Source organism: Strongylocentrotus purpuratus, unplaced genomic scaffold (genome assembly GCF_000002235.5).
Source record: "Strongylocentrotus purpuratus isolate Spur 01 unplaced genomic scaffold, Spur_5.0 spur5_scaffold_20, whole genome shotgun sequence".
NCBI lineage: Eukaryota > Metazoa > Echinodermata > Echinoidea > Camarodonta > Strongylocentrotidae > Strongylocentrotus > Strongylocentrotus purpuratus.
This window is the reverse complement of record NW_022145606.1, coordinates 28,229,330-28,373,508: the sequence shown is the minus strand read 5'-3', so window position 1 is coordinate 28,373,508 and position 144,179 is coordinate 28,229,330. Positions and strand designations below refer to the sequence as shown.

Below are 144,179 nucleotides of genomic sequence, written 5' to 3'. Positions count from 1 at the left end.
GAAATCCTTTCTTCCGACAATTTTGAGTCCTTTCTTTTGCATTTCCCGAATCACATCCTGGTCATAAAGTAAAACAGACAAACATTAACCATGCTATGAGTTAGCCAACATATCATTTAATATCTAACTTGTTACCAAACGTTTGATGTGAAGCACACATAACACAAATAGAGAACTCCTGTGACACACGTTGGCCGGTTATTGATATGTCGCCCGTAGAGCTTTTTGTGTTGTGTACGTTATTCCATATAATTTTCGTCAATTTAATATGTAATCTTATATTTAAAAAGAATTGTAAAACACATTGAGAATAGTCACCATTTCATTAAATTATTCACAAACTGTTTACATCAAATCGAGAAAGCCGTGTGAAAAGAAAATGAATGTGCAGACACGGGAACCTATGTCTTTTCACTGTCATAATAACATTTTGGCATTCCGGTGATAATGACTTTTCTTTGGCCCAAATCTCGATAAAATTGATAGCACACTTTCTTTTTAGGGTGTGCAGAGCAATATAAATTAAAGGAATTTCACAGAAAATCTTTGTCAAATGTTAGGTGCACAGACGTAGGTTCCCATGCAGCATATCTTCTATATCACCAATACCAAACAAACTGCTACACACAGTTGAAAATGGTCAATAAATATTTTCCTCTAATCCATCCGATCAAAACAAATCAAAACACTTCTTAAAGGCATCGTTTAACAATGTTAAATCAGAGATGTGTGGTCCTACGTGTTATCAGTGTCTGTGATATAGTTTAATATTGAAGCCCTAAACAAATTGCGCTTCAAAATCATCATGAAGTGCCTCAATTTTTTTTAAATCTTTGAGTGACCAGTTTTACCATAATCATTTTCCCCATTCGACTGTAGTGTTATAAAAATCGTTAGGAAAATGCAAATTTGATTTCGATTTCCAATTATAAATATCTTGATATTCAGAAGGGCGATCAGCTTGTAAAATCCATGGGATTTCAGGGTCACCTGAACGTTTATCATTATGATTGCAGCATGAGCTAAATCCAGGATTTTGTTGAAGAATCTGAGGCGATGCTACCGAGTCACTTTAAAACTTCCCCTTTCGTAACTAAGTTTTCTTCTATGTAATTCAATTTTACCCCCATATTGATTCATATTTGACATAATGTTAATTTTACTGGCCAGTAATGACTTTGCAATATTGACGTACATATTTTATCATTTTTTTGTTGTTGAACAATATATTTTGTATCCGTTTTAGGTTTTGGAATTACGTGTCGTTAATGACTGGCCTTTTATCAGTTGTGAGCGAACAAGCCTGAATCCGATGACTGGCGTATTGATATATGTGTAAAGTGCTTCGGAACATAATCGATATATGATAAGCGAGACATAAACCCAGACTATTATCAGAATATATATTAGAATTACGACACCTCTTTACACATTCACATTACAACGAAAGGCCACGGTTTGTTAATTAAAGCTGTGTTTCCCAGAATGAACTAAAAAAAGAAGATATATATACCTCTTCTCGTCCGCTTGGTTTGTCATTGTCATCCAGGAAAATTTTGAGGGATACTTTCCTCGTCTGGGGCATAGTTCGTGGCATGAAGGCAAGGGCTTTCATAGAACTCATCTTTGACAATAGCTTGCCGTGGCTTCACTGGTTTCTTGTCTGTTATATCCACACGAACGACGTAGCTTCAAACTACAAATAATTAACTACGACTCTCAATTATTAAACAGCGACATGGAATCATGCGCCACAGAAGAAAAAACAAATCTTTTAAGCAACACGTTCACGAAGTAGCTGTGGTTGAACAGGCTGGCAAAATATGTCTGTACGGCTCATCGCCTAGACTCGAGTATGGCTGGTTTTATGTTATTTAGCGATCGCGATCTCTCTTCGATACCAATACCTACCGAAGATGGCGCGATCCACTCTGGTATTAGTACAGCTTTTAATGTTGTTCAGTTCAATCAACATTTAAACAAAGAAATAACAAACACAAATGAAGCGACTGGAGTGCCAATATTCAATCGTGGCAGGCAAGTCATGTTTGGTCTTCAATGGGGTCCAGGAAAATCCTAATATTATAACAAAACAAAAACTAAAGCAAATGAAGACACACGAATTGAATGATGACAACAACTTTGTAAAACATTCAATTACATACTTTTGATTAATGTATTAAGAACTAACAAAATGTATAGTTTATGTATAAGGGCTAGAAAACGTTACCCCCTACACCCCTTCCCCAATTGAATTTCGTACCAGAAACATTGATAAGGAGAGTAAGGCCAAAACCTGGTTAGAATTCGACACAACATAGTGATTATTGTTTTGCTGGGCAAGCACAACCCCAAATAGTATACACCATGTTGTGGCATCATTAGTTTTCATATTTGCACGTTTTATTCCAAGTACATTTTCCCTTGGCGCACTCCTCAGTCATACATTTTGAAACAGTTTGTTTTAATTACTGTGTGTGTTGTAAACAAAGGGAACGGCGGACCGACACTACCTCACAATAGCGTTACGGAATTAGTCAATTTGAAGAGCCCGTTCGTATAATACTTACAACTTTAGATAAATCAATTCTCATTTTTATTTCCGATTTCATTCAAACTATCACCAGCTTGCTTCTATTAATTTCCCTGCTTTAATTTAGACTAGATACGACTGGATTTTCCGTCAAAAGACTTTGGAATAAGACGAAACCATCAGTCCCTGGTTTGTTACAAAAATATGAAATTTTGTTTTTCGGGACATTGCTCCATATTCGCGTTGGTCCTGCCATTATTTCACTGAGATCGACGGTTGCTATCAACAACTATTCAATACTTTCAGGCGGGGGTGGGAAGGGAATATCCCCTCAGTTTTTCCTCTCCCATCCCTTGTACAGAATATTAAAATCACTCTCAGAGGGGGTGATTAAACAATTGCCACTGATACCAGTTGAATGGGAAATCTAGTACAGCAAACAACGATGAAAGAGAGCATTCGAGCATGATTGACGATCACTGTAATGAAAGATATTGACGTGATCATAGGCTTTGGTCCCACGCGAAGGTTGTACAGGGGGTAAGAGAAGGGTAAAAGAATGGGAAACGGGTGAAAAATCTAGGGAGCCTACACAAAAGACAGGGACAATGGTAACATTATTATTGATATTCATAATTCAAGAATCAATAAAAGGACAGACTCAAAGTAGACCCCCCCCCCCTCCACCCCCATCATCGAATCACTTTTAATTTGTTCGTGAGCCAGCCAGTGTACCGTGTGGTTAATTTATTACGTATTTCTCCTTTGCCAAGAGTCTACAAAGTGCTCGGTAAAATTTGTACAATATTGGGTATAATTGAAACTTCAGAGTGTATTATCTAGTGCACATCGATTCATACACCCCCTCTCTCTCTCTTTCTTTATTTCTCTCTCTCTCTCTCTCTCTCTCTCTTCCCCCTCTCCTTACAGCTGTCTCTCTCTCCCTCTCTCAATCCACCTTATTCTCTCCCACTCTCCTTCTCATTTCTCTTTCTCTATCTCTCTTTCTCTCTATTCTCCCCTCCTCTTCCTCTCTATTCCTCTCTCTCTCTCTTCTCAACTCTCTCTGTCTCTCTCTCTCTCCCTCACTCTGGCTTTTTCTCTCTACAACTCTCTCTCTCTCTCTCTCTCATAATTCCCAGTAGGCCCTGCACTTGACAATTCATATTTCTTATTAACAAACAATCTTCACGTAATGTATGGAAAGCGGAACGTTATTCGTGCTCCCATGATTCGAGAGAAACAAGGAATGGTATTAAATTGAATTCACTCAAGCTCTGTTTTACATGGTTGTAAAGTGCAGGTCAAAATTATATTCATACAAAGCGCAAAAACTCTAAAATAATCAACAAATACGCATGTAAATAGAATTTAAAAGGTAAAACAAGTAGCTGGCACTATTAAAACCGTATTTAAAGGTAAAATCCAGTTTAGGAAACGCCACCCCCCCCCCCCCCCCCCGTCTCAACAAATGAAATGGAAGCTCTTATTACCAATCATGTGAAAAAATATGTTTTGACTACATGATGACACAAATTTTGCCGATAAAACGCCTACTAATTGATATATTTGGTAAATTAGTATATCTATTTGGACGTGATAGATATCGCGCACGTGTCGCGCACGTGTCGCGTAGTATACATATACATCTTTCTGTTTACAGTGCTTGTAACTTTACCAAAACATGGCAACATTTCTGATCATTTTGATGATTCCAAAACCTTGCAGTACACACTAATACTTATATGCTAGATGATCATCCTGTTCTGATCGATTTCATAACGTTTCTTTCACAATGTAATCGCATGACCATAACTGGTCTTTATCCTTAAGAAAGGGGGATCGGGGAGAGGGGGTTTGACGGATTTCATATGTTCACCCAGACCTCTTCACTATTGTTGAGTAGCGTTACTGCCAGTTTTTCAAATAGAATTTAGTTAAGGCTGCTCGTGTTATGACACACAGAAATGTGACACCCATAGACGCCGGAAGTGGGGGGAGGGGGGGGGGGGGGGGGGGGGGGGGGGGGGCAGTTGCCCCCCAATCAAAAAAGTGGGGGGGGGGGCAAAATGCATTTTTGCCCCCCCCCCCAAAACGCCCCCCCCCCCCCTCCAAAAAAAAAAAAAGAAGCAGTAAAGGAGTAAACATGGTTTGTATTTTTAACCCAAAAGAACATAACAATAATAAAAACTTGAATTAAATCACATAATAATTCCATTCAAAGAAAAGGAAAGTTCACAGGAATTTAATTTCTTAAACATTGCCCATGCCACCTATACGGTATTGATCAATGGAGGTCTGTATAATAGCGATACGCGCATATCGTTGACATATTGTGCGAGAATGGGAAAACGTGTCTGTTTTTTTGTTGTTATAGGTGTGAGAAGACATGAGCCCCTGAACGCTGGCGTTATGATGGGGGGGGGGGGGTGTATTTCTTATTCGATACCAGTGATTTACAAATGTTGCTGTTATGACATGATTTTCCAGTATTTTTTCTCCATTTTTTTGGTAAGTCACACCTTTTTATGCGTTTGTTGGCAAATAAGAAATTCCCAAATTACAGTCGGACGAAAAATACGCTTATTTAGAAGGCTTTATGTTATGGTCTGCAAAGTGGCTGGGCTCGAGCCCCCCCCCCCCCCCCTCACTTTTTGAAAAAGTATGTTAAAGAGAAAAAGAAAGAAAGACGGAGAGAAAAAATAAGTGACCTGCCAATGTCACAAATAAGGTATAAAACATGCTCATCTGACCGTAATTAAATGCCTAAAACCCCAGAGCTTACGGGAGCTCCGTCCCCGTACCCCACCAAGGGCCCTAAGGCGGTCCCCGGATGCTCATCTGACCGTAATTAAATACCAAAAACCCCTGAGCTTCCGGGGGCTCTGCCCCCCGGCACACGTCAATGGCCTTAAAGAGGGCCCCTGGATGCTCATCTGACCGTAATTAAATACCTAAAACCCCTGAGCTTCCGGGGGCTCTGCCCCCTGGACCCCAACAAGGGCCCTAAGGCGGGCCCCTGGATGCTCATCTGACCCTAATTAAATACTTAAAACCCCTGAGCTTTCGGGGGCTCTGCCCCCTGGAACACGTCAATGGCCTTTTTGAAAAAGTATGTTAAAGAGAAAAAGAAAGAAAGACGGAGAGAAAAAATAAGTGACCTGCCAATGTCACAAATAAGGTATAAAACATGCTCATCTGACCGTAATTAAATGCCTAAAACCCCAGAGCTTACGGGGGCTCCGCCCCCGTACCCCACCAAGGGCCCTAAGGCGGTCCCCGGATGCTCATCTGACCGTAATTAAATGCCAAAAACCCCTGAGCTTCCGGGGGCTCCGCCCCCTGAACGCTCATCTGACCGTCATTAAATACCTAAAACCCCTGAGCTTCCGGGGGCTCTGCCCCCTGGACCCCACCAAGGGCCCTAAGGCGGGCCCCTGTGTGCTATTCTGACCGTAATTAAATACCTAAAACCCCTGAGCTTCCGGGGGCTCTGCCTCCTGGACCCCAACAAGGGCCCTAAGGCGGGCCCCTGGATGCTCATCTGACCCTAATTAAATACCTAAAAACCCTGAGCTTTCGGGGGCGCTGCCCCCTGGAACACGTCAATGACCTTAAAGAGGGCCCCTGGATGCTCATCTGACCGTAATTAAATACCTAAAACCCCTGAAATTCCGGGGGCTCAGCCCCTTGACCCCCTGCCGAGGCTCATGCCCTGGACCCCACGTCAACTTACGCTCTACCTGATCGTTAGTACTCCACTTTGAAAAACGTTCCGCGGGACCTGCAAGTAACGTGTTAGACTGGTGGTGATGTAGATTTTTCGTCTCCCCGAACGTTTTTTCTCATTACGTCACTGCCCCTGGAAGGTGAGCCCCCTGGAATGTTTGCCCCCCCCCCCCCCATCCCAAACTGCCTTCGGCGCGGCTGGTGACACCTATATTACGCTAATACGTCATCATCATGAAACCAACGAAATAAAAAAAATAAAAAAAACACCAAGGTTTTGCCCATTAACTAAGAACGAGGGTTTTTTTTATCATGTAATTAAATCCTCAAAAACAAATGACCCATTTTCAGTCTTGATTGGCTCAACGAGTAATAACAGCTTATTTAACGCCAGTAGAGATGAATATTGCAATGGGAACAACGGAAAAGCATTTGAGTCTTTGGTATATATATCACATGATAGATACATTATAGATTATTTGTTTGGCATAACAACATTTGGTTAATGTCTCAGCCGGGAATCGAACCCCTGTCCTTGGCTCATAACGCCAATGCCTCAACTACTAAGTCAAAAACAATCTATTGGTTTCGGTGACATCATACATCAATAAAGGCACATTTTGTTTCTATCATTATTGTGTCAAAACTAAATAACCTATCTCTGCTTTGATACGAATGAATTGTTGTCTAAAAGTCGCCGAGGTTACGCAAAGTGTGTGGCACAGTTATATACCAACAAAGACAGGCACCGTTGCATGAAATCGTTGTAAGTACAAGTTCACCGACAACCCGTTGGAATGCGTGTAGCAAATTTAACCCGTGTTTCAATAGCATGTCGGTGAACTTGTACTTATGGCGGTCTCGTGAAACGAGGCTGTTGTCTCACGTGTGCGTTGGGGCTTATCTTGTGCCATGAATTTCGAGTGCGCCTACGACGAGAGATATCACAGTTCTTCAAAACGCATCGAATCATCCAGTCATTGTATCTCCGAGGTGGAGCCGGCCAACGGGATTGCGTTCGTACGGTAGACACTGCATGATACGTCATATTTCCTCTAGCAGGTGCAGGTATGCATATAAGGATGCAGTTCTTTCATTTGCAATATTACACTTATCAGTAAAGAAATAAGCAAAACAAGACGAAAAAAAGGACACCAATAAGACGATATGATCATTGTGATTGTGCTATTATTACTAATATTAATTGCTGAATATCTTCCCGAAGGACGTTATTGCCGAGCGAAGATTCGAACCTTTTGCTTGAAAGTTAAATAAATGAACCACTCTACAAAGACACCTCAATAAAGATGGATCTAGGGAGAGAGAGGAAGAGAAAAAGAGGGAGGGAGAGGGGAAGAGAGAGAGAGAGAGAAAGAATGAATATGAATATGAGGAATATGGAGAAAGGCAACATGATGATGTATGTCAGACCCACCCCTTTCCTCTCGCTTATACCCCCTTCACATACACGGATATTTATTACGAGTCATTACGGATCCCCAAAATTCACGTATCTTTTACGGATCGTTACGATTTTGCCACTTTTACATTTACGAGATTTAACTCATAGCCTGCCATCATATGGAAACGTTTGCTTGTATTTGTCTCATAAAAGAATTTGACCACGAACTGACTCCCACACGGTGTTGAGTGCTTCATCGGGCAGGTAGTTCCATTATGTGAATGGGTAAATTAACTATTACAAAATGAAGGGACACATTACATTGTACAATAGGGACACACATTATTGTTATTGTGCAGAACTGACATACTCTTTTATTGACTTATTGCATGAAACTATAAAACCAAAATGCATTTTTTATTCTAACAATTGGAGTACAAAGAATAATAACAGGTGAATGAAATGCATAAACACCGCAAAACACCTGGGGAGGAGGCATTCATAAATTGGAATACATATAGTTGATAAACGACTCCGATGAAACTATAAAACCAAAATGAAATTTGCGTTCTTGCAATTGAAGTACAAAGAATGATAGCAGGTGAAAGAAATGCTTCAACAGCAACACAAACACCTGGGAAGCTAGGAAGCATCCATAAATTTGAATAATTTAGTTGATAAACGACTCCGCATGTGGACGTTTGTTGGAGCAGAAAGCAGTGGATCCTTAACAACACGAACCCATTTAACAGAATGTCGGAACGTAAATTAAATTTGGCGCGGTTGAAAAATGCATCTTTCTACCCTGCGACTTTAATGGTACGATCCAGTAAATTAAAACAGTTAAATGGGTCCTATTTTAAAATTACTCATTAAATAAAACCCAAAACTTCAGTGATATCAGAAAAAATATGTTACTAATAATTAAAAAAAGATGTATAAACATTGTGAAAGTGTCGCATTTTACAATAAAAGACACCGATTTAGCGAAGATGACGTCATTAGTGCGCTTGCATCAGGGAATTCAAGGTCAAAAGGTCAATTCAGACGCTAATAAGTTATTGGTCGAGCCTTTTTCTTTCCTTTATTCCGTCAAAATTATACAATCAATCAAAACAAGTTTGATACCAGAAGAAAGCTAACGATTAGTATTTTCATTAACCGCTTGCCCCAAAGTCTCTTGACCACAGTGAAACGAGTGAGAGCTTGCGAGAGCGGCCAAAGTGTGATTGAAACTCGCTATTTGCTCTTCTCCAACACAAAAAGAGACGACATTGTGCTGGATAAATTGGCATATGGTCTTTTTATATTATACTTTATGAAATGTTACCCGAGTGACTTCCGGGCGCCCCAATGCTGGAAAGAACCGCACATTTTAGAAAACTTCACTTTTTCATTGAAAAATACTTATTTGTTCTATGCACGCAAGTCAGATTGAGCGGATGATACAACGTTTCCATATGAGGCTGCATGCACGCTACCTATTGAGTGCCATGTGCGTGCGTGCACACTTTCGTAGTAGCAGTTATTGTTCATGCTCATTGGGCTGTGCTGTGTGTTTTGCACTCGCCATTCATAGAACCATTGCGTTAATCAGATTATCTCCAAAACAACCTGGCACAATGGGGATTAGCCCTGTGGCACGATAAGAGTTAAGAGTTGTTACGAGTTTTTACGATATAGTTACGGAAAATCCACGATTTGTTACGAGTTGTCATGGATAACTACGAGCAACTTACGGGCATTTAACGACCTGTTTACACGTTGTTACGAATACTTACGAGTTAGTCACGAGTATTTACGAGTCCTTACAAGTTGTTAAGCTTTCATACCTTTCCCCAAATCATAATTTTTACGTAATAATACGTGTTGCGTTTCTATTCGTAAAGTACTCCTAACTACACGTATTGTGCTTTTAATTACTCGTAACAATCCGTAAAGGCATCGTAAACGACCCCAAATGAAATCGTAAACTACACGCAAGCAATCGTTTAGCGGATTTACGGATTTTTGCGAGCAGTTTACGGATGGGTACGTGTTGTTGCGAGCGGTTAACGAGCGGTTTACGATACATACGGATTGTTACGAGTTATTGACGGAAAATGAATCCGTGGACAATCGTAAGAAGATTTTTGACATCTCAACAAAAGTGCTTCTCCTTTCACGGATCCTTAAGAGTGTATGCGAGTTGTTGCGAGTTGGGACGAGTTATTTACGAATACCAGCGATTTATTTACGGATGCTTGCGATTGACTACGAGTTGGCGATACGTTAGGACTCTTAGGAAAATCCGTGTATGTGAAGGGGGTATTACTCTATGCCCTTGGTTTGTCTCATTGCATCGATAACGCTAAATGTGTTGATGTATATACAGTCAAACCTGTACGATTATTCAACCCGATTTGAACGGAGAAAGGGGCCACTGCTGTAGACTGGTAGCTTTTCATGTTCAACAATTTTCTCCCAGAGGGAAACGAAATGTATGGTCATAATAGACCATGTGGCCTTTTTTTAGAGAAGGTTGCCAATATGGCTGTTTTGACTGTACACATATTGTGTTATATTGAACTCCAGAACACTACTCATCATGAAGCGATTTCAATTTTTAGATTTTACCGCCCACGAAGAAGATTTTTTTTCTTGCAATGCATTTATTATTTTGTCAACACGATAGGAACTAATTTCGGAAAAGCAACTTATAAAGGCACTTGCAATAACATTGTGCCGTGTATCACCTATGGACATGAGAACATGATGGTGAGAATACGTAATGAGCGTATTCCTATGCGACATACTATAGAGTATTGAACTTGCCCTTAACTTTGTTTTTCGAAAATAGCTGCGATCATGTTTTTGGTTGTTCTGTTTATATCCAGCTGATATTAGATGACATGGAAAAGCGCATCGGATTCATGGGCTTCACTCCATCTCGATTAAGTATGAATAGGCCTATTCCGGTCAAAATAAGTTTCTACCATGTAATGAGAGGATTCCGATTAGCCCGGGTAAGTACAATATGTGATCAGTGAACGAGAACATAAAAAAGGAAGTTTTTAATGTCAATAAGCATTCATAACTATCTTATTAGTTATCCGATTTTGCTCAGACTTTTTTTGATTGGTTAGTCTGATTTTTCTGCTTCTATTAAAAGTAAGTTATTGTTGGAGTGGACGTGGGCTTTAACTACTTGTAACTACTGTAAATTCAACTTAGATACTGCTACGTTAATAACAATGCCCGCTACCGTGGCTTCCACTTCCCTTAACTTCGGTAAATCTAATGTTTGTGCGACTACTAATTTAATCGGATAATTAACGAGACTTGTCAAAAACTCAATTTAGGGGATGGGTGGGGGGGATTTGACACTTTACGCTTACATAAAATATGTAATTTAGAGCATTTTGGATCAAAACATTAAACAATGAATACGAAGGTGACGTGATGATGACATTTAAGTGCATTGGATTAATATTTTATTTCCCTCCTCATATTAAGATGATTAAGGAACACGAGGAGTGGGTAGGATACGATTTGAAGGCCAAAGAGACCGAGGTGACATTGGACGCAGATTCAGACGTGACGTTAGAGTCATGTTTGATAAACGGTGGAAAAGTAAAAAAAGGTAAGATTAAAATAAGAGTTGAACGATTAAAGGAATAAAGATTAAGGATGCAAAAGAAAGATAAGAAGATAAATGGCATGGACAAAATACACATTCATTATGCAAAAACAAATTGATGGATTAGATAAATTCGTCACGATTGGTAAATGTGTAACATAATGTATATCAAACTAGGTCATATAATTGACATTAGTATTAAAAAGGTATATAATTATAGCAAATGGTATATACATAAGATGTAGCCCATAAATTTAGCCCATTCAATGAATTTACAACATTGAAAACTTGATATAAAGGCACGACGGAGTTTGATCTTTACTGTAAATACATTAATAACCTCCTTCCTCATTCCTTTTATAATTGTTTCATATTAGAAAACACTATCCAAACTTATTCTACTAATGCTGAATTAATATTCAATATTATTTATTAATTAACACTATATTGTATAAGTTAATTATAAGTTGTCTTTGTCAGACATATTTACATCAGCATATGTTCATTTTAAGTTTCACCAGTGGCCCGTTGATTGGCTGAGCACCCGTGTGCTTCGACCAGTAGGCCTTGTCCGTTATTGTTCTAATTATTTGACCGCCGGTCCACCCGGTCCACCCGTATAGTAACGCTTGCTTACAATATATTTTATCACCTGACGAAGTGTAGCAGCGGCACACGAAACGTCGTGATCTTTTAGATCCCTTGTTGACCATACATCGCGAGACATACGAATGCCACTAGCGATATTATTTTCGATACTATATCCGCAATGAGTAGTATATTTTAGCACTTGTAATATATTTTACATTCACAGTAACAAAATAAACAAATTCGTTTGTTTTTTTGCGCTTACTTCGGATTTAATAAAGGATGTTTTCTTGTTACCCTAAATATCAACATCATGACAATAACAACAATTACAACACGACTTTCACAACTAGATATAGAAGGATAAACCATCGTCATACTTTCACGTTATATGTTACACTACTACAATCCACCCCTGGGAAGGACCCGGGTATTGCTTTCGAATTTTTTGATCAATATTTTTTTTCAAGATGCCGCCAAAGGACATCACAAAAGTGCCGCCGCCCCATATACCTGAGTGATGTCACTGAAGAATGCAAACAATTTATATCGCCCTTCGTACGATAACATTTCGTATATGCAGTATTGCTGAAATGTATTTCGATTTGTATGTTACATAATGCAATCAATTAAATCAATGATTTTTTGAATTTTCAATTTAATTCATAGACGATTACCCGGGACGAGATGAAATGTCTCATTCACTACATCGTCTTCTTTATTAAGGATTACGAACGAATAGCCGACACGATCACCTGGGAAATGGACGTCAACATCTTACAAAACGGCATGAACTATGGCCAGCTACCTATTAGGATAGGGGCCACTATTGTTGCTGGAACACCCAGTAAGTCAAGCCCATATATAATTTACCGTATCCATATCCGGACAATTCCCCCTGGACACCAACCCCCAATCAACTTCCCATTAGGACAACTACCTCCTTGGGCAACCACCATCTAGGATATCTACCCCCACGACAACTACCCCCGGACAACTACCACTCAGACAAATACCCCCTCGGACAACTACCCCCTACGAAAATTATCCTCGGGCAACTACCCCCGGACAACTACCCCCAGACAACTACCCCCCTAAAACAACTACCCCCTACGACAACTACTCCCTACGACAACTACCCCCTAGGACAACTACCCCCAGGACAACTACCCCCGGACAACTACCCCCAGAAAACTTCCCCCCTAGGATAGTTGTCCGGTGGTAGTTGTTCTAGAGGATAATTTCCCGGGGGTAGTTGTCCGGGTTTAGTTGTCCTAGGGGTAGTTGTGTGTTGGGTAATTGTCTGGGGGTAGTCGTACTAGAGGGTGGTTGCCCTAGAGGGTAGTTGTCCTAGGGGTAGTTGTCCTAGAGGGTAGTTAACTAGGGATGGTTATCCGGGGGCAGATGTCCAGGGGGTACGTGTCCTAGAACCATAATGTACACCGAATGTGAATAGTTGCAGGAAAAGGTGTCGCCGTGTATTTCATACGTCACCCGACCGTGTATTTACCAGGTTCGAGGTTCGAGGCCTGCCGCGGCACTAATGTAATTTCGTTATCTACATATGCCACTCTGCACCCATGTGTGCAAAATGGGTACCTGGTAGGATTTTTTTCATGGAATGCTTTGAGCCTTTTAGGGTAGATGGACAATAGCTCTTGGGGTAGTAATTGTACTATATAGCGATGTAGTAATGTAAATGTAGTGATTATTTATTATTGTCAGTAATATTCATGCTTACCCCGCTTTTATCAGACAACTTTGAGGATTTCAAGGAGCCCACGGCGTTCCAGACCATTGGAAAAGACGGAATCTTCTATGGGCTTTACGAACACAAATGTATGGGAGTCTATATCGAGGTTCCCATGACTGACCCATCAGATGACTCCGAATGCGAGAGTAAGATCTGTTGTAAACCCCCTCTCTAGGAATAGTTTGCTTTTAAATAATGATATACTTATTAAACAGATTGCATTATTTCACGAATTCGCTTAAAGGCACACTGTCCTACTTGTAGCTACTTGCTCCCTCTATATAGAAAACTTCCCCAATCGGTACCTGTTGGTCCCCCATGATCCTCCTATTCTTATGCTAAATGAGAGCTGAGTTAATGAGATAGCCACCTGTGACAGTGACCTCGCTGGCTCGCTGGGTGGTCTAATCCCTTATGGCTGAAGTAGTAAAGTCTGCCTTTAATATTCACGTAAATTCGTTTTCAAATTTGGTTCGAACTTTTTTCACTTATGTTCTTCAGAATTTGTGTTAATTTTACAACCTTTCGTCTGAGAATTTCAGTTTCTTTTTTTTTGGTATTATTATCTCACATTATTCTCTGAGACCAGTTTATAATTCTACATGTAGAAATATAACCACTGAATCAAAATGTTTGGATTTCGAATCAACTTTAAAATACATCGTATAAACTAAATATTGAACAAACCATGGGATAATGTTTAGAAGAACATCATTTTTATTATCAATGTCATATCCAATAAGAATTTTTTCTTTAATATCGTGGTCTAATTATTATAGACGAATAGTACAGTTTAAAAATTCAAGTTTGAACCAGGGTAAAACAATTCAGGACAATAACGAAACGTAGAAATTACTTTCCTATCTGTTGCAGTATTGTCTCGATATTTCAGATCTACTTTTACAGAAGATGACGTTTACCCAACACCTAAATCTAAATTACTTTATTTTTTAATAATTATATCGGGAGTGAAAATAATTGATTATATATCAACTGAATTATAAGCCATGTATTAAAATGATATCAGTTATGTACTTTTTGACGTCTATCAGAGGAGTAAAAACTGTCTGACTGAAAACTTGAAATGTAAAGCTTTGAAATTGGAATTAATCGACCAATAAACAAACTAGCTATCGACATACTGACATCATCTCATAAGCCTAGAGTACGCATATTCACAATGGCTTTGCATTACTAGATCATTTTCGTAATGTAGTCAAATTCAATGTAGAGGTGTCGTGGGTGGAAATGTCACCGAACTTTGGATCACAAGCTCCGCGGTTCGAGTCCTGCGCGGCACTGATGTCATTTGGCAAGACATTAATCTACATTTGCCACACTCGAACCAGGTGAGGTAAATGGGTACCTGGCAGCCATACTAAAGCCGTTGTCATAATTTCCAAAGCTCTTTGGAAGCGCATAGAGACGTTATAATGTGATATTAGTCCGCTATACAAGAACCGAACATTAATATTATTATTATTATGCACACATCTTTAGTAAATGCCTCGTTACAAATTATTTCATTCACCTAATACAAGTATTTCAATATGCAGAATGTTTATTACATATATCACGTGTTCTTAGGTAGGACAGGCAATAATGTTTGCCCTACATAACAGCAAACAATGTAGGCAATACTAAATGCCTTTGAATTTCTTTTCTTCATAGTCACCATCTCAAGAAATACCGATCTGATGAAAGGATTGTCCGAAAAAGATGAAGTTGCGATCTGCCCGACTGTTCACGTTGCTGGAAACTTCGATGGAAAGCCAGTACAAATTACTTTGAGCCATTGTGCGGAACTTTCGGCGGCCGCACTTGAAGGAAATGCAACAGTTTTCGTTTACCTAAAACCAGACACAGCTTCTGAAGGTACGAATTGCCATTGTTTTCCCTCCCCCCCCCCCCTTTTACAATAATCACAGTAATATGCAATTTATGCACAACGTATATTATGGTAGAACGCCTTATGTTCTTCTTTAGGACTTTGTTTGCGGCAACTGTGACAATAATGATAATAATAATAATACAAATGAAACGTTTATCCATAGTTCAATTGCATTTAATATCAAAGTAAACTTTGAAAGAAGTGAACAGTGCGTATCAAAAAAGAGTACCCCAAATCCGTAGTTTCTAATTAAAAAGTCATTACCAATAAAACATTGAAGTTTATTCCAGGATAAAGAGTAACTTGTGTTCATTACCATTGTACTCTATTCATAATATTATTGCCACGGATGACTGAGCACCAGGGTCTTTAGAAAGTGTTGTCGAATCGCCTTGTACCAAGTTTTGGATGATGGGACGAATGTGTGTGCTTCTTTGGTCTTAAACCCTATCAAAAGTTAGTTAAAAGGTTCCATGACACATGCTCCGCCGACGATTGCTCCGCCGACATTTACTCCGCAAAACGCGACAATTGCTCCGCGACAGTTGCTCCGCGACAGTTGCTCCGCCGACAGTTGCTCCGCCGACATGTGCTCCGCCGACAATTCCTCCGCCGACATTTGCTCCGGTGACAAATGCTCCTCGAACGACAGTTGCTCCGCCGACAATTGCTCCGCAAAACGCGACAATTGCTCCGGTGACATTTGCTCCGCCGACAATTGCTCCGCCGACATTTGCTCCGCCTGAAGCGACACTTGCTCCGGTGACATTTGCTCCGCCGACAATTGCTCCGGTGACATTTGCTCCGCCGACAATTGCTCCGCCGACATTTGCTCCGCTAAAAAAGTGCCCCGTAAAATACAAAGGCTACTACGACAATAATGGTTGCTCCTCCCCAAAAGTACCCCGCAAAAGACAATGCTCCGCCGACAATTAAATTGCTCTCTGATCCAAAAGTGCGGCCTCGTGGAAGACATGAATGCTCCTCTGGCAATTAGTGCAATAAATGCTCAGCCGTTTTTTGCTATTCCCAATAAAGTTTGATTTAAAAAAACATCAAGTTTTAGCTCCTTATGCAAGTTCTCCAGCGAAAGATAATTACTCCGCTCAAAATCTGTTTCATTTATTACTCATTAGCCGATCAAAAGCTCAAGGATATCTCTCTCTCTCTCTCTCTCTCTCTTGCTCTTTCTTTTCCTTTTTACACCCTTTTCTTGTCTTCTTAGCTCTTTTCTTTCCTCTCATGCTATTAGTCTTCTTTCATTTCATCACTTCTTCTATTCTTCCCCTCTCGAGTTCTAGTTCTCTCGTGAAATTGTAACGTAATGTAGTACATGTAGTACATTCTTGTTTAGAATAGTATTTTCAATAATATCCAGTCCGTCTTCTATAGGTTTCTTTCCTTCAGTTAAGTGTATGTAGCTTTACTATATAATATATTAGTGTGTAAAACACCCCGTCTCATTCGAGTACTTTGTTTTCACTGACTTTAAGGGACTCACGGAACCACCGGAAGAAGAGCAATTGGCTTATCGTGAAGAACTGACATCAAACTGCAACAAAATGATTTGTATAAATGGGAATAAGCAAAAAGGCTGCCATCTAATTTTCCCGTCTGAATGGGTTCTCTTCTTTACGTATAAGTGCCCTTCAAAGCTTATTTTGATCCCTCCCCTGTTGCTTTCTAGAACTTCCACGATGACCTAATACATAGTATCAGGGGCGTCGCTAGACCTTTTTCAGTGGGGGGGGGGGGGGTGTAGAGGCCAACGATTACGGACAAAACTAGCCACCAATTACCGACAAAATTAAGTGTCTCAATATCTACAAATAACCCTATAAACCCGGGGCCGGAGGCTAAATTGTTTTTCCTATGGACTATCTATAGTACTTGCGTATGCGCAAATGATCAATTTCCTCGACGACATAAATATACGAATTATTTTGTCAACCTAGTCAACATCATAGCTATATATTTTAATGCAGGCGCGGAGCTAGGATCTTATTTTAGGGAGGGGCGGTAGTGAGCAAGCGAAGCGCGCTCGTTAGGGGGTATCGGTGTTAGGCCTCCCTAAATTATTAGGAAAAGAAGACGATTTATTGTACCGTTCTCGACTCGTCTAAATGAAGTTTTCCCCTCCTGCGCGAAGCGCTGAAATTTTGGCGTTTCATCAAAATATAGAGAAAGGAAGACGATTCGTCGTTTCGTTGTTGACTCTTAATCCTTGTTTGAATTTAGTTTCCCTGAAAATGTTAAATCTCTGATTTCTTTAGCTGATATTATAGGAAAGTGAAACTTCGAGAAAATACAAGTATTGTAGTTGTAGTCACTCTCGAATTCGTCACAGCGGAAACAAAGTCACAGTTCGTAGGGAAAAAAAACTTGTTGGCCGACCGACAATATACATCTCACCGACTTCAAACTTCTGCATTGATATAGTACACGAGGATCGAGCAAAAATACCGACACAGCTGACCCGACACAGCAACATATATTTACCCGTGTTTTTGTTGCTTCCTTGACGAGACGACTCCACCCAACGACCCCCCCTTTCTTTTACCCCCACTCCTGCTTTCCCAGGCTCTTACCTCTCTCTCCTCTCTTTCACACCCCCCCCCCGTTTCTTTTGTTTCCCTTTTCTCTTTTTTCCTTTTTTTTTTTCCTTTTCTTTCTTTTCTTTCTTTTCCTTTCTTTCCTCTCCTCCCTCTTTTTTTTCTTCTCTTTCTTACTTCTCTTTTTCTTTCTTTTCTTTCTTTTTCTTACTTTCTTTTCTTTTTCTTTTCTTTTTTCTTTTCTTTCCCTTGCCCTCTCTTTTTTTCCCCTCCCCCTTTTCTCTTTTTTCCCGACGGCAGCGCAACTTTACCGATAATATCCTGAGAGGTGGGGAGGGGTGTCGCACCCCCATCCCCCCCCCCTTTGGTTACGCCCCTGTAATGCTTTACTTGCAGATGGTTTGTGCTTGCTTGCATTGAGGTCATTTCAGGTCTTACATATTGATGAGCTGTTTGAAATTAACTAGGAGGTATGCGCGTATTGGGGAATGTGGCTTGCTGCTCTACTTTTAAAAAAAAAACTTCTCACGACATGGAATGAGTGTTCAGTGTACATCATATGGGACGTACAGTGATAGATGGACAATAATTATCTCAGTATATTCGAAATGACTTCTAGGTAACTCCCTATTCCTCCCACATCCTTATTCTTTCTTCTTTCTCTTGCGTTTAGAAACATTGTATGAAGCGCATTATTAATGTAATGTATTATCAGGTGGGCTGTATATAATACAGATCACCTTATGTTTTCGTTAGAAAATTTGTCTTATTTCAAACCACTTTTTTGTTAGCACGATAACTTGAAAATGGCTCAATCAAATGCCTTGAAATTTGGCACACATAATATAGGCATGAGGAAAGAGCACAATAAGGTTTTCAACCTTGACCTTGATTGATAACGTCATCCAGGCACCATTTTGTGAAAATCAAAATATGATCATATCTTCATAACGAAAAGACATTTCTCATTCGTATTTACCAGGATCAAGGTCAATATCAGTCCGGTCAATTTCACGTCAAAAAACGCGAGCGTACGCCATTATTAGCAAAAGCATTTCATAAAGAATCGCGCGCGTTTTCGTTTGTCACGGCCGAACGCAAAATAATTCATCCTAGATTCTTTTTTGACACAGTATTCCTCATGTTTTCCCGAACAATTTGATACCATGTTTATCTCTTTATGACCATTAATAAGGGAATGAGCGTGCGCGCGTGCCCATGTAATACATAGCATATATGGGCAACAACATGCCTACACAAAACCCTTATGACTCTTTGGGATGGACAGGAACCCTCAATTTTTTTTTTCATATTCGGATAAAGTATGAGTCGGAGATGTGATTTTATGTCTCATTTGGCCATTAAGTATATCGTGTCATCATCATATTGACCTTGGAACTCAACATACGAATTTGCATATTATGACGTCAGCATATTAATGCAACATTGATTGTATCTCTTTAAATATTGATTGATTCTCTTCTTAATGTTAATATCTTGTAGTTGAGGCAATTGTCTACAAGTTAACTGCATATTATTTTTCATTTTGATGACATCATAGTGAAAATTGCGATTAAAGGTAACTTGACAGATTTTCTTAATTTGCGTGTTAAGCCTGTGGAAGGTACCAATTTAGTTCAAATCATGGATCTACATGACATTAATCTTTGAGCACTATCTAGCTTATTTTGTGCTCTATGTTCTCCCAAATTTTGGTATGTTATAGCTGAGACTATGGGCTATAAAAGTTGTGTCTTTTGTTCTTTGATCAGATGGTGGGATCATGTTGAAATTTTCAATTGAAAGTTAAATTCGCAAATGTTGTAGAACATTGAAGGAATTATGCATATGTCACGTTTGTCCTATTTGTGAAATATAAACGTTAGCAGTTTTCTAGTATTCAAATTAAACAAGGAAACCCCTTTACTTTCTATACTTTACTGTCAAACACTATTGAGTGACTGACCAATTTTTTTCCTCTGGTAATAAAATACATTATATGAGCTTATAGGGTACATGAGCATTTGTCCACATCAATAACCCACTTCTTGTAATGGCCCAGATAATCCGATTGAATCTATATGCAGCACAATCTAGGTAAACATGACGGGTAGAGCATTTCATGGAAGAAGATGAAATTGTGAAAATGCATTCTTAGTTATGTCAATTAGGGTCGAAGGTGTAACTGCTTATTGTATTTGGTCAATTGTCATATATCGTCTCAATCTATCTTACATAGATCCACAATGGTCAATATACTACACAGTTGAAACTTTTCATATGGATAGACCTTAAAGGTAAAGACCAGTTATGGTCATGCGATTGCATTGTGACAGAAACGTTGTGGAATCGATCAGAAAAGGTTGATCATCTAGCATATAAGTATTGGTGTATACTGCAAGGTTTTGGAATCATCAAAATGATAAGAAATTTGGCCCAGTCTTCGTAAAGTTACAAGCACTGTACACAGAAAGATGTATATGGGAATATACGCACACGTGCGCGACATGTGCGTTTATCTCTCACAGACCATGTAGATAAACTAATTTACCAAACATATCAATTAGTAGGCGGTTTCCCGGCAAAATTGTTATCATCATGTATTAGTCAAAACATATTCTTTCACATGATTGGTAATAAGAGCTTCCATTTCATTTTTTGAAATTGGGGCGTTTTCGATACTGGTTTTTACCTTTAATAGGAAGAGCATTTTAGAAGATAATATAAAATCGTGAAAATACATTCTTCATTATTTAAAACATTAGCATACGTATAGCCTAAATTGTCAAAGTGACAAATTCAAATTATTGTTATTCCCATTCATTATTCTGCCATTCGTTCGCAGGATATCTCATGAATGAATAAAGCCATTATAATGAAACTTGCAATGATGATTAATTTTAGCATAACTTAGAATTGTGACACTTTTCAGTAACTCAAAATCATCGTGACGTCATCCAGGCGCTATTTTGTGGAAATCGACTTTTAATCATATCTTCATAACGAGTCATCAAAACTGAACCATATTTAAAACACACGAACTTCAGGTCAAGGTTCGACATAACATCTCATCAAAATCCGCGCGCGTCTGAATTTTAAAATGCTCAAATTCACTTTTTAATCAAAACAGAGTATGTTCTAGGCCATTTAAAGAATTTCGAAAATTATGCACACGCATTGTTGTTCTTTCATGATATTTCATAACGGAATAAGCGTCCGTTTAAAGTTGAAATTCAAAGAAAATCCCAAATATGTCAACTAATGTATGACTAGAAACTGGTAATCTAACAGATGGCCATCGTACAAGTAATAGGTCAACTACAGATCGGGTGATTTATAAAAAATACAAATACAACCACCATCATAGCAGCTGGGATATACCAGAGATTCGCCGGAAAAATAACGATGTTTTAATGACGTCACTATATGGACCAACATTGCCCAAGCAGACGACATCCCATAGAGAATGAACATAATTGCAAAGCTATTATTTGTCAAATTATAATGAGTTAAGTGTATATAAATGTAAAGGCATGTCAAACCATTCAAAAGGGGATATGACCCGATTCTGATAACTAAAATATTTTGCTTGTAAATACACAGGATTGGGGTTAATTAACAATCAAAGAAACCAGACTTCCAAATTGAAAACCCCTGGAATGATATTAAGGACGGCATTTGTTCTCTCTTGTTTACAAGCGACAGATTCCTTTATTTTTGTATCGCTGCATTTGTCATCAAAATAAAACCATGCGCGGGGTTAAGAGTGAGGCAATATATTATACATTTAGCCTGACGGTAGTGAAGTAAGAGAAAGGACTCAAGAAGATGAAAACACATGCACTGAAAATGTGTGAGATGTCATGGGGCATCGTTTGCTTGTGCAAGTCATGTCCATACTGTGATCTCACACATCTCAGTAGCGTTCGGAGAGCTCTTCTGGTGCTATGCCTATGCTGTATTTAAGCGTTTTGTAATTTATAATAATCGTTACTTCGAATATTTCCAAGCATGGAATTTTGATAACCTTGTCGAATCAAAATTTCAACTTTGCAATAATTAAAATAAATGTAGTTTTTAAAATCAATGAATATCAACTTTAAGATAAATTGCCGTGTGCACGAGCACAGGTAATACAGAGCATATATTGGCAAAAACATGATTACACAAAATCCATCACAGCTCTTTGGGATGCACCTAGACCCCCAATTGTTCTTTTATTTTGATTAAATGAGTCGGAGATATGATTTCATTTCTCATTTGGCCATTAAGTACATTTTAACGTCATCATAATGGCCTTGGAAGTCAAAATACGAATTTGCATATTATGACGTCAACATATTTACAGAAAATGATTGTATCTCTGCAAATATTGATCAATTTTCTTCTAAATTTTGATACGTTGTAGCTGAGACAATTCTTCACAAGATTATTACCAATATTTATTCATTTTGATGACGTCATTAGATTGTTTGCTTAATATGCGTCTTATGCCTATGGGAGGTGAATGATACTACATTCCAGTCTAGACTTGTTCATTATGTTGCGTATGTAGTGCGTCGAAATATCAGTTCAATGATTGGTAGGCTCTGCAATCAGGCGAAAATTTGAGCTTGTTTAGTAAATGAATCATATAACAATAATTGTCTATCGAATTCATGAAGGGAGCGCTATACCACTTTTAATCATTTTCATCGTCATTTAAAACAAATAAATCATCATCATCAATATCTTTATTATCGTATTTATGAATATTATCATTAGATCATCATCGGCACACTTTCATGATACAAAAATAGCATACGTATCACCTAATTCGTCAAAGTGACGAATTAAAGTCTAGTTATAATTGTTAATCATATCATTATTATCATCTGTATTATCAGCATATTCTACAATGGCAGTAGTATAGTATAGTCATGTAGAAGTAGGCCTAGTAGTAGAGGTATCATTCTGATCCTTATTATCCTGATTATCTTTTGCAATACGTCTATATAGACGATAAACTCACGACAATTTACAATTGTCATGAATCATTGTCTTTAAGCTTACCATTAAATGCATCTGGTTCGAATTTTGCTCAGGTATTTGGTACGTGATGATTTAAATGGTAGAAATGAACTTGTGTCCTATTCATTCTAGTCTTATTCATGTGCATTATGTTTTATTCATTCAAGTTCTAATGTTTCTGACTGTTTTCAAGACAATATTTTTTTTGTCGATCATAGTTCTATGTAGCTTGATATCTCACGGTAATTTTGAGAGAAAAGCAATGCAAGCAATGATTTCTGAATTGTAGCGACAATCGCGTTCGCCTTTGCTGTTCTTCAATAATATTTGACAAGCAGTATTAATTAATTTTTCAAGGACTCAAGATACATTCGTTTAACAGTTGATTACCCTCGGTTGATTCTTTTGTTCGGATTATTTGGCGGGGAAAATGTATTATTGAAAATGTATTAGTGAATGTATTATTATTCTTATTTGTTCATCGTCTCTACGATGCCCTTTGAATCAAAAACAGCTTTTAGTGTTAGGCTTCCTGAAAGAAATTTCAATTGTTGTTAAGAATTTTTTGGTTGCACTCTGTAGATTATGATGATGTGTTTAATCTTTTTTCAATACAAGATCAAACACATGATGAAAATCTACTGGCTGCATGCCAATAAGTTCTTGACAACAATAACAAAATGTGAGCTAGTGCTATTCGGTGTGGCGTACACTTGGCAATCGCATGGTAGATAAAATTATGATCATCAGTACCGGGTCAAATAAATTAAAGAGAACTGAATTTGAACCCGGGCCATAGGCTACCCCCTCTCGTTCTCTCTCCCTCTCTCTCCCTCTTCGTCGCCTTACCTTTCCCTCTCTTACCTCCCTGTGCATTTGTATGCCTCGATAATATAAAAAATAAACAATAAGATTCTTCCTCTTCCCCTCCTTCTTCCTAGTACATATAGTAGGAGTAGTACTAGAAGCAGTATCACATTAATAATGACAACAATGATTATTATGGTTGGTGGTGTTACTAATGTTATTTTTGTAATTATTATGTTTGTTATTATGATTATTATCCTTATCATGATTATTATCGTTAATATAAGTTATTATTGTAATTATTATAATCATTATTATTGTTATCTTTATGATGAATATGAACGTGATGATTTTGATGACGTTTAGTATAAGTATATAGTATTATTATAATTGCATGGGACATGACTTTTTTCAAAACTGGATTCTACATTCCCGTCTTTCGCGAGCAATATCTCCGTCGTTTTAGCTTCGTTTACGCTGAAATTCGAGTATGTTGTAGCTGAGACAATAAGCTATCTTAAATTTGCCCTTTATTTTGTCTCAAATTTTAGTTAGACCAGCCCACCTATTCTTGTTCAAAACAAGTATTACAAATCTAGTTATTATTATTGTCATCAACATTCATTAATTTCATTTCATCTACATTATTTCATGAAATGCATTCAGAAAATGAAGGGAAAAAAAAGAAAATAACCCGTGAAAAAACATATTGTCGGCGAAGCATTTGTCGTAGTATTAGTAGCATTTGTATTTTATGGGACACTTTTTGGGCGGAACAATTGTCGGCGGAGCAAATGTCACCGGAGCAAGTGTCGCTTCAGGCGGAGCAACTGTTGGCGGAGCAACTGTTGGCGGAGCAATTGTCGGCGGAGCAAATGTCGGCGGAGCAATTGTCGGCGGAGCAATTGTCGGCGGAGCAAATGTCGGCGGAGCAAATGTCGCGGAGCAATTGTCGCGTTTTGCGGAGTAAATGTCGGCGGAGCAATCGTCGGCGGAGCATGTGTCGGGTTACCAGTTAAAATATTCCTCGTGCTTTAGTAAATTCATGCAATGTATCTAGGCTTTCAGAGAACCTTGTTTCAATCCAGAGGATAATCTTTTAATACACCAGTTTACGGTTGTGTGCGCCATTTTAATTGGCGAATAAACAAAGCCAATGACCTAGAGGTCAGTGGTATTTATGGGTAAATTAAGATTGCGCCCATGCAAATGATGATGTGCGCGCACAACACAGCACGCAAGCAGTGATTCCATCATAATTTGCATGGGCGCAATCTTAATTTACGCATAAACCACTGACCTCTAGGTCATTGGCTTTGTTTACTCGCCAATTAAAATGGCGCCCATGTCTGCGCATGTGCACTGATACAACCGTAAACTGGTGTATTGTTTTAATCAGCCTATTAACTTCTTGTCTCATGATATGTAGGTTTTCTTTGCTCACTCGTCTGCTGCGCCATTTCATGCGCGTAAGGAGCATAATGTGTTTATCTCAGATAGAGAAGGAAACTCAAAGGTTACTAAGGCAAGAAAAAACAAGCAAGCAGGAAAGTGCTTATGGAGCTATAAGTTTGTCTCCTTTAAAGTAGATCAATATCTCGCGCGTGTGACGATCTATATGGCCACACCGCCTCGTATTACTCTAAACATTTGTTTGTTGTCTTTCCTTTTTGTCGTAGAAGGAAAGATAATATATCGTCTAAAACTATCACCCCCTGAGTGCAAAATCGGGAAAGACACAGTGAGCTTCTCAATAGGAGGCCCGGGATTGTATACAGCCTCAATAAAAGATGACATGTGCGAAGGGAAGCGCGTTGCACTACTAGCCTTTCTTCCACGATGTATGCCGGAGAACAGAAGGCCAATTCTACATGTGAACTTCTATTATCCATTCGGTGAAATTGGCAAGGTATTGTTCAGCGTTAATCTCAGTTAGCTTTGAAGTAAATATTTTAAGAGTACTAACACATAACACACACACACGCACACGCATCCACACACAAACACGCACATACATATATCCAGGGGCGGCGGTTTCTTTTCATGACCGGGGGGGGGGGGACCAAATGCGAGGGACGAGGGAGCAGTGGCGTAATGATCAAAAATGTTTTGAGGGGCAGAACAAAATCGACATCACTATACATGTTACGCAAGCCCTGGGAACGTTTGTCAAAGCAGGGGGGGGGGGGCTACAGTATTTACGATCAGGTAGAGCAAAGCAAAGTAGCGCGTAAATCGACGTGGGGTCCAGGGCCAATGCCTCGGCGGGCGTCAAGGGTCGGAGCCCCCAGAAGCCCAGGGGTTTTAGGCATTAACTTACATTCAGATGAGCATCCAGAGGCCGCCTTAGTGCCCTTGGTGGGGTCCAGGGGGCAGAGCCCCGAAAGCTGAGGGAAAAATCATGCCATTTCAGCGACATTTGTAATCACTGGTATCGAATTAGAAATAAACCACGTTTGAATTTAATTTTGGGGGAACTGCCTCCAATGCCCTCCCCCCCCCCCCCCCCATCAGTACGCAAATGCGAGGGAGCAATAGTGAATGAGAGCGATGAAGGTGACGGAAGTGACTACCCCATCACAGATTTTTGAAGTGTTGTTGTATTAACAATGTACAGTCTTAGCAAAACTACAGTATAAAAACAAGCAATATACTTGTTCACACTTCACTTTGCTTGGTATTTACCTGTACATTTTGAAGTATATATGCGAGGTAGCGTAGCTACCGAGTGAGAAGATTTTTGCATTTTTATTTACATAAACGCTGCACTCATGGGCCCTCCAGAGTCTAAAGGTGTGTTGCAGTATTAAGCCAGTACTTATTCAAATTTTGAGTGGGGGACGATCCCCCTAAAATTATTTAGGGATCTCCGCCTCTGAATATACCAATAAATTACCACGTATTGTTTACGTGACTCACCTTGCTTCCATTTTGCGTTATTCTAGTAGTGTGAATGGTTCTAGAACAACAGACTAACCTCATGGACAACCAGGATTCAAGTTGGTGGTAATTGTTGCCAGGGGTAGTTGTCGGGAATTGCAATTCTTAAGAATAAGAGTTTAAAAGTGTGCGCGCTAACTTGCGGTTTCTTGTCAGCGATAATGATACGAACCAATCTTGAAATGAATTATTTTTACGAGAAATCACAAGGATCTAGGAGTTTCGTTGAATGAGACAAATGATCTATGTTTTCCTTCGATCAGTATAGGATGTAATTGTTCTTGCCGAGGCCGTTTATGCACCTATTGGTAAATGCATACACCCTCATCGTGAAATACGGATATTTCGTATTTTTAACGCATGCAGTATTTATATATCGACGAATGTATACCCTTCCTTTTTTTCGTTCCATAGCGCATTCGGGAAGAATGGGAGGAGAAGGACAACGTTTGCGTTAAGGATGAAACAACATTCATTTTGAAGCATATTGGCCAGGATATGGAAGTTACCTGTGACAAGAAAGGAAATCCAGAACCTCTTGTATCGGTAGGTACAGTCTTTTCACAAGGCATATTGGTGCATTATAGGACAATCGAAATTTTATAATAAACTCATTTTTATGGAAGCAGACCAATAGGACAAGCAGAATAGCGAAAAATTTCAATACGTAGGACCAATAATAAGAGCTTTCCGAATGTTTGAAACGTGATATCACTGTATATCTGTATCTATACGAATCTCAAATGGGCAATATAACATTGTATTGTTATGTTAAGTATACGTGGATGGAGGATTTTTTTTAATAAAACCATTTTTTACATGTTGTATATATCGATTCAAAAACAAAATTATAGTCGTTGCTAAGATTATGTTTAAGGTATACATTTGCTGGCAAATAAAATAATACTTAGCTGTAAGGATTGTTGAATTTACTTTTTAATTTTAGCCTATGTTATTTTTAATTCAATAATTCAGTAATTATTGTAAGTATGTATTGATATTATGGAAATAAAAACCTCGCTTGGGCATAAGAGAAAGGGAAAAAAGTTATATATCAATCAAGCGACAGATCACCTAATTCATCTCCGTGACGAATAGAATGTTTATTCAATAGTATTATTATTATCAATATACATATTATTAACATCTGTTTATATTCATAGATGCTTGAAACTCAGATCTTGGATTGCGTTCCCTATGAGTTAATTGATTTTGAGCTGGATTACACTTGCGAATATACGAACGAAGTAAACATCAAACTACGTGTTTACCAGGAAGAATGCCGGTCAGAGATGGACATTAAGCAAAAGTTGATAGGTAAAGGATACTGTTTAAGATATTTGTCTGTTGTCATAGCTACATAGGAGATATATATATATATATATATATGTATAGGTGTATAAAGGAAATTATTGCTTGAAACGTAAGTGACTTCGAATTTCCCCATAGAGCGTCATCATTTCATAACCATACATGCAATAATTTGAACTTTCACTTGGTTTTGAATTTACTTTCTACTTTGTCTTTTCTACTCGATTTCACAACCACATGATATACAGAGGGAGTCAGAAAAAATGTCCCACTTTTTAAAAATTGTATTGTTTGAAGTATGAGTATTTAATCATGGGTTTCATGATATGTCTTGATAGAACTATCCTCCCAGTACATTTAGGTACCATGTTCACTTGAATCTCTGCATGCATGACTGAACATCAGACAATCTTTACAAGACTGCCAGATATCACTTGCGCCAAGTTGCTGGGTGAGGAATACAAAAGTGTTTTGAACAAAGACAGCCAGACAAAACACACGTACACACACACACACACACGCACCCACACGAACACACGCACAAGCACACGCACACAAATGAGCGTTCCATTCCAGACAAGGCCCACCCAAACTTTTACTTTTTGTCGGGAATTCTTCTCGTTCAATAAGTTGAGTGGCCGCTGTCCTCTTGGCGCTTATTGGCGGATGTTGTGCTTCATGATGCTAATGCTGATGATAATGATGATGATAATGATAATGATGATGATCAAGATTAAGATAATGACAATGATGATGGTGATGATGAAATGATGGTGGTAGTGAATGTGTACTAAAGGGAAAGATTGTCAGGGTTATGCCACTTAAACATTTAGGGATCTTAATACAAATTAATGCTTAATCAGAAAAGGGGAAATTATGACACAATTATTGTTCAATGCACTGTTTTATTCTTTACCCAGCAACTTGGCGCAAGTAAGATCTGGCAGTCTTGTAAAGATTGTCTGATGTTCAGTCATGCATGCAGAGATTCAAGTGAAAATGGTACCTAGATGTACTGGAAGGATAACTCTATCAAGACATATCATAAAACCCATGATTAAATACTCATACTTCAAACAATACAACTTTTAAAAAGTGGGACATTTTTTCTGACTCACTCTGTATGATTAAAAAATTGATATTTATTTCAAATAAGTGATTGTTTTTATACTTCATTTGATGTCAATAAGTGGATATTAACATAAATGTATAGGTGTATAACACATGTAATATTGTGTTGCATATTCTTTTCCTAAAACAGACCCACAAGCGGATGAACCAGAAGAAGTGGAAATGGAAGTTGAACCGGAACCTTCGATTCATTTGAGGTTAAAAACGTTATTTAATCGAATTTAAGAACAGCTAAATTTGGAAATAATTGACTTCATTAAATCTTAGAACTAAATAAGTATTTAGATAAGTATAAGAGTAAAAAGTAAGTCCACTTATAGTAAAATAGGAAAATAAATATGTTATAACTGAACAAACGAATGAAACAAATGATTTCATTAATAATTACATAAATAACAAACAATTAATTAATGCATGACGATGAATAAAAAACAAGCAAACAAAAAATTACATCATTTTTTGGGCCCTTTTCTTTGAGTGAAATTGAAAAAAATTAACCGGAAAGCCTCATGGTATATATTTTTGTTTTTGTCCACTTTACTTCAGAGTTCCAAAAAGAGTTACTGACCAGATGATTGGTGCCATATCAAGCCGCAAGATACATGCTGACCGGTTTTCTGTATTGGTAAACGCCCTTGGCTTCAGTACCAAAGATTTCGGGAGGTTTGTATCGGATAACATTAGCTCTGCGGGGAGTAGGAAGGGGTACGCAGGCACCAAAAAGCTCCTCACAAGATGGCGAAACAGAACAGACGAAGCGGATCAGCGCCCGGAATTAAGAGAGGCCTTTAAGAGATCAAACCTTCCGGATTTAACGAAAAGGTACCTGCAAGTAAAAGACGACTTCTACGATTGAGTAACATCTGTATAAATGCAAAATGACTTACCGTTTGCATAAACTTCATAAAGCCTATAATAATGGTTTTCTTCGTAATGGTAAATTAGTCGTGAAACTAAACCAAGAAATCATGTTTGCTGTCTACATGAAGATGAATTGGGCCAGAATACAGACAGGTAGTAAGTAAAAAGGAAACCCAACTTTAACACGCATAGCCCGATTTAAATGGGTACCCGGTTGGTCAAACAGTTTTTGAGTGTCATGTAAAGCCTGGCTGGAATGCTCCCCAGGGAGTGGAGATTGTACACACATTGTGTGCAGGTAAGCACTGAATACAATGACCGGGGTAATAGTATATTTGTAAAGCGCTTAGAGACATTTGTATTAAGCGCTATATAAAAATTAAATATTATTATTATTAAAAAAGTCAGTAAATTGTGATGACGAGTAAATAATATCGATTGATCGATCTGTATTGCAAAAAAAGTCATTTATTTACTAGGTGTAAGCCACAAATATGTTTAAATAATTGAAATTTCTCCCAGGAAGCATTACATTTATAAATGTTAACAATGACAACGCTCACAACCTTCTCTTTAAATGATAGTAATACAAGCAAATAAAACGTCTGGCTTTAGTATCCTGCATTTTACTAAGGTGAATATAATGTACTCTCAACTGAAAGCCTACATAACCAAACTAAATGCTAAGCACATTTAATATAATGTAAATGAGCCATGCTAAGTCTTGAAGCAGTCTGGCATTGTTATTATGCAAGTGTGAAAGAGCAACAGATTACAAATGTTCCCTGAAAAGTATGACTCTTCAAATGCCATAATATTCTGAATATTGCATGTAACAGCATACGAATCGGGACGGATATTACGCCACATGTTCGTGTAGTCCCATATACATCTTTATGTTTAAAGTGCTTGTAACTTTACCAAGTCTGGGCCTAATTTCTTATCATTTTGATGATTCCAGAACCTTACAATACACACCAATACTTACATGCTAGATGATCAACCTTTTCTGATTGATTCCACACTGTTTCTTCCACGATGCAATCGCATGACCAGAACTCGACTTCTTCTTTAAAAACAACGAAACTTAATGTGTATATCACAATTTAATTATAATTGTTTATATGGACTAATGTATAAGGAGTATAGAGGAGAAAATAAAAAATGTAACTTGCAATCTTGCACACAGAACCCAAGTAAGACTTAATAATAATAATAATAATAATAATAATAGCCTAATAGTCCACTCCAAATTTTATTAAACCGAAACGGAAATTCTTTTTGCCCAATTGATCGTGAGCCCGGCAGCCACTGAGCAGCGCCAGATCGACGTTGCTCTATCCCCTTATTGTTGAACGCCAAACAAGGTAGCAACAACTCCCATCTTTTAACGTCTTTTGGTATGACGCGGCCGGGATTCGAACCCACGACCTCCCGGTTGTGAGGCGGACGCTCTACTGACTGAGCCAACACTCCTAGCGTGCGCCAATTTCAGCGAGCACGTGAGGCTGCGTTGAGTAGTCTACTCACAAAATCGGTTGGATGTCAATTGAGAGTTGAGTGTTTCAACTAGCAAACTATATATACATATATATAAATATTCATACATATATGCAAATGGTTTTACAAATGTAATAATTGGAACCGATGTTTATATGCTGCCAATTGGAAGTTGAGATTATTAGCCTTCTTATATGATAAATAATTCACTAATTGTTTTCTTTCCTTTAAAAAGCAAACGGAACCAAATATAGGAGGCATTTGCTTATTTGGGTTTAATTACATTTTTTGTTCATACTATCCAAATTTGGTCATGAGTAGTTTATTGATTATTTTTAAGGTGTCAATTACAAGAGGAGAAAAAGAGCTCTTTAATAAAGTACTAGTCATCGAAAAATTATTTCGAATTATTGAGTGATTAAACAACAAAGTTGTGTTATGTTTTTGTTTTCAGGGACGCTGTGTATATATTATGTGTGTGTTTGTGTGAGTGCCTCGAGAAAAACTGGCCATTATATTTTGACAATCATTGAAGTTTATTGGTTTTAAGCTTTTATATTTTGTTTTAATCTTCATGTTCGGTTAATTCTATGCGTATTTTGGGGGATTAAAAGTGCTTTAAAATCATTGGCTACAGTCAGGTTTTGTTTTGTTTTATTGTGTTGTTGATATATGTTAAAACATGCCTGTGTAAGCAACATGTTTAAAGGGACGAAAACATATGTACATAAGGGGAGGCTTCTAATTTGGTTTACAAACAAAACACAAGTTGTAAACAAGTGAATAAAGTGTAATGAAAATGTATTTGAATGTTGTCAGAAACACACTACCATTTAGGTATAAAATTGCTTTAGCTTTTACAATAATTTGCAACTGGAATGTATGATTTAAAGATATTTACATTTAGTATTCAAAGATGAGTTTGAGTTCTGGTAATAATTCCTAATAAGTATAAATGATATTAATAACAATAATAATAATAATAGTAGTAATAATAAATTAATGGTAATAATAATAACAATTATAAAAACAGTAATCTTCTTATAAATGGTAGTAGTAATAATAATGATAATACTCATGATATTATCATTATTATCATATTCTGGGAAAAGGGAAAATATTTCGAATTTGTTTTGGTCGAGTTATTTATTGACATGAGCTCGAAAAAAGATAGGAAATCATATTTAAACATGGGGAATTTCTTTAAATATTATTCTGAGACATTTTTTGTTCTTAAAGGTTTAGGAAAGCCTATTTTGAGAAGAAATGTTGATAATTCGTTTTAATATTGCAAACTTAATTACAGTTTTCATCAACAGGACCCAAAGTAATCTCCATCATTACACAGGCCTCACATCAAACAAACACAAACGTGATTCATTTTCATACAAGTTATATGACTCTTATCAAACTACTGCTCGGCTGGCAGAAGAGCGTTAACGCGCGAGCGACTCGAAAACTACTTTTGGAATAATTCATATCTAAAGATTTGTTTATATTTAAAGACTAATATAAATGTTATAGTTGAACACTGCCAGAAATTTGTTTCGGAAATAGGTCAGTTTTATAAAAGTTTGACGTGATTTAGTGCTAACGCCTTTCTGCTTTAATAGCACTTCCTTTTTTTACCTGAAATTCGAGCTAACGCCCTTCTGCCAGCAAGGCGACGTAATTTGTGACGTTTGTGTGAAATCAAAGTTTTCTTTTTAAAAGTTACTCCGATATCTGACAATTTCCTATTTATCAACAACATGATTATCGATCGATGTCATTTTTTTATGAGACTTTGCCGATTGATTATGTTAAAAAAATGGCAACCTTTGAACTTAGCCATAGCTGTTATTAGCTTGACAAATCGCTCGAAAACAATTTGAACGAACCGCCTTTCTTACTTGACCCATTTTATTTTTAGAAGGCGTGATTTCTTGTCAATTTCAGCTGACCTTTGGAAACGAAAACACAATCAGTCGCCAGTGGTTTTATGACAAAGAAAGAAAACTGAAAAACAGCACACACACAAAAATACAAAGATAATGATCCTTCGACAATGCAGCTCCAATTACCCTGTACAATGAGGTTTTGTAAATGTCCATTGATATACTACATCGTAATTTATGATCTCTTATCATATCTGTTCGGGGATTCAGCCAAAGTCTTTGCTCGTCATAATGGTTGTATTAATTAAAGTGTTGATTAATTCTATCCCACGTTTGATTGTTTAATGCAAATTACGTGCTTATCAAGTCTAAACGAAATCTCCGGTTTCTTTATGTTTGGCATGGATTTATCATACAAGAAGAGTTAACACACAAATGCACACAACATAAATATTGAAATATATCAAACCTTTACAAGAAGCAAAAGTTCTAGACGGAAATTCCAAATATGTGGGGTAAAACCACGCCAACGTATTCATTAAGTAAGATAAGAAAATAAAGAAAGTCTCCTTGATGCATTATTATTTCTTCTTTTGTGTTAAAGTAATCCGTTTGGGTTGTAATGATTTTATTTATTTGAAAGTTATTTTTGTTTTTTTTTACTAGGTGATATACACTGTACTCTATGCAATGTGTTATGTTTGAGAGGGAAAATGACGGAGACAATAACAACATACATTCTGGCACAAGTTCAAAGTAAATTCGAAATGAGATCAATAAATCTATGAAATTTAAAAATAAGCATTTTTATCATCGGATTGTCACGTGTACACATATCCCGTTTGTCGTGTACGAACATTTCAATAGTTTCCATATGTACACGTCTTATTCCAGTCCCTTCTCACTTGGGGCACTACTGACAATATAATATGAATAACAACAGTTGACAGGTCCTCTCCTAGTCCTCTCATACGTTTTGACGAAAAAATACATTTGAGTTATTTTGCATGTAGAAATGGAATAGAAGTCCAACACTACTTTACACTGACATTATTGATTCGGCCAATTCGAAGCGCCAACACGTATAGTAGTTACAGCTTTACAGGAAATTCATAACTTTGTTATGTTATGTACCATTTCATTTAAACCGTCACCTGTTTGCTTCTCTGTTTGCTTTCATTTATACGAGTTACGGTTGGATTTTTCTTCAACAGATTACGAAATAAAATCACTCCTTTAGTTCCCGGCAGTGTTACAAACATATGCCAATTATTTAGTTTTCGGAGGCTTCGCGCCATATTCGCGTTGGTCCTTCCATCGTTTCAGGAGGTCGACGGTTGCTCTCAACGACTATTCATTTCTTTCGGGTGGGGATGGGAGGGGGATTTCCCTGGGTTTTCCCTCTCTCATCTCTTGTACAGAATACTAGAATCACCCTCAGAGGGGGTGAATAAACAATGGCCACTGATATTATTGATCAATCGAATGGAAAATCGAGTTCAGAAAACAACGATGAAAGAACGTGTTATGCTTTAACATAAGAAGTATTGGTATATTATGCTGTGAGGGGTTTGAATTAAAATGATAAGATACTGACTCAGTCTTCATTGAGGTCACATGCATTATACACAGAAATGTGTATATGGGACTACACTAACACGTGGCATGACAGCTTGGTCTATAACATTTAGTTGTTACGTTCCTAGTTAAAATATGAGGGCAATTAAAGAGCCATCCCCCTTTTCAGTGGACTTTTTATACGATACTCTTTCACTCAAACATGACATTATTAAAGGAACTCCCGCTTTTTTTTCCACCTGTCGCAGAACCCTAACTTATCTTTAAAGTTTTGGAACAATGATCAATAATGACTATAGTAGAGAACATTCGAGCATGATTGACGATGTTCCTAGGCTTTGGTCCCACGCGAAGGTTGTACAGGGGGTAAGAGAAGGGGATAAAGGGGGGAAACCTAGGGAGCGTACACAAAAGACAGGGACAATGGTAACATTATTATTGATATTCATAATTCAAGAATCAATAAAAGGACAGACTCAAAGTAGACCCCCCCCCTTCCACCCCCATCATAGAATCACTTTTAATTTGTTTGTAAGCCAACCAGTGTACCGTGTGGTTAATTTATTGCGTATTTCTCCTTTGCCCAGAGTCTACAAAGTGCTTGGTAAAATTTGTACAATATTGGGTATGATTGAAACAACTGTCACAACCACCCCCTCTCTCTCTCTCTTTCTTTCTCTCTCTCTCTCTCCTTCCCTCTCCTTACAACTCTCTCTCTCTCTCTCTCCCTCTCTCAATCCACCTTATTCTCTCCCACTCTCCTTCTCATTTCTTTTTCTCTATCTCTCTTTCTCTCTATCCTCCCCTCCTCTTCCTCTCTATTTCTCTCTCTCTCTCTCTCTCTCTCTCTCTTTTCTCAACTCTTTTTTTTTTTGGAAAGCGGAACGTTATTTTTGTTCCCATGATAATTCGAGAGAAACAAGGAATGGTATTCAATTCAATTCACTCGAGCTCTGTTTTACATGGTTGTAAAGTGCAAGTCAAAATTATATTCATACAAAGCGCAAACAGTTATAAAATTATCAACAAACACGCATGTAAAATAGAATTAAAAAGCTAAAACAAATAATTGGTATTATCAAAACAGTATTTAAAGGTAAAGACCAGTTTGGGAAACGCCCCCTTCTCAAAAATATGAAATGGAAGCTCTTATTACGAATCAGGTAAAAGAATATGTTTTGACTACATGATGACACTAATTTATATATTTGGTAAATTAGTATATCTATTTGGACGTTATAGATATCACGCATGTGTCGCGTAGTCCCATATACATCATTCTGTGTACAGTGCTTGTAACTTTACCAAAACATGTCAACATTTCTTATCATTTTGATGATTCCAGAACCTTGCAGTTCACACTAATACTTATATGCTAGATGATCAACCTTTTCTGATCGATTTTACAACGTTTTTTTTACAATGTAATCGCATGACCATAACTGGTCTTTATCCTTAAGAAAGGGGGATCGGGGGGGGGGGGATTTTGATGGATTTTATATGTTCACCCAGACCTCTTTACTATTGTTGAGTAGCGTTACTTCCAGTTTTTCAAATATAATTTAGTTAAGGCTGCTTGTGTTATGACACACAAAAATGTGACACTTATATTACGCAATTACGTCATCATCATGAAACCAACGAAAAAACAACAACAACCTACACGAAGGTTTTGCCCATTAACTAAGAACGAGGTTTTTGATCATGTAATTACATCCTTAAAAATAAAATGACCCATTTTCAGTCTTGATTGGCTCAACGAGTAATAACAGCCTATTTAACGCCAGTAGAGATAAATATTGCAATGGGAACAACGAAAAAGCATTCGAGTCTTTGGTATATATATATCACATGATAGATACATTATAGATTATTTGTTTGTCATAACAACATTTGGTTAATGTCTCAGCCGGGAATCGAACCCCTGTCCTTGGCTCATAACGCCAATGCCTCAACTACTAAGTAAAAACCAATCTATTGGTTTCGGTGACATCAGATCTATCGGTGACATCAGACATCAGTATAGTCACATTTTGTTTCTATCATTATTGTGTCAAAACTAAATAACCCATCTCTGCTTTGATACGACTGAATCGTTGTCTAAAATTCGCCGAGTTTACGCAAAGTTTGTGGCACAGTTCCATACGAACAAAGGCACCGTTGCATGAAATCGTTGTAAGAACAAGTTCACCAACAACTTGTTGGAATGCATGTAGCAAATTTAACACGTGTTTCAATAGCATGTCGGTGAACTTGTACTTATGGCGGTCTCGTGAAACGAAGCTGTTATCTCATTTGTGCGTTGAGGCTTTTCTTGTTTCATGAATTTCGAGCGCGCTAACGTCGAGAGAGAGCTCACTTCATCAAAACGCATCGAATCATCCAGTCATTGTTTCTCCGAGGTGGAACCGGCCAACGGGATTGCGTTCGTAAGGTAGACACTGCCTGCTACTCCATCTTTTCTCTAGCAAGTGCAGGTAGGTATATTGTTACGAGTATTTCGAGGAGGTAGTCCTTCTATAGTCTGCTACTTCTGAAGCATTATCGTGTCCCTGTAAACTTGTCTAGGTGTCCTGGTGTAGTAGATACGTCAACCGGACGATTGATCATACTAGGTTCGCGGCTCGAGTCCCAACCGGGCGCTAATGTCATTTGACAACACATTCATGGAAAATTTGCCACTCTCAAACCATTTCTTGCGATTATAAAGTTTTTCGTTTAATATGTGTAAGGTCTCCTATACAGTGCGTCCCAGAAAAAAACGAAACCAAGAATTATTGATGTTTTATCATAACTTAATCACAATTATAATTAATAAATGACACATATTTGGAAAGCTTAGATCCTCTTCTTTCATTTGTTTCATTTGATGGAACTCATATGATTCATATTTCACGTATGAGTGATTAAAAGCAATTTTAAGAGAGGAAACCGACAAGTCATTTGGCGGGCGGTATCTGAATTTCAAGGAGAAAATCTCATTTCTAGAAAGTTCAATTTCTGCCCTTTCATATGACACCTCAATCAGGAAAAATGAGCCAGGAATAACAAAGTTATGTTGGTTTAAAGTAATGCTTGCATCCCTATAATTTGATCAAACGAGTTCGTTTTCACAGGCTTTCACTGCTACGGCAGGCAACTAACAAAGTTGACAAAAGACGTAACTCCGTTTCGTTGAAGATCAGCCATGCATCAGTTCTTTCGTCTTCTTTGTGCATGGCTGATCGTCAACGAAACGGAGTCTTTTGTCAACTCTGTTAGTTGCTATGGCAGGCAGCCAGTGAAAACGAACTCGTTTGATCAAATTATGGAAATGCAAGCCTTAATTTAAACCAACATAACTTTGTTATTCCTGGCTCATTTTTCCTGATTGAGGTGTCATATGAAAGGGAAGAAATTGAACTTTCTAGAAGTGTGATTTTCTCCTTGAAATTCAGATACCACCCGCCAAATGATTTGTATGTTTCCTCTCTTCAAATTGCTTTTAATCACTCATGCGTGGAATATGCATCATATGAGTTCCATCAAATGAAAGAAGAGAATCTAAGCTTTCCAAATATGTGTCATTTATTCATCATAATTGTGATTAAGTCATGATAAAACATCGATAGTTCTCGGTTTCGTTTTTCTGGGGACGCACTGTATATAAAGTGGTATTGTTGGGCAAGGTTGTGCAATAAATTGTACACCATAACAAATAATGAAAGTTTATTTTTTGTTCAATTGGCTACCATTTACGTGAGCAAAGAAGTCCCAATGATGGTGCATTATAGTCAGCATTCAAACCTCTCGAGCGTATTTGTTTTGACATCTCAAACTATCCTTTTTGTTAAAGAGCCCCAAAGAGTACAACATTAGTCAATGTACGGATGTACATTGAGTACATACGAGTGTAAAATACAATTGATTCAAATTTCAATATATAAACAACACTTGATTGTTTGTATACATGCAATTGATCGTAAATGTTCTTAACTACTTCAACAAATTGGAATTACACCAAGATGTTTAAAGTCTAGTGACAGTTTTTAGTAGTTGACCATTCATATATATCTGAAAATTAAACATATTGCTCCGTTTAGGCTCATTTGACAACGCCCCCTATCGTCAAAGTCAGCAGCCTAACATTTTAGCCTATGGAATTTTACCCCCAAAATCGTTAAAAATTGGAACCCTTTCATTGGAACCCTCATGTCCCGTTGACTTTTGAAAGTTTACCCACCGTAATTTGATCAAAATAGGTTGCAAGCTCGCCATTGCCTACATAACACATGTGAAACAAGTCGAACTTTGGACTCAGTTTGCCACGCGATTATAAGGTTTTGATCGGTTCATTATGTCCATTTCATCCAACCCCCCACCGTAATTTTCCCATTGAAGATAAGCAAACATTTTGCCGAGGTAAGCAAAAACATGAATATTTATGATCGACATGGACTATTCGATTATGTACAGAGGGGTGCAATTGTGCACCACCCCGTGCACCACATCAAACTCCCCTACTTTAAGTCAAGTATTTCATTGTATTATGGAGTTTGATAGGTTTATTTTAATAACTGTTTAATTGTCAGATATCAATGATAGTTTAAAGATATGGACAATGTTCTTGTATTTTATATTTAGCAAAGCAATCTCACATACAAATTCACTATCAAGTGTCGTCTAATCCGCCGATTGTCTTCTGCTATAAACGTCCAGCGAGCGAAAATGAGACAACCGGAGCAATATGAGTACGTCTTTTCCGACGGGATGAAAGGAACATAATTTGTTGCTTTGTCTGAGTTAAGGGGAAAGTTGAGTTATGTTGCAGAGGGCGCTACACAAAATAATTCGTGTTTGAGTTATTGAAAAACTGAGTGTCAAATTTGAAAGAACATACAATTTAAATGACAAAATCATTTTTTTTTTAAATCAAAATCGGTTCAGGGACGGCTGAAATATCCATAAATGTAACGATGTATAATATTATTGGTGCCCCACAAATATTCTATAATTTGAACCAGCCGTTGAAAGAACGTGATAGCGCCTTGTACGTTTTATTCCAGCCAATACCGACGTTGGCTTTTTGTTGGCCTATTCGTGTTGTTTATAATAACCATTCGGCCCGCGTATTATTATTATTAATTAATTAATTGATTCACCATATTTTTTTAAAAGTGCAGCTGAACAGGTATGATCGTATTGGCTTAATTTCACACATTTCTGGGACTAAAATTGCCTTCATAGCAAATTCAGGTTCTAAAAGGGCACTACAAATGTCATAAATAAGAATAAGAGCAATAACCATGCACTTTGAAGGCATTTGTGGTCTGAAAGAAGAAATCAACTTTTCCTCGAACAGTCATCCCAATATCTTAAAAAAATAAAAAATTCCTAAACTTATTTATGCCTGATTGTAACATTGACTGCACTATCCTCACATCGAAACCGAAGTTAAATACAGCTGTTTCGTCCGCATAAAAGTGAGAGCTTTGTATGTAGATTAATATTTAGATTTTAGATACCATACATGAAGAAAAAAGAAAGAAATGATCCTAGTATGGATCCTCGTTGGACTCCTGTTCGAATGGAGAGAAGGACACTTTTTGTTTCCTTTATGAAATACACATTGCTTTCTGCCTGCCACGTAATGCTCAAATCAATTCAACTGAGCTTCATGAATTCCAAGGTACAACATTTTGAACAAAAGCAATTTATGGGGTATACCGTCAAACACATTTATAAGTTCAAGAAATGCAGCACTAACAAATTTATGTTCATCAAAGTTCTCATTATTTCTAAGTTGTATCATTGCTAGAATTTATGTTATTTTTATTAGATTTAGCATTATTCTTGTCTAGATCACTATTATAATCAAACGAAACAAGAAAAACAGAAGAAGAAGGCAGCAAAAAGAAAAAAAAATGTTGATGATATTATGATTTTTTTTTTTTAAATTGACAATAATACTAATGATACTAATAATAAGGAAAGTAATAATACATTACAAAAAATACGATATCATAGATTTATGTTTTGTCTTAACAAAGGACATTAGTGCGAAGCGGGGATTTGAACCTTTTGCTTGAAATTCAAATTAATGAACCACTCCACCACGTCATCTTTGTAAGGATAGAACTAGAGAGAGAGATCACCCCCCCCCCCCAAGTCGTATTAAGACCTCAAATAGCCCGGCCTTTTAGGGTTAAAACCTATATATTAAGTCCATCAAAAGGAAACGAAAAAAGACAGGTGGCCTTTGTAGACAGGTTCTTCGTCTTTCTCCCACGAGGGAGACGAAATATATGACCATAATAGACAATGTGGCCTTTCTAAAGAGGATAGCCAATAGTTGAGGTAGACATGTATTTTGTTATTGAGTTCCGGAACACGATTTATCATGGAACCTCTTTGTTTAGTCTTTTTCATTTAAGAATAACCTGTTTTCCTGAAATGTGTATATATATGTTCAACACGAAATGAACTACTTTGGAAAAGTCAACCTAAGGCATTTTTAATAGCCTTGTTTATCATTTGTTTTTAATTTAAAAACATGACGATAAGATATTACGTGATGAGAACATTTCTATGGGACATACTAGAGAATAAATTCCCCTTGAGCTAGATTTTTAGGAAATAATTGCGATCATGTTTTTATTAAATCCAGGTGGTATTAGGTGACATGGAAAAGGTCATCGGTTTCATGGGCTTCCTTCCAAGGCGATGGAAATCGAGAAAGCCTATGCCAGTCAAAATAAGTTTCTACCATCAGCTGAGTGGCTTCCCATTTGCCAGGGTAAGTACAATATGGGAACATGAAATAAGATATGTGTTAGCGTGTAATGCTTGCGAGTGCATTATGGAATATGCACTGCACGCACTTAAAGTTTTAAAGCTAAACTTGAGCTCTGGTTAATATAGAAAATAAATTCTCACAGAAACCATCGAAACTTACACTGAATGTTCAAAATGACATGTGCCAATTAGATTGTTTTAAAAAAAAATTTGAGGGGGGGGGGGGCGGGGCATGATGATGCCCAGTAAGTTTTTGTGCGTTTCTTATTTTTTTTTATTTATTTTTTTTATTTTTTTTTAATTTATTTATTTATTTTTATTTTTTTTTAATTTTATTTTTTTTTTTTTTTTTTTTTTTTATTATTATTTTTTTTTTGGGGGGGGGGGGGGGTTAAACAAAATCTACTGCAGTATAACAATTCGGAACTAAATATGCAATCGTGTAACAACGATATGCGTGCAATAACGCCATGTTTCTACGTGTCAAACGAAGGAGCTTCTGTGTAAGAATGTGTAAGAAGTATGTAGCTTATGTGATAAAATAAAATGGCGTCTAACATGGCTCCCTTGACGAATTTTAAAAATCCGGCTTCGAGAGGCTCTGCGTTTGGCCAGCCAGAATACGCTTACAAAATTACAAGGGAAAAAAGGACGGTAGGGGGGGGGGGGCAAAAAGCAGTCTGAAAAACTGAAAAAATTACGTCAAATCCGATACGTGTTATTACGTGGCGGAAACTCAGCAGAATTCGTATAGTGACCCTTGTTCAAATGCGATTTACTCACAATTTTCTGTGTGAACAGGCACGTCATTGCGGTCAGTTTGACACCATTGTCATCTGCGCGCAATGTATTGCACGCATTAAACGCGCTATTACGTAATGCATAGTAAATTCATCATTTTTAGCGATAACTTTGTGCTGACGTCAATAAAATTTACCAAACTTGTCAGACAATTGTCACATATATGGATACATGTGTCTGCCAAGATTAATTGACGTAGGCATAAGGATCGTAATTTTAAGTTATTTCTCAATTTTCTTGAAAATGGCGAATTTGGAAGGCAATTTTCTCAAATTTGGTAAGTGTTAGGGTATATAATTTTGTTCATGGCTGAAAAGGGCATATTTTCAAGTATCATATTTTCAAGTATTTTCAAGCTTGCCAAGCCATAATTGAAATACGGCCACAGAAAGAAAGCCAATTCCCAGAACTTTAGAAGGCGCTATTTATATTTTGCATAACCATTGGAGCGAGTAATATGGCATGGCTATGCGCAATTTTAAGATAAAGATACTGTTAGATTTAAAAACCAAACGGAAATTATATGAGAAAGTTATGGCAGTTTTAGATTTTTAGGGGTCCATTTTTCGAGAATTTTAAAGATTTTTGACGGAGTCGGTTTCAGATTCGAATTTCGATGACGAAGATGGCATTTTAAAGGTCAGGTTATGTGTCGCAGATAAAGGAACATCTCTTAGACTATCTAAAGGAATTTGTTAAAAGTTTGTAGGATTTAGGATAGTGGAGATAGGAAGGAAGAAAGAAAGGCCTTACAATTGGCCAGAAACGGACAAAATGGCGCCTGGACGGTTATGCATGAGTGATTTCGAAAATCGAAGAATATAGTGACCTGGATGAGATGCTAGAGATGATGCCTACGAGTTTTGGAAAGGAAAAGGACTTGAGGAAAGTACCTAACTAGGAATAACAAGCACTGTGTGCAAAACGAATGGGATTTCCGTACGATAAGGATAAGGATAAGGATAAGTATATGTTTGGGGCAGAATGTGAACGAAAACAAGGCAATGACGATTTCGTCATTGCAATAAATAATAGGGGGGAGGGGTAATGACCACTTTTTTTTGGGGGGGGGGGGGCAAATTCGAATTAAAATCTTTGGCGACGAATAAGCCAGCCAGAGAATAAGCGGGGGAGGGGCATGCATATATGGAAACGCGTTCTTGGACTTGTCTCATAAAAGAAGTAGACCACAACACACAGCGTTGAGTTCATGGGTCTGTAACATACGTTAAACGCTTACCCCAATGTATAATTCACAGATGGACGTGTGGCCGTTGAAAGTGCTGGGAGATGTGCTCGAATGCACACGCCGCCATTTTGCTCCCACGTAAAAATGTCGAGATTGTACTATGTCTTTCCGACAACAGTACAGAGAAAGTGCATATTATTTGTTTGTATAATATTATTTGAAAGGTTACCCAAGTGAATTACGGGCATCCCAACGCTAGACAGAAACACACTTTCTTGAAAACTTTACCTTTTTCATGCATGCAAGTTAGATTGAGCGGATGATACAACGTTACATATGCCACTAATTTTTGTTTTCTTTGCCAAATTCGTGAAGAAAAATATCGGGAGGGGGCAGGTGGCGGGTAGTGTATATATATATTTTTTAAATCAACACCCAACCCCCTCTTGAGCAAAAACAAAGAAGAAACTTGTTTAACTTTTCTTTGTTTTGGTAAAGGGGGGGGGGGGTGGGGTCTGGGCGCCGCCCCTTTTTCTAGATCCGCCACTGACAGAAGCATTGAGGGAGGTGTTTGAACACAAAACACCTACCCCCCCCCCCCCAAAAAAAAAAAAAAAAAAAAAAAAAACACACACACACACACACACACTCCCTGCGCACGCTCCCGCGTAGTCGTATTATACCCGAATGCCGCCGAGTCAGGCCACGGATATTACATGTAGTCTCGTCATGCTACACTCCCTTGAATATTTATTTTTCTTCCCTTATTCTAAGATGATTAAGGATCACGAGGAGTGGGTAGGATTTGATTTGGAGTCCCGAGACACCTTGGTGACATTGGTCACAGATTCAGACGTGACGTTGGAGGCTTGTTCGAAAAATGGTGTAAAAGTAAGAAAGGTAAGATTAACAGGAGTGTTAAACAATGAAACTTAAATAGTGGAGAATGCAAAACAAACTTTTAGATAAAATCGTCATGATTAAGAAATGTTCAATGTAATGTATACAAAACTTAATAATATTTTTGACATTATTATTGAACATTTAATAACGTGTTTAATAATTTGTGAACACAAACTATTACAGCTAATACGTGTACATATATTTCACTCGTTTTCAATATTGGCTCTCTCTCCCCTCTTCCTCTTTCTCATTCTACCTCTCTTTCTCTCTCTCTCTCTCTCTCTCTCGCTCTCGCTCTCTCTCTCTTTCTCTCTCTCTCTCTCTCTCTCTTCTCCCTCTCGTCCTCTCTCTCTCTTTTCAACCTCTCTCTTTCTCTCTCTCGTTTTCATGCATTCTTCATAAAGAAGTTATTACCTTTAATTTTTGGTTAATGGAGTGTTGAAAGAAGGCCTCGCGTCTGAACACCAGAGCATACAAAAGCGTGGTGCTTTTTTTTCGAAACTTCACATTACTGCTCCCTGTATGTCAATGCACGTTTCCGTTATAAATTGCTTTGATTATGGTTACTTACTCAGATATGACGCGGGAAAAAAAGATATGACGTCGTCACTGTTAAAAAAAAAAACGAAAACTAACATACACTCCATGAGATTACGCAGTTCAACGCTTCATATCTGAACGGTTAATGAACTTCTGATTTTTTTAATTGATTCAAAGGTGATTACGGGGGACGAGATGTATTGTCTCATGCACTACATCGTCTTCTATATCAAGGATTACGAAACAACTGCCGACGAGGTCATCCGGGAAATTGACATCAACATTCTACAAAATGGCGAGACCCGTGCCCAGTTATCTATAAAGAGAATCAACCCCTTACAAACCATCAAGTTTGGAGTCACCACCACTGGAACCAGTATCCCTAGTGGGATAGCCTGTAAGTCAATTCCATATTTATCTTACACCAATTTATAATTATTATAGTAGAGGGTGTCGCTGTATATTGGATACGTCATGTCACTGTGTATTACCTGGTTCGAGGGTTGAGTCCAGCCGCGGCACAAATGTCATTTGGTAAGACATTCAGGGTTGTTTTACAATCAGGGTACACAATAGAAAAACTCACTTTGATGGCCTTACAAAAATGGACAGCCCAGGAAAATCTTCCTTGGCCAACTATTTGCACTGTTAGATCAACCTACAACAGCGAAGAAATTGTTTGAAACGAGCAATTACTTTTCAAAAATATGTAATCATATGCCATTTGTTTACATTAATTAATTACGTTAATTTTGTGGAACAGCGCCATCTACTGTTTGAGACCTGTATAACATCATTGCAGTGCTAATTATACAGTATAGTCCAGGCATAATTTGATATGACCTCCCACTAATTGCAACAGAAAATGTCTCGACTGTTTTGTGCTCTTGGAGGTGTCCATTATAACATATCGAAAGTCTTAAGGAATCCGGGTTGGGGAAAGTGCCATGGCGGCCATTTTTTCAAAATGGCCGCCATGTATAACTAATGTTGTACAATTCTGGGGATTTCTTTTTAACAGCACCTCATTTTACCATGTATAAGGTGTCATATGAAAGACAATTACATTTCCTACAAGATGATACCTCATTCATTGGGTTTCGGGATGATTTGCTGAACAATTTTGAGCCAAAAGTGTGATTTTTTACCATTTTTTTCAAAAATGTGAATTGCGCCAAAATACATATTTCCCCATATTTATTTGATTATTATGCTAACCGACTTGAAACTAAATGAAAAACTGTCCAGTATCCTGGTTGATATCATATCCAAATTTCAAGTCTATTACTCTTCAAACTAAAAAGTTATAGCGCTCTAAAGTTGAAACTTTGTTATGAGCCAAAATGGCAAATTTGGTTGCTAAGGGCTCTTTTCCTTAGCAACGGTAACATATTGGCGTGAGAAATAGAATATATCACGAGAAATTGCTCTCACCAAGCAGATGACTACTTTTATAGGAAGTATGATGTCAAATTATGCATTTTCATCCAATTTTAATGATAAATATCCCTTAGTTCCCGTTGCTATGGTAATAATATGCCTAGCAACCGATATAAAACGCATATTTTTGTTGTAAATCTAATATTTCCCAGATCTCCTTCTAAATAACATAGAGAGTTTTGATTTTAAGTGCTAAACATACATTTTCAGAGACAAGGAATCAAATTAATTAAATTTTAATGAGCTAAACCTAGCCTAAAAAGCCGAAACGGCAGCCATTTTCCAAAATGGCCGCCATAAACCTGATATTTCGTAATATCTCCGCTTCTAAATGACTTAAGGCATTGATTTTCAGTGCTAAATATACATTTTCTGGGCCCAGGAATCCTTTGAAACACATTTCAATGAGCTAAACCTGACCAAAAAGCCGAAATGGCAGCCATTTTCCCAAATGGCTGCCATAAACCTGATAATTCCCAATATTTCTGCTTCTAAAGGCTTAGAATTTGAGTGCAAAACGTACATTTTCTGGGGCTAGGAATCCAATGACACACATTTCAATAAATTAAACCTGACCAAAAAGCATTATTCTGAGGATGTGTCAACTATATACCATGGCATGCCGTATGCCTGATGGACAACGTTCATGTATAGGTCATAATTATTCAAGGACATTATCTTGTAATCCTGTGACAAAAGGAAGGATGCCAGAAACAGTCAAAGCCCGCGTCCTCCATGTGCATGACCTTCATGCTGCAGATGCAGTGTACCACCAGGTCTGCAGTGTTAACTAATGTTGTGATGTCTCATGGGACAGACATACCTGATTTCAGTTCGGAGTTTGTCCAGTATGCTGCAGACAAAATGTAGACCACAACATCTGTACCCTTTATGGTAACAATACATTCCATGGCATGGGGATGATTGCTGCCATAACCCCAGCCACCAAGACCAGCAGACCTACCCTCAGGGCGCGGGTCACCTCCATCGATATCTCCACGGTGGGACGAATTCCTATCCATTACCACAAAGAAGAGAGCCGCGGTATGACAACACTGGCATACTAGAAGGTGATCAACATGAAGGCAAAGGACCCAACAGTAGACCTTGATCTCATGTGGAAGACATTCATTATGTTCACCTCACCAAGACCGGCATGGTCTGGACTGATGCAGCTAGTGCATCATGGTGACCACCCCGGGAAATCATCGGTGATGTTTCTCCCAATGATCGACATGAATCCCAGCGATGTCACTTGCATCTATTCCACACTGAATTTTGTGTGTGAGCATGCTTGTCGCCATGGTGTTACGCCCATCATCACCTTTGGCCAACCACTATGGTGGCTAGCCCACATGATCATCGAGACTGAGCCCACAGGAAGTGTTTTGAATGACATGCTTTTGCGCCTGGGAGGCTTTCAAACATAAATGAGTTTCTTGGGAAGCAATCTACGCCTTGATTTTGTCAGACGCACTTGGAATGCCACTCCTTCAACCATCTGCAGATCCACATGAAGTGGAGGAGACCAATGAGGCAACAGTGCCACCAGATGATGAGCCTACGACAAACGGAACTGGAAACGCTGATCTTGATGAACGTGTTCCCCTTTACAAGAATCTGATGGAAGGTTCTGTGTCTGCAGAGGAGTTCTGCCAAGCTGATGTTTTAACCAGAATCAAGAAGCTCCTCTGGGCCAAAACCGAATCCCTGAAGTCCTCTAGGACCGCCACACTTTGGCTGCAGTACATGGAGATGGTTGACATACTACGGAAGTTTATTAGAGCAGAACGCATTGGCAACTGGGCGTTGCACCTTGAAACTGTGTCAGAAATGTTGCCCTACCTGGCAGCCTCTGAGCACAACCTCTACACCAAATCAATCCGCCTCTATGTGCATCAAATGAGCAAGCTCAAGGATGAACATCCAGATGTGTACCAACGATTCAAAGAAGGGTTCCATGTTGTCAGAAGAAGTGATCGCCTATGGGCTGGTCTGTCTGTAGATCTCACCATCGAACAGGTCCTAATGAGGTGTATGAAGACCAGCGGTGGCCTGACGAGAGGGCGAGGCATGACAGAGCAACAGCGTCTCATATGGCTGCTCTCCATGCCTGCCTGTGCTGATGTCAACAATGCTATTCAACAGCTTACAGGTGTGAACTATAACACTGGTGAACAAAACAAGGGCATGACAAATGCTAGACAAGCATGTGACATGAAAGACACACATGCAGTTATCAGCTGTCTGAAAAAGAGAAAACCCTTCAGCTCAGATCCGAGCTTGCGCAGCATTTCAACAGGGGTACATGCAACCAGAAAAGTCAATATGGATTCAGCAAAAACTGTTGGAACAGCAATCCTGACCAACATGGATGGACAAATTGCTGCTGACTACACATTCAAGAGGAAGGATCAGGCCATCACCTTGGCTTTGAAATCGGCAGTAAAGATTGATGGTGAGGCAGTACAAGTGGATCCCCAGCTGCTTTTCCAGTGACTGACAATTGCTGCGAAAGCTACAGAGGCTCTAGAGTCTGTGTTCAAATATGAGCTGTGCAGTTACCCACCAACTCTGTTTAATTCCTCACTTCTGCTCCGACAGCCACAGAAGCCAGTGCTAGCAGATGCTATCTGGACACTCCTGACAAAGGATGCACCAGGAATCACAGGCCAAGTCCACTACGTGTTGGATGTTGGGACACTAGTTCAGCGCATTCCATAGGCAAGTGGTTTAACATGCAAAGGTATCTGCACGCAATACACAGAGTATGTCCCAAAGAAGTATGGACAGGCAACAGCCGTGTTTGATGGATATGATGGTACATCAACAAAGGGCACAGCACACCAAAGACGTGCAAGAGGGAATGCTGGAGCAACGGTGACGTTTGATGAAGATATGCAGACCACAATGAAGAAGGAACAATTCCTGGCAAACAAGACAAATAAGCAGCACTTCATCAACATGCTCAGCACCAAACTACCGGCAAAGAACTGCCAGAAACATCATGCTGCAGGTGACGCTGGTCTCCTCATAGTGCAGAAAGCAGTGGAGTCTGCAACCACCACTGATACTATGCTGATCGGAGATGACACAAATCTACTCATCTTGCTCATCTACCACACCAACCTCAAGTCATGTGACCTGTTCTTCCAACCCGAGCCAAAGAAGAATGTAAAGAAACCGCGTGTCTGGAACATGAAGTCTGTCAAACAGCAGTTAGGCCCTGATGTATCACAGCACATTTTTTCATGCACGCTCTCCTGGGATGTGATACTACTTCCCGCGTGCATGGCTTTGACAAGGGAGCTTCCCTTCTATGGTATATAGTTGACACATCCTCAGAATAATGCTTTTTGGTGAGGTTTAGCTTATTGAAATGTGTGTCATTGGATTCCTAGCCCCAGAAAATGTACGTTTTGCACTCAAATTCTAAGCCTTTAGAAGCAGAAATATTGGGAATTATCAGGTTAATGGCAGCCATTTGGGAAAATGGCTGCCATTTCGGCTTTTTGGTCAGGTTTAGCTCATTGAAATGTGTTTCAAAGGATTCCTGGGCCCAGAAAATGTATATTTAGCACTGAAAATCAATGCCTTAAGTCATTTAGAAGCGGAGATATTGCGAAATATCAGGTTTATGGCGGCCATTTTGGAAAATGGCTGCCGTTTCGGCTTTTTGGCTAGGTTTAGCTCATTAAAATTTAATTAATTTGATTCCTTGTCTCTGGAAATGTATGTTTAGCATTTAAAATCAAAACTCTCTATGTTATTTAGAAGCAGAGATATGGGAAATATTAGATTTACAACAAAAATATGTGTTTTATATCGGTTGCTAGGCATATTATTACCATAGCAACGGGAACTAAGCGATATTTATCATTAAAATTGGATGAAAATGCATCATTTGACATCATACTTCCTATAAAAGTAGTCACCTGCTTGGTGATAGCAATTTCTCATGATATATTCTATTTCTCATGCCAATATGTTACCGTTGCTAAGGAGAAGATAGCCCTTAGCAACCAAATTTGCCATTTTGGCTCATAACAAAATTTCAACTTTAGAGCGCTATAACTTTTTAGTTTGAAGAGTAATAGACTTGAAATTTGAATATGATATCAACCAGGATGCTGAACAGTTTTTCAGAAAGTTTCAAGTGGATTAGCATAATAATCAAATAAATATGGAGAAATATGTATTTTGGCGCAATTCATATTTTTGAAAAAAATGGTAAAAAATCACATTTTTGGCTCAAAATTGGTAAGCAAATCATCCAGAAACCTATTGAATGAGGTATCATCTTGTAGGAAATGTAATTGTCTTTCATATGACACCTTATGCATGGTAAAATGAGGTGCTGTTAAAAAGAAATCCCCAAAATTGTACAACAGTAGTTATAAATGGCGGCCATTTTAAAAAATGGCCGCCACGGAACTTTCCCCCGCTAGGATTCCTTAAGACTTTTGATATGTTATAGAGGACATATTTCTGGGTATAAAACAGTTGACAGACTTTCTGTTGCAATTAGTGGGAGGTTGACCCCTTTTTTTTCACGAAATGCCTGGACTAGTAGGGCTAGGCCTTATGCAGTGCTACGGTCTTGAAAGTGCAATGCACTAAGCACGTACATGTTCGTGGTGCGCACAGACATGTAAGAGCCAGAACACGTATGTACATGCACGTGGAGAGCAATACGCAGCGTATACAATTAAAATGCGTTGCACTGTGTAGATAGGACTGCTATCTTCAGTGAAAGTGCGTTGTACTGTTACAACTGCATGTCCAAAATAATGTCCTCTCCGAAATAAAAATTATCCTCTCCAAACATTTTTGACGCCACATATCTCAAGAACCATGTATCTTTTTATTCTTGAAGTTGGTATGCAAAAGCACCCTTACCGTTTGTAGCTGTGCAGTACAGAATGTAGGGTCGACCTGCTCTGTGTTTTTAATCAGTAACATCATGCTGTCAGTCCATCATTTTGCGGTATGAACAGGTGCAAACTTCAATTTTACGTAAATAAAACCATTTTGCACTTGAAAAATTGAGTTGTATTCTGATTCCATATCATCAAGTTATCAAACTATGTCATTTACATTCACACAAAGAAACAAAAAATAGTTTCTTTCTGCATAATGTCGTCAGGTGACACTTGACTCTATTTCATTACGGACATGTTTCATGCTTGAAAAACAAATTGACATTTGTAGCCCTGGAATGATACAGAATTTACAAGTAACTTGAATACAATACACACACATAAAATCAGAAGAATCAAAGGAACTTTTTTTTTCACCCCAAGTGAGACAAAGTGTGAACCCTAATTGTAAAACAACCCTTAACTCATAGCTTGTCATATGGCTGCATGCACGCTATCGTTATAGTGCTTTGTACATGCGAGAGAACCATCGCTTGAGTGATATGTGCGTGCATTGCAGCATTCGTAATTAAGCAGTTATTGTTCATGCTCTTGGACTGTGCTGTGTATTCTGCACTCGCTATTCATAGAACCATCGCGTAAATCAGATTATCTCCAAAACAACCTGGCACGGGGGATTTGGGGCTTGGCACAATGGAGATTAGCCCTGTGACATGATAAGAGTTAATCAACATTTGCCACTCTGCATCCATGTGTGGTAAATGGATACATGGGCAATATTGATTTTGGTCAAATATATATGATTTACAGTAATCTTACAAATGGAAAGTTTCCAACTAACAAATACATATATAAGGCTTTAGAGAACTAAACAAAAATTGAATATGAAAAAGCAATAATACAGAACTAATTGCTAATCCATTATACAAAAAGGGAAAATGTTACACCATAGGTAAATGTGTATATATACTAAGTTTCGTTGACAATCAGCCATGCACAAAGAAGACGAGAGACTTGATGCATGGCTGATCGTCTACGAAAAGGAGTTAAGTCTTTGGTCAACTATGTTTGTTGCTACGGCAGAAAGCCAGTGAAAACAAATTCGTTTAATAAAATTATGGAAATGCAAGCAACACTTTAAACAAAGAGAACTTTGTTATTTCATGTTCATTTGTCGTGATTGAGGTGTCATATGAAAGGGCAGACAATAAAATATCTAGAAATTAGATTTTCTCTTTGAAATTCAGATTCCGTCCGCCAAATGACTTTTTGGTTTCATCTCTTCAAATTCGTTGTAATCACTTATGCGTGAGATATGCATCACATCAATTGTGTTAGGTGAAGGAAGAGGATCTAAGCTTCACAAATGTGCGTCATTTATTCATTATAATTGTAATTAAGTTATGATAAAACATCTGAAATTCTCGGTTTCATTTTTTCTTGGACAAACTGTATATAAATATATTAATATTTTTCTGTATTTCTGCTTACTCTGCTATTGATCCTGACACTTATCTATTATCGTTGTTTGCTCGTCAACAACAACAGCTTACTAACAGACATCCACTGATACAAGACCCTCATATAATACAATCTAGGAGTTCAAACAAATGCACCATGTCATTCTATGTAAATATAACAAATTGGTTTATTGTAGGTTATGAACAAGTACCTTCATCTGATACTTATCATTTATATAAAACAATCTTTATTCAGATTGCTTAATTTATATGTTTGTACTGTAAAGCAATTTTTCCTGTTTATAATGTTGTATCCGCAAATATTAATATAAAGTACCATCGTCAACTTTTTCTTTTTCTCTATTGAAAAAAAAAATTCCCTCCAAATTCCAGAAGTGTATCACAATGTGTATACTTACTTTTGATACCTATGGGAAATATTTTGTGTTTATAATGTATGAGACAATGTTTTTTGCTTATACTGTAAGAAAAATTATGTTCCTCTTTATCATTGTGTTTATAAAAATCTAAATAAAGGCAAACAGTCTTTTACAAAAAATAGCTCTTGTGGTAGTAATTCTATTATACAGTAATGCAGTATAAATGTAAATTAAGTTATTGTGTATTGTTATCATTAATTATCATGCTTACCCCGCTTTTATCAGGCACATATGACGATTTCAAGGAGCCCACGGCGTTTCAGACCATTGGAAAAGATGGAAACATCTATGGGATTTACGAACAGAGAGGTTTTGGAATTTCTATCGAAGTTTCCATGGCCGCCACATCAGATGACATGGAATTTGAGAGTAAGATTTTGTGTTTGTTTAATGGAGAACTGACCTTTGTTATTCTGTTGTATGCAGAAAACCTAAGTTGTGTATTCTTTTATCAATATTCGACTTCAAACACATTTGTTTTGAGAATCCTTGCAGAAATGTGTAGGCATCGTTTAACAATGTTAAATCTGAGACTCAAGGCCCTACGTTGTATCAGTGTGTGTGTGAAATGGTGTAATGTTGAAGCCCTCAAATTAAATTGCGCTTCAACATGATCAAGAAGTGCTTCAAAAAAGTTAAAATCTTTGAGTGACAGGTTTTACCATACCCGTTTTCCCCAATAGACTGTAGTGTTAGGAAAACCGTTAGGAAAACGCAAGATTTGGTTTCGGTTTCCAATTATTAATATCTTTATAATCCGACAGGCGATCGGCTTGTAAAAGTCATGGGGTTCCTGACTGACCCAAAGGTTTATAATTATCATTGCAGCATGAATCTGAGAATGAAAATCTGAGACTAAGTTACCGGATCCCTCTGAATAACGGCCTCTATCACATTGTGATACAATATAAGTGACATTTGCCATCAATTTGTTTAAACTCCCAACACTCTATATAGGCTTTAAAAACTAGCTATCGACATAATGACATATTTACAATGACTTTGCATTAATTCATCATTTTCGTAATGCTATCAAATTTATGTTATTCACCTTTTACGAATAAATGTATTTTAATAGTCACAGTGTGAATTGCATATATTATGTTTATTTGTATTTTATTTACTTCCACATACGGGCGGAACACCCTATAATCAGCACAGGGGTCCAATTAAAATACAAAGCATGTTTTACGTTGTGTTGTTACGTAGTACACTCCGTTATGTTTGACCTTCATAGCAAAGAGCAATGTATGCAGTATTAAATGTCTTTGTTTTTCTTTGTTTATTAGTCGACATCTCAAGCAATGCCGGTCTGATGAAAGGATCGTCCGAAGAAGATGAAGTGGCGGTCTGCCCAACTGTCAAAGTTAATGGAAACTTCGATGGAAGGCCAGTAAAGCTTATAATCAGTCATTGTGCGGAACTTTCACCGGCCGCACTCAAACGAAATGTAAAAATGTTCGTTTACACAAAACTTGACATAGATTCTGAAGGTGCGAATTTTCATTTTGTTTACACCCCTTTACAATAATCATTGTTAAAGGCAGTTTATTTCAGACGTACATTATGATGAAACACCTTTGACCCGAATTCACAAAGGAGGTTTAACTTAAACCATGGTTTAAATCCTCATTTTATAAACCATGGTTTAAAAATTAGCGCAAAATAAGCGTACCTTGCGTACCCGCGTCTAACATTGGACCTCTGACTGTGTCGCGCTTATTTTGCGCTAATTTTAGAACATTTGGATATGTAAATATAGATTTAAATCACGGGTAACATTTAAAGCTCCTTTGAGAATTCGGGCCAGTATGCTCTTCCAATGGACTTTGTCTGCTGTAACCATAATACTGATAATAATAATGAAACGTTTATGTTTGTAACAAAACCACCTAATATAAGGGTGGAACTTCCTCATCGAGAGAAATATAAAGTGCGTATAAAAAATATAATATTTCTGGCACGGATGACTGAGCACCGGGCTCTTTAGAAATTAATTTCTAAACTCGCGGTGTCATGAATGTGTGTCATGAAAAACATTGCATTTGCTTATTTGGTCTTAAATTCCCGTCATGGTCGTTCAACGCGTAAGGTTCGCTCATAGTTTGCGCATATGACATAGCGGGAAGTATTCGTGGTAAAGCCCCAATCACACCGGACTAGTTCTCACTACGTTCTAGAAAATGCTGCCAAACGGTCTCAAACTGTGTGCGAACGGAGTTGAACATAGTAACAACTGTTTACGATCTGTTTAGGAACGTCATGGACGGGCTCGGACTGGCAAGTACGGGTGTGTCCTCTAGGACGTTCTGCCTGTTGAAAACTTCTCCGACCTGCAATTACACGGACTGCCAACGTACTTTAAACTAGGTGGAGCGGAATTGCCGAGCTTCGATCATATTAGGAACGTGTTACAACGTGCCGTTTTGAGCATAAATTAACAGCAGTATAAGCCCCATCACGCCAAACTAGTTCTCACCTTGCTCTGGAATCGTCCCAAAAAATCGCGCTGGGTCATTATAAACCCCCCATCACACCAAGCTAGTTCTTACTACGTTCGTTCATAAACAGTCCTCAATACGTCCATCTTGTCTGTACCTCGTTCACAGACAGCTAACATCAAATTCAGATCGGATAAATTTGCCATTTCGAGGCTGTCCAAGCCAGTCCGTAGTCAGTTTAATACCATTATTAACCAGTTCTACCTCGTTCCCATTACGTCCAAACCCAGTGTAACTAGTCGGTACTTGTTCTAACAAGTTTTCAACCCTACCACCCCGTTCAGAGACAGTTCACCTCGTCATCATCTTGTTCTTAGTGCGTTCGAACGCGCTCCTACAGCGCGACTCGGGAGCTCGGGAGCTATAAAAACCCAGCGAGTTCTCGCCATTCTTCATTCCCGTTCAACACTTTAACCTTTGCAGATCAAAACATTCAATTGAAGCCCCCATCAACAGGGCCGTATCCAGAGTTTGATATAATTTATATATATATATATATATATATATATTTTTTTTTTTAGGGGGGGGGGACACATACATGTAATTGATCGACGTCCTGGGGAGGGGTCTAAAATAGTTCAACCGATCTTGGATTTTTTTATTTTTTTTGGGGGGGGGGAGCACGTGCAACCCTCCCACCCCCCCCCCCCCCCCCCCCCCCCGGTGGCTACGTGCCTGCCCATTACGTTCTGGAAAATGTTGTTAAACGGAGTGAACGTATAAACAACTATTTAGTCGGTTGCCGTGCAAAACGTCGTGTAGCGCTACATTTCATTTTGCTCGGACTGGGTTGGACGGGAATCTCCGGGAATCTCCAATCCACCCTCCAACCCACCCTGCTCTTGAACTCTAAGCCTGTTCAAAAATATTTCCGTCCTGCAATAAGACGAAGTGGCAACATACTTAAATCGAGATAGACGTACTACAAATGGAATTGTTGTACATCGATCCTACTAGGAACGTGTTACAACGTAATGTGGTCGAGCATCAATAAACAAGAACACGCTGGGTTGGTATAGCCCTCGAACCAGCACGGGATTGCACACGCCCGATAGGAGCGAGTCCGAACGCACTAAGAACAAGATGAGGACAAGTTGAACTGTCTCTGAACTGGGTGGTTGGGATATAAGCCAGTTGCGAACTACACTGTTGGTCATAATGGTGGAATATTTATTTTTACCCCAGTTTAGGGAAGGATTTAAAAAAATTATTTATTTCTAATAGATCAAGATAATGGCATACATTCTCAGATTCTATTGAATATTAATTTGCTAGTCTTTGTTTTGCGTGACTGCTTAATCATATGTGTGCTACTATGCCAATCAGCTAAGGGACCTACGTCCTTAAGTCATAATTGACAGTAATGAGGATTAATGCCTCACAAAAGGGCACTAATATATAGCTGATCGACACGATTTTTATCCTGGGGCCTCACAGTAACGAGGCCATTGCTTAGCCCCTGAATCATGAATGTACGCAGTGTTTGCTAGGGTACGCGGCCCCTTCCACAAATCCCCCAAAACGAAAAAAATGCAATAAATTGTCAAAAATTCATTGCATTTTCCCCGGCCCCCAACAGGAAAATTTCCTCTGTAGGGCCATGCATTATGGTTCAAGGCATGGCCACACAGAGGAATTTTTCCTGTTGGGGGCCGGGGGAAAATGCAATGAATTTTTGACAATTTATTGCATTTTTTTCGTTATGGGGGATTTGTGGAAGGGGCCGCGTACCCTAGCAAACACTGCGTACAGTCATAATTCAGGGGCTAAGCAATGGCCTCGTTACTGTGAGGCCCCAGGATAAAAATCGTGTCGATCAGCTATATTAGTGCCATTTTGTGAGGCATTAATCCTCATTACTGTTAATTATGATTTAAGGACGTAGGTTCCCTAGCTGATTAGCATAGTAGCACACATATGATTAAGCAGTCACGCAAAACAAACACTCGCAAATTAATATTCAATAGAATCTGAGAATGTATGCCATTATCTTGATCTATTAGAAATAAATATTTTTTTAAAATCCTTCCCTAAACTGGGGTAAAAATAAATATTCCACCATTATGACCAACAGTGTAGTAAGAAGGTTTGGATTGCTTGGAAAGGTCAATTTTACCCGATCTGAACTTCATATGAACGGACTGTGGACGGGGTATAGACAAAATTGGACTTATTTTGGACTGTTAATGAACGATCTAGGATCGTATGAAAGACATTAGTCCAGTCCGAGCCCGTCCATGAAGTCCTTAATCAAATCGTAAACAGTTGCGTTTACGTTCAACTCCGTTCGCACACAATTTGAGCCATTTTGGGCCGCATTTTCGAGAATGTAGATAGAACTTGTTTGGTGCGATGGGGGCTTAACCGTCGTGCTAGGTCGGTATTGCACACAGTCTAGGAGCGCGTTCGAACGCACTAAGAATGGTATGAAGACGAGTTGAGCTCTCTTTGAAAGGGGTGATCAAGTTACAAACTATCACCATCACTTTGAGCAATGTTCGTTCAATAGGAAATACAATTCAGGTGCCCGGTCGGGGTCCTCAAGGCGCGCGGGTGGTGGCCGTGCGGTGCACTGAACTATGTGTCCTCTGACAAAAGCACCTGCTGTATTTAAAGCTGCGTTGTACATTTTGAGATGCCGCCGTGAGGGGCCCGCAAGTGTAATATTCATTTCAAAAGGCCCCCGGACGGCAGACGCCCGGTGCTGTGCATATCATCGGGCCTATTGAGGGGCCGTGAGGGAGTCGTTGGGTACACGTACGGCTCCCTTGAGCACCGCAAGGCAACGGAAAGACTTGTCATGAGAATTTGCCCAACAAAGTCGTGAGTTGGCCCGTGCGGGCACCGTCCGGAGCCCGGACTGAAGCCGTAAGTTACGGGCTTTCTACGGCCTAACGGTCAGATGAAAACGCAGGGAGAATTGGGAGCAGCCAACTGAGCACCATGACGCCCATAAAGCAGGGCTCCCACTTAGCTGAGTTGTATTAGCGAGTTGTGGCGAGTTGTGGTGAGTTGCTTTAAAGAGGCACTCGCAATAACTCGCAAACAATTCGGTATGGCTTAACGTTACTCTTTACAACATTCTAAGACGCTCCTAGAAGTCGCGAGCAGTTCCAACATTTTGAACATGTTCAACAAAATTCCCCGATTCGTTGTAATTCGAGGTGAACTCGCGCTGTAACTCGTAGCAACTACCCACCTCATGAAGAGTGCAGCGCGAGCTTGTTACGAGTAATGCGAGTATATTACGAGTTTAAGCGAGTTCATCTCGAGTAACAACGAATCAGGGAAGCTGATTCGTTGTAGCTCGAGGTGAACTTGCTTAACACTCGTAATATACTCGTAGCAACTCGCCACCTTATGAAGAGTGCAACGCGAGCTTGTTACAAGTAATACGTGTATATTACGAGTGTAGGCGCGTTCACCTCGAATTACAGCGAATCGGGGAATTTGTTTGAACATGTTCAAAATTTTGGAACTGCTCGCGACATCGAGGAGAAGTGGGAGCCCTGCTTAAAGCGTTGGTCACATCCCACCGTGCGTTTTTTTAGTCCGTACGGTTTTTGGGGAGGCCACGGTCGCCACGTTTTTCTGAAAACGTAGGGAGGGAGTGGCAAAGGCAGGGAGGGAGTACCGGCAACGCGCGTCACACGTACTGGGGTGAATCGGTAGCCCGAACGCAGCCCGAACGCAGCGAAAGTTCCTCATGCACTAAAAGTGCTACGGTGTGTCTGCGTGCTCCCAAATCCATACGGAGGCGGTACTCATCACGTACGGATACCCAAATTTTGCCCACGTTTTTGCACGTAGACAGCACGCACTTGCAAGTACGGCGGGATGTGACCATCGCATTAGGCTTAACAAACTGTCCCAGCGCCCGTGGGAATTTTACGGCAGCAAAATTTCCAAAATGTCTGTTTTAACTCGCCGTACGGGCCCCGGAGTGTATAGGTGAAAGCCCCATTAGGCCGTTCTATCTTCAAAGAGAATTCATTCGCTAGACGTATTTATTGTTTACATTCCACCGGATGGAAACACCGCCGCAGCTGCACAAGAAGTTACGGTAACGTAATGCACGCCATGGAAACGTCATCCGGCTCCCCCAAAAATAATAATCGTGGATTCCAACCACTGCCCTCTAGAGGACGTGCTGCCCAACTATGATCAATGTGCGCAGGCCCCGATCCGTGGTGATTGGGTGCTTGATCGCTGCTACTGCTCGGTTAAAGATTTAAATAAATCCCTCGTTCAGTGTCCCTTGTTAAAATCAGCTCATCCTACTGGTCATCTCATGTCGAAATATAGAACTAGACTTAAGTCGTAAAAGTAACTATAAAGAAAGTCAAAGTATGGAATGAAAGATCCATTAAAACCTTACAAACCTGCTTCGAGTTAACTGATTGGGATACACTTATTTTGAACGCCGACGACCTAGAAGGGGCAGCCGGCATTGTTAATAATTATGTAATTATGTTAATAATTATATACACAGATTTTTCTTACGAGTTCTTACGGATCGCGCAAATTCACGGATCTTTCACGGATCCTTACGATTTGGCCACTTTTACGACCGATTTAGGAGTTGTTACGAGTTATTACAAGCTATATACGGTTTATTACGGATTATTACGATGTATTTACTGCAAAGTTCCACGAGTTGTTAAAGCAGGGCTCCCACTTAGCTGAGTTGTATTAGCGAGTAATGGCAAGTTGTGGTGAGTTGCCACAAAGAGGCACTGGCAATAACTCGCTAACAATTCGGCATTTCAAAATGTTGAACATGTTCACAAAAATTCCCCGATTCGTTGTAATTCGAGGTGAACTCGCCTACCCTCGTAATATACACGCATTACTTGTAAAAAGCTCGCACTGCACTCTTCATAAGGTGGCGAGTTGCTACGAGTATATTATGAGTATTAAGCAAGTTCACCTCGAGCTACAACGAAACAGCGAAAATTGTGAACATGTTCAAAATTTTCGCTGATTTGTTGTAGCTCGAGGTGAATTTGTTACTCGAGGTGAATTTGTTACTCGAGGTGAACTCGCTTACACTCGTAATATACTCGCATTACTCGTAATATACTCGCACTGCACTCTTCATAAGGTGGCTAATTGCTAATTGCTACGAGTTATGAAGAGTGCAGCGCGAACTTGTTACGAGTAATGCAAGAATATTACGAGTGTAGGCGAGTTTACCTCGAATTACAACGAATCGGGGACATTATTTGAACATGTTCAACATTTTTGACCTGCTCGCGACTTCAAGGAGAGTCTTGGAATGTTGTAAAGAGTTACGCTAATCCATACCGAATTGTTAGCGAGTTACTGCGAGTGCCTCTTTGAGGCAACTCACCACAACTCGCCATAACTCCCTAATACAACTCGGCAAAGTGGGAGCCCTGCTTAAGAGTTGACACGGATAATTACGAGCAACTTACGGGAATACTGTTTACGTGTTATTACGAATAGTTACGAGATAGTTACGAGTATTTACGAGTTCTTAGGATTTTGCAGCTTTTAAACTTTTCCCCAAATCGTAAACAATACGTGAGAATGCGTAACCGGTACGTAAGAATACGTAAAGTAAACGTATCTATTCGTAAAACACTCGTTACTACACATAAAGTGCTTGTAATAGCTCGTAACAATCCGTAACGCCATCGTATTACGACCCCGAACTAAATCGTAAACAACACGTAAGGACTCGTCATGATCCGTAAACAATCCGTAAACAAATCGTAAACTAACCGTAAAAAATAGTTTTTAAAAATGTTTATGAGTCTTTTACGGATCCTTGCGAGGGGTTTACGAATGGTTACGTGTTGATGCGAGCTGTTTACGATACTTACGGATTGTTACGAGCTATTTACGAGTTATTTACGGGAAAATAAATCCGTGGACAATCGTAAGCAGGGCTCCCACTTAGCCGAGTTGGAGCCTCGAGTTGTGGCGAGCTGGCGCGATCCTATGGCAAGCAGTTTTGTCATTAAAACATATTTCATGATATCACGAAATCGAATTCCTGATATCACGAAATCGAATTCCTGATATCACGAAATCGAATTCTTGATATCAAGAATTACCATTGCTTTACAACATAAAATTATTTCTTGATATCAAGAATTGATTTATTGATATCAATTAATTATAAAAACGGCTTGCCATAAGATCGCGCCAGCTCGGCTAAGTGGGACCCTGCTATTAAAGAAGATTGTTGACATGTCAAAAAATTTGCCTCTCCTTTCACGGATCCTTACGAGTGTTTGCGAGTTGTTGCGAATTGTGACGAGCTATTTACGGATACCAGCGAGTTATTTAAGGATGCTTGCGATTGACTACGAGTTGGCGATTCGTAAGGACTCGTAAAGAAAAGACTCGAAAAGGAAATCGGCGATTGTGATTCCTGTACCGAAAACAAACCGTACATGTCAGCTAAATCAATAGGTATTTTTAGATTTGCGTGGACTGATACGTGTGACGTCCATTCAAGTCAGTGCATTAAAAAGACGTTGATCGTAGCAATCCACGTTGTCGTTGTGTAAATATAAAAGTCCCTGTTATCGACCAATCGCGCTTATTTATGCAAGAGTCATGTTCGTAAATTGTTCTTGTCTATCTTTTATTTTGATGGTTCTTCTATGATTATAAAACACAGCGATATTATTTCTCATCTTAATATTACGTGTTTACACAATGTGTGACCAAAATAAATGTCCATGCATTCTTTTGAATTTGGATGAATAAACAGAATTTAATTGAATTGATCTATGCGCAACCTGTGTGCTACCAAGTTGTGGCAATGCGCGCCGATGCGTGCTGATGTGTGTCCGTCGGCCTAGTGGCACGCATGTTCGCGACTAGTCAACGACAATTTTTTTCTCAAAATTTGCAATTTAGCTGCGCATACTTCCCGCGCAGTTTTTGCATGCCAGGCGCATACTCTACGAATGTTGAACACGTGATCTTGATGTCGAAATTTTCAAGTGAATTGTATAATGATATAAAAGAGGATGTCATTTAAAACTCACTCTGGAAAGATTTTTTTCCAAAATAAATGTGTTTTAAGAAGAACATTAAGGATGGAATACAACATTTGGGTTATCTGCGTACAATAGAAAACCCTTATTTTATATCCCGTCATTAATTCGTCTTCAAATACTTTTTAGGGGTATACCTTTGCAGAAGAGTATGTTTTATGACATCCTCGTTCACATCATTAATCGAAGTGACATTTTGCGATTATTTATTTTGTTGAATTTGGGGCTCCCAACGCTTTGGATGGGCTTTACATTATTGTTAAAAATCATTATTAATTGGCACGAAAATTGTGTTTTTATTTTGTATAGGAGAAGGAAAAGTGTCTCGTCGACAACTAGCACCCCCCGAGTGTGAAATCACAATAGATACGCTGAGTTTCTGTATCGACGGGCCAGGATTGTATACAGCCTCACTGAAAGAAGACATGTGCGAGGGAAAACGCGTTGCGCTACTAGCCTTTCTTCCACTTGTCATGCCGAAGAACAGAAAACCAATTCTACATGTGAACTTTTACCATCCATTTGGTGAAATTGGCAAGGTATTGATACAGAGTTAATCTCAGTTAATGAATTTTTGTTTAAACTCTGAAATAGATGCTTTAATAATAGTAACACATACACACTTCTTAAGGCGTCATTGGACGGAGATTTGGTGTGAGTACTTTACGAATAGATACGTATACGTTACGCATTCTTACACATTGTTTGCGATTTCTAGATAGGTATAAAAGCTGCAAATTCGAAGACTTCATTTTACAGTTGTTATTTTTGGCTAACATTGTAAGGACTTGTAAAAAACTCGTAACTAATTCGTAACTATTCGTGACAACACGTAAAAAGGTCGTAATTAACATTTTTGTTGCTCGTATTTAGCCGTGACAACTCCTAAAAAATCGTGGAATTTTGCCGTATAAAATACATCGTAGTAATCCGTAATAGATCCTAAATAGCTCGTAACAACTCTTAAATTGATCATAAAAGTGGCCAAATCGTAAGGATCCGTGAATTTGTGAGATCCGAAAGGACTCGTAAGAAAAATCTGTGTATGTGAAGGGATATAAAGGGGGTAATAATGGTAGTCTAAAAATGGACGACTAAAAAAAAAAGAAGATGTTTGGGATGTGTAAATGAGTCTATTTATGGGCTTATACCGTGTGCACCATAACCTATTAAACTAAAGGTTATTTGTCAGCGATTGTGGGTGCAAAGTGACTTTAAATTAGTTTAACTTTAGTTACCTGTAGATCTAGAATACACCTCATTAAACATTACTTTTATCTGATATCCTGTCCAATTACATAAAATCAAATAAGCCACGAGTGATAGCGCTCTGTTCCCAGTATATTCTCATCCTTCATTACTCAGTTAATGACTCACAGATTACATCAATAACAATCTTTATGGAAAAGCCTGCCAGACCGACCAAGCCAGCTTTTATTCGAATTGTATCTTTTTGAACAATCATGAACAATCTTTGTTATTATATCATTTTGAACATCAAAATAATTTCAATTTTTTAAACTCATTCTTGATTTTGAAAATATCAAGTGTAAATATTGTTAACATTGCATAATTTTAATCTCAATCGTCAACGTTCATACCTCAATATATACTGACATTGTATAGAATAAAATATTAATTTTGATCCCTAATCTGCATGGGGCTTTGCCTTTTTTCCCCACGCCCGGACCGATTCCCTAGGTTGAAAAAACCAGAGATAAACTAAATAAGGCAAATGCTCTGGAAAAACCTAATGGCAAATCGTCCCAATAAAAATAATCTATTTGAATCTCTAAACCTCCTACAAAAACAAACACCAAACTATTGTTCTGTATTAAAAATTTCCACTTGAAATTTGTGTCGTGTATCTAGTGTCTGACAAAGCTAGAATGGCTACCACGCCCATTTCCCTCTCTTATTATGCCTTTCTGAACATTCCTTTCCTTCTCAAAACAATAACTTACACCTGCCTAAGTTATTCAAACCATCCCGCTTCGCGGAATCGTGGCGTCTCACCACTCCCATTACGTAATCATTAAACGGATCCGCATATACAACATTTTCCTGCTATACGTTGTACCGCAGGAAAATACAATTCTGCTTCGTTTACCTGGTCCTTTGTCGATCATGATCACGTTGAATGGCCTCGAACCTAAGTCAACATTATTTTCAATTGAATTCAAAATATTTTATTTTCATTAAAAAACGAAGAAATGTATACATGTGATTTATTACAGACAGTTCAAAATATACAAATCATGAGCATTATGTTAAGTTAATTTAAACAAAATAGGCTGTGTCACACAGAGGCCAAAAATCTTGATTTTAGTTATCCGGATTCTAGTTATCCTCTTAATTTGTCATCTGTCATCAATTATCCCTTAAAAATCCCCTTCAAAAATCCCTTCAAAAATCCTCTAACGAAGCAAGATAATTCTCCCTTGATAGGATTTTTGAAGGGATTTTTCTGTCTGACAGCAATGTTGAAATAATCCCTTTAAATAAGCATTTTGACATCACACGTTTAAATGCGCGCATTTAAACGTGTGATGTCACAATGCTTATCTACCTAAACGGCGCATGCGCAATGGCCCATCAAATCTCCGGAATTCAGTTATCCGGTTTATTCGTAGCCTGTCTGGCACCAGTCTGTCACCGACGTTAATGAAAAAAAAATATATTTCTAAAATCTGGTTTATTCAGGACGGGTCGGGATTTTTGTGTGACACCGCCTACTGTGAGAATGAGTAGCAGGAAAGGGAAGCACCTGTAGAAAGCTTATTTTACCTTGTTCATTCAAATGTCCAAATGAATAAAATAAGTACACATATAAGGTAGTGTCACACAGAAAAATTCCTACCCATCTTGTAAAAAAAAACAGATTTTAGAAATCTAGTTCTTTCATTTACGTCGGTGATAGACTGGTGATAGACAAGCTACGAATAATCCGGATAACTAAAATCCGGATTTTTGATGGACCATTGCGCACGCGCCGTTTAGGTAGATAAGCATTGTGAAATCACACGTTCAATCAAAAGTAACGCGCAGTTAGCGCGTCTCTAAATGCGCTCTAATATAATTGTGCGGAGGTTATGATAGCGCGTTAAAAACCATATGCCAGCCTATCATCAAGTCAAACGTTGACCTTACACTGACCTAAAGGGGATTATTTCAACATTGGTGTCAGACAGAAAAATCCCTTGAAAATCCTTTCAAGGGCAAATTATTTTGCTTCGTTAGAGGATTTTTGAAGGGATTTTTGAAGGTTTTTTTAAGGGATAATTGATGACAGACAGCCAATTAAGAGGATAACTAAAAGCCGGATTGTTGGCCTCTGTGTGACACCGACTATAGAATAACATAATAACTAGCCTCAACGTTCCTCTCCATTCCGTGCTAAATCTCGCAATCACTATACTGACACACATACATCATCCATCAACGTACCGTTAATAAAGATAAACACGTGTACACGTTATAAACTTCCAATATGTGTCTCGAAACTATAATATTTAACTCTTTACCGTGGCTCCAACTCACATTCCTCAAGTCAAGTCGATCAGAATGCAATAATACAATGGTTTTATAATTATAACTATTATCCGAACAAAGCTAGATCAAAAACCGGAAATTCGACGTAGGGAAAAGATGTTAAAAATCTGTCTTGTTTCCGAGGGTTACTGCCAGTGATTTTTCTTTATTCCTTTTTTTCGATATATTACTTAATTTCAAATCGGAAAAGACATGGCACTAATGCATTAGTTTGGCATATAAAGCGATAATGATTCGAGACAATCTTGAAATGAATTATTTGTGTACCAAGTATTACAAGAATCTAAGTATTTAGTTCATTCGTTTAGTAAAGGATGTAACTGTTCTCTTTGTATACACCTATTGGTAGATGCATACAGCTCTCACATTAACAACAGATATATCGTATCATCAACGAATGCATTATTTGTACATTAAAGATATCATTTCCCTTTTGCAGCCAACATCAAATACTGTAGAACTTTGCAGGAATTAAGAATATGTCATGTATGTCTTATCTGTGGAATTTAAACGTTAGCAGTGTCCTAATATTCAAATTATGGAAAGAAACCCGGGTACATGAGCATTTGTCTACATCAATAACACACTACTTGTAATGGCCAAATTTAAACTAATTGAATCTTTATGCAGCACAAGACGTACGACCATTTGGTAAAAGGGTCTAAAAATCATAGTATTAGTTAGGTGATTGCAACCACTGAAGTCGATTCGACAACTAATGGTCGTTATTTTCCCATCAAAAGCCATATTCAAGCCATTTCGGTTTTAGGAAAGTTCTAAGTTAGTACTATCTTTCAAATACCGTTGGAATTTAATATTTTCATTTGTTTGGCCTGCAAATGGGACATACAACTTTTAACGAATGTATATCCCCCCCCCTTTTTTTTTTGTCGTTCCATAGCGCATTCGGGAACAATGGGAGGAGAAGGACAACGTTTGCGTCAAGGATGAAACAACATTCATTTTGAGGAATATCGGCCAGGATGCGGAAGTCACCCTTGAGATGCTCTCTCTGAAAGGAAAGCATGGACGTCTTATTTCGGTAGGTACAGTCATTGCACAAGGCACATTGGTGCATTTTAGGACAATCCAACACTTTTAATAAGCTCATTTCTCGTACCTGCAAAAACGCAATTACCAGAGATGAAAAAAGGTTACTCATTTGAATGGAAAAGGGACATTTATTTTAGGAATTGACAGAAAGGGGGTACCTAGTCAGATGGCCTTTAATCAGAGATGATGAAGAGCATTTATGAAAAAGGAGAAGGAGCTTTTTAACAACAAATTGAGGGCACTAATCACAAGGAGGCACGTGTGTCAAAATAACAGGGGCACTTATAAAGAGGAAAAGGTGCAATTATCAACGTAAAAGGGGCATTTTCCTGTGTAAAAAGGGAACATTGTAGGTAATGTAATTAGTGTGTGTTTGTTGGGGGGGGGGGCACAGTGCCAACTGCCACCCTGTTTCTTGGAATCTCTTTCATGTTGTTTGTTCTCAGTATCTTGTCTTAAGCATAAGGTAACATCTTTCCCATCTCCCTTTGTAGACTTCTCTTTTCAGCCACTTCAAATTCTCCGATCCTGTAAATTCTTTTTTCTGTCTTACATCATCAGTGTTCAACCTTTTTATACATAATTATGACCAGCCTTCTATATTATTACCGTTTCTACTATAATGATTATTATTACTATGATTTTTATTATTGTTATAATTTTTTTTAATTATTTTTTATTATTATCTTTATTATTATTATTATTCATATTAATATCATTATTAATATTATTATTATAGTTATTATTATTATTGTAATCAATATTAATGTAAACTTTATTTTAATCTTTTCATATTCATAGGAGCTTGAACCTCAGACTTTGGATAATGTTCCTTATGAGTGTGTTGATTTTAAGCTGGATTACAATCGCGAAGAATCGAATGAATTAACCATCAAACTACGTGTGATCCAAGAAGGATGCAGTTCAGAGATTGACATTAGGCAAACCTTGGCAGGTAAAAGAAACTGTTTAAGTTATAATTCAAATTCAAATTCAAATTCAAGTTTATTGATACAAATCCACAAGGTCGAGTTAACATCAGACACGTTTAAGTTATAACCCCCCCCCCCCACCCATCATCCAGTGCTAATAAAACTTACAAGCGAGAAGGAAAAAGAAAGGGGGTAACCGACAATAATGCAACCTCTTCTAATCAGTAGCCTTGTAGTTTCCATTTCAGTTCTTCCAGTGCCCCGTTCATTCCAGTCGTGTTCCACTGCTTGTTCAATACGGTGGATTCACAATCCACAGCGCCATAAAGCGACGTCAGTCTTTATTCGATTCCACGTAATTCATCATAGGAACAAGTTGACACCTATTAGCTGTGGCTTCATTTGGGTCACTTTTAGACAGGGGTAATTTTTACATTCGTTATTATCAGCAAAGGAGCATTCTATTACCAAATTTGCCCTGCTGATAGATAAAGATGTCAACGAAAAAGATAGTTTTCGTCACGTTTTGGCCAGAAATAATAATTTGTATTGATTTTTGTCTCAGATCAGGCTCCATTTTTATTCAGAATCAATTATTGGTTAAGGTTTGACATCCAAATACGATATAAACAATTAAGCGCTGATATTAGAACAATCAATCTCATAATGAAGAATGTTCACATTTTGGAACCATTTGGTCATTTTATTAGGGGCTAGCGTTATGCTGCGCTGCATTATAGTTGAAAAACGTCGACCCACGAGCTGAAAATTATCCCACCTCGGGATGGCGCTGTTTAATTGTGAATCTGCCTTATTCTAAATTTAGACCATGTTAAAGAGAAAGTTGAGTTTTGGGAAGAGGTGAAAATAATTTGTGAACGTTATCATTGTTATTATTCAAGTGTGGAAGAACATCAGATTAAAATGTTCCCTGAAAAGCATGGCTCTTCAAATGCCTTTATATTCTAAATATGGCATGTAACATCATAACAATCTTATAATTTTGATGATTCCAGAAGCTAGCAGTACACACCAATGCTTATATGCTATCAACCTTTGTTGATGGACTCCACACTGTTTCTTCCACAATGCAATCGCATGACCAGAATTCAACTTTATCGTTTAACCCTAAACAGGCCGGGTTATGTAGGTGTTCTCTCGGCAGAGGGGAAGGGGGTAGTGATGATGGTTGGTTCTCGGCCATGGAGTGACGAACAATTTTGAAACAAGGGACGATATCCATAGGGCACCTTATCGTTCAAACTCCCATAAAGTATCAGGGCTCGGCAGTTACAAGCGTTAAGGATACTTGGGTGTCCAGAACTCACCGGACCTCAAAAATTCCATATCTATAAAATACCTCATGCATACAGACTTTTAAAACCCTAGACGCTCATTCGAAAGGTTGGCGTGGAGCTCTATTCACATAAACATACACGACACATTCAAGTATATATCCAGAAGAAAAAAAATATAACCCTTCATGTTGTATAAACATTATATTTCTATATAACCCTAAATTGTACATTGACTGGACATGATAAAAACTGGTATATAACCCTAACCCGAACTCTGATCCTAACCCTAACCCTACATAAAAACAATATAACTAATTTAAAAACCAATGACTAATGACTGTTTATCTTTTGATGTGTTTTTAAAGAGATGTGAAATAAAATTGAATTGAATGATTTACCCTTTTGTTTCTTGGGACGCCTTTAAGTTGTCTCTGCCTGCAAACGTACGTAGATGACAGTACTTTTATTGTTCCGTCGTTAACAGGACACGACAAGTGTCCTTCTAATGATCATGTTTACTTAAAGCCATCATTTGACAATGTAAAATATGGAATGCATGGCCCAACGTGTTGTCAGTGTCTGCGAAATGGTGTACTATTGAAGCCATACAACAAAATTGCGCTTCAAATCGATTATAATGTGCTCAAACAGGTTTTTAAAAAAATGAGTGACCGGTTTTTCCATACCCATTTCTCCCATTTAATTGAAGTGTATTAAAAACCGTTAGGAAAACGAAAAATGAATCAGGCGATCGGTTTGTAAAAGTGATGGGATTCCTCTCTGACCTAAAGATTTATAATTATGATTACAGCATGAGCTAAATCTAGGAATTAGTTTCAGAATCTGAGGCAATGTCGAGTCACTTTAGTGAATCATTTTCTCACTACATATGTCCGTCTAATGACACCTTAAGGTATATATATATATATATATATATACAAAGGTGAAGATAAGTAAATGACTTCTTGAGCCAATAAAGCTTCATCATTTCATCACCACATGGGAAATAATTTGAACTGTTGTATTTATTTTCAAAGTATTCCAAAGTGTATAATTTTACCACGACATTCATATATACATGATATATATATATATATATATAATATACCTTTATATCCCGCATACTAAGAATCTTGCAATTTGATTGGTCTAAACGAGGTCACATGATCAATGATAGATAAGATAAGATATCTCCTTACGATATTGACTTTTGTACAGTAATGTTTTGCTGCTGCCCCCACTTGCCCATTGAATAAGCATAGCAAAGTAGGTTACGCGAAATGTCAATGTCAATGTCAAATGAGCGCGAATCGACTTTATTACATGTATGCATGTTGTGCTTTGTAAACTTTAGCTGAAATCTAGCTGAAGCTAAACTGTCTGCAGATTCAGTTCTTTTAATTATGTAAAATTCACTTTAACTAGACCATATTGCCGATGTGGGATACAAAACAAATATTAACCTCCTTGACTCGGGCAATGGATAAAAAACTATCATCGCCTCGGTAATCTCGGTGATAATTGATTGTACCATTACCCTCGTAGTCGATTAATATTTGCTTAATATATAACACCAAGCATGTATGCATTTGCAATAATGTATCGTCTTGTTAAACTTCATTTGATAACAATAAGTGAACATTAACAGATATGTATTTTGTATTTACACATATATGTTACAATTTTCTCTTCCTAAAACAGCCCCAGAACCGGAACCAGTGATAAGGTACTCCTCCGATTTATTGAGGTCATAAACGTTATTTAATCGAATATAGGGACGGCTAAATTCATAAATAAATGAATGAATTAAAAACTATACACGAAATAAATATTCGAATAAGTAAATGTGTAAATGAATAAAGACTTAATTAATACACTCTTAATACATTAAGAAAATATTATATGAATAAATGACAAAAATACATGAATACGTGAAAGATTGAATAAATATATACAAATTTATCAATCAATACATAAAGATTAATACAAAACGCAAAAAAAAAAAAAAAAATTACTGGCCCTCTTCTTTGCGTGAAATTGATAACATATACCACAATGATTTAAACCCCCCCCCCCTCCCTTCTTTTCACTTTACTTCAGAATTCCCAAACCAGTAACTGACCAGATGATAGATGCCATATCAGGTCACGAGATAACGAAATACCAGCTTTTTAAACTGGCGAACGCTCTTGGCTTCAGTAACAAGGATTTCGGGAATCTTGTATTGGATAACGCCAGCTCTGTTTTGAGTAAGAAGGGGTACACAGGCATCAAAACGCTCCTTACAAAATGGAGGAACAGAACAGACGAAGAGCATCAGCGCCCGAAATTAAAAGAGGCATTTAAGACGTCAAACCTTGTGGATTTAACGAAAATGTATCTGAACGTAAAAGACGACTTCTTGAATTAAGTGAGATATTTAATCCAAAATGACTTTCCGTTTGCATAAACGTTATAAAGGATAACAATTGGGTTTGTTCAAAATGGCATAGTAGTTGTGAAACTAAACCTGGAAATAATGTTTGTTGTTTACTTGAAGATGAATTGAGCCAGAATGCAGAGAGTGAGTAAGTCAAAGAGAAACCCAACTTTGACACACATAGATAGCCCAATTTGAATTAATAGTAATACAATTAGAAAACAAGTAAGTAAATTGTGATGACGAGTAAATATGTTTGATGTGAAATTCTAGATTCGAGACTGTCTCGAGACTCAACCTATTAACATATTAACACCTATTTTCGTTATCATTTGTGGTTCTAAACGATATATGTAGAAATGGGAAACCTAGGCCATATTTAGGGCCGTAATAAGACTGGGCATGAATACATTCAATTTCGTTTATGTTCTATCGAATTAAAACTCGTCATTTGACATATGGTTCCTATTTATCGTCCATTTAACAAAGGAAATTCGTAATATTTACATGTTACATGTTTATGAACACAAATAATTGTAAACATTTACATTCTTACAAATTTAATAAAACAATTGTGAGTTGACAGAAAACAATAACCAAAAAGGTAATCAATCAAAAACATACATCGAATTCAAATCGCACTTAAAGAGAAGGTTGAGTTCTGGGAAGAGGTGAACAATAATTTGTGAGTGTTATCATTATTATTATTTAAGTGTGGAAGAACATCAGATAAGACATACTCCCTGAAAAGCATGGCTCTTCAAATGCCTTTATATTATAAATATGGCATGTAACATCGTAGAAATCCAGGGTAGGATTTTTACGCCACCTGTTCGTGTAGTCCCATATACATTTTTCTGTGTACAGTGTTTGTAACTTTACCAAGATTTGGCCAAATTTCTTATCCTTTTGATGATTCCAGAACCTTGCAATACACACGAATTCCTATATGCTAGATGATCAACCTTTTCTGGTCGATTCCACACCGTTTCTTTCACAATGCAATCGCATGACCAGAACTCAACTTCATCTTTAACAAATGAAGATATTCTGTGATCTTTTACCGTTGTTGAGGGTAACTGATTTGTTGATCAAATCTGATATTTGTGTAATCATTAATGATAACAAAATGATAATTCTTATACTTTTCTACAATTTATTCCTAAAGTTTGAAGTGTCACAAGTTTGCGTCAAAGTGAATTGTGTATAACTTAATTTTCCAATCACCACAATTATCCCGGCCAGCGTTTTATGGTTATCTGAAATAAATGTTGATGACATATAGATATTTTTGGTGTAGAAGTGTGGATGCAAGACTGTTTCGAGACTCAGCATGGCTTTTGTACATATATTCAATAAATAAGCATTTAGTTTGGTTATTTATGCTTTCAGTTGTGGGTATCTTATATCCACTTAAGTATAATTTTGGATAATAAAGCCAGACGTTATGTTTGCCTTTATTACTATCATTTAAAAATAACGAAATTCAATGTTTATATCACAATTTATTTACATTTTTTTTATATAGACATCGGGATTAGGAATTTAAAGAAAATTAAATAACATGAAACCGCTCACGGGGAACCCAAGATAGACTTGGTTTCTGGCGTGCACCAATTTCAGCGAGCATTTGAGGCTGCGTTGAGTAATCTAATCACAAATCGGTTTCATGTCAATAGAGAGTTTAGTATTTCAACTTGTGAACCATATATATATATATATTTGCAAATCTCTTTGCAAATGTAATATTTGGAGCCAATATTAATAAGGCGCCAACTGAAAGTTGAGATTATTCGCCTTTAAATGATCTGTATTTTCAATGATAAATAATTCAATAATTGTTTTTTTCTTCTTTATAAAAGCAATATGAACCAAATGTAGCAGTCATTCGTTTTTTTCAGGGCTAATGACACTTCTTGTTCATAATATCTTAAATTGGCCATGTGTAATTGAAAGAGAAGCAAATGAGCTTTTCAGCGTTGTACTAGTTATTGAAAACAGATTTTGAATTATTGAGTGATTCCCAAACAAAGTTTTTTTTATGTTTTGGTTCTGAGGGATGTTCTGTATATATATTTTGTGTGTATTTTGGTGGGGTTATATGGTGAGTTTGTGCATTTGTAAAATGAAAAGAATTTGACGGATGCAATAAACATTGTCGACTAAGTTTAAAATGAAATAAACAATGGTGATAAATGAAAATAAGAGAATAATGGTGCGTAGCTTTATCAAAGTTCCTCCTTTTGTAAAGGTTGATATACATATACATGTATATATAAAATATTATATTTTAATTAAGGCGTCGTTAGACTGACATATGAATTGGAAAAAGGGAGTCATTAAGTAGACATTGTCATTGTTTTGCAGGACATCGTGACGTGATTTCAAAATGCCATTTTTATAGTACAAAATCACCGATGTGTACATAGATCACCTAAAAAGACACCATAATCCAATTATATATTGACAAGAAGTAAAGTTTATTAGTTGCATGCTTTTTATTTTGCTTTTATCTTCATGTTCGGTTAGTTCTGTGAATCTTTTTGGATTAAACCCACTTTAAAAACATTGGCTTCAGTTTAGTTTAATTGTTATTGCGTTATTGATTATATTTTAAATGGTGCATATGTAACGACATATTTAGTACACAAACAGCACACAAGATGACAACCAGTGAATAAAGCGTGCTGAAAATTTATTTGCATCCTGTCAGAAACACACCACCATTTAAGTATTAATTAGTTTTGCTATTACAATAATTTTCAATTTAAATGTATTACTTAAAAGTTTTTTATTTTTAGTATTCAAAGATCATTTTGAGTCCATTTGATGATCCCTTTTCAGTGTAATTCACAATAATTACAATAATAATGTTAATTTCAATATTGATGATAAGAGCAGTAATAACAACAATAGAATCATAGTAAAAAATAATAAAACATGATAATAACAGTAATATTCATATCAATAATAATAATAACAATCATCATAATAATTATAAAAATTATAATAATAATAGTAGTATTGTACTTTTCGACGATGTGAATGGTCCGAGTTTGTTTTGGTCGAATTATATATTGGCATGAGCTTGGCAAAAAAGACATTGGAAATCATATTAAAACTTGGGGAATTTCTTTAAAATGTTACTCGGAGACAGTTTTTGTTCTTAAGAGATCAGGAAAGCCTGTTTTTGAAAGAAATGTTGATAATTAATTTTGATTTTGCAATCATAATGACAATTTTCATCAACAGGACCCAAAGTGATCTTCATCATTACACAAGACTTAGTTCAACGTAATGTACTCTTATTTATTTTTGCTTCCACCTCAAACAAACACAAACATTTCTTTTAAGCCATGATATAAATTAACTTTCATACAAATTATATGACTCTTATAGGACTCCGATTTCTCAAAATTTGATGTTTTTCAATAAAATCATTACCAATCGATGCACGATATATATTTTTAATTTGTTGTGGAGACTTTGCTGATTCATTTTATTATAAAATAGGGTGACGTATGAACTTAGCCATAGCTTGTAATAACTTGATAAAACGCTCGAAAAACAATACGAATAAATTGTTGTTCATGCTTGGTTTTAAAAGGCGTACTTTCTAGTCAATTTCAGTGGGTCTTTGAAAACAAAAACACAATCAGACGCAAATAGTTTTACTACAAAAAAGACAAAAACAGCAAATGATCCTTCGACAATGCAACTTGATATACACTGTACACTGAGGTCTTGCATGTATCCTTTGAGATATTAAACATAATTTATGATATCTTATCATATCTGTTCGGGGATTCACCCAAATTCTGTGTTCGTCATAATGGTTGCAATAATCAAAGTCTACTTTAATTTTATCCCTCGTTTGACTGTTTAAGGCAAATTACGTGCTTATCAAGCCTACATTTGTTTCCCCCAGTTTTGTATCTCTTAAAATGGCGGGCTATGATACAAGAACAGTTAACACATCGATGCACACAAAATAACTCTCATTTGCCAAAACTTAAAAACCACGAAAAAAGTAAAAGTGATCTCAAGAAAATGCAAAATATTTCAGATATAACCACGTCAGCGTAAACATGAAGGAAGATACAAAATATACAAAGTGTTTTTCACGCATGAGTAATTATTCTTCTTTTGTTGAGTTAATGGCCCACTGCACTACTTGTAGCTACTTGCGCCCTCTATATAACAAACAATGCCTAATAGGTGACAATTGGTCCCCATGATCCTTTTTTTCTTATGTCAATTGAGAGCTGATTTGATGAGATAACCACCTGTCATGTGACCTTGCAGGGCGGTCTAATCCCTCCTGTAAACTAGTACAGAAAAGCTTTAATTAGTTTGGATTTTAATGATGATTACTTATTCTAAGGGAATGTGTCTGAAATTTGAACGAATAGGTGATAAACTCTCTAATATTTGTATGTTAGATTATAATAATAATATTAAAGATTGATTTATAAGCGCAGGAGAAACGAAATTTTCTCTATGCGCTTTACAAAGTAAAAAATAAGCATGAACAAGTATATTTAACTAGTTACAGGACCGAAAAACTGAATTTTAATTATTTTTGAATAAATGTTTAATACTAGATGACCCAAATTATTAAATGATTTAGATAGTGTTTTATCAATTACATAATGATCAAATTTGAAAAAAAGCTTAATGGGACGAATTTCTATTGAGCAGGTTTTGGCAACATCCTTGCTCAATCTGTATTTGAAAATAGATAATAAGACCAGATTTATTTATCATAACATATTTCCTATGGAATATATTGTTATGTGTGTGGAACTTGTGTATTAACAAAAATAAAGGAAAGTGAAGTAAACAAGTTTACATATTAGATTTACAATTTAAATCTACATACACACAATCTATATCAAACTTCATTAATCAGTTATTGCAAATGTTCTTCTTAAGATCTTACGTTTGAAAGACATAAGCGAGATTAAGGCAACTTCATAATTGCAATCAGCAAGAATTGTTAACAAATTAATAATAACATTATAAATAGCATGTGATGAATTTCATACAAATTAACAAAAGTGCAGGCATGGGGATCAATGATTTCAGTGACAATGTAATGATTAAACCGAGTGCCATTTGAAAGTGCATTTACCCAAACCAAAAAAGAGCTCGTACAAAATGCTCTCTGATTTGTGTGTTAAAACAATATTTGCTACTGAGATTTAGTCCCTGCAACATACATGTATGCCATTATAGCATTAAAGTGAGCATTATTACAGTTCAATGTAAACATTTATATATATATATATATATATATATATATATATATATATATATATATTTAAATTACGATTACAATCCTTACATTGTTTATTAGTGTTCTAATATTAGTGCCTACTACATATATTTACTTTTGTTACAATTATTACTTAAATCACATTTACCAGAACGGTTTTCTAATCAACAACAGACTAAAGTTATCCCTTTTCTTGAAAGACTTTCGGGTTTTTAGACAATGCAAAATTTGCTTCATTGTTATTTCATACAATTATCAAACCACAGATTCCAAAACGATCTAATTACACGCAATCTAACGAACATAAATGATCAGATAATTTGAAAATGTAACACGTAAATAGTCTTCTAATCATCTTTCGGGAAATTCATTTGCATCAGAGGGCTTTTAAATCAACTTAACATGACTTTATAATAAGATTGCACCTACCTTGTTTTAAGTACCAGTCGGTATAATAAAATGATGTAAAAAACATTCGTGGAAATTGCGTTTCTTTATTTTAAAGGACTCTGGATTACCTTAAGACTCGAAGGATATGTTTAAAGCAATTATAAATGACCGAGCAAAATGTTAGTGTGTCGAAGTTTTCTAAACATCCGCGGATACCCTGTATAACACATCTTATTGATCAGCTTTTAGTGGTACATACTGGCACACAAATAATAATAATTAGTGGTGAAATATAGCTGCCAAGACGTCAGACAAAGCTCTATATTTATTTATAACTTTCCCGGGGTACGACAAATGCCAAGTGACAAAAATAAAAAATTACATGTCATCCCTGTTAAAAAAATAATATTAGTCACAATTGTATAGCAGTTTATACTACTTTAAGTGCTTTACATTGTAATACTTATTACCCCGGTTATTGGATTCAATTGCTAATCCGTACATGGTAGTGTACACGCTCCATTCCCTGGGGAGCATTCGGGGTAGGCGCCATTTTACAAGCGCACACATGCTAATCCGACCATACTAATGTGCGCATCCTACCGGGTGTAGATGTAGATTAATGACTTTGTAAATGATATTATTAATGCGGGACTCGATCAGCGGGCCACGTGATCAACAGTCTGGTGACGAATCAACTATACCACGAGACCTCCACTTTACAATACAAATACAGATACTAACCTATCATAACCCAAACTAATGCAATTCATTATAAAAAATTAAAATGCATTTTTGGGAAAGAAAGACATGAAATTATTAATAATTCAAGGTGTCTCAAATAGTGATGACGTCATACATATTTGTAAAATACAACTGCTCATGAAGTATATACATGCCAAAATATATATTTCAAACATAAGTTATTACAATTCTTTTTAAGAATAGAAAATAGTAAATGCACTGCATTTTACACATCAAACAAACGAAACGATGATATTTATATACAAAAAACATCGGTAAAGATGTCATTTTCAAGGTGATTGATAAAGTGATGACATTAAAACAATGTTTTGCATGAAAACATAATTCGAACCATAATAAATTGGTTTGATACATATAATTTCTAGCAAACTCGTCTTTCTTTCTTCTGTTGTGTACAATATATAACTACCATATCCCTCTCTGTGCAAAAATATAAATATTTACATCTTTCTCATTTTGTTCTCTTCCTTCCTCTCTCAATCACCCAAAAGAACAGTGGATAATGTACATTTGGTTAAATCGGTGTTATCTTCACGCTTATAAAGTTGTACTCAGTGCCGCCATACTCTTACTTCCCCTCTTAAGCCCTTCGTTCTAAAGCTGCTTTACCATGAACTTCTTTTCCAAAGTAACCTTCACATTAATCAGAGCAAATATCACTACAAAGTACCATAGAGGTTTTACTTCAAGATTTCATTGTATGCAATTTGTTCACAAGCTTTAAATAACAAAAACGATTCTCCGAAAACAGCTTTAGTAATATTAAATCTTATGATAACATTCATACAATTAACCAATGGTAACGGTTGAAAAACAAACAAACATACAAAAAAAAAAAAAATTACAAATATAAAGTAATTGAGTAATGATATAAATGAAGTAAGAGGGTGAAGGAAAAGGGCACACCAACGATTATATATAAAATGAAAGATGCAGGGAAAAGGACAACATTAAGAAAGTGGGAGGGGGCCGGGTTGTCTGAAAGCAAAGAATCATATCGGACATTTTTTCACACAACTCATGAAGCCTTGTTCAGAGCCTATATCTGGCAGTCTCTGTCTGTCAAACAGTTCAGTTAGAGCCTTTAGATTATGACGTCAGCATAGTCTCACTATTATGGGCTGCATAATTGTTACGCTCAGGGACTAACATGAGTTGTGTGCCTGTAAACGTATTAAGGGGGGGGGCTACTTTAGTTGTAAACTTAGCACTTTCGAATCGTCAACATATACGAAAGAAATGTGAATACATTTGTAGGGAGCAAAGTAAGGAAATACGGAATATAGTAAGAACAAAAGAAAGAAGAATTGATGAGAATTTATGCCTTGACGACGGGTGAGACCATCATCTTGGGCTTGTTCACGTTCTTGAGGACGACTACGATAAGGATGACGATGATGGCGAGAACGACAATGGCTCCGACAACGATGCCGACAATCACGCCTATACCCATGCCCAGCAGAGCAGTCAGTCCAGGGATTTGGTCGTCGTCATCATCGTCGTCGTCGTCTTCGAGAGTGGTCATGTCATCTCCTGAGGATCAGAACAAATTTCGGAATGATTAGTCATAATTCACATGATATAATGATTTGTAATAGCAGATTTATATGAATATAGATAACTTTACGTTGTGCTCATATCCGGCCGAATAATATTAAAGGCACCAAAAATAGTATCAAAATCTCGTTTTACTTGAGGGAGGGGGAGAGATATAGGTAAAGAACACATGCAATCTCGAGCTGTTTGCTAGTCCCCCAAAAAATTACTAACACATCATAATTGCCATCTTTCTGTTTTTCTTATATTTAGAGTTTGTTTTTCTACCATTCTTCGTCTTCTTTTTCTTTATCATTTTATTTTCATTCTTCTTTTATTCTTATTATTATTATCTTCTTCTTAATATTCTTCATTCTTCGTATTAACCTTATTATTTGTTATATTCTGAACATTACTATATTATATAATTATATTGCCAATACAAGGATGATGACGATCATGATGAACATGGTTATGGTAAGTATTGTTTTTATTGGTAGTAGTATTAATGTTATTGTTAATATCATTATTACTTTTAGTATAATTACTGCTATTATTAACATCATCGTCATAATCACGTTCATCATTATCAACATAATCATAAATGATGATCGCCATTTTGTTTACTACTCTCAAAATAAACAATTCAAACTATCAAATTCACCTCTAGTGGAGGTGGTTGGTGTGGGTTCCGCTACAGCGCCATCCTCGATGACAAAATCGATCACGTATTCTGTGGTATGATTGGTTTCGCAACGGACATCCATCCCATCGACGACTGTCTGCACACCGTCTTGGCTCCATTCCATGTTGGTGTCATTGTAATACGAGCAGACGGGGCGGGTCGTGGACGGCCAGGGGGATGAGAAGGGGATTGATATGGTTGCGGGGTCGTAAAGATCGCGCACTTCCATCGGGTCGCCTGTGCAAGAGAATGAAAAGACCAAGTTGTAAAGAACCCATGGCGCAATTGACCCCCGATGTACGAAAATTATTTTTTAACATGGGGAAGTCCATTTATACGAGATTATCCTTGCTTAAAGGTGCTGTATTCCTTTTGCAGCCAGCATCAAATTCTTCAGAACTTTGCAGGAATTATGAATATTTCACGTACGTCCTATGTGTGAAATTTAAACGTAAGCAGGGTCCTAGTATTCAAAATTATGCAATTCTTTGTTAGGAACTAATGAGCGACTTTTTGTTTTCTTTTATAAAAACATACATACAGTTAGCAGTAAATGGTACATGAGTATTTGCCTACATCAATAGCCGACTTCTTGTAATGACCAAAATTAAACTCGATCTTTGCGCAACACAAAACATACGACCTTTCGGTCCAAAATTATATTACATTAAACGACTGCAATCCTTAAAGTTGATTCGACAACTAACGGTCGTTATTTTCCAACATTTTTTTCGTTTAAAAGGAAGTTCTAAATTAGTATTATATTTTAAATGCCATTTAAGTTTAACGTTTTCATTTGTTTAGCCTGCAAATATCACATTGTACCTTTAAGTGAGGGAGGAGGGTTAAAGCATTTATTACGATCATTATTATTTCCATTAGTATTTTCTCACCTGTGCAAGGATTGACGAACTGCATCCCGATGACGTCACTGTCATGTGACTCACCGGCCACGTAGTCTTGGCCGCGGTAGATGAAGAATTCAACCAGAACTCCTACGCACTCCTCGCATCCGCATCCCTCCCACGAGGTGTCGTATCTATGGCAACAGAAGGGTCATAGAACAATTGCATGATACTTAGTGTGACATGTACGGAACTTTGGGTGAAAAAGTGTTCCTGCTTTTCCCCGCTTAACAGACATAAACACATACGATATATTCAGAGAGTGGGAGAAGAAGAAGAAAATGATGATGAAGAAGAAGAAAAAGAAGGAGGGGAAGAAGAAGAAGAAGAATATTAAGTGATATTGTGTAATCATAAGCAAGGAACTATTCACTAAAGAAATGATATAAAAAATTAATTTGATAACAAAACGAGAGATATGCACTACATAATATATGACGAACTGAAAATGAAGCCAGAGAACAAACACGCGAACGAACTAACATAACTAGATTTTTTTTAACAAGATAAACTCACCTATTTCTGACGTCATCCCCACCTTTGAAGGTGATAGAGCCATCGCCCTTAGGTATCATTATGGGATCGATATTGAGTGTGGCCTCGATAGTAATCAAAATGTCATCACCGTATGATGAAATTCTTTCACCGGTTGCCAGGTTCTTGCCCATGCACTTTGAAAGCAGTCCAAGAATTTCTCTGATAAAACAATTTAAAAATAAAGAATCCACATACGATAGAAAAGTGAACAAAACGTTAACTTTCATAACCTCAGTAGCAGCATTATATTAGTGGTAGTAGTAGTAGTAGTAGTAGTAGTAGTAGTAGTAATAGTAGTAGTAGTAGTAGTAGTAGTATAAATAGTAGCATGCTAATAGTTGTAGTAGTAGTAGTAGTAGTAGTAGCAGTCTAATAGTGGTGGTGGTAGTAGTAGTAGTAGTAGTAAGTAGTAGTAGTAGGCTAATAGTGGTAGTAGTAGTAGTAGTAGTAGTAGTAGTAGTGGTAGTAGTAGTAGTAGTACATCTAGTAGTAGTAGTTGCATTTTCACCAATAACATCATAACTATGTTCATCATCCCCCTCCTATTATCTCCATTGATATCATCATCATTATATTTCATCACCATCGTCACCACAATAACCATCCTAATCAAATCATGTTCACCATAACCGTTAGTGTGATCACCAGTATTGACGTATTACAAATAAATCAATTAACTTGAGTATGGACACCATTTTCATTAAACCCGACTGCGATGTTTACCTGTTCTCCGTGAAGAACACGCTGTCCGGGAATGCTATTTTGGCATCCTCCAGCTGCTGGCGAACCCCATCAATGGTCTCCTGCGGTAAGCGGTCGTCAAGATCCTTCGCTGATTGAAGCACATTCCTTTGTGCGTCCAGTATACCCCCTAAAGAGAAAATTAAGATGGAGATTAAATCAATTTAATTTGTTCAGTTGGTCGTTTAATCATTTAATCATTTACGTACGTATTCTGATTTATGATTTATGCACACAATAGCGACTTAATCAATATTTTCCTATTGGCATTACAGTTGAACCAGGTTTAATATGATTACTTTGCAAACGAGTATTCGGTGTTTGCTGTGTTATATCTTTCTACACGTACTATGGAATTTTATTTTAACTGTTCTGTATAAACGTTATGGAAATATGTTCATAATTATTCAGGACCACATGGAGGACCACTACTTATTGTTCAATGGGCTACCCAGACAAAATATTACAAATGAATAAAATAGTAGTAGTACCACTAATAATCACAATGATAATATTTTTAATGAAAATAATGAAAATGAGAAGAAAACACAAAAAATTAGAAGCAGAAGAAGAAAAAGAAGAAGTAGAACAATATGACGAAGAAGTAAAATTTCAACAGGTCTAAATCTATATTTCTAGGCGCCACGATAAAATTGTTGTGGCAGCCATTAAATATTTAAAGCAAAACACTCCTACCCCATCATGCCAAATATAAAATAACAACCTTTCTTATTTTCTGTCGGATTTTTAAACACGTACTTATCTCTTCCCGTTGGTATGCGGGGATAGGTACGTCCATGGCCGCATCCACCATTGATAGAACATCGCCAGGGTAGCCGTCATAATTGCTCTGGTCCCCAGCAGCAAGGATCAGTAGTTCCTTTTGCAATTCCAGTAAGGTCTGGTCAAAGCTCTGAAATAATAATAATAATGAAAATAATAATAGCAGTGATAATGAGAATGATTACAATTATAATGCTGAGAAAGTTTTTGTTCTTAATAGATAAAGGAAGCCGTACGAGTTATCCGTTCTTGCTGGGAGCTGACGAAATGTATATATATATATATATTTATAGATGATTGAATAGATACAAAAATCAACAAAAAGTAAATAAATGAATAAATAACTAAATAAGAAAGTAAATATATTGATATATAAACACATTAATAAATAAAACATAATATAATGATGAAGGAGAAACAACATTGAAAACAATAATAGAGCCTGAATATAATGACCACGATTAACATATTTCCGAAGAGCACTTAAAAAAAAACGTACATATCCTTGACGGTGTTCTAAAGATTAGTACATGTATTATTATCAACATTTTTACTACAATGATCATTAAATTTCTGTTATTCTCATTATTATTATCATTATTACTACTACTACTGTTGTCATTATAATCATATTATCATCATCGTCATCATAGTTATCATCAGCAACATCATCTTTATCAGTAATAATATTATAAGATAAGTCTTTCCCCTGACCGCTCTTTTCTTTAATTCATTATTGACTGAGTAAAAATTAATAAAGAATTAAAACAAAATATTACTATTGCTGCTCGTCTCTTCCGTGCGGCTTCAGTAGACAAGTCGGCGCTAGCCTTCTGCGCGCTGTTCGCTGTTTTAAGTCCTTCCACCGGTCGTCCTACGAAAAATAAAAATGTGGATGATAGTACGTTATAGTTCAGAATCAATTCGATTTCTCCACAAATAATACATGTGGACAGAGATTATTGCATTTTCTAGTTATCTATCTACTATATTTCTCGGGCTCTAAATCAACAGTTATTGAACAAAACTACAACATGTGGAATGCATGTATTGAAATGGTCAAGGGTATTCAGACAAGTTTATTGCTGTTTCGTCTACAACCAGTTCGCCTTTTACCCAATAAGTCTTTTCCCATTTGGTTTACATCACGCCTGTGTACTATCCTTATATATATATCATATTCTTATTGTTTATCCTTGATTTGTTACTCTCTTATTTGTCCTTATGGTATTTTTTACCAGTCTTCTGAGTGCATCAGTTCATTGGGCGGAGGGACCTTTACGGTTTACAGTAATTAGGTTTGCTCTCTTCTTCCCTGGCCGCCATCTTTTGCACTCAGAATATTGCTACAAAAATTTGTATGTGCACAGTTTTTGTCATCCCAATTTTGTATTTACCATGTTTATATCGTTTAATTGTTATATTTCTTGAAAGTGCCGAATAAATAACATTAAGACTAATACTATACTAATACTATCCGCATGGTCTAATAATCATTTGGTGTTTGTTTTTATTTGGATTATTAACCAGTTAGTCTAATTCTAAGTTGGTTTGATGCCTTTTTTGACTTACATCCATAAGGTCCAATAGAGTGGTGAAGTGTGACGTCATCAAAAATCTATTTTTAGAATTTCTCATTTTTTTCTTCTTATTCCGAAAGAACATAAAAAATAATGTCCAAATGTCGAAAACTAATTGAATATGTTAAGTATTGGTTGAGATATGACCATCTGAATGAATATATGTCCTATGGGAACTCAGTGTTATATGCTCTGGCTCCTAACCACTGAGTTCCTATGGGGAGTATATTTATTCAGATGGTCATATCTCAACCAATACTTAACATATTCAATTGGTTTTTGACATTTGGACATTATTTTTTATGTTCTTTCGGAATATGAAGAAAAAATTGAGAAATTCTAAAAATAGACTTTTATGACGTCACAGCTTCGGTACTCTATATCATGTGATGATTATTAGTATTTATGGTTATAAATGATGTTTTGATCAAATGGATAGTAGACAAAATGAGCATTAGATGAACTGGAACTAACACTTCAACAAGCTCTGCTTCCAGTTAGTTCCTCTTTGCTCGTGCTTTTTCCATTATATTTGTCGTTTCATTGCATATGTTTTGTAATATAATTATTCATTGTATTATGTTTTGCATGAGATTTAAGATAATTTGAAATCATTTGAAATCATCAAATTGGATCGACTTGAAAACAGACTAAGAGCGCAAAAGATCACATTGAAATAAACTAATTGGGTAGTAGGCGAACTAGGTGTAGACTAAACGGCGATTCACAAGTAATAAGTACCTTCGTTCTTCAAATCGTTAATTTCCTCCTTCTTGTCATCGATGTCTTCCGCCGTTAGGGGTTGGTGGGCATACGTCACATCTTTCGTGAAATCCGCACATACTTTGGTCAGCTGGTAGCATACCTATGCAGGTCGAGGAGTAGATACAAAAAAACACAGATAAATAGGTTTCATTTGAAATATTATAACCATTAGGTGACCATTATTTGACTTGGTAAACAGGCAAGGAAAAAAAAAGGGAAAAAAACGTATACCACAACTACGCGCAACAAAAGTCCTACGCGTATTTTGCGTTATGTTTAAGATACATACATGTGAACCGTATTACCTTTTGCGTTGTCATTAGAGAAGAGGAACACAATTTAAACGGTCTTGACTCGTCATACCTGAACGTGCCTCTAAGTAGCCGGGTACGACTAAACTCATCCAATGAATGCAAAGTTTCCAGAAACAATGTAAACTAGCACTAGGAATAGAGCTTTGGACCTACTAAGTGGCTTATTCTATTTATTCGTTTATCCGCCACATAATTATTGCTTTAATTCTGCCATTATTTTTCCAATAACTCAAATATTGTCGATGGGTTCAATATTTTAAATTAAAGCCATACCGCACTATTTCAGCCAGAAGGGATTATACCTCCCTGCAAGGTCACTGACAGGTGGTTATCTCATCAAATAAGCTCTCAATTAACAAAAGAAAAAGAGGACCAATGGTCACCGATTATGCATTGTTTGCTATATAGCTGGCGCAAGTAGCTACAAGCAGGACAGTGGGGCTTTAATACATCGTTTATCCGCCAAATAATGCTTTCATTCTGCCATTATTTGTCCAATAACTCAGAAAACTTGAATATTGTCGATGGATTTCTTTATTTAACTTAATAGGGGAAGAGTCGTGAATATTAGTGCTTACCCTAACACCGACTTTGAAAGGCACTGTGTCACCGGCTTCTATCTTGCTCTTGACCTTATCATAGACGTCGTGGTCAACCTGGAGCTCTGGCATCTCCGAGGTCTGACCGAGGAGACGCAGAGAGTTCTGCCCGTCCTCTAGGGATACCTGAGCAAAGGCCTGGTAAGTAAGGACCTTGTCCTCATCTGCAGAACATGACTGGACAGTGTACATCACCTGGATTTGATAAAAACAGTTTCAACAGATAATATAGGAGGGGTAGTTTCAAATAGAATATCAGGGACAGAGCCAGTATCAAAGCAAGACAGGGCCACGTTGCAAAAAAACTTACCATTGATGGTAACTTTGCCATCAATGGTAACTACCGTGGAAACCTTGATTTTGATTGGCTGTTGAGCCCTGTTATCATGGTAGTTGCCATTGATGTAAAAGTTACCATCAATGGAAAGTGTTATGAAACGAGGCCCAGATGTTGTCAAAAACGTGTTAAAGTCAGTGTCAATGATCGTAAGACGGACAGTTTCAAAGACACTGTCAAGTATAGTTTTAACGGCAAAAGAGTGAAGGACAAAGACGTTGTCAATACAGTGTCAAGAACAGTTTATTTCATCTGGATTCGAAACAAACAAAGGTTCAAAGATAGCAGAAGTTTCAAATAGACGGTATCTGAGACAGAGCAAGTATCTGAGACAGAGCAATGATCAAAGAAAGTGTCACATATTGTGTCACAGAATTTGTTAAATTCAGTGTGACAGATTGTGTAAAAGACAGTGCCACGGACAGTGTCATATAGTGTTAAAGAGTTTGTCAAAGATGGTGTTAAATACATTGCAAAAGAAAGAGAGGCAAAGACGTTATCAAATACAGTGCAAAGACAGTATCAAAGACATTAGTGACGATAAATTCCATGAGGCGTTTAACAAAGATGTTGTATTGCCCTTTTTGACAGACCCACAAGTTTTTAAATCTACGGTTGGCTTTTTAATTATTTCTTTTTTGTAAACACTGAGAAATATCAGCCAAAAGAGGGAGAGAAAAAAAAAGGAAGAAAAAAAAGGATTTCCGACCGACCGACACATGTCTTGGCACCGAAAGGGCAATACAACATCTTTTTTGTTAGGCCTGATGGTATGAAAGGCAGGTTCAAAGTAAGTGCCAAATACGGTGTCAAATATAGTGTAAAAGATAGTTTGAAAGACAGTGTTAAAGAGAAAATCAATGATGGTATAAACAGCAGTGCCAAAGATTGTGCAACAGATAGCGTCAAAGACACTGTCAAATACAATAGAGGGCGCAATTGGAAAGCAGTTGTTTCTGATTCACTCTATTTTAATTAAAACCTGAAAAAAGAAATACATAAATATCAAAGACAGTATTAAAGAGAGTGCTAATAAAGGTATGAAAGACAGTGTCAAAGAGAGAGTTAAAGACGGTATGAAATGATTTCTAAAATAAGTTAAATTAGTTTTATGTCTATAAATGAGTTTAGGGTCTGAGGCAGTGTTGAACCATTGGCCAGGTCAGTGTAAAAGACTGTGTCGAAGTCAGTATTAAAGAGAGCAATTATGACAATCTAAAATCATATCCGACGTAAGTGTCAAATATTAAAGATAAACTTGAGTTCTGGTAAAAAAAAAAATGAATTCTCACAGAATCAAACGAAACTTACGCTGAATGTTCAAGATTACAAATAAATGTCATGTGCCAAACAATTCATGAAGAAAATGTATATTGGCTGAGTAATGAGCAATGATAGATAAGGAAAATCAAGGTACGTAGCCCCGACACCATTTGTGTAGTCCCATATATCTTTCTGTGTACAGTGTTTGTTACTTTTAAGACTGGGCCAAATTTATTAAGATTTTGATGACTCCATAACCTTGCAGTGCACACCAATACTTACATGCTAAATGATCAACCTTTCCTGATCTATTCCACACCTTTTCTTTCACAATGCAATCGCATTACCAGAACACACCTTTATCTTTATGGACAAATAGTTTTATGAACATAGGTTAGACTTACGTCGGAAGCAGTGTCCACGTACGTGTCGTCTCCACCAAACTCAAACTGGCAACCAGTTACCTTTCCAAGAACCTGGAAGTCAATTGTTGAAGAACCCGTATCTTCCCCGTTGAGGGCGCTAAACTGTACACTATACTGAGAACCGGCTTCGAGGGTTGCTGTAGAAGGCAAACGAAAAGGAAGAATAAGAAGAAAAAAAAGAGTAAGTAAATGAAGAAGGAAAATAATGTCATTATAACCATCCTAATCAGATAGGGTGAATAGCACCATGAACATAGAGAAAGAGAAGATATGGCAGAAACCCAGAGAGAAAGAGAGAGAATGAAAAACATACAATATGTTTTATGTTGTGTTTGTGCTCCGATTTTTTATACTTGTTTTAAGCGGTTGTTTTGGAGCTAACCAAGACTGGAAATTAATAATTTGCTAACCATTTGTGTTTCAAGAAAGCAACCTTTTCCTCATTCGGTGCCCGCCATTTTGTGCGACAATGCACGTGTGTCCATGGAGCGACCGTGTAAAATGGCAGAGAAAGCAACCGAAAGGTTAATCATTCAGCATTAGGCTTCATTTTACATACCGTTGTTAATTTTCAGAAGAGAGTAGTACTGTCCGAACCTGACAGTATATGGCTTAGATGAACGTGTGACCTCGGAAGTAGTTAATGTTGTCTCTGCATCCGTCTGTGTTACGTCTTTGAACTCCGTGAATTCGTCTTCCCCCAATCCATCAAGACCGCCACCTACGTCCTCCCAACTCATTTCGCTGATGTCATCACCCCTGACGTTGGCCCGTATCTCTATGTCTCTCCTCGGTCTGTAAGATCCGTCCTTCGATTGGAGCAGGGCCAGCGAAATCTGTCAGTGCAAGTGAAGCAATTTTGTAAAGTAGGAAAAACATGAAGGGGGAGAGGAAGATAGTAACAAATAAAATGAGTGGAAAGTATTATTATGGTGATTTTAAGGCTTATGGTTCAACTATCTTAATGCTTCTACTACTACTACTACTACTACTATGATAATGATGGTGATGACGATGGCAATAATAATGATGATATAATTAATACCAAGATAATCCTTATCAGCATCAATACTATTCTCACTATTTTTGTTTTGGGCGAAACTGCACATGTGGTAAACGAACTCTCGTGCAGAGAGGCAACACAAACAGCCGAAAGGTTTATAATGCATGTCCCTTTTCACCTTCGAATATCTCTGAAGACGCGATGACAAAGGAGAGGTCATTCTTTGAACATAACTGTTCTTTAAAAATTGAGTCGTCAAATAAGGACTCCCTATCCCCCCCTGAAAAGTATCGGATAACAGTTAAATCAAGGTATAACATCATTCAAACGAAAACATTATGATGTATACATCTAGTTAGAAATAAATTGTTAGAGATGTATAAATATTGTAGTTGGACATATTGCAGTAAACAATGCAAGATACAGAATATATCCATATTTAAAGGATATCCCCCCCCCCCAAAAAAAAAAAAAAATGTTATTCAGATTTGGAAAGAGATACGTAAAGTAATCTACATGGGATGTATTTGTATCCCCATTAGATTTTCTTCTAAATTAATTCGTCTGAGCGACCTGCATAACTATTTGATTCTGAGCTTCATATTTATAATCGAAAATGTATGTTTAAAATTATTTCGTAATATTATAGGTAAAAAAATGTATTCGTCTCAATTACTATGCTATTCAGCAAATAGTTAATATATATGACTATATGGTATATCATTATACATGTAAAACTTTACCAGAGGTGGATTGTTTTCCGTAACATCGACCGTCACACTGCTATGTACTTCACCGTCAAACTCGGCCTTTGTGACGTAGCAAGAGAAAGAATAGGCCTTCCCAGCTGTCAACGCGGAAGGGTCAACAGTCAAAACAGCTTCCGTTGATGGGTACGTAGGGTTGCATCCGGTTTTATCAGTCTCCTTAAAGAATCAAGGAAGTAACAATAAGTTATGTCATTAAAATCATATTACTTTATATACCAGATAAAACCTACTGCTACTTTCATCATAAATAAATTAAAGTCGATGCTATATTGGCTGCTCGTGTTTAGCATTATGTGATGCTTACGGTGGTATTTAAGACGGTGATTTGTTCATTTCTCCGGAAGGTTTTCGCTTTTTAAGCCATTGCAATATGGCATCGAGTTCTGATTGAATCTATAATATAATTTAATATCATGATCATCGTGCCAGCAGCGTCTCTCAAAGGCGAGACCATACCTATGCAAGTCACTGAACAAGAAAGAACAAGAAAGCGTGCTATTGGCTGAAAATGATCACATGACCTACCTGCCAACAGCCCCATCGAAACATAAGTCCCTCATCAGGTTCATCGCCATTATAGTTTGGATCTCTGGACAGCGAGCAATCTAGGTCGAAGGGACTGGAAGCCTCTCCAGTGGTTATGCGTTCACCACCTTTGATACGTGCCACGAGGGGTTCAAAGGCCGTGGTGAAGGTCACTGTACGGGTCAAGGTCACTTGAGTATTAGCCATATAGGTCAGCGTCAAGGTCGCAGTGATCTCCGTGTCTCCTGTGTGTCAAGTAAAACATAAAATCAATCTGGTGTAATTTAATTCTAAAGAAAAAACAATGTAGGTCGTATCTAATATTGCCTTCTTTGGCGAGGTCGTGGGGTTATCAGCTTCTTAGGTCACAGTCAAGGTCGCAGTGATCTCCGTGTTACCTGGATGTCAAGTAGAAGATAAATTCAATCTGGTAAAATTTGATTTGGAAAAAGAGTTGTGTAGGTCAAAGTTAATATCGCCTTTTTGGACGAGGTCAGGGGGTTATCTGCTTCATAGGTCACAGTCAAGGTTGCAGTGATCTCTGTGTGTCCTGGTTGTCTAGTAAAACATAAATGTATTCTGGTGAAATTTAATTCTGAAAAAGAGTTTTATAAGTCCTAAAATCGTTGCCTTCTTGGGCGAGGTCGTGGGGTTATCAGTTTCATAGGTCACAGTCAAGGTCGCGGTGATCTCTGCGTTTCCTATTTGTCAGGTAAAACATAAATGTATTCTCGTGACATTTCAGGGCGCTGCAATATGAAACAAAAATTGAATGCCGTAATAAATATTGCCGCCTTGGGCGAGGTCGTGGGGTTATCATCTCCATAGGTCACGGTCAAGGTGGTAGTTATCTATTTGTGTCCTAGTTGTCTAGTAGAACATGAATATATTCTGGTAAATTAGAGGGCGCTACAATGTGAAGACAAAAAAATGTGTAGGCCGTTATAAATGCTGCCGTCTTCGACGAGGTCTTAGGGTCATCCGCTCCATATTTTACGGTCAAGGTCCCAGTGATCAAAGTGTGTACCTGATGACCAACAGACACACACACAAACACAAATCATAACAATAATTCTGAGATGGAGTGAGTCTACATTAATCACGATTCTTTTCTTGTTCATCCAACAAACAATAAATGAGATTTGGATCAGCTTAAGTTGATTACATACCGGGTAAAGATCTTGGTGGAAACCGGAGTCCTCGTTTATTCGTATTTAGGACGCCCTCTTCAAACTGAGCACCAGAAACGGACCACTGAAAGTTCACTTCAGAGGCATTTAGCCTTCCACAACCGGGTCCACGGCCGTTAAAGGATAAATCACCGACAAGTGAAACGCTGTCATGGATATAATAATGATGATGATAATAATGATTAATAATAATATACAACAACAATAGCAATAATGGTCACAGTGATAAATTGATAATGATAATAATGATATTGATAATAATAATTTAAAAAATAATAATAATAATACTGATAATAATGATAATAGTTAATACAATAATATAATAAATCACATTCAAAACAGATTAGAACTGGGAATGTATTTGGTATCATTTCATAATCATCATTTGTATTAGTTGTAGTAGTAGTTGTATTGTTAGTGTATTATTATTATCATTAATGTTATTATCTATATCATCATCACCATCTTCATCCTTATTGTTGTCATCGTCCTCCCTGTTTATTTATTCAATTATTTTTATTTTTTGTTCTTAGCGAATCACAGTTAGATACTCACGGCTTGTTTACGTTGACCACTTTGTCTGCGGGGATTCCTATGGTTCCAATCTTAAACTTAGGCTCCTGTTCATTCGCTTTCCGCACGGTGAAAGTCGTCGAATTCTCCAGTCCCAGTATGTTACTAACAGTTAATCGCATCACGTACGGAGTATCATCAGACAAGAGACTGGCGCCGACGACTAACTCTGCTTTATTGTCACCTGCATGGTAACCACACACAGAAACGATGAAAAAAATAATTATCTTTTATTTCAAGTTAGACCCAACTTCGAAAAAACATGTTTAGTGTTAAACGCCCTCAACTTGTTTGCCTTGCAGTGTTCATAACATGCATGGAATATATTTTGAAGTCGACTTTACAGATCTTATGTTTAGGGTTCATTCATCTTCAAAGTCCACGAAAGATTAGTCATGTGAAGATCCTTCCACTTGGCAAACGTATAGTTATATCTGCACTATTATATTTAATATATATAGAGAGAGAGAGATATATATATCAACAGTACAATACAGTACAAATTATGAGTATGATAACAATAATGACAATACTAATACTAATGATTCGATATTTATCTTATCGTGTTCATACTGTTTACCGTTTGTTCTCGCCAGTATATTCGTGATCCTCTCATCCACATCCTCTGTCGGTCTCTGAATGGACCACGTGTATGTTAGACCACGTGATCCGCCGCCCTTTGACCTCAGAGCCGAGAGCCTGATGTCTCCGCATTCGGGAACTTTCGGCTCGCCGTCAATAAGAGCCGTTGGTGTGACGGGATTGTTCGGAAGGAGCACTTCGACCATGCCGGACGCGGTATGAGAAAAGAGCTGCCGGAAGGCCCGGATGTGATCTGGTCGGAGTGCGATTCTGCTCTCTGTATTACAAAAAACAGAAGAAGAAGAAGAAGAAATTGAAATAAAAGTCGTGTGTGACCCAAGCGAATAAGCAAATTAAAGCCAGTTCGTAGATGTTATCTGCGCACGAGAAATGAAGGTCATGGTATGATATTAATAATGATAATAATAAGATATTTGTATACCGCAAATTGCAAATTGCCTCTAAGCGGTTTAAGCCTATCACCATGAAGAACCCATTTCATGGTTAGCGGACGGCATACATGACCAATAATAGGGACTTTTAAATGTACACGACGAGAACGTGGACCGCCACGTGTGACGTCCTTTTAAGGTAGTGTGACGTCCTTTATGGCACTGCCGAACACGACCCAGTGCCTTATTAGGGACTTTTAGATTTGCACGTCGACAGCTTTGACTGCAACGTGTGACGTCATTTTAAGGCACTGCGCATGCGTCACGTCGTCTCAGTCGGCGATTGAGAATGCGTCAACCTTGATTTTTCTAAATCTAGTACATACATACATATTGATATTTATATAGCGCTTTACATAAAACATGCTCAAGGTTCTAATATGCCGCGTGCGCATAAAATATACAGTTCCTCAGGTAGACAAAGGAACGTCCCTTCCCTGCTATTATGTTAAAATGTGTAAAACAGATGTCGCATGCATATTCACCTGTTCTACACATTTTTACATAATAGCAGTGAAGGGATGTTCTTTTGTCTACCACATCAATTGTTGAGGGTAGAATGAGGAACTGTATGTTTTGTCGAGTGCAATTTAAAAGATTTCTAATGGTAGTTAACATGGGCAGTTGAGTACGTTGACACGCATGATCAGTCGGCGTTCGTCGTGTTCTCGTCCACTCAATCTAAAAGTCCCTATTAAACACAAAGTCACACGCGGCAGTCCACGCTCTCGTCGTCAAAATCTAAAAGTCCCTAATAGCCACAGGTCGTACACACATGCAAAGGTCCAAGTCTGAGCATCTAAGAATAATCACTGCCAAAGTGATGGATTAACTTCATTAATATTATTTTGTTAAAGTCATGTAATCAATGTACATTCTTGCACCGATGGCACATTCTTTGATAGCCATAGGGTAGTAATGCCGCAGTTGGACTCGAACCGTGTACCATGTGATTCACAGTCCAGCGACGAATCAACTATACCACGATACCTCTAAGAAAGAGAAAAAGAAGAAGGAGAAGAAGAAGAAGAAGAAGAAAAAGAAAAAGAAAAAAAGAAGAAGGAGAAAAAGAAGAAGAAAAAGAAGAAAAAAAAGAAGAAGAAGAAGAAGAAGAAAAAGAAAAAGAAAAAAAGAAGAAGGAGAAAAAGAAGAAGAAAAAGAAGAAGAAGAAGAAGAAGAAGAAGAAAAAAAAAGAAAAAGAAAAAAAAAAAGAAGGAGAAAAAGAAGAAGAAAAAGAAGAAGAAGAAGAAGAAGAAGGAGAAGAAGAAGAAGAAGAAGAAGATGGAAAAGAAGAAGAAGGAGAAGATGAAGAAAGAAGAAGAAGAAGAAGAAAAAGAAAAAAAATAAGAAGAAGAAAAAGAAGAAGAAGAAGAAGCAGACAAAGGAAAAGGAAGAAGAAGAAGATGAAGTAGATGATGAAGTAGAAGAAGGAGTAGAAGAAGAAGAACGAATAAAACATGCCAGGTATCCATTTAACACATGGGTGTAGAGAGGCTAATGAGAATTAAAATACTATGTTCTCTACCTGACTGTGGATTAATTGTGGCTCCCTTGCCCAAGCGCACAACCAATTCCCTGCCCTTGCGCCACTGGCATTCTGCTTCGTCGCCGAACTTCGCCACTGAAGTCTCGTCGAAGATTGCCGAACATTTCTTAAGGTTCGCGACGTTCACGTCCTTGTCAAAGAAGACGATAATGGCATCGGCTTCAAAACGAGGACAGGGATAAAATAAATAACAATACAAAGGAGATGGTTCTGACATCATCGGTAATGCTTATACTTTATAAATTAAAGTAGCTGAAAATATATGAAATGTTTAGTTTGTTTTGAGCTTGCATGGAAGAAAGGTGGAAAGAAAGAAACTAATGACGGAGGAATACCTGTCCTGTTGGTATTAGAAAATGTTGTGATTTCATATAATTCCTTAGCAACGAAATTTAATCGAAATATTGAATTATTACAATTCCTTTTACATGGTATGGCTTTATTATTTTATAAAGGTGCCCAGTGTAGTATTAGTAATCTATCCATGTAAAGGATCGCCAGAATAGCTACTCAAGACTAAACTTGCGTCTTGCGTTTCCAAAAGCAATCCTACTGTCAATTGGTATTGCTGTGTGCACATCGATACATCTGGCAAACGAATGACTTTGAAAAGGGAAAAGTTAAAGGCAAAGACCGATAGTGGTAAATTTGCGGTTCAAGTGTTTTGGGTGCAAATATCAATTCATTATTGTTTAAATATTGCCCGCAGAGGCTTAGATGGCAATACTTCAATGTTCAATGTTGAAGTGCATTCGCGATATCTATCCAGGCCGGATCGTTATAATAATTTACCAAATATATTATTAGTAGGAGGTTTCCCTGCAAAATTTGTATCATGACGTATTAGTCAAAATATATTCTTTCACATGATTGTTAATAAGAACTTCCATTACGTTTTTGAGAGGGGGCGTTTCCAAAACTGGTCTATACCTTAAAAGGGTATATGTAGCTTACCTCTATCGCTCAACCGAGCACCTGAAACCGCGGGTGCCGCAGCGTACACGGTGAGATTGTGACACTTGCCCTCTGGTGCGTCGTCCGTGCGTATGCGCGTGCGTCCGTCGAGCGTGAGGCATAGCTGCAGGACGCGCGAATCCATCTCACAGAATCTCCCTTCAACCGTGAGCTGGCTATCTGACACGAAGCTCGCTTCATCAATGGTAATCCTCCTGGATTGGTCTAATGACTGCTGAGCGTCTGGTGTAATACAACGATAGCAACAACGACAAATGATGTTCAGTTTTATTTCATCCATTTTGTACAATTTCATTTGAACAAAAGTACTTTCGAGATTTTAAAAAAAAAAAATCGATAATTTCAGGTCAATTTAAATACAATAGTCCATTCCCTACATAAATTATGTTCCGATTACGTAATACCTGATTGCAATAGGTGATGCATGAAAGCTATTGGAAATGCATCAAGTGGATTTTTTTCTCGAAATTAGTTGCATTCGTGTCTTCAGTTTCAGTTTCTTAGATTGTTAGCTCTCCGGTCTTTTAATGTCTAAGAAGTCTATTTTATTACGATCATAACATTATTGATGAAGCAGTTAAGAATACCTTGATTCCCCAGCAGAAATGGGACAGCGGGTAGTGAAAACTGCTCCTCCCGAAGAGTACTGAAATCCTCATAGCTGATCACCTCCCTGGTTTCACCATCACCTTCGGTTCCACGTTCATCTTGGTCTGCTCCGTCAGTCGAGGGTTGAGCTGGTGTGTCGCCCTCTCCCGGCTGAGGAATGTTGTACGTGAGTGTGAACGGAGTGCATTTGTCCTTGTCCGAGAGTGTGATTTGTGTTTCAGCCAATGCAAGACGTGGGAGGCGGTATACTACGTAGAAAAGGTCGGATAATAATTAATATACATATAAAAATCAATAATCAATGAAAATAATTTCTGTCTTTAAAGTTGGAACAATGTATTCCCCCCCCCCCCCCCAAAAAAAAAAAAAAAAAAAAAAAATATAATAATAATAATAAATAAATAAATAAAATTTTAAAAAATAAAAAATAAATAAATAAATTTATTTTTAAATTTTTTTTAAAAACATAGTAGCTTTATTTAGCTAATCGGAATGCATAATCTGCACATTACTTTATTCAGAAGAAGAAAAAAAAAAGATCAAGAATGAGAAAAATGGAAAGAAAAAAGGGAAAAAAAACAACAACAGCAGAGAGAGAGAAAGAGAGAGACAAACGGAAAGAAAGAGAGAGAGAGAGAGAGAGGGGGGGGGGGGGAGAGAGAGAGAAAGACGAAAAAAATAAAGAAAGCGAGACAGAGAAAAAAAAATATCCATCAACCTTTGTTGTAATAAAATCAATTTGCAATAACCTTAAAAAGCGAGGAAGAGAAAAAAAGTAGATACATATTTAAAAAAGGGAAAACAAAGAAGTATATTCAGAAGAATGGAAGAAAGTGAAGGAAATAATAACAACAGAGAGAGAGAAGGAGAAAAAAAGAGCCAAACAAGAGACAAACAAGAAAGAAAGAGAGAGAGAGAGTGAGAAATAAAAAGAGAGAGACGAACAAAGAGAGAGAGAGAGTGAGAGAGAGAGAGAGAGAGATAAAAAGAGATATCCATCAACCATCTTTATATAATACTATTGAGGCTTGTTGCACGAACCCGAAACTCTCTAACAATGGTTCACAGCCAGGGACTATATCATTACAAATAAATGAGCAATAGTGCCCATCAATATTCAATAACCTTCCCCCTCGTTTCCTCGAGTCTTCTCTTTTCCTCTCGTTTTTTTCTTTTCAAGTGGTGTTGGTGGAACTCGATATTGACTAGATAATTAATTGGACGCTAGTTCATCTCGTTTTCAATGGACCTTTACGATAATACAGCTGAAATATATAACGATGCACAGTTCACTTCGTCAATTCCATATGCTACTGACTCAATCATGTATTGTTGGTATTATTATTGAAAATGTATTTTTGATTGCTATGTGGTAGAAAAATCGAATACTAATATCGTTTCAGCAAGAAGCAACTATGTAAAATGCGTATGTTGAATACGAGGAATCTTTATGGCATGATCGCATAAAACTAAATTATACTGAATAGGAAGAGGAAGAAAAATAAACATTCGTTTCATATCTATGGGCATTAGTATTCCATTTTTATTTTGGGGATTGCTATGTGGTAGAAGAATCGAATACTAATATCATTTCAGCAATACAAGTAACTATTTAAAAATATGTATGTTAAATACCAGGAATTTTTCTAGCATGAATTGCATAAAGCAATTGATAATGAATTAAGAAAAGAAGAAAAATAAACATTCTTTGTATATCTATGGGCATTAGTATTCCATTTTTATTTTAGGGATAGCTATGTAGTAGAAGAATCGAATACTAATATCATTTCAGCAATACAAGTAACTGTATACAAATTTGTATTTTGAATTCTAGGAATCTCGATTGCATGATCGCATAAAAGCAATTGATAATGAATTAAGAGAGGACGAAAAATAAACATTCGTTTGATATCTATTGGCATTAATATTCAACAAATTTGTTTGATTGCTACGTGCTAGAAGAATCGAATACTATTATCGTTTCAGCAATTTGATCAACTATTACAAAATCCATTTTTGAATTCGAGGAATCTTGATTGCATGATCGCATTAAAACGCAATTGATAATGAATTGGGAGAGAAATGGAAATAAAATGTCGTTCGAGTATTGAAACAATGAAGAGTTAATTGATTATGCAGTGACGCTACTAGTGACATCAGGCTATGGCAGGCCGTTCATTCTACTGTTTACTCTCACCATTTGCTGGCATTGGTTTCTTAAGGGACGTACAAATCGTGGTTACAAATCTACATAATTTTCATTTTTTTGATAGTTCATTAATGAAGGAAAAAATATTAAATAAAGATCATCATGGTGAGAGAAACCAGTGGCATGATTGACCTGCCATACAGTAGTTAAGTACAACTTACAAGTCGTTCTTAGTCTTTGTGAAACATCCCGGGGGGGGGGGTGTTTCACAAAGATCCTAAGTAGAACTTAACACTAAGTTAGACTTAAAATTATGGACAGCCATTGGAGCCTTAAAATAAAATATATTCAAAAGCAGAAATTCAAGTATTTTAGACTTTTTTATAAATTCCACATCAAGAACATGAAATCTCCTAGATGATAGAAAATATGAATGATTTGAATCAACATTTTATGCCTTTCAAAATAACTTTTACAAAATATTTTCAAAGATGCTAACGGCTTTCCATAATTTTTAAGTCCAACTTAGAGATAAGTTCAACTTAGAATCTTTTTGAAACACCCCCCCCCCCCCCCCCCAGGTCTGTTAAAATGCACCCTATCCCCCTTTCTCCGTCTGCCTCTATCTATCCATGCCCTCTCCCATCATATATCTCTCTTTCTCTCACGCTGAATTTCTACATGTTAATCTATTTTTCTTTTCCCCCATGTATCCCAATCAATCCCTTCATTATGTTATCTTTCACTCACATCAATGCCAGATCAATCTGTCATTAAAAGAAAAAGAAGGGAAAGAAAAGAAACGAAATCAGTTATATAATCAACTCTTTCAGACCATTGCCGATCTTTTGTCTTGCCTCTTATTGCGGTTTTTCATGGCAGCATTTCAGTCTAATTGTGCATACACGAGAACAATTCTGATATTAATAAAAGGAGGTTAATTTTCCATTCCCGATCAGTCGAGTCTTACTACAAACAAGCATCGATTCGCCCGTCTATTGTTTACACGTTTCCATGGCATTATTGGTTTCCGCAGTGTTGACATGGCCGCGATGAGAAAAGTTATTGCGCGAAAAGTCAGATAGGCTCTTTTCCACATACACTCTGTTTTTCATGCGATTCTTTCCCCAGCTATACTGCAATATTCCTAGTTCATTCATGTAATATAGTGCAAACGCGATAGGAAATTGCAGTGCTTTATTGCGTGATCATCCTGACTCCATTACGTCAAAATGTACTGAACAGCAACACATGATGGGAAATGGGTACATTTTTTGGCTCTCAATTTATTTACTTTAACAGGCTTGATCAAGGCAAGATATTGTAATTCTCCAAAGAGAAGACGGTGAAATAATCGGGAGCGAATAGTTTCATTTTCAGATTTGTTTGTTTTTCTTTATAATGGCCTGCATGCATACATGTGGAATAAATCTAGGTTGCTCTAAGTCCATTGATTTTTGTGTCGCCAAATTTTAAAGCTTCGTGTGTTGTACAAATTACTACAATTCTCCTAATTCATACAATAATTTTAAAAAAAGTCGTAATCATGAAATAAAATACTTGTTTTGTATCATATTCACTCGAATCTATTGTTCATATAGATGAAGAGTTATTGTTATTTTTACTGGGCAAGAATATGGCACAAAGCATCCTATAAATCTGGAATGGAGTAAAATAGCTAGTTAAATTTACTTAATCAAACTACCAGAAATACTATGAAATAAATATAACTATTATTTTGGACATAGCTTCATTCATGAAAGAATTCACACGTATAGACCGGTATGACGGTGTCGTGGTCTAGTGGAAAGCCGTCGGACTGTGGATCCCATGGTTCGCGGTTCGACTTCCCTTGCCGCACTAAGTAATAGTGTAATTTGGCAATAAATTAATCTACATTTGCTACTCTCCACCCAGGTGATGATAAGATACCGGTAGGAAGGAATTCCTTTAATGCTGTGAGCACTAGAATCGGTAGCCCAGCAGACCCGGGATATTATTAGAGCGCCTGGGCACCTTGTATGGTGGTGGATATGTGCGCTATAAAAATGACCGTTATTGTCATTGTTATTATTTTCATAATAATAATTAGTAGTACTAGTAGAAGTAGTAGTAGTAGCAGCAGCAGCACAAGTATCAACAATAGTAGCATAAATAGTCGTAGTAGTAGTAGTAGTAGTAGTAGTAGTAGCAGTAGAAGTAGTAGTATTATTGGTAGTAGTAGTAGTAGTAGTAGTAGTAGTAGTAGCAGTAGAAGTAGTAGTATTATTGGTAGTAGTAGTAGTAGTAGTAGTAGTAGCAGTAGAAGTAGTAGTATTATTGGTAGTAGTAGTAGTAGTAGTAGTAGTAGTAGTAGTAGTAGTAGTTGTAGTAGTAGTAGTAGTAGTAGTAGTAGTAGTAGTAGTAGCTGTAGGAGTAGTAGTTATCACTACGATAGTAGTAGTAATCTAACAGTAGTAGCAGTGGAAGTTATATTAGTAGTAGTACAGCAGTAGTAGTAGTAATCGTAGTAGTAGCGGTAGTAGTATAAATTGTAGTTAATTTAGTTTTCGCTATTAGAAGTGAGGTGGGCAAGAGTTATATGTCCACTAGTTTAAATGAAAATGCGACTCTCGTGACTACAGCGCACCCGTTTTGTGATTGATCTAGAATTCAATAACAATATGGCAATTCATCTTTGCATATAATTACCAGACGAGAATGCAGACTCGATCTTCACGGCCGTTAACTGTATTTTCAAATTATTATTGGCAAACGAGATTAATTATGCATCGGGGGCGGTGCTTCATAAGGATAGAGATAAGACTGCATTGGAAATTACATCAACACATTTAAAAGTTGATGTAAAAAGCTACTTATGTTTATTTTTTTGTTATTGGATATAAAAGCATTTCAGTAATTATTGACTATTTCTGCCTCTCAAACGGCAATTGAATGCATAAACAACCTATACATATGGCCAATGATAGGTACAAGAGAAGACTATATATATATATATATATATATATATATATAACCAAAATAATTAAATTGGTAATATAAACAAAAACCTTCAGCCCATGATAACACAAAATAGATAAATAATGCTTTAAATACCAAATATAAGGAACCACTTATCCCCCCAATAAAGCAAATAGATACATTTTGGAAATAACTTATTTAAAAGAAGTTTATAACAGGTCAATTTAAACTAATAAAATAAAATAAAATCAGTTATCAAGTTAAAGCAATAGGATATCACTTACGAGGTGCAGAATCTTCCTCACCAACTCGTTGAGTTGGTTTTACACCATCCTCTTGGGTTTTTCCGGTGTCTTCTTTAGTTTCAGTACCATCTGTATGAGCTTCCTCTACCTGAGGCTTGCTGGTAGGGCGTTTTTCATTTACGTTTGCTCGAGCTGTTGTTCTAACGCCAACCGGCGTCTCTTCGCCTGCGGATGGGTCCGATTCAGGTTTCCCATCCATGCCGCTCTTTGGCGTCGTGTTAACCCGCTCCGTATCCTCCCCCTCTCTTGGTGCATCAGTGGCGGACCCTCTTCCTCCTGCTCCCTCGGAAGTACTCTCTTGGTTGGGTGGATGCTTTGCGTCACTTGGTGGATCAGTAACGGACCCTCTTCCTCCTGCTCCCTCAGAAGTACTCTCTCTGTCGGATGGATCTTTTGCATCCCTTGGTGCATCAGTGGCGGACCCTCTTCCTCCTGCTCCCTCGGAGGTACTCTCTCTGTCGGATGGATCATTTGCATCCCTTGGTGCATCAGTGGCGGACACTTTTTCTCCTGGTCCCGCGGAAGTATTCTCTCGGTCGGATGAATCATTTGGATCGCTTGGTACATCAGTGGCGGATCCTCTTCCTCCTGCTCCCTCAGAAGTACTCTCTCTGTCGGATGGATCTTTTGCATCCCTTGGTGCATCAGTGGCGGACCCTCTTCCTCCTGCTCCCTCAGAAGTACTCTCTCTGTCGGATGGATCTTTTGCATCCCTTGGTGCATCCGTGGCGGACCCTCTTCCTCCTGCTCCCTCAGAAGTACTCTCTCTGTCGGATGGATCTTTTGCATCCCTCGGTCCATCAGTGGCGGACCCTGTTCCCCCTGATGCCTCAGAAGTACTATCTCTGTCGGATGGATCTTTTGCATCCCTTGGTGCATCAGTGGCGGACCCTGTTCTCCGTGCTGCCTCAGAAGTACTCTCTCGGTCGGATAGATCCTTTGCATCACTTGGTGCATCAGTGGCGGGCCCTGATCCCCCTGCTCCCTCGGAGGTACTCTCTTGGTCGGATGGATCTTTTGCATCAGTTGGTGCATCAGTGGCGGGCAATGCTCCCCCTGCTCCCCCTGCTCCCTCGGAAGTACTCTCTTGGTTGGGTGAATCCTTTGCATCACTTGGTGCATCAGTGACGGACCCTAATCCTCCTGTCCCCTCGGGAGTACTCTCTCGGTCGGATGGATCCTTTGCATCCCTTGGTGGATCAGTGATGGACGCTGTTTCCCCTGCTCCCTCGGAAGTACTCTCGTGGTCGGGTGGATCATTTGTATCACTTGATGCTCTCGTAGTCATTTTCTGTCCATTACTAGCCTGGAGGGATTCCTCAGGGTTACTGCTGGTTATGTTGCCATCGGCCTCTTCAGAAGGATTTGATTGGTCATTTGTTTGGTCATCGGTTCGATTATTAACTTTTTCATGAGCCTGGTCAGCAGTTTGGGTAGTTGGTTGATCAGTTGTTTGGTCCTTTGGTTGGTCATCGGTTCGATTACCAACTTGTTCATGTGCCTGATCAGCGGTTTGGTTAGTTGGTTGATCAGTTGTTTCGTCCTTTGGTTGGTCATTGGTTCGATTATTAACTTGTTCATGCGCCTGATCAGCGGTTTGATTAGTTGGTTTATCAGTTGTTTGGCCATCTACTTGGTCATTTCGAAGACCACTCTCTTGCCCATCAGCTTCACCATTCCCTGCCTCTGGGTCGCTGATCGACGTTCCATTCGATGAGTTTTGTCCGGGATTGGACTGCTGTGTGGTATCACCGGGATGCACTGTAGGTGCCAGTCCTCCTATGGCGTGAAGTTCATTTACAAAGATGGCCAGAAAAAACAGTAGAAGAAGGATTTTTCTCTCCAATATTCGCGCCATCCTTCAGCTTCTAAGACAGATGTTCGATTGAAATGTCTTAGTGTATCCCTCTTTAAGTTATCAATACCATGTACGAGCGGGTGCTAAAATATCTTAAAATCCAGAACAATAACAAATCTTCTTTCCGCAGAAGACTTCCAACTAATCATGGACAGCATAAACCGCCGTGTGTCAAACGTTCCAAAGAGTATGTGTATGTCTGTTCTCAAATGGCAGGTCTTCTTGGTTTTCTATACATAAAATCTTCAATATCAGCATGTGATATATTATATCTAAGTTTGATATATCAATGTTGTTCCCAGCAGAGGGTTTTCGACCGACGACGGACAGCAAACTCTTAAGCGTTCTTTAGAGAAAGAAACGGATTCAATTCAAGTGAAATGTCTTTGGTATGTTTCTCCCAAATTCGCGTATATAACATACAATTCAGTGAGATAATACCTTTTCAATGTAGAACAATATGAAATGATGCTTCTTCGAGAGGGGGTCCAACCGAGAATGAACAGCACAGTCCTTACGACGAGTGATCCCTGGAGTCGGGAGGGATCCCTTCTCACCTGAAATGTCTAGGCGTGCTTCTCCTTATTTCGCCACGAGCTGATGTAAAAATGTATCTTCAAATGTAGAAATACACAGTGCTGCTTCCGGCAGAGGGAAAAAATGGCAATTGACAACTAGGTCTTGGAGCCAGTCCGCATAAGGTCGTGTTCAGATGTCAGGAATTTCTGCTGCAAGTGTTATAGACCAGACCAACCACATCTTTCAGTTGTTCCCTACTATGCTGCGGACCCAAACGAGACAAAAACTTCAAAGGCTCTATAAAATATACAGCACTATACTTTCACTCAGATGTGACTAGTGCGCAAGTGTAGCAACTGAGATTCGCCGTTCGTGTCACAAGCGCTCCAAATAACAAATGATGCAACATCACGTCCGCAAAACCAAAATCTAAATCTTTTCTCACAAAAACGCAATTAAACGATGCTAACTATTTCAAATGAAATGCAGAAGACAACGGGGAAATAAAAGGAGGTCATACAAATATCAAAATGGTTCGGATGTTCACCCTTTTGATTAGCAAAGAGCTTGCAGCACGCACCAACCTTCAATTCATTATTGTTAATCAAAAGAGGTGAATCCATTTGTTGTTTTGTTCTCATGAATAGGTAATATCTTACGATAAAAATGAAGCTGGGTAGCTTTAATAATTACTGATTCATTAAGTATTGATATGAAGAATTGAAGAACATCAGCGATATCGAAAATCAAAGTTTATTAGTTATGTTGAGGGAAAGTCTAATGGAGTGTCTATTGTTTGAAGATATAATAGGTCGATGACGTAAAATGAAGGTCAAAATATTCGTTTCACTCGCATCAATATTAACCTCTCCCTCTATAAGCATACAAAACAATATTAAACTTTGGTTTCCATAGCTGCCATTGTCTCCCCTTTTGTTTAACTTTCCACACACAAAAAACCGCACAATCGAACCAAACATACCTATCACATTCGTTCGTTTACCTTTAGCCTCGATACTTTTTCATTTTCTCCAATTTTAATAATTTCTCTCAAGAACATGATGTCTCAACTTGGGGGTATAAATAGAGAGATATGACGTTGTACAGCACATGACCCGCCAACAATTGATCAATATTCTTTCGCAAGTTTTTGTTTTCTTCACCATGTCCACCCCTCTGTTTCTTTAGTCTTCTTCTTCAGTACATCATAATTATGATTTATCACCTACCAATCAATTCAATTCAATTCAAATAGTTTTATTACCATAAATCTAGCAAAACATGAAATAATGCTTTAATACATTAATCAATCTAAATCTCACACCACCAAAATCCCTCATCCCTCTCCCCCTTCCGAGGTTCTTGAACATGTTATTTACAATGCATCAAGACAATGTAATAAAAATAATAATATTTTAAAGTTCACTCCAAATGTATTAAGTGAGCACTATTTTTTATTTTTTTTATTTTTTTTTTTTTTTTATTTATTTATTTTTTTTTTTTTTTGGGGGGGGGCCATCTCCACAAAAAGGTAAAATTAACGTTAGAAAACGTGAAAATACACATTTTCTTTTGTTCCCGGGGGGGGGGGGGTCAAGGCCCCCCCGGGCCCCCCTGGATCCGCCACTGTTCAAATCTACTCGTGTTCACTTTCAGTTAGAAAAAGATAAAGAAACCCCAACAAGGTGATTGTCATCAATATTAATAGGGCCGCCTCCTCCCGATGTCTAAGATTAATCCCTTCCTACCCATCCCATCCCGATCTCTCTTTTTGTCTCCCAACCTCTTTCTCTCTCTCTCTCTATAATATTTATATAGGTATGTCTGTATCTCCATTTATATAATGTATGCATGTATCTCTTTCTCTCTCTCTTTCTTTTCACCCACATTATCTCCGTCATTAATGGGTACTTTAAGAGGAGGTCGTTCTGGGAACATTGAATAATATTTGTAAGCTATTTCAATATAAATGTATCCTAGAAAAGAGTGGCCCTCGTTAAATGCCTTCATACTCGAATTATGACTTGTAACAACTAAGAGTTTATTAATCATGCTTTCAAGCAACATGTTTGTGTAGTCCAACATACAGATTGTTGTGTACAGTGCGTGTGACTCGTAACTCGACTGGGTCACTTCGTCATCAATTGATGATCCCAAAAGCTCTAGGTGTATATCAATATGTATAAGTTACATGAAGAGCTTTCTCCAATCGTTGATGCAAACTTTTTTTTTTGTTAAATGCATTCACACGACCTAAACTCACCTTTATTTATAAGTCCAGAATTATTATTGTTTACAAACCAACTCGTGCAAGTACGTGTAATAATAAGGGTCACTAAAAACGAACATACCTGAACCATTTCTGGGTTTTCCATCTGTTTTTCCGCCTGGTTCCTCTCCTGCTTCACCCCTCCCAGACTCAGTCTCCCCTGGCCCCCCTGCTTCACCCCTTCCAGACTCCCCCTCTCCTGGCCCTCCTGCTTCACCCCTTCCAGACTCCTCCTCCCCTGGCCCTCCTGCTTTACCCCTTCCAGACTCCTCCTCTCCTGGCCCTCCTGCTTCACCCCTTGCAGACTCCCCCTCTCCTGGCCCTCCTGCTCCGTCGCTTTTGTCGTCATCGCATTTGGGATCATTGCCATTCCCGTCATCATTTATTAAGGTGGTGTCGTTCATGTTCCATGCTACAGTCCCATTCCTCCTTCCGCGGTCCATCTCCATCTGCTTCCAGCCCTTGACGCCGTTTGTTAGGTTCTGTCTGGCTGTTTTGATGATGCCATCGATGGTATCCACAAGATCCGCAAAACCATCGGCTGGGGACTCGTTTGGGCATATCTTGCACGCTGTTAAGACGTCATCGTTGTGTTTCCGTGGCTGGCACGATACATCGTACAGTTTGTCCTGTGACTGACTCCTGGAAAGCTCCCACACGTCTATCATTTCTGAAATTTTCATCAGCACCTTGAAATAGTAGAGGTTTAAGTTATAGGTCTTTGGCGAATTGTGTTCTTTCAAACTTCGTTCAATTAAGTCCGACCCTCGACAGGTTGTTCTGCTCTTTAGGTAGTTAGTGTACAGTGCGTCAGCTTGTCCAATGGTTTTCCTAGAATCCTTGCTCCCTCTCCAGCTTAATGATGTGCGGTTCAGCCGATATTGAAGATCATCACGTGTGTCATTTCCCTGTCCCCAGCCTGGCTTGGTCTGATTTCGAGGCTGTCCGTCACCAGGACTTGAAGGTCCCTGAGGCCTGTCCTCTCCATGTTTCTCAGCGGGCCTTGTCTCATTCTGAGCTGGCCAACCTACATAGTGGGAAGGGCCATCACCTTTGTCCGTCCCAGTTTCCCCACCTCGGCTTGTCTGATTTCTAGATCGAGCTGGACCACCTACAGGGGTCGTCGAGCCATTTTTTCCTTTCCCACCTTGAGAACCATTAAATAGATTCTTGCCGGTGCGATTTTCCCGATCAACAACACCGAATGAGGGCCTGCCGTGTATGCGCAGAGCGTTGTTGATTCTATTGGCACAGTAAGAGGTTTTCTTGGAAATCGATATCATCAGCTCTATCAAGAACTCGTCAAGGTTAAAAGGACCCATCTCCGTTCCATTGCCTCTAGTCTTCGTCAAATTCTTCCCTTTCATGTCCTTTACACTTGACTTGTTTACCATGTCAGACATTCCAACGAACTTTCCAAAGATCTTTCCATAGCGTCGCTCTTTGTCCCCGCAATAGCCTCTAGGTAGTTGCCTCTTGTCCAGTCCTTTGCGATAATGGACATCGGCAGCCCAACAGAACCATTTATTTGACTTTACAGAGGAGGACGTAGAAATGCTATCAATCAGTTCATTATCATAATATTCTCTTTCTGACGTGCGGTTTTGAGGACGTCCGCCTTGCATGTAGTAAGCCGCCGATCTGTTGATTTGCGACTCACTTCTTTCAAGTGAGTGGTTACGAGCTCGTGAGTTCTGTCTGAATAACTCCAACCATTTGTCGAGTTCCGTATCGTTTCCTGAGCGATGTTCCTTTTTTGGCCCATGCCCGTCATCACGGCACAGTGCCGTCAGCATCGCTACATACTCGGACAGCGATATCTTCTTGTTGGCGATCCTCCGAGGTGCAGAGAATAACCCAACAATGGCATCTTTGCGGAATCGTCGAAGAAGCCTACCAGGTTTCCTAAGCACCAATGAATCATCTCCTGGTTGAAGACCTTCTCCAGACCCTTGTCGAGGACCGTCTCTGTCTACTGCTGGACGAGTACCCTCACCATATCCTTGTCGACTCCATTCACCATCTACTGGACTAAAGCTACTTCGTATAAAAGAGCTACTTGGTATGGTAGAGCTATCTCCATATTCACCATACTCTTCTCTAGGGCCGTCTCCATATCCTTGTAGACTCCATTCGCCATCTCTTGGAGTGGAGCTACTTTCTGGGCTAGAGGTACTTCCTAGACGGAAGCTACTTCCTGGACTAAAGCTACTTCCAGGGCTGGAGCTACTTCCTGGACTAGAACTACTTCCTATACTGGAGCTACTTCCTAGACTGGAGCTACTTTCTAGACTGGAGCTACTTCCTAGACTGGAGCTACTTCCTGGAATGGAGCTACTTCCTGGACTGGAGCTACTTCCTAGACTGGAGCCACTTCCTAGACTGGAGCTACTTCCTGTAATGGAGCTACTTCCTGGACTGGAGCTACTTCCTAGACTTGAGCCACTTCCTGGACTAGAGCTACTTCCTATACTGGAGCTACGTCCTGTACTATAGCTGTATCCGTACCCTTCTCGGCTTCCTTCGTGATCTCGTGAATGAGTTTCGTATCCGTACCCAGGACTAATACCTTCTCCATACCCTTGTTGTGTTCCTTGGTCAGCACCCGGTTCTTCCATCGAACCATCCCTAGCGTTATCCCCTGCGCCGCCAGGCCGATCCCTGGTAACATTCCATTGGTTCTGCTGTCCGTCTTCTACTACCCCGTCGTTTATGACTTCCTGTACCAGCCCACTAAGCACCTTTATAACTGCTCTCACTTTTTCAAATTCCACCGATGATGGGTTACGTCCCAAGGATGCCTTCATCAGAGGCAGAGCATTTACACATATGAATCGATGGGAGTTATCAAGCATTCCGAAGACTCTTTCGAACGTGAGGATCTTCAGCATCCGAACTGCCGAACGCCTGACAACCATCCGAACAATCCCGGCAATCGTACTGCTGTTAGAGAACGTACGGATTTTGCTAGTCTGGTTGTTTAGTATTTCGCGAGCACGAAAGTCAACTTTCAAAGGCTTCTTTTGACCCCACTTCTCTTCTTGGTCATCTTCGTCGCCCTCGCTTCTATCCTCGTCATCCCATTCCTCCTCCTCCTCCTGATCTATGTTCCCATCCCGGGAGAGTTGCCAGTCATTATTCCTGAAGGTGATTGTAAAGCAATCTTTCCCGTACGCATGGAGCAGTCTTGGTGGTTTGTGGAGGCTCCCTGTAAAAAGGGTTAATGTTCCAATACATTTGACCTCTCAACGACTTAATCAACATGTTTCATTAAAAAATGTAGATTCTTAACTGTGGAGCATATACATGTGTGTCAAAGGTAAGTTAGGTGCCAGTGACTCTTAATGTGCAAATAGGAATTCTATAAAAGTGTTCATCTGTCAAGGATGGCGGGTAAATCACGGATTTTTCCATTTGAAGTAAAGTGAAGGTGAACTCTTCATAAGCAAAAAAAAGGTGAAGAGACGTAAACATGTGAACATCGAGAAAATAAATGAGTACGTATAAAACATGACCGAAAAAGTAAAGAAAAGAATTCTGATGATTGAACAATTCAGTGATTGCTTACAACAATCTTAATCATCAGACAGTTAATGACGAAAGTCAGTGAAATTTGAAGGCAATGAGAGAGCTTAGTCACGATCTAGTTATTACCTGTGCCAATAAACGTAGAGATCAAGATATGAATATAAATTATGCTTAAAAACAAAATGTGCAAAAATAATACTCAACATCATCAAAATTCGCACTCTGTTGGTAAACTTTCAGATTACAGCTGTAGATACTATGCAAGAGTTCATATCCATGTGCACAAAATTAATGTCCTGGTGAATCTCGTTTAACAAGAAATACCCCGGAACAAAAGAGATGCTTACACTGCCGCATGCATGTACGTACTTGTGAGAACAAAGTTGTATAGAGTGCTACTCTTTGGTTGATGAAATCGCGTAGTTTTAATGTGCTCAGATTAAGTTCCTCGGAGAGGACTTAAATCCGTCTTCCCCTGGTTGCTTCCATACAAGCATACACATGCTTCATGAGCAGTCAGGCAAAACAAACACACAAACGGTGTTATTTAGGCAAAGTGGAGGATGGGTGTGGAGTTCATGTGCGCAAAATTAGATCTCAAAAGGAGGCCTATGAAAAAATTAGAATACGAACCATACATGCATCTATCGATTAAAGTGAAATGAATCGAGTGTCCAGGTGTGAACAACTTTTCTGATGGTGCGAAAAATTTAACTTCAGTAGTGCCTTCCAATGGTGAATTCACATTCAAATGAAACATGCTTAAGTGGCCACCTGTATATAGAGACCACATTTTACGTTTCCCTTGACAACCGTTCCTCGTAGAAACGGAACCTATACATAAAGTTTAATTGCCTATAAAGACCAATTTTCATGTCATCCTTGAGTGGTCTACAAAATAGGTTTAACTGCATGCAACGATTCGAAGTGATCATCAAAATGACGATGACGCTTGGTTTAAGATCCAAATACTCAAGCTTTCCAATGATATTCGCGACTTCGAACCTCGGACTTCAAAGGTAACAGCACACCTGTAGATTATGTTGTATTAAATTACAAAACGGCAGTTGCTTGGAATAATTAGTTGCCAGTTGGGTCTCCAGCTCTTAAAACTCCTTGATCAAAGTAAGGACTTAAAGGGCCACTCTAAACCAACTAACATAGCCTTTCAAAACATGAATACACCTCTACATATTAATTTTCCAGCCCCTAATTTTTCAGAAAATCTCTAAATTGACAGAAACATGATAATGACCATCCATTTTTCACAGATTTCACGCTTTCTGGGCTACAAAAAAAAGTAATACGGTCACGTGGCTTGATGACGCATTTGACGGTCATTACGGACATGTCCGATTCGTCCTACAACTAAGGATCTTACAATCTTATTGTAATTCATGAATGAAACGTACTGGGATTATCAAGTACATATTTTTTTTCCGGATACATGGCTTTGTTTTCAATTACTATCATAGTTTGCCTTTTTAAAGACATTTTAATGCCTAAATCATCCTCCTTTTCACATAGAAGTATCATGCAGTGACGTCATATGCTGTTGCGCAATACAGCTCCGAAACTGGATCTCTGAGAAAAATCGTTGCCATATTCGGAATCTCCGTCAAAAATAATTGTACATGTCCTTTTTTCATTTTTTTTTTTTAGCCCGTTTTGGTTAGATTGGCCTTTTAATAGGGTCTATAGTCAACCCTTTCATCTCTTCATAGTGACTAAATCTGTAATTTTATCATTCAACTGAGTAAGATGTCTTTAATTAAGGAACTTTACATAACTATCTTGATCTAAGGAGACACGAACGAACTCAGAAAGAGATATGTGTAGTCGAACCTGACTGCAAATGCTGCTTGACTACAGTGGTCACTTTAGAAGAATGGTATTTCAGTTGTTCGTATATGCACTATCCGAAAAATCCGTGGTTATTATTATTGATTGTAATTGATATTGATATCAATGTTAATAAGATTTAATAGCCTGGGGGGTGTTTCACAAAGATTCTAAGTTGAACTTATCTCTAAGTTGGACTTAAAAATTATGGAAAGCCATTAGCACCTTTGAAAATATTTTGTTAAAGTTATTTTGAAAGGCATAAAATGTTGATTCAAATCATTCATATTTTTTATCATCAAGAAGATTTCATGTTCTTGATGTGGAATTTATAAAAAAAAGTCTAAAATACTTGAATTTCTGCTTATGAATATATTACATTTTAAGGCTCCAATGGCTGTCCATAATTTTTAAGTCCAACTTAGTGTTAAGTTCTACTTAGGATCGTTGTGAAACACCCCCCTGGTCTTTCACCATACGAAGTTTACATCTGATGTTAACACCAGATTGTTATTTTTTATGATTGCAGGTTAAGGGGTTTAGGTAAGAAACTGCTAAAACGTATTGAAAGATTTATGTAGATGGAGTGAATAGTCAAGAAGCCTTAACAAAATTAACAATTTAATGGCTTGGGAAAATGTACCACCGGTTTGCACTGCATCAGTATGTTCTGAAGTAAAAAAAAAAAAAAAAAAAAAAAAAAAGAGCTACACATTATTTCCTTCCACCTTTCTTCCTTTACCCACTTACTTTCTTATCGTCATGTTCTTCTTGAATGTTTAAAAGTGAACAGCTGGTGTAACGATGGGAATACGAAATGAGACGGATATTAAATTCAAATTAATGACAAAACGTGATTCAAGAAAAATTGAAAAGATGCCCGATTCGTTTATAGTGAACGTGTTAATGAGAACAAATGAGGAATATGACAAGAAAAAAAGATGGTAACATAAATATAATATCGTAAAAGAAACAAAGTGATCATCAGTAAACGTCCCCACCCGCCTTAAAATAAAGAGAAGAAGATTTATCATGAAATATTTACAATGCATAATGCATTACAATTTAGCAGCTCTGATGAGAAAATGACATTGTTCCTTGTGCAATTTGGGAATAAGGGTAGTTGTAATACTTGGCTCGCCATTTCGATCCCACTCTCTCTTGTTCTCTTTCTTATAATCATGTTGTCTTCGACATAAAAAGGGAAGAAATTACTAAATCAATATGATGTACGATGAGTGATGAAAGAAACTAAATATATGTAAACATTAAAGAGCACCAGACAACAGACGATTGAACTAGAATGAAATGAGATTTCATATGAATGGGAACAATTACAATTTGGGTTTACCCAGGGAAATCCCAATGCTGTTCTGATTGCACAAGCTATTTTCACGTACCCATTAAACACATGGGTGGGGAGTGGCAAGAGTAAATTAATGACTTGCCAACAGGACGTTAATGCCGGGCTGGAATTCGAACCGTAATCCCGAAGAAATTGGAAATCAAGTAAATGAGCCACTATACCACGGTTCCTCCAATCTCTCTTTCTTTCTCCCTCTTATCATCCTTTCTCTCTCTCTCTCTCTCTATTCCCCCTTGTTTCCCTTCAGTTTAGCGTGTGCACGTGTTAACAACTACTATTTGAAAACATGAAATAATAAATGAAGAGAAAAATCAACTGATCATAAAATTAGACAAAATGTAAAATATTTTGGAACAGACTGAGCAATTAATAATGTGAAGTTAAAAAATAAAAAGGGTATTTTGAGTGCTAGCTGAAAACATTTGTGTGCGTTAAAATTGCAATTTATGACTTTGAATACAAATGTTAAAAAGAAAATATTAATGTTTAAATTAATTTTGACGCATGAAATCTCTGATAGTTTAATTTTACTTATCTATTAATAATATTTCGAATTTTAGTTGGTCAGTAATTTGGTTGGTTAATTATTCATTGTCTCGTTCGGTAATTTTATCAGGGTTTAGAAGTACATTTTCAAAGATGAGAACCATAAATTATTTTAACTCATTAAACCAGTGTATATTCATGATATATCTGCTTTACTATTTCTATCCTTTGCTGTTAGGAAAATAAACATGCCATTGTTTACAAACACAAAGAAAATGTATTTTCACTCCAGTCACACCGACGAGACAACCACCTAACCAATAAGAGACTGATCAAACAATGTTGCTGCCTTAATATTTCTGTTATCAGTTCTTTTAGAGCTGGTTGGGCGTGGTAAGAGGGTTATGACAATTGTTAGGCCTTACCTGTCAATTGATCCTTGGCTGGGCCTTCAGCCAACTTGTCAACTCCGTCTTTGATCCCATCATACACTTCTCCGATGGTGTCGTCAAGTTCCGAGAGAAGCATCCGAAGATTTCTGGTGGCAGCATCCGTAGGACATATGTGGCAGGCTGTGGTGGCGCCCTCGCTAGCTGACTGCCCCGGTGCGCACTTCGCATCAAAGTATGTTCCATTGGACAAGAATCCTGCCCTTCCCCAGCTGTCAATCATGTGAGCCATCTTCATGAGGACCACGTAGAAGCTACCCTCGATGCCACCTTCTCCTCTCCACCTACCCTTAGCAAGACGTCCGGTGATGTTACGGATTCGGGTCATGATATCTCCATCCCCTTGCAGAGGGTTTCCTGTTTGAGTTTCAGTGTGACCAGAACTCTCGCCACGACTACCGAATAAACCACCCGTGGAGTTGCGGTGTCGAGAGGCATTCAGTTGGCGGTTCAAACTTCTGAACTCGTTCCAGAGTTCCTTGAAGTCTTCCTCACCATCAGTCACATTGGACAGATGCTTGGCTCGCTTGTTGATGAATTTCGTGACATCACGGGCGCACGAGGCACTTTTGTTGACATGCTGAGACATTAGCTTGAATAAGTAACCTTCAAGATTGAATTTCTTCAGGACCTCCTCATCATCGCGAAGTTCAGGGTCATCGTCATCAAACCAATCTGCAGATTCGAAGATTTCCAACAAAACGTCATACTCGTCTTCTTCCATCGTCATGCCTGTCATGTCACCTTCTTCACCCATGGCATCTTCTGTATGTCCTGCCTCTCTGTTAAGTCCTGAACCCTCACCCCGGTTCGTTGCGTTTTTCGACTGGCTTGGGTCTAGGTCACTAAGCGCATCAACATGTCGAAGTTTGTTAATGTATACAGAAAGATGTGGTATTTCTTTACCTCGAAGCTTGCGTGGCGACAGGAACAAACCGATGACAGCCTTCCTGATGAACAATCTGACTGCAGCTCTGTTTTTCTGTTGAACGGACAATGCCTCATTTGGCTTCCCACCAGTTACAGTCCCAGGTTCTCCACCCTTTCTTTCTTCTTCACCACCACCTGCTCCTTCTTCCATAGCATCATCTACCATAGCATCTATCTCCGCAGATATTTCGTCATCAAACTCTTCCAGTTCATCGTCTGTGATGTTGCGCTGCAAGGCATGACGTAGGAGCTGCTTCCCGTTCCGGCAGGTGTATCCGTAGAGGGCGTTCACATGGCCAAAGACTCTTGCAAAGGATTTGATCTTCAGTAACATCAAAGATGACCGACTTGCAACAAGTCTCATGAAATGCGTCAGGTTGAGATTGGGGTTGTCATTCTGGATCCGCTGGGTCTCGTTGTTCAGTCTCTGCAGAAGTTTCCTGACCAGGAGCGCCGTCTCCCCTTGATCCTGTTGACCCTCGTCTCCGTCCCAGCTCCAGTCGTTGTTTCTCAAGGAGATGTTCATGCAGTCCCCACCTAGGACGCCCTCTGGCTCTGGCAACTCCTCAGTGACATCAGGCAGCGATACTTCCACAACTCCCCCTCCAACATCTACCCCTAATGCAGGTAAAGCCAGGACCAGTGCAAGGAATGCAACAAGGAACTGCCACCTCCCCGACATCGGTGTTTGTATTTGGTACATGGTTGTTACGAGATCTCACTCGTATATAAGGCACGTCGGTTAAAGTTTGCAAAATATATTTTACATACAGAATCAGTCTGCTACAGATATGTCGATATTATAGTATATAGTTTCCTACATTGCGTTAGATATCAACTATTTCAACAGTTGCGAGGAAATAATAATCCATTCTACGTACAAAAAGGACCACTTGTTGAAAAGATGGGAGCTAGCGGAACTGCATACGATGAATGTCTGGCGAGGCAATCACTGGTTGTGATGCCTTAATAACTCGCTTAACAGTATGATTGTTTTGATCCAATAAAAGTGACTTTCAAATTTTAACACGAAATGAAATCAATAACCTCCTCGTCTCAGCTGTTCGTTCTGCAAATAAGGCAGGATCGCTCGCGACTTCCCGGTACGGTGGGGAACGACAAGTAATCGATTATTAATGAACGTTGAGTCAGAGTCACAAAAATGCACCAATCAATTGCGATTGGTCGCACACACAGAAAGGCGTATTGTATGTGTTGTGCAAGAACAGGTGGTTTTAGGAGAGAGTGGTCAGGTTAGGATCGGTGTGTTGCACGACGGGAAAGTCAGCGTGTGGGACCGAAAGGCAGATTTTACCTCTGAAACTGATGGATGAATAGGCAGTCTGTAAGAGGAATAGATAAGAAAATTTCAAGAAATTATGAAATGGCATGTCTAATATTGTGCAGTATTCTCAAAATTTCTTTTTTCATCAACAAACATATTATCCTTGATGTTTTATTGATGTTGTTTAGGATTCTGTGATTATGTTAGATCCTAATGAAAATGTTAAATGAAAAGCAATGTAAAACTGGACATATCATTAATTCTGATAATAATGCTACAAATAATAAGTGTACAAAATAAGAAGTAGAAGGATAAATAACAGTTATATTCAATTAACGATAATAATGGTAATGATGGTAAAAAAATCACGATGCTTATAGTAATAGTATTAACATATCTTATTATGATTTAGATGTCGGGTGAATTACTCATATTATAATAAGTATTATTATTTATTAGCAGTAGTAATATAATTAAACGATCATTACTGTTGTCATTATCATCATTCTTAAAGTTTCGTTGCTGTTTTTGTTATCACTATTATTATTACTAATTAGTTATCATCGCATCATTTTTTATCTTTACTATACTTCTATAGCAGTTTTATGCACGGTTTCTCTATATTAAGAGATTATGAAAAGAATGAAGATAATATTTGTACGGATTGGAAAAACCCCAGAAACGCAATGAGTAATTGATGAATATCTGCTCTTGACTGCACAAGATGTGTGTTTTTTAAGTTCAGTTACAGGCAGGCACATTTCACTTAAATATCAAATTATTTGTATTTCATTAGAATTTTTTGAAGGATGACAAAAAGGTGTTCTTTTTATATAAAAATATTCAGCAAAATTACATTACAATGAATTTTTTTGTGTGTTGGTTACTTTCCAATCAGTTGTATGTAAACATATGAACATGAATCAATGGGGGATAAATTGATCAAGATATGCTCATGAAATACTTAGAAACTCGCATTAACTATAAACCCATTACAATTAAATTATTGACAAATCATTTCATTGTTATTTGAATGCATTAATATACAATTATTATGCCCGAGCTCATTATAAGTCGAAACGGCAAGCAAATAGACAATTGGACGTTAGGCCAATACAATCGCTCAACATCGCAGAGAAAATTTGTTGTCATAGCTACGCCCGACGCCGTAGCATCTACGGGCAGATGGTTGATACACAATAGCCTTGCTTACAGTCAACCACAATTTTTGATAAATTGACATATTTTGATGTTGATAATGTGCTCATCTTATATCTACATTGGAATTGTAATGTGTTGGGTCTTAATTATGTATCTAAATACAACGAATGATCAAAGCTTAACAAATAAGCTACTTAGTTTTTAAATTCGAGGCCAAACAAAAACAGGCGCAAAGTAAAACGCGTCTCACAACTTAAAGGGATCCGGTAACTTTGTCTCGGATTCTGAAACAAAATTCTGGATTTAGCTCATGATGCAATGATAATTATAAACCTTTAGGTCAGTCAGGAACCCCATGACTTTTACAAGCCGATCGCCTGTCTGATTATCAAGATATTTATGATTGGAATTACAAATTTTGAAAACCGTTCGCCTGACGGTTTTCATAACACTACAGTCTATTGGGGAAAACTAGTATGGTAAAACCGGTCACTCAAAGATATTTACTTTTTTGAGGCACTTCTTGATCATTTTGAAGCGCAATTTTTTTAGGGCTTCAATATTACACCATATCACAGACACTGATAACACGTAGGGCCGTGTATCTCAGATTTAACATTGTTAAACGATCCCTTTAAATAGGCTTGCACATCTTTGGGGCTCACTTTGCGCATTCAACATGCGCTTCCGCTTGCCCTCTATCGACATAATTATCATGAAGCTTTGAGCATTGGCCCACCCTAACTCCGTCAGTCTTTGGCTGTGTCAAATGACAGCTATAATACACGGCCTATAGAGTGCCCTCTACCATTCAATGATCATAGTCTTAACATTGCAGCACTGTCACGCATTACTAAGTTTGTGTTGGAAGATTTTACCTCATGCACATTGTATTAGGCTTCGGAGTCTGAAAACAGACTATACAATGGATCATCCTCATCTCCTCAATGTTTAGAAGTACTATAATAGGCCTCGTCATCGCCATCATTGACATTATCGAGGTCATTACAAATTGATTACATTCCCCAGGGAGAATGATAATCAACCATCATATCATGTCGAATTTTAAAAGACTATTCTGTATGTTTCCAGCTTTGGCAATATGGGCTGTAATGATAGAATACCTCACGTGTTTGTCGTAACCCGGACTACATTGTATATTTTTTTCTTTCCATGTCGGGTAGGTAGGTATTCATCATTTGTATATAGATAATGATGATTTTAATGACAGTAATTGATTGATTGATTGATTGATTTGTAATCTTTTACCAGGATAGACTATTAACCAATCAGTCGTGGTCTTTCATGGGGCCCTGAATAAACATGAACGTATTTATATAAAAAAAAGCATAACGTTTATACAGAACAGTTAAAATAAAATTCCATAGTACATTTAGAAACATATAATACAGTTATAATAGACGTGGCACAAACGAATACTCGTTTACAAAATAATTATATAATCATTAACCTAGTTCGACTGTAATGCCAATAGGAAAATATTGATTAAGTCGCAATTATGTCAATGAATCATGTTAATATTACAACACATGCATGCAGTGTATGTTCTACTGAGCTATTCACAAATTAAAACTTTGTTTAAACAATCTCTTAAATGAATTGACAGAGGAGTCGTTCTCATGAAATGATGAAGCTTATTCCATTCAAATATAGAAGAAACTCTTGGGCTAAACTTATAGAGCAACCAGCGACATATATGGGCTTACGTAAACATCCACTGAAATAATGATATGGAAGACATGAGAACGTGGAATTGAATCAAAATGATGATGATGATAATAATATAAATATTGAGAATGACACTAATGTCAATTTTACGTCGCCCCGTTAGGATACAGCTTCATCATAATTATGCATCTTTGCCATCACTACCGAGGCCATTAAACATTGATATCATCACCCAGGGATACTGTTGATCTAACATTAAACCATGTCATCCAGTGACACACCAATAGGATTGTGCGAAATCATAAGCATTAGCAGGATTGGCATAATGTGTCGCAAGGGGGTTTAGAATACTTCACGCCTTTATTGTAATTCCCGTATCGTTATTATTATTCCTTTGCTCATTGGAAAGCTAGGTGGTGATTATGATGATAATGGTAGCAATATAATATACAAAATCAATTCTTCTTGTTCTTCTTGTTCTTGTTCACGTTTTTTGGTCTTGTGCTTGTGCTTGTTTTTGTTTTTGTTTTTGATCTCATTGTCCTTTTTGTTCTTATTATTGTGCTTTATATTCTTTTTCTTTTTCTTTTTCTTCTTGTCCTTTGCGAAATCATAAGCATTAGCAGGATGAGCATAATGTGTCGCAAGGGGGTTTGGAACGCCTTTATTGTAATTCCCGTATCGTTATTATTATTCCTTTGCTCATTGGAAAGCTGGGAATTGATTATGATGATGATGGCGATTATAATGATAATAATATAATATACAAAATCCATTCAAGTTGTTCTACTTGTTCTTGCTCTCGTTTTTTGTTCTTGTTATTGTTTATGTTTGTTCTTAATATTCTTATTATTGTTGTTGTTCTTGTTGTTATTGTTCATTTTCTTCTTGTCCTTGCTCTTGTCTTTCTTCTTCTTGTTTTTCCTCTTCTTCCTTCTCTTCTTATATTTTTCAAGACCAACATTTTTCATGGAACATTGCTTCTGATATGTTATTGCACGTGAAGAAACGAAAATGAGAGTTTATTTTCCTTAAATGTCAATGTGCAATTAATTTCATTTGTCACTAATGCAACATTTAACACACCAGCAAAATAGCATTCAGAAGGTATATAGATGTAAGTTATCTTTAAAACATGCTTTAACGGCTAGTATTGATTGCAAAGAAGTATATAAATTATTGAATTTTTTCCCCCGAGTAATGTATGTATAATTATTTTTAAATAGATTTCCTGAACACACACATTAATATCTTGAACAGAAATAATCCACTTTCTGCTGCTGCAAAGTCATCCATCAATCTCTTTATTGACACAAGATTATTCTGTATTTGAGTAGGATGAAGAGACTCAAACACAGAGAATTGACATTTCGTAATGCCCCAATCACACAAACGAGAACGACATCAGATCGGGAAAAGAATTACACTGCTCCGAATGGAGTGGGGATGGGGCCTGACTCAGGTACCATACCCCATTTGACCGGTTGTAATGCTCCATAGGGAGTGAATAATGTGCACTGCAATGTGCTGAATAGTAGGTGAATCCTGTAAATTTGTCATACTTAGAATATGGAGGCATTTGAATAACCATGCTTTTCAGGAAAATGTATTTGTCTGATGTTCTTTCACAGGCACTTGCATAATAACAATGATAACGCTAAGCTATTGTTCGTCTCTCCCCTGAACTCAACATTCTCTTTGACGAGAGGAGGGCTCGTTAGGTTATTAAAATTGCCATTGACAATACAGAATGAACTTCTTTCTGTTCTTTTTCTTTTTCCTTTTCTTCTTCTTCTCTTCCGTGGTATTGTCGTTATTGTTGTTGATCATCTTATAGGTATTCTTCATTTTCTTCTTCCTCTTCTTTTTCTTTTTCTATAACCAGATGACTTTTCGAAAGGAAGGGAGTATTGAATTCATCTTAAGAGCTCTCATCTATTTCTTTGACATGTTATCGCTTGGTCGCACTACAAGATCGAATTTAAATGAAAAAGGTTTATGCCAAAAGTCCGAAAGTTGTAGTTTTAGCTCAACAGAATGTCTGCCTATGACCAACAAAGGCAAAATTGCATATAGTTTTGGGTGGGTCATGTCTATCGCAACCCTTTACTTGCATTTCGCCCTGAATTAACCCACAAGTTCAACCCTGTAATTATGATACTACTACTACTACTACTACTACTACTACTACTACTACTACTACTACTACTACTACTACTATTACTACTTCTACTACTACTACTATTACTACTACTGTTGATACTACTACTACTACTACTACTACTACTACTACTACTACTACTACTACTACTACTACTACTACTACTGTTGATACTACTACTACTACTACTACTACTACTACTACTACTACTATTACTACTTCTACTACTACTACTATTACTACTACTGTTGATACTACTACTACTACTACTACTACTACTACTACTACTACTACTATTACTACTTCTACTACTACTACTATTACTACTACTGTTGATACTACTACTACTACTACTACTACTACTACTACTACTACTACTACTACTACTACTACTACTACTACTGTTGATACTACTACTACTACTACTATTACTACTACTGTTGATACTACTACTACTACTACTACTACTACTACTACTACTACTACTACTACTACTACTACTACTACTGTTGATACTACTACTACTACTACTACTACTACTACTACTACTACTTCTACTACTACTACTACTACTACTACTACTACTACTACTACTACTACTACTACTTCTATTACTACTACTGTTGATACTACTACTACTACTACTACTATTACTACTTCTACTACTACTACTACTACTACTACTACTACTACTACTACTACTGTTGATACTACTACTACTACTACTACTACTACTACTTCTACTACTACTACTACTACTACTACTACTACTACTTCTATTACTACTACTGTTGATACTACTACTACTACTACTATTACTACTTCTACTACTACTACTACTACTACTACTACTACTACTACTACTACTACTACTGTTGATACTACTACTACTACTACTACTACTACTACTACTACTACTACTACTACTTCTATTACTACTACTGTTGATACTACTACTACTACTACTACTACTACTACTACTACTACTACTACTTCTACTACTACTACTACTACTGCTATTACTACTACTGTTGAGACTACTACTACTACTACTACTATTACTACTTCTACTACTACTACTACTACTACTACTACTACTACTACTACTACTACTACTACTACTGTTGATACTACTACTACTACTACTACTACTACTTCTACTACTACTACTACTACTACTAATGTTGATACTACTACTACTACTACTACTACTACTACTACTACTACTACTACTATTACTACTACTACTTCAAATCACCACTACTACTACTGTTACATGTACTACTACTACTACTACTACTACTACTACTACTACTACTACTACTACTACCACTACTGCTACTACTACTACTACTACTACTAATACTACTACTACTACTATTACTACTACTACTACTAGTATTTATATTACTGCCGTTGCTGCTAATGATGATGTTGATGGTTACATAATTATTAAACAAATGTTATTAGTATTTTTTACAAAATTACAGAAATTAAACAATTATAATAAAATAACAAAACTAATTTCATAGCAAACGCCCAAATAGTAATAATAGTAATGAATTGTATTTTCATAACGTTTTATAGAAACGTTGTAAGCGTACATTTATTAAAAGAACTTAGTAATAAACATGATAATGGGAACATAATTATATGAAATGAACGTTACTTAAATGTGTAATATAAGACCACGAAGTTTATATACAAAGCCAAAAATAGATGATAAAGCTGATTAGAAAAGTGAACGATTGAATATCATTACACCCTCTTCTTAACTGTAAACATTCAATAGTATTGTTCTGTAGAAAAGTAAACACAGAGAGAGGATGATTTATGTTATTTCTATGAATAAATACAAATGAAAATAACTACTCACCAATCTCTCTGAAGGCCTATCAATACACTGTGTTGTATTCCAACAGTCTGGCGATCCCGTACATCAAACTGTGTCGATCACTACCAAAACATGGCTCCAACGTCATTAAATATTTAGCAAACGGGCTCTAAAAACCGCCACGTCTCCCCTCACTCATATATAACCCACCAAATGATGAAAATTATTGTCCCGAGATGAACATCAGCAAACAAAAGAATTGTTTCCACCAGCTAGGCAAGGGACGATTGCTCGCGAGAGAGTTTTGTTAATTGATTGGGCGAGGCAATATAGCGGGGATTAATTAGTTTCGCGTACGTTGTGCGAAGGTGATACCAGGCGTTATGGTGAAAGTGAGTTTGCATGCCCCACCGGAGTTCGTGGGCACAAAACTGATAATCCTGCTAAAGTGATGCTCTTAGGAGCTCCTCGCTGTTGAATTTGAAATTGAATTCAACAGGTTCTGCAGTACATGTACCTTTATAAGGTTCTGTGTATTTTCACTCTCTGCAAGTATTATCTATGCAAACACATTCGCTCCTCTTTCCTCTCCCCACTCAAACCAAACTGGGATAAAGCAAATCGTGCGTATTAATTTTAAAGTTATTCAAAAGCAACAAGTGTATCCATTGGAATTAGCCAATCAGGATTTGGCACCTCTAGTTCTTAAACAGTCTTGTTCAAGGATCTTTCTGATTATTATTTGGGGTGGGGGGCATTGCAATTTATCAATGCTACGACACTACGTCTCACATAAGTTTTGGTATTAGCGTATAAATACTATTGAGTAGACAGTTGCTGCTTTTATTTCACGGGACACATACAAATTTGGATGATTTTTCTTATTTATAAGTCGTTAGAATAAAAATAAAAAAACCATTATATTTCGCTTGTGATGCAGACTATGCGACGAGATTGGCTCATCATCCTACCCCATCACTACCACTTTTCTATCTCCCAATCTCTATGTCTCTCTCTCTCTCTATCTGCGTCTTTCTACGTCTCGCTATCTTTTTATTTAGGCATAGTTATCCTTTAAATTATATCTTTATTTACTCCCTTTAATTTATCTCAATTTTATCTATTTCTTTCTTTCTCTCTCTCTTTTCTACCCAACGTTATCCCTCCCTCATTTCTCTCATATTTTTTTTTCTCTTAACACTCTTGTCAATTTTGCTATACCTTTTTTTTTTTTCCTTTTTTTCTCCCCCCCCCCTGTCTCGTTCGTTCTGTTCCTACCCCGTCTCCATTGTTTTCAACCTCTACTCTCTCTCTCTCTCTCTCTCTCTCTCTCTCTCTCTCTCTCTCTCTCCATCTTTCTATCTGATGACGATGGATCTGGTGACGACAATGGTGATCGTGAGAGAGATAAGGGGCGTGAGAGAGCGATCAACACTTTAAAGCAGTTACCCGGTAAGGCATCCCGAGATCTTATCAATTAGTGATATTAATTCATAGATCGTTAATACCGGCTCATACCAGGCACGGCAGAAGCAGTACCAATCCCGCACTGGTACTTCCCTTAGCACAAAGAACAAAGCAAAACAAAACAAAGGAAAATGAAACAGGACAAAACAAAGCAACAGACAAGTCAATTATTGGGCTCTCTCGCGATGTCTCCACCAGTCGTCAGTCTGCCTTCCTAATATGGAATTGATTATCATTTTAATTATCCACATGAGGTTATCATGTTACGCTCTAAAAACTGAAATGTTAAATCACCATTTAAAAGGGCCGAGGAGTGACCACTCTTTCAAAATGGTAGATTAACACCTTGAACATGCTGGATCCAACATTATAAAGGTTGAATCTACTCTCTAAAAAAAATCGAGTGATCACGGACGTCACTCCTCTGGAGAGTGAAAATGTAATGAAAATAGAGTGAACATTCACTCTTTTCTTCTTAGAGAGCACTCTAAAATCAATCGATTTTCACTCCTAAACAAGTGATCACGGACGTCACTCCCAAGAAAGTGGTGAAAACAGAGTGAAAATTCATTCCTGCTATAGTAGCAGGTTAAAACTATCGATCTAAAATTTTGAAAGAGTGGTCACTCCTCGGCCCTTTTAAATTGAGATTTAACATTCCAGTTTTTAGAGTGTACTTTTTCTCACCGAAACCGTGAATCAATTTTGTTAATGCTCATGATATTTCGCTTTTTAAATTCATCCAAATTTATACCGGGGAAAAAGAAATTTCGAAGGGGCAGTAAATACTTAATTTAAGTTTTATTTTCAAAACGTCGGCCGCCGCAAAAAAGTTGATACTGCCTCTGACAATCCTTAGCTCTTCCGAACTTCTTGAAGATAGCTGACAAAATGGTTAAGTCTTAATTTTTGAAAAATGAAAATGAAATTATAAATGTTTACAATATGAGATCTGTCAATGTATGCGAACCGAAAATTGGCAATTTGGTTAGTGCAGTGACCAACGTTACCGTTATTTCTGTATCAAAAATTAAATAACCCCCCCCCCCCTTATTACCTTCATTTACCTTGGGAGCACTGCTCAAAATATATTGTGGATAAAATATTATTGCAGGTTGCTCTCTAAATTTGAAAGTCTTATTTTTAAATCTTAAAGTCTTACTTTTAAATCTAACAGAGACTGATATTAGTGACGAACCCTTTGGGATTTAAAATAAGTCTAAGCTAAGACTTGAAATTTTAAGTCCCTGAAAAGGTTTAAAATTTAAGTCAATTGGATTTATATTTCAAGTCTTTTAATATTTATTTTAAACCTTTCTTGGATTCATTTCAAAAATAAATCTAAGCTAAGACTTCAAATTTTAAGTCCCTGAAAGATTTAAAGTTTAAGTCAATTGTATTTATATTTCAAGTCTTTTAGATTTACTGGTCTAGCTAAGTCATTAGAACCATTTGGTAAAACTTCCAACCAATTGAACGGCAACAACACTTCAATACTGGTACGTCTGTATTATCAATGTAAAGGCATCGGTAATAAGTAGACTTATACATAATTTAATTAATCGAATTTTTTTCATATACTTGTATTTTATTGAAATTATTTTAGTTCATAGTTAATGTTTCCCTTATTCATGTTTAATTAAATGGAATTCATACGAAGTAGCGAAATGTCCTAATAACTTGTAATTTATATTTGTAGTATTTTCGAAATGATTAATTAAGAAATATGCTGTAAATTCAGAAAAATTGTTAAAAAAACATAAATCTGCAGGCACCCCATATTCAATATGCAAATTAATTGGTGTCAGCTGGTTCAACTGGAAATATGCCAACAGTCAGTCATCAACAGGTGCAACTGGAAATATGCACATCTTATTGGCGAGAAGTTTAAGTCTTTCCAAGATTTATATCTAGAAGCTGGTTTCGATAAAACTTTTAGTCGAATTCCCAATTTATTAAGTCTTAAAGACTTGAAATATTTTAAGTCTCAAAATGGATTTAAAATTTAAGTCCTAGAAATTAAGAGAGTGGTAATGCGTTAAACAAAAATGTAATGTTGTGTATTTGAAGTATTTTGAAAATATCCAGCACCACGTCACAGTAAAATTTCTGATTCAGCGAATTTAAATTACTTTTTATATTAATTCAAATCCTCATAACTATTTTGTTGTTTGCCTTATTGGGTCTAAATTTTTACTTTTGTGTGTGTTAATCTAACAATAAAGGAAACACAAAAGCTCCAGTATGAAACAAGATTAATGGAAGCAGCAGCTGCAGGGCATACAAAATAAAAATTGGACGAGAATACAAGCTGAAAGATGAAAATTATTATAAGAAGAAAATATGGAAACATTACATTCGGGAAATTTATTTTTAAAAAGCAACACAAAAATATATTGGGATATATCAATAGAAACACATGTATTCCATGTCTAGTATCATCTAATTATCTGATTTTCCCCACTATTTTCTGGAGCAATTTGTTCTAGAAGTTGGATTCATTTTTATAGGAAAGAAAGGTATAATTTGTGCAGAAATCCATCGAACACACCAAATAAAGTGCCTTTCCCGCTAATTATTGAAAGCTTGCTGAATAATATATTGAGTGCCATATCCAGGGGTGTAAGACACTAACGGTTGCTTAGATACGACATAAACAAACACTACGATATATAAACCATTTCTTGACAAAGTAGTACCAAAAAACCCTCTCTATAGAGACATCGTAAACTCTTAACCCGTTGGCTACTGAATTATCTAATTCCCTTAGACTTACCAGGTTCCAGTAAGCAATGGGTTAAACAGTGCATCCACAAGTAAAATCATCTAGAGCCCAACAAAATATACCTGGGCCCTGTCTAACATCCATTTCATGTTATTTTTGATACCGTCTTTTTATTTTACATGTTGGTTTTAAATCTTATTTTCAAAAGATGCATATGATCGTATGCTCTTTCTTGGTAGAACTCAACTTTGGATTAAATCTAGAAAGGTTTGTATCCGAAGTACCTTTATATATAATATTATATCCTGCATCAAAAATTTGTTGGCTTTTGATTGGTTGAGAGCTTGTCACATGACCAGAAATATTTGACCTATTTTTAGAAAGTACTATATGAGAGTACTATTTTGGTTTACTATTTGGGAGTTGAAAACAAATGTGATTTTTTTTTTAATTGAATCAATTTTCTTTTCTTCAAATCTGAATTTAATGAAAACAAAATATTTTAAATATTTTTAGATAAAAATTGACATTTTTTTTGTTCTAAATTTTTTTTCTCCCAAAAATGTTTGTTTTAATATTTGTTTTAAAAACAAGGCAGTGTATATTTGTATAATATAGTAGCATAGTAACAGCATAGTAAAACAAGCAATAGTAATAATAAGGTCGTTACGCGACTTGTTTTACTATGGGATTTTATTTTTAACCATCCCCATGTATAACATGGTGTTTGTGTTTAATATTACCTAGGCAACTATCATAACAATATGACAATAGGAGATTAGAAAATGGCTGTATAATACTTGGGTATGGTACACACTTTGAACTCTAACAACACAATAGCAAATGGAAAATATAGATTTTAAATAACGCAGTATAGAATATAAGGAACAACACAACAACAAAAATAACGATGACAGCAACAGGGAAAACAAATAAAATGACGTTTGAATGACCTTGTTTTTGATGGATTTAGCCTGCTTACTGTGGTTTTGTTTTATATTAAATGTTTGGTCCTCTGTTTTTGATAGATAGTCGGAGAAAAAAAGGAAATATTGATTTTGATCAAACAAAGATACCCCGAAATCGAGGCCGAAAACTCTAGGTACGATATGCATTACTGGCTATTTGTGACTCTTTACAATGGCTTCAAAATCAATCAGTCACAGAATTGATTCGCAATTAGATAAGCAAATTAATCTCACAAAGAAATAAATATTCAATATTTTGATGAAACTGACCCGTTTTGGTCACAATAGCTTTTGACAGGGCTACATCTCATGTAGGTCCGTGATGCATTAGCTATATTTGGCTCTTTACAATGGCTTCAAAATCTATCTACCACAAAATTAATTCGGCCCCTCTTTATAAGCAAATAAATCACACAAAGAAATAAAAATCCAATATTTTGATGAACCTGACCCATTAAAGAGTTGATTTCCGTTTCGGTCACAATCGCTGTTGACAGGACTACATCTCATCTGAAACAATACCTACGATTCTTCCGTGTTATTATTTTTGTTTGTATTTGAAATTCAGTATTTGTTTGAGTTTGCTATCATGAGCTATTTATTGATGACCTTCTAGTTATAGTTATGTATTAACTCTCTTCTTTTTTTCTTTTCTTTTCTTTTTTTTTTTTTTTTTTTTTTTTTTTTTGGGGGGGGGGGGGTCATCGATGTCACTAACTTCAAACAATTGCTGTTATTGTCATCATTACGATTATCTTCATCACTATCATTAGCATTAGTATTACCACTATCATTATTATCATTAGTATTACCACTATCATTATTATTATTAGTATTATCACTATCATTATTATCATTAGTATTATTATTGAAAAAATCAGTATCATTATTATAACCATTCTTATTATGAATATTATTATTATTATTATTATTATTATTATTATTATTATTATTATTATTATTATAAGTATTATTATTATTGTCATTAGTTATATTATTATCACTATCATGATTGCTGTTGTATTACTGTTATTGTTATTAGTAGTGGTAGTATTATTATAAGTAGTAGTAGTAATAGTAGTAGTAGTAGTAGTAGTAGTATTTTCATAATTATTGTTATTATTATTAATGTTATTATAATCATCATTATCATTGTTATTATCATTATCATTATATATGTATTACAAAAAAAAATCGCCATTACCCATATCCTCGACATCAACATCACCGTTGATTTTGCTTGACCTGTGTGGAAAGATAAAAAGGGTGACAAACACGACCTACATTTTGACAAAACCAATGATAAATTGCATCAAGGCTAAACTAGGGTGAGTGGAAATATCAATATAGTTATGTATAATAACAGACTATAGTCTAAAACGCAAATATTCCAGCCCTTTGGTTGCAAAATTGATGCATCGCTGTCCGTTTCTGCAAACAGTATAATTCTGTATTGCTCTTAACGCTCAATCACTTAATGGAATCGTTGCGATGCTCTCCCCATCCTCGTATCCCCTCACCATCATCAACAGGTGATCTCTCTTTGCAGTAGAAAGCGTCTATGGTTCCCATGGAAACCGGAAAGAATCATCAGAGCGCGTCCCCGGTTACCATAACCACCATGTCTGTGTGTGCACCCGGTAGTTTATGCTGTCACGTGTTAGCTTCTTAATGGCGGCGACGGCGTCCGCACGTGACTCTTCAAATACAAAAATGGCAGAGAATAATCTATCTTTTATGGAAAAGCATATCTCTTTTTTGATAGAGAGAGAGAGAGAAAGAGAGAGAGAGAAAAAAAAGAGAGAGAGAAAAAAAAAAGAGAGAGAGAAAAAAAAAAAGAGAGAGAGAGAGGGAGAGAGAGAGAGAGAGAAAGAGAGAGAGAGAGAAAAAAAAGAGAGAGAGAGGGAGAGAGAGAGAGAGAGAGAGAAAGAGAGAGAGAAAAAAAAAGAGAGAGAAAGAGAGAGAAAAAGAGAGAGAGAGAGAAATAGAGAGAGAGAGAGAGAAAAAGAGAGAGAGAGAAAGAGAGAGAGAGAGAGAGAGAGATGGGTATTGAGCGAATGGTATCGCCAGGTACTACTAGGCACCATCATATCCGTGACAACATTCATATCATTATAGGCTAAACCTTTGAAGGTATGAATAATTTGAGACGGGTATTAGTTGCATACGGGTACGATGAATTTCTATTGATGAATTTTAATGTGTGAGAGTTTCACCTAAAAATGACACAACATGTTCATATTTACCTAAACGAACAATTGTGCTGATAATACTGGTAACAATGAAAATAATGATGAGGATGATATTATTTATATGATAACAATAACCCTACTGTATGATAATAGACTTAATAATAATATTAGTATTGATAACAATAACTAAAGTAATAATAATAATGATGATAATAATAACAATAGTAATAACAATGATAACAATAAATACTTACCATTATCAACAAGTGCAATGTTTGTTTATCTCTCTCTCTCTCTCTCTCTCTCTCTCTCTCTTTTGCATTGGTGTATAATGCTAACTGTGCTGTATATTAAACGTTATGCTTTTTGATGTAGATAGTTTCATGTGTATTCAGGGCCCCATGGAAGACCACTACTTAAAGGAAACCAAAACCTTCATACTAAGTTACTTTTATTGTAAAGTTTAAAAGATTTGAATAAAATCAGTGAAAATTTGAACAAAATCGGGCAAGGAATAAGAAAGTTAGAGTGTGTGTGTGTGTGTGTGTGTGTGTGTATTCGGTTTTTACAGACGTGTATCAATCAGATATGATTATTTACGTCTGGGGACCGACCTTTAACGTCACCATCCGAAAGACGTGACTCAGTTTCGAACCTGCGTCCTCGGCTGAATCAGTTTGTAACTTCCACTGTTAGCTGGATTACAGGCGCACGCCACAACGCCCAGTAAGAGCTTTTTGAAATGACTAGTCACTAGAGGGCGGTATTCAATTTGATGACATCATCTGTGAACAACTCTCCATGCCTTTTGTACATAAAATTTCACATATTTTTCGTTTTCTTCGTATTTATTTGTGTTCTTGATCCGACTTCATAACATGTGAAGTAGAATATCATTTCGCATTCTATATCTTGCTTTCAGGGGAGTACATTATCTCAATCACAAGAAATAAGGAAAAACATGAAATTTGATGTACAAAAGGCATGGAGAGTTGTCCACAGATGATGTCATCAAATTGAATACCGCCCTCTAGTGACTAGTCATTTCAAAAAGCTCTTACTTCCTTATTCCTTGCCCGATTTTGTTCAAATTTTCACTGATATTTTTCAAATATCTTAAACTTTACTATAAAAGTAACTTAGTATGAAGGTTTTGGTTTCCTTTAATGGTGAATAGGCTACCCTGACAAAAGATTAGAAATAAATAAATAAATAAAATGGCGATGGTAATGATGATGATGATGTCGATGATGGTAATAGTGATATTGATGATTGTAATATTTCCATGCAATTTCGTAGCATTGCAAATATAGGACTTTATATCCTGCATCAAAAATTTGTTGGCTTTTGATTGGTTGAGAGCTCGTCACATGAACATAAATATTTAAACTATATGAGAGTACTATTTGGGAATACTATTTGGGAGTTGGAGTAAAAAAAAAAATGTGAAATTTTTGTTTGAATCATTTGTTTTCTTCTTCCAAATTTTAATCTAATGAAAACAAAATATTTGAAATCTTTTTAGATAAAAATTGACATTTTGTGTTATTTTTAATTAAAAAATCTTTTGATGCAGGATATAAAACATTACCATGCCTTCTATTCGAGGTACTGGTTAAAACTATGGGCCTCGGTGACTCCAAAAGTACCATTTGCAGTCTTGCGCATAGTTTTAACCAGAACCTCTCAAGACAGTGTATATTTTTATAATATTGAGTAATGCCACTAAGCAAATGTCAAATGAAACAATTATGTATATCCTATGTCATTGGTGTATTATGAAAAATGAATTAATGTGGGTGCTATCATCAATTCCTCTTCGTCTCAAAATGATTCATCAATATTAAAGTCAACATGTTTATCCTTGTTATGTTTCATAGATTGAAATAATAATTTCATGTATTCAGATACGATCGCGGATCAAGAGTCCCACATGTTCAGTACGAAAAGGTGGGGCTGCAGAAGTCATTTCGCTGCACAGTTTTGTCCTCCAGTACACTACTGGCCTCCATAGTGTACGCTGACAGGCAGTACACTGGTACATGCAGCATCTGTGAGTGGTCAATAGATGGCGTCAAACCACAAAATTAACCGAGATCCATGGTATTGTCCTGATTCAGTGTCCCGCGAGAGACCTAATGAGAGAGATGGAAAGAGAGGGAGAGAGGGAGAGAGAGAAAGAGAGACAGACAGACAGACAGACAGAGAGAGAGACACAGAGAGAGACAGAGAAAGAGAGGTTTTGGGGGATGCAGCAATCATGAACAAATATAACTTCCAAAAGCCTTGTCCAGATGTGGTGCGATGAACCGCGGCGTTTTTTTTGGTGGTTTTTTTTTGTGTGTGTGGACGATGACTTAAAGTGTAATACGCTTTACATTCATGCATCTTAATACACAAAGCTCACTGAATAAAGCGAAAGACCTTTGTTGCGCATAGTTGCCATTCATTTACAAATAAATTATCGCGGCGTTTTTTTGTTTGGTTTATGATATGCTTTTTTGTGGTTGTTTATCGTGTGATACCTGAACAAGATTATTGAGTCTCTAGAGGTAATACATTTCGATATTCTATGAGTAAATCCCCCTAAATTGATTTAAACCATATTCCTCGGTTGATCACTCCTCCATTATTTCATGCACAACAAAAGGAATAGCACCCCCACCCCCTCTTCATTCTCTCTCGTCTCTCTCTCTCTCTCTCTCTCTCTTTCTCTCTCTCTCTCTCTCTCTCTCTTTCCATCTCGACTCTCTTTTGTCTCTTCTCTCTCTATCTCGTCTCTTAATTTTCTTTCATATTTTGCTTGACTCTGATACCTATTCATCATTATTTCGTTCTTTATATTTTTTTGTTTCGATCTACATTTATAGTTTGAAATAATCATGACATATTATTTTTCATTTTTTCTTATTTCATTTATTTTCATTTCCAAGTATCAAATACAACTATGAACCATGTTGACATGTAAACGGAATGGTAACAAATTAAGATATTTACAAAATAACGTGGATTTATAAAATGCACTAGCAATTACGATTTTTGTTGTCTCCATAATGAACGAGAAATGGCATCATTCGAATTCCCGCTTCGATAAGTTATATGAGAATTACCCATGCCATGAGCAAAATCGTCATCAGGAACGCCAGTCGATTTGTTACAGGATTCCCTGAATTGCATAGCTCTCCCTCGCAGCAGTACGAACAAGTCTCCATTGCCCAGCCTGGACCGGCCGTGTAGCAGGCCTCGATACACTGAGCACCGCAGGTCCGCGAGGTGGCGTAAAACTCGCTCACAGCCCCTCCCATCTCATCTGTTGTCGTCTCCATGGTGACGGATTTCTATGGGATAATGGGATGAGATAATTGGAGTAATTATATAATTAAAATGTATTGATCGTGAGATCCCTATAGGATTGTTGATGACTACGCAATCGCAAAGACCTTCAAATATTAAGGTTAGGCAATTTCAAAATACCTTGTCCGTGAACTGTGTTATATGCGAGCAGGACAATAACCTATTATATTATTCGAGTATGATTTATTAAGAATACACGAGGTGGTGTTGAAATTGCTTTTGGATTATTTCTCGAAATTCTTTGTTATGATGTCTGCAAGCCGAAACAATCTCGGAGAAGCAAAATTAAATGAATACATACAATACAATGAATAAGTTAACTTTTAAAGAGGAGGCAGTGAGACAGGTAGAGACAGAGAAAGACGGAGGGAGAGAGAGAGAGAGGGGAGGAAGAGAGAGAGAGAGAGAGAGAGGGGAGGAAGAAAGAGAGAGAGAGATAGAGAGAGAGATAGAGAGATAGATAGAGAGAGAGAGAGAGAGATAGAGAGAGAGATAGAGAGAGAGAGAGAATGATTTTTAAAGGATAGACAAAGAGGTGTGGCAATTGTTTTTGGATTATTCCTCAAAATTGTGTGTAATATTGTGTTTGCAATTGACCTTGCATGTGACAAAATTCGTGTGCTACACTTCATTACAACTAATCACTATTACATGTATATACATTAACAATTCTCTCTATCTCTCTCTCTCTCTCTCCCCCCCCCCCCCCCTCTCTGTTTGTCTGTCTGTCTGTCTCTCTCTCCTCTGTCTCACTCTATGTCTCTCTGTCTGTCTGTCTTTCTCTCTCCCTCTCTCTCTCTCTCTCTGTCTTTATCTGTCTCTATCTGTCTTTCTTTGTCTCTCACTCCCTCCTCTTCAATTAGTTAATTTGTTTATGTATTAATATAATTGTGTTTGTCCGAAATCGAACTTGTTCCCCCCCCCCCCCCCTCCTCCTTTCTATCTCCCCTCTCCCCGTCTACAGAACCGTCTATTTGATCGTGTTTTGTTGGAAAATTAATATAATAGTTTATACGATGATGAAGCGGATTATAAAAAAACACGTAATTTTACTAATGACTAGGCATCAGCAAATAATATTGACCGGTCATTAGTAAATTAATATTTAATATAAACCATCATTTTATAACACAAATAAAACATCATCTTATTTATAACACAAAATAATACACATCATTTTGTTCAGGCATTAGTAAACTTACCCACACTCGGTACCTTCGAAACAGTCCAAACACCATCGCATACCGCCTCGGGCGTGTTAGAGTGTTTCAATGGTACCGTACATTTGGGGGTAAATCTTACTAATGCCCTCAATGCATTTTGTATAATAAAGATATGGTTATCGAGATCACTTACAATGCAATATCTTTCACACTCTATGATGGTGATGTTGGTGAGAGGCACGGGGTTTGGGAAGGGCTCGACGCAGTCCGGCGACCCTGTACCGTTGACATGTGAGCACTCGTAACATTCTACGGATTGGGAGACATCTGACGCAGAAGAGAAAAAGAAGTATAACGACTTTTCTGGATTTACATTATATTCGGTTATATTTCAATTTATTTTAAATTATTTATTTCCATAACTCAATTGAAACATGATAAAATGCTTACATCAAATCAACATCTAATGATATTTTCAATATGACATAGAGAATGGAATGTATTTGTAATTATGCAATATCAAATTTCGATTTTAAATGATTTTGAGATGCAAGATATATAACATCAATATAATTAAAAATCAGTCGAGAAGAATTTGAAAGGACATTGAAAAAGCCACTATAAAAACGATTATTATATTTGTTTGGTTTATTAAAAAAGAACGAAAAACGAAAGGAAGAAAGAAAGAAAGATAAATAAAAAAAAAAATGATCACATGCACATAGTGCTTAATTCATCAACGATGTCTCTAAAGTTTAAACATGTATACAACACTGGCCATCGGATTCCTGCTTTCCCACACACAATTTATGCACATTGTCCACTCATTGGGGAGTATTCCAGCCAGGATCTATCTTAATACAGACGCCCATATTGCTGAGCAAACTCCAAAGACGTTTGCATCATAGCGGATATCCACTAGATACGCAGAGTGGATTCATAATTATGTTATTTCAGCGTGTTCGCCGGGGAGATTAGAACCCCGAACCCTTTGATCGAGATTCTACTGAATGAACCACAGAACTGTACAATGACAACTCCACTATACATGTATATAGACAATTTTATATATCATCTTCACTTTTTTTTTTAATTTCGTCCGCAATATTATTGTTAAATATAAGTCGTTTATGCAATACAAACAATGATCATGGAAAGAACATTTTAATGAAATAATAACAAGTGAGATAAACAGCATTGAACTTTTTTAAAGCATTTCACAATTAAACAAAAAATATTGTAGTAACGTGAGGACCTTGCAAGGTCGATACGTGCGCTATATAAGAATCCAATATTATTATTATTATTATTAAAACAAGGTTCATATTCATAAAACTGTATTGAGCTTTGTTATCAAGTAATATTATGGGACCGGGACACATATTGTTCCTATAAGAAGTGCGCATTCTGCAGAAACTAATCCTTTATTTTGGTATTGTACACGAAGCACAGGAGTTTTTAAATACGTGACAAGTTAAAGAAAAAGGCATATAGTTCTTACCTCCTTGCATCAAGATCATTAGACCAAAAACGACTAGGTAGTTGGCAACCGTCATGCTGAACATTACAATATCAATAAATTCCTTAGAAAGCACACATTATCAAGGGCAAAGCAAGTTGGAGAAACCAGTCTTCAAATTTAGTTACGCAGATCCGGTCATCGTTTCAAAATTGTCACGATGAACACTCAATGTTCATTGCGTAGGTTTACTCCAGACTATATTGGAAGTATTGCATCTCCTGTGACGCAGTAGGCAGCTAGGAATCACCAATATCGCACATATCGATGAAATCCAAGTAAATAATAAACTTCTTTACTCTATTTGTCTCCAATTAACATTTATTGAATAGGAATCAACTCGCAAACATTTGTATTATAACGATGGTGCCACGGCAGTGGGTGCATAATATTTTCTAACAACCGGGATACAAGTTGTTACGTATACTAAAGCATTGGACTGTGTTGCGGTAAATCTTATTGATTATTGTCAAAAAGGCTTTCAAACTCTTCTCATAGTCTTTTATGATGGTAATTATTGTACACAGCGCCGCTCCCTAAATCGATATCGTCGAAGAATAACTCGCGACGGTGTTCTTATCAATATTCCGAGGGCTTCCAAAGAATCTTTATTCAAAAAGTTCTCCGTTCCGAAAGCCTGCTACGCCGAAAGCTCGTATGATTATTATGCTCATTATGCCGATAGTCACTTTGGCCGAAGTTTTTGTTATTCCAAAAGTACTCAATTTCAAACGATGGTATTGAAAAAGGTGCTATTACTCCGAAATCTCGAAATTGGTCGTTGAATTACTTTGTTGAGACCGAATTGCATTATTTTTGGAGGGTTGATTTCCACTCTAAAGTGAGCCAGTCTCTAACATGATTTGCGACTAAAAGTTCAATTCCGCTCTTGTCCTGCATATTAATAGAGCAGTGTCCCCCTTGTTCAAGTCCAAGTTCAGGTTTTATTCCCATTTTCGTTAAGACAAATACAAATTGTATACAATCAATAAACGACAAACAACATTTTACAAAGTATAAATAAGTACATATCAAAGTTTTCATGTTATGTTTCTTTGCAAAACATAACATATTATTCTCAATGAAGCTACAAGATAGGTGATAATTGACCGTGCCGAGTTGTTCAGGGTATTGTGTCGAGTTGTCTTGGGGCGAGCTGTCTTTGTGGCGAGTTGTCTGGAATTCGTCTCTAATCATGGCATAAATAATTGAGATGTACAAGTATGTTCTTTGAGTCGTCTGAAAGCAAGGTATAATTACATGCAGTATGTACCTACTCTTTATTAAAAGTAAAGACCAGTATCATACAAATAATCTAAATCAAGAAGAAAAATGAAAAGGATGCTTTCTATTTTTATGTCCAGTGGAAATGGAGGCTCCACTAAAGAGCATGGCTTGAAGAGTGTGGACCTCTCAACAAATAATGCTGAAACTAATTATCACAACCGGTCAGTGAAGGTTTGAGCAAAAAAGGGTTAAAATAAGAGAGTTGTGTATTGTATAAAGTGCGCTCAGTCAAACATACATTGGCAATTCATAACTCTTCTTTTTTAATCGGATATTGCTCGAACTCTCACTAATTTGTCTCTCTCGCTTTTTCTGCTTTTATTAAAACTAACTCGATATAAGGGTGGACCTACCCTTTAATAAAGAGTCGGTACATACTGCACGTAATGGGGGGGGGGGGAGGAAACAACCGGTTAGATAAAGTAGGAGGATGCAGATATAGTTAAATTAAGAGAGGATAGGAGTAGGCTGTTAATAGTGGTATACATTTTGGAGATAAAATAAAGGAGAATAAAAAAAGGAAATGATAAAGAATTACAAAAGCGAGGAAAAAATAGGAATGGAGAGAGAGAGAGAGAGAGAGAGAGAGAGTGAGAGAGAGGGGGGGGGGGACACGAAATCGCCATCGATGGGAATAAAGTGAATGCTAAAGGGGAGAAAGGTATGAGAGAAAGAAGATGAATTAAAAGAAAACGAAAAAGAAGAAAGAACGAACCTTACCAGAGATAGCGATAATAAGAGAGAGAGACAGAGAGAGAGACAGAGAGAGAGACAGAGAGAGAGAGAGAGAGAGGGGGGGGGGTGATCATGCAGATCAATGCAAGTAAGGAAAAACATGACAAAGAGGGCGTGCGTCAAGTATTCGCAACCACAGGATTGATCCCTTACGCTAGGTTTTGAATCTTCAACTGAAATAGATACTGCACAACATAATAATTTAGATGTCAGAGTGTAGGCTATTCGCTTTACGTCTATTTCGCAATTGTCAAAATGAGGCAGAGGAAATCTTTATGTCATGTTAAAGCTTATCTGCCGTAGTTTACAGGAGGGATTAGACTGCCCTGCAAGGTCACTGGACAGGTGGTTATCTCATCAACTCAGCTCTCAGTTAACATAAGAAAAAGAGGACCATGGGGGACCAATGGTCACCGATTAGGCATTGTTTGTTATATAGAGGGCGCAAGTAGCTACTAGTAGTGCAGTGGGCCTTTAAGATACAAAAATATAAATGTTTAATAATACTACAAATCTGCAGAAATGCGGCCAGAAATATCCACTACCATAATCTTCTATCAAATGCAAATGATATAGGGGAGGGGTGTGGCAAATGAAATGGCAGCTACAACGCCGACCCCCGTTAGTCTCTGTGACATTTATATATCTCGTATGTAATTATATTAACACATCAGGCAGCAGCACTAATAGGTCATGACAAATATACACGATGAACCAACACGAGGAAAGGAGTAATATTTTAAAAGCGCGGTCTCTTAACATACAGTTTAGAAGAAAAAAATATTGACACCCATTGTTATATGCGATACCAAATACGCAGCGCATCTTCTTCAAGTCATTGACTCTATGGATATTTTCTCACTTTTAGTGTAGGGTCTGCTGTATAGACTAGTAAGCCCAGCGAGTGGTTATTAGTTTTGAGGGAACGCCCCCGCGCGGTCTCCGCATGCGCAAATCTCCGCCCGACCCGAAACCAGTGCTCTCGTTTGCGATCGAAATAGAGGCAGGTATGTACATTTAATGGATAGCTAGGGCATGTGAATGCATAGAGGGTGCATAGTAGCCCTGTTTCGTGTATCATTATTGACACTTCACACTTTTTTTGTATTTTGCTTCAGTCTCAACACTTATTTTGATTAAGTCTTAACGGGCGTGTTGTTACTTCAAATTGATGTTCGTCTCTGATAGGTAATAAACGTCAAGGTTCAATTTGCATTTTTCCTTTTATCTGTCATTGGGAAATAGGCCAGGGACATCAACATCTATTGCCGCTTTGATTCCGGCCGGTTGGAGCCCCATACACCGATAACCATCTACGGGAAAAGGACGGGTCTCATATATTTTCGTTTTCTCCTTTGAGGGTAAGTCCGTTTTATAAATGTACGAATATGTAACTGGTCAATGCTTGGAAAAAGGTGCTTATTTATATCCATTATGTTGATGAATACCGGGGCAACACGCGCTGGTAATTTATATGGAGGGTTATCAGGAAAAGGAGGATATACAAGAATAAGCATGCTAAGCATGAACAGAACCTTACGTAATTTGAGTAGAAGAGGGATTATTGAAACTCTCTCTCTCTAACACTCTCTTTCTCGAATACTTTCTCTCTCTCTCCCTCTCTCTCTCTCTCTCCCTTGTCACAATACTTAACAGTCAAATCTGATTTATTTCCAGGAAAGCATTTAGTATACTAACATGCTAACGAGGAGAACCATCACGGTTCAATTAGCTTCCCTCCTTCTTATTCATACCTCCTTCTATTTTTTCTCTCCTTCTTTCAAATCATGTATCATCCTTATACACACGGTATAAAAAAGGGGTGCCGGTACAAACCTTTTTAGAGTAAGGAGGCACATGAATTGTGGGTGGTGTATCATGACCTTCATTTAGTTATTATATCGCTCACGCTCATTTGAAAATTTCTCCTATATATTTCATGAAGTAATATAACTAAAACATTTAAGACTAATAACAATAGTTAATAGGCTATGTAATAGTTCTCAAGACCATCTCTGACAGTGCTAACGTTTCGGGATAACCTGTGCTCAAGCACAGTTCTTCACCAAGCGGAGGGGGAATTCAAGAAGAAGAAGACAAAGAAGAAGAAGAAGAAGAAGAAGAAGAAGAAGAAGAAGAAGAAGAAGAAGAAGAAGAAGAAACAGATAAACCAATATTTTCAAGATTATCCAAACGGAGACACACAATGGATATGCATATAAACTTGTTTTTTCAATTTCAAAATAGATATTTGATATACCAAAACAAATCCACAGCAACAGCATAAAACAGCTTCATGTGTTCACAAGTCCAGATATACACAGATGGAAAAAAATACAAGAAATTCAAGATAACTTAGAATACAACTGTTCACTTATCGAGTCATTCTTTTTTCAGATGTTTTTAATGAAAGATTATGGGTTTATTTCTTTCTTCCTTCAACCGGAATTTCATTCCTTCATCAATCTCATTAATATGTATCCGTCAATTCGTATGCAATTCGTATGGAGTGCTCCCAGGGAGTGGAGAATGTGCATATATTGTGTGCGGGTAAGCCTGAATCCGATGACCGGGGTAATAATATGATTGCAGGGCCCTCAGGGAGAACAGTATGAATACTGATGAGACTGATTATTATTATTATTATTATATGAATATGATTATTGTTATTTGGGCCTCCTCAGTTATTTGACGGGGTAGAGGATTTTCAAAAAATGGTATAATATAGAACTGTGAGAAGAGCCCTATTTTGTTTATTCTGTATATTCTCCTTAAATATACCAGGATTAAATTGAACCCTGGACCATACACTATTCCGGATCTAATCCCTAAACCTAGCCCAAAACCTAATTGCAACCCTAACCCTATATCTTTGAAGAAATAAAACCTGGAGCAATGACTCAAGATCATATGACCGGTCACCAAATTATGACTTTTTGTCAGAATTGTACGTGACTTCCAATTGTAGCTAAAAAGAATACAATGTACTCAGATTAGATATAGTCTATGCACACAAGTCCCAACGTAAACATAAATGAATGAATAGATATATGAATAAATAGATACGTAAACAACAATAATGATAGTAAAAATGACAACGATACAAACATCAATACTACTACTAATAATATTGATGCATGATAATAGTAATACTAATGATATTGCGCAGTACTAAGCAAGGTTTTGCAAATGTGTTTCGGTGTGGCACATAGACTACGGATCATTAAATTGAGGTCGTTTTACCAAAAACAAAACTAGACAATCGTCACAATAGGATCGTCGGATTCCTGAAATAACACAGCGAGGCTTCCTATTGTGTTGGGAGGGTTAGCATAGCGGGGGCGTTCTGGTGTGGAACGCGGTCACACGAGTTTACTTTCAAAGGATTGGTACCAACACATATGACAGAACTGAGATTTAAAATATTAACAAATCGTCGCGTTCACATACGCGAGTCTATGTTTCGATTTGTGTATTACTAGCTCACATTAACAGTGATATAAATATTATTTGAATAAATCGATATATGAATGAACAATTTCGTGAGTTAAACAAAATCATGAATAAGTAAGTAAATAATGAATATATAAATAAATAAATAATTATATAAATAACCACTCAATAGATTAATAAACAAACGAATCGATCAAAAGAAAATCGGTGAATCAAAAGATAGTCATGTTAAAAGGACTGGCTACGTTGATTAGACAGCTTAACAACAAGAAAATATTGTCAGGATATCACTTACACATCTTCTTCTATTTTGCATGACTACTAATAAAGCAGGGGTATGACATTGACGACTATTTGGAAGAAGGGGGGGGGGGTCGTTGTTGATATATTTTTCCTGCGGCCCCATGACAAATATAAAAACAAAATCAGATGGTCATCAATAAGAAGCGAAGCAAAATCATTTATGCTATAGTCTGCCCTAAAAAGTACTTAAATATACCTGTTGGTTTATTTTTGAACTACATGTATCATACTTATGTCAAAAAGGAGTTACACTAATAATAATACCACAATACCTTTTGAACCTTTTAAAAGAGTCTGAATTAGATATAACTGACATCCGACAAACATCATAGTTGACTGAACTATATAAACGACTGACACCCTAAAACACCCCGACTGTGACACGTGTTTGAATTCCTAACCCAAGTTTGAACTCTGGCCATGCAAACTCGGTATTTATGCTTATTTTTCACAATAATTAATCATCAAAAGGGTAATGTGTGACGTCGAAATATGATAACTTATAATTATTAGCAACCCCACTGACCTTATTGAAAATGCACTGAAATCGTAGGCAATATATAGAGTGCCAATTTTTGGAAGATATAACGGTACGATTATGCAGGTATTTCCGTTGCATCGCTGTATGGTCTTTGATGTATACATGACAACAAACTAAACAGATAAGGCCTATATATTTTTTTAAATATAAAATTACTCTTAACATGACTTGATGTTCTCCCTCTAAATTGAGATCCTCATTAGACAGGTTTAAGCGTAAATCTGCAGTTAATGGATATATTCTCTAAATTT

General features: G+C 37.4%; 6 protein-coding genes and 1 long non-coding RNA gene across 8 annotated transcripts in view; 4 read left to right on the top strand and 3 right to left on the bottom strand.

Moving 5' to 3' along the window:
* Window positions 1-25,656: 25,656 nt before the first annotated feature.
* Window positions 25,657-30,122, top strand: LOC105442390. The gene is made up of 5 exons (XM_011674450.2): window positions 25,657-25,793; window positions 27,239-27,370; window positions 27,988-28,141; window positions 29,397-29,463; window positions 29,813-30,122. The coding sequence occupies exons 1-5, from the start codon at window positions 25,680-25,682 to the stop codon at window positions 30,120-30,122; spliced, it is 777 nt and encodes a 258-aa protein (XP_011672752.1). The 5' UTR covers window positions 25,657-25,679.
* Window positions 30,123-37,342: 7,220 nt separating this feature from the next.
* Window positions 37,343-44,749, top strand: LOC115927211. Its single transcript, XR_004065505.1, has 3 exons — window positions 37,343-37,559; window positions 41,729-41,857; window positions 44,621-44,749. It is a non-coding gene; the product is annotated as an uncharacterized LOC115927211 (long non-coding RNA).
* A 723-nt stretch (window positions 44,750-45,472) lies between these two features.
* LOC105442433 lies at window positions 45,473-72,424 on the top strand. Its single transcript, XM_030993823.1, has 8 exons — window positions 45,473-45,686; window positions 53,735-53,878; window positions 54,799-55,002; window positions 63,357-63,586; window positions 67,501-67,641; window positions 68,454-68,607; window positions 71,584-71,608; window positions 71,983-72,424. The coding sequence occupies exons 1-8, from the start codon at window positions 45,485-45,487 to the stop codon at window positions 72,290-72,292; spliced, it is 1,410 nt and encodes a 469-aa protein (XP_030849683.1). The 5' UTR covers window positions 45,473-45,484; the 3' UTR covers window positions 72,293-72,424.
* Window positions 72,425-78,914: 6,490 nt separating this feature from the next.
* LOC115927349 lies at window positions 78,915-91,734 on the bottom strand. Its single transcript, XM_030993130.1, has 13 exons — window positions 91,503-91,734; window positions 90,951-91,133; window positions 89,764-90,040; window positions 89,184-89,341; window positions 87,159-87,374; window positions 86,243-86,366; window positions 84,701-84,795; window positions 83,898-84,051; window positions 83,121-83,268; window positions 82,377-82,556; window positions 81,849-81,994; window positions 80,935-81,192; window positions 78,915-80,267 (listed from the first exon to the last, which is right to left on the bottom strand). The coding sequence occupies exons 1-13, from the start codon at window positions 91,707-91,709 to the stop codon at window positions 80,053-80,055; spliced, it is 2,361 nt and encodes a 786-aa protein (XP_030848990.1). The 5' UTR covers window positions 91,710-91,734; the 3' UTR covers window positions 78,915-80,052.
* A 1,509-nt stretch (window positions 91,735-93,243) lies between these two features.
* On the bottom strand, window positions 93,244-116,773 carry LOC115927670. The gene is made up of 6 exons (XM_030993822.1): window positions 115,138-116,773; window positions 97,408-97,677; window positions 96,800-97,042; window positions 95,825-96,004; window positions 93,846-94,124; window positions 93,244-93,449 (listed from the first exon to the last, which is right to left on the bottom strand). The coding sequence occupies exons 1-6, from the start codon at window positions 116,771-116,773 to the stop codon at window positions 93,244-93,246; spliced, it is 2,814 nt and encodes a 937-aa protein (XP_030849682.1).
* A 17,693-nt stretch (window positions 116,774-134,466) lies between these two features.
* LOC105442406 (U-scoloptoxin(05)-Cw1a-like) lies at window positions 134,467-138,030 on the bottom strand. The gene is made up of 3 exons (XM_011674474.2): window positions 137,592-138,030; window positions 136,284-136,417; window positions 134,467-134,911 (listed from the first exon to the last, which is right to left on the bottom strand). The coding sequence occupies exons 1-3, from the start codon at window positions 137,653-137,655 to the stop codon at window positions 134,669-134,671; spliced, it is 441 nt and encodes a 146-aa protein (XP_011672776.1). The 5' UTR covers window positions 137,656-138,030; the 3' UTR covers window positions 134,467-134,668.
* A 2,584-nt stretch (window positions 138,031-140,614) lies between these two features.
* Window positions 140,615-144,179, top strand: part of LOC100891097 (splicing factor U2af large subunit A) — a 13,699-nt gene continuing 10,134 nt past the window's right edge. For both annotated transcript variants that reach the window (XM_030993129.1, XM_011674483.2), the window contains exon 1: window positions 140,615-140,992. The gene's annotated coding sequence lies outside the window, so the exon portion shown is untranslated. The remainder of the gene's footprint in view (window positions 140,993-144,179) is intronic.

What these genes read in the sequence shown, in the direction of transcription:
- LOC105442390 (XM_011674450.2), top strand. Translation starts at nt 25,680, where the DNA reads ATGTGCGAAGGGAAGCGCGTTGCACTACTAGCCTTTCTTCCACGATGT. An exon ending in CATTCGGTGAAATTGGCAAG is followed by an intron (nt 25,794 to 27,238) that starts GTATTGTTCAGC and finishes TTCGTTCCATAG; the next exon opens with CGCATTCGGGAAGAATGGGA. An exon ending in GAACCTTCGATTCATTTGAG is followed by an intron (nt 29,464 to 29,812) that starts GTTAAAAACGTT and finishes ACTTTACTTCAG; the next exon opens with AGTTCCAAAAAGAGTTACTG.
- LOC105442433 (XM_030993823.1), top strand. Translation starts at nt 45,485, where the DNA reads ATGTATTGTCTCATGCACTACATCGTCTTCTATATCAAGGATTACGAA. An exon ending in CATTTGGTGAAATTGGCAAG is followed by an intron (nt 63,587 to 67,500) that starts GTATTGATACAG and finishes GTCGTTCCATAG; the next exon opens with CGCATTCGGGAACAATGGGA. An exon ending in GAACCGGAACCAGTGATAAG is followed by an intron (nt 71,609 to 71,982) that starts GTACTCCTCCGA and finishes ACTTTACTTCAG; the next exon opens with AATTCCCAAACCAGTAACTG.
- LOC115927349 (XM_030993130.1), bottom strand. Translation starts at nt 91,709, where the DNA reads ATGGCTAATACTCAAGTGACCTTGACCCGTACAGTGACCTTCACCACG. An exon ending in ATACCAACGGGAAGAGATAA is followed by an intron (nt 83,269 to 83,897) that starts GTACGTGTTTAA and finishes TTTTCTCTTTAG; the next exon opens with GGGGTATACTGGACGCACAA. An exon ending in ACCAACCACCTCCACTAGAG is followed by an intron (nt 80,268 to 80,934) that starts GTGAATTTGATA and finishes TCTGATCCTCAG; the next exon opens with GAGATGACATGACCACTCTC.
- LOC115927670 (XM_030993822.1), bottom strand. Translation starts at nt 116,773, where the DNA reads ATGTCGGGGAGGTGGCAGTTCCTTGTTGCATTCCTTGCACTGGTCCTG. An exon ending in TGCTCGGTTGAGCGATAGAG is followed by an intron (nt 96,005 to 96,799) that starts GTAAGCTACATA and finishes CTCGTTTTGAAG; the next exon opens with CCGATGCCATTATCGTCTTC. An exon ending in CACAATTAATCCACAGTCAG is followed by an intron (nt 94,125 to 95,824) that starts GTAGAGAACATA and finishes TTTGTAATACAG; the next exon opens with AGAGCAGAATCGCACTCCGA.
- LOC105442406 (XM_011674474.2), bottom strand. Translation starts at nt 137,655, where the DNA reads ATGTTCAGCATGACGGTTGCCAACTACCTAGTCGTTTTTGGTCTAATG. An exon ending in AATGATCTTGATGCAAGGAG is followed by an intron (nt 136,418 to 137,591) that starts GTAAGAACTATA and finishes CTTCTGCGTCAG; the next exon opens with ATGTCTCCCAATCCGTAGAA. An exon ending in AGTGTGAAAGATATTGCATT is followed by an intron (nt 134,912 to 136,283) that starts GTAAGTGATCTC and finishes ATTATCCCATAG; the next exon opens with AAATCCGTCACCATGGAGAC.